Source organism: Podarcis muralis, chromosome 1, assembly GCF_964188315.1.
Source record: "Podarcis muralis chromosome 1, rPodMur119.hap1.1, whole genome shotgun sequence".
Classification (NCBI taxonomy): domain Eukaryota; kingdom Metazoa; phylum Chordata; class Lepidosauria; order Squamata; family Lacertidae; genus Podarcis; species Podarcis muralis.
The window spans coordinates 126,996,490-127,140,668 of record NC_135655.1 but is presented as its reverse complement, the minus strand read 5'-3'; the positions used below and the strand labels follow the sequence as shown (position 1 = coordinate 127,140,668).

Here is a 144,179-nt window from a genome sequence, read left to right as displayed (position 1 = left end):
GGTGAAGGGGAGGGTCCGATGCCTTGTCAATCAAAGAATGCCTTGTCAACCAACCAGAGGCAGCTTTGCAAACCCAGCAGCCTTGTCAACCAACCAGAAGCCGTTTGTCAATGCCAGCAGCCTTGTCAACCAACCAGAGGCAGCTTTGCAAACCCAGCAGCCTTGTCAACCAACCAGAAGCCGTTTGTCAATGCCAGCAGCCTTGCCAACCAATCAGAGGCAGCTTTTTCACTCCCAGCAGTAGGTATAAAACCAGCAGGCCTGGCCTGCGCTCAGGCCATTGGCCTCCCAATTTCTCTCTCTCTTTTCCCTCTGGATTTGACTTTTCTTCTTCTCTCCCCCCCCCCCCCACATAATCTCAGGTTTTTTGTTTTCTTTATTTCCTTTACCACTCTTTCCTTCTTTCACACTCTTCCAGATTGTGCAACGTTTCCTCTTTCTGTCCAGCTCCTTTGGTCTCATGCTTTTACAGTGGTCAGCCAAAAGGAGGAGGAGGATTTCTATATGGTAAATGCTTCAAAGTGGGGACTTCATCTGTGTTATGTCACAAATGGGACAAGCACCCAATTGTTGCAGTGTGTTCTGCTGCTTCTGTTTAGAGTTCCAGCCAGCTCTTCCCTCCAAGTGCATTACACAAGCACGCACACACAGAGACACAGGGACGCCCCATTTCATAATGGTAATTTTATTCTTTATACTCCACACAACTGACTGGGTTGCCCCGGCCGCTCTGGGCGGCATCCATCATGTGTAAAAACATAATAAAAAACTAGACGTTTTTTAAAAAACACCCTTCACTGTACAGGATTGCCTTCAGACGGCTTGGGAGTCGGAGAACTCCATACCCCCCAACATTTCTCCTTTGAAAATAGGGACACCCTAAGGAAAAGAGATTAACAGGAATCCTTCAAGTGGTTTGGCTATGCGTTGGTTAATGGGTTAATTGGTGAGCTATGAGGTGAAGGGGAGGGTCCGATGCCTTGTCAATCAAAGAATGCCTTGTCAACCAACCAGAGGCAGCTTTGCAAACCCAGCAGCCTTGTCAACCAACCAGAAGCCGTTTGTCAATGCCAGCAGCCTTGTCAACCAACCAGAGGCAGCTTTGCAAACCCAGCAGCCTTGTCAACCAACCAGAAGCCGTTTGTCAATGCCAGCAGCCTTGCCAACCAATCAGAGGCAGCTTTTTCACTCCCAGCAGTAGGTATAAAACCAGCAGGCCTGGCCTGCGCTCAGGCCATTGGCCTGCGCTCAGGCCATTGGCCTGCGCTCAGGCCATTGGCCTGCGCTCAGGCCATTGGCCTGCGCTCAGGCCATTGGCCTGCGCTCAGGCCATTGGCCTGCGCTCAGGCCATTGGCCTGCGCTCAGGCCATTGGCCTGCGCTCAGGCCATTGGCCTGCGCTCAGGCCATTGGCCTGCGCTCAGGCCATTGGCCTGCGCTCAGGCCATTGGCCTGCGCTCAGGCCATTGGCCTGCGCTCAGGCCATTGGCCTGCGCTCAGGCCATTGGCCTGCGCTCAGGCCATTGGCCTGCGCTCAGGCCATTGGCCTGCGCTCAGGCCATTGGCCTGCGCTCAGGCCATTGGCCTGCGCTCAGGCCATTGGCCTGCGCTCAGGCCATTGGCCTGCGCTCAGGCCATTGGCCTGCGCTCAGGCCATTGGCCTGCGCTCAGGCCATTGGCCTGCGCTCAGGCCATTGGCCTCCCAATTTCTCTCTCTCTTTTCCCTCTGGATTTGACTTTTCTTCTTCTCTCCCCCCCCCCCCCACATAATCTCAGGTTTTTTGTTTTCTTTATTTCCTTTACCACTCTTTCCTTCTTTCACACTCTTCCAGATTGTGCAACGTTTCCTCTTTCTGTCCAGCTCCTTTGGTCTCATGCTTTTACAGTGGTCAGCCAAAAGGAGGAGGAGGATTTCTATATGGTAAATGCTTCAAAGTGGGGACTTCATCTGTGTTATGTCACAAATGGGACAAGCACCCAATTGTTGCAGTGTGTTCTGCTGCTTCTGTTTAGAGTTCCAGCCAGCTCTTCCCTCCAAGTGCATTACACAAGCACGCACACACAGAGACACAGGGACGCCCCATTTCATAATGGTAATTTTATTCTTTATACTCCACACAACTGACTGGGTTGCCCCGGCCGCTCTGGGCGGCATCCATCATGTGTAAAAACATAATAAAAAACTAGACGTTTTTTTAAAAAACACCCTTCACTGTACAGGATTGCCTTCAGACGGCTTGGGAGTCGGAGAACTCCATACCCCCCAACATTTCTCCTTTGAAAATAGGGACACCCTAAGGAAAAGAGATTAACAGGAATCCTTCAAGTGGTTTGGCTATGCGTTGGTTAATGGGTTAATTGGTGAGCTATGAGGTGAAGGGGAGGGTCCGATGCCTTGTCAATCAAAGAATGCCTTGTCAACCAACCAGAGGCAGCTTTGCAAACCCAGCAGCCTTGTCAACCAACCAGAAGCCGTTTGTCAATGCCAGCAGCCTTGTCAACCAACCAGAGGCAGCTTTGCAAACCCAGCAGCCTTGTCAACCAACCAGAAGCCGTTTGTCAATGCCAGCAGCCTTGCCAACCAATCAGAGGCAGCTTTTTCACTCCCAGCAGTAGGTATAAAACCAGCAGGCCTGGCCTGCGCTCAGGCCATTGGCCTGCGCTCAGGCCATTGGCCTGCGCTCAGGCCATTGGCCTGCGCTCAGGCCATTGGCCTGCGCTCAGGCCATTGGCCTGCGCTCAGGCCATTGGCCTGCGCTCAGGCCATTGGCCTGCGCTCAGGCCATTGGCCTGCGCTCAGGCCATTGGCCTGCGCTCAGGCCATTGGCCTGCGCTCAGGCCATTGGCCTGCGCTCAGGCCATTGGCCTGCGCTCAGGCCATTGGCCTGCGCTCAGGCCATTGGCCTGCGCTCAGGCCATTGGCCTGCGCTCAGGCCATTGGCCTGCGCTCAGGCCATTGGCCTGCGCTCAGGCCATTGGCCTGCGCTCAGGCCATTGGCAGTAGGTATAAAACCAGCAGGCCTGGCCTGCGCTCAGGCCATTGGCCTGCGCTCAGGCCATTGGCCTGCGCTCAGGCCATTGGCCTGCGCTCAGGCCATTGGCCTCCCAATTTCTCTCTCTCTTTTCCCTCTGGATTTGACTTTTCTTCTTCTCTCCCCCCCCCCCCACATAATCTCAGGTTTTTTGTTTTCTTTATTTCCTTTACCACTCTTTCCTTCTTTCACACTCTTCCAGATTGTGCAACGTTTCCTCTTTCTGTCCAGCTCCTTTGGTCTCATGCTTTTACAGTGGTCAGCCAAAAGGAGGAGGAGGATTTCTATATGGTAAATGCTTCAAAGTGGGGACTTCATCTGTGTTATGTCACAAATGGGACAAGCACCCAATTGTTGCAGTGTGTTCTGCTGCTTCTGTTTAGAGTTCCAGCCAGCTCTTCCCTCCAAGTGCATTACACAAGCACGCACACACAGAGACACAGGGACGCCCCATTTCATAATGGTAATTTTATTCTTTATACTCCACACAACTGACTGGGTTGCCCCGGCCGCTCTGGGCGGCATCCATCATGTGTAAAAACATAATAAAAAACTAGACGTTTTTTTAAAAAACACCCTTCACTGTACAGGATTGCCTTCAGACGGCTTGGGAGTCGGAGAACTCCATACCCCCCAACATTTCTCCTTTGAAAATAGGGACACCCTAAGGAAAAGAGATTAACAGGAATCCTTCAAGTGGTTTGGCTATGCGTTGGTTAATGGGTTAATTGGTGAGCTATGAGGTGAAGGGGAGGGTCCGATGCCTTGTCAATCAAAGAATGCCTTGTCAACCAACCAGAGGCAGCTTTGCAAACCCAGCAGCCTTGTCAACCAACCAGAAGCCGTTTGTCAATGCCAGCAGCCTTGTCAACCAACCAGAGGCAGCTTTGCAAACCCAGCAGCCTTGTCAACCAACCAGAAGCCGTTTGTCAATGCCAGCAGCCTTGTCAACCAATCAGAGGCAGCTTTTTCACTCCCAGCAGTAGGTATAAAACCAGCAGGCCATTGGCCTGCGCTCAGGCCATTGGCCTCCCAATTTCTCTCTCTCTTTTCCCTCTGGATTTGACTTTTCTTCTTCTCTCCCCCCCCCCCCCACATAATCTCAGGTTTTTTGTTTTCTTTATTTCCTTTACCACTCTTTCCTTCTTTCACACTCTTCCAGATTGTGCAACGTTTCCTCTTTCTGTCCAGCTCCTTTGGTCTCATGCTTTTACAGTGGTCAGCCAAAAGGAGGAGGAGGATTTCTATATGGTAAATGCTTCAAAGTGGGGACTTCATCTGTGTTATGTCACAAATGGGACAAGCACCCAATTGTTGCAGTGTGTTCTGCTGCTTCTGTTTAGAGTTCCAGCCAGCTCTTCCCTCCAAGTGCATTACACAAGCACGCACACACAGAGACACAGGGACGCCCCATTTCATAATGGTAATTTTATTCTTTATACTCCACACAACTGACTGGGTTGCCCCGGCCGCTCTGGGCGGCATCCATCATGTGTAAAAACATAATAAAAAACTAGACGTTTTTTTAAAAAACACCCTTCACTGTACAGGATTGCCTTCAGACGGCTTGGGAGTCGGAGAACTCCATACCCCCCAACATTTCTCCTTTGAAAATAGGGACACCCTAAGGAAAAGAGATTAACAGGAATCCTTCAAGTGGTTTGGCTATGCGTTGGTTAATGGGTTAATTGGTGAGCTATGAGGTGAAGGGGAGGGTCCGATGCCTTGTCAATCAAAGAATGCCTTGTCAACCAACCAGAGGCAGCTTTGCAAACCCAGCAGCCTTGTCAACCAACCAGAAGCCGTTTGTCAATGCCAGCAGCCTTGTCAACCAACCAGAGGCAGCTTTGCAAACCCAGCAGCCTTGTCAACCAACCAGAAGCCGTTTGTCAATGCCAGCAGCCTTGTCAACCAATCAGAGGCAGCTTTTTCACTCCCAGCAGTAGGTATAAAACCAGCAGGCCTGGCCTGCGCTCAGGCCATTGGCCTGCGCTCAGGCCATTGGCCTGCGCTCAGGCCATTGGCCTGCGCTCAGGCCATTGGCCTGCGCTCAGGCCATTGGCCTGCGCTCAGGCCATTGGCCTGCGCTCAGGCCATTGGCCTGCGCTCAGGCCATTGGCCTGCGCTCAGGCCATTGGCCTGCGCTCAGGCCATTGGCCTGCGCTCAGGCCATTGGCCTGCGCTCAGGCCATTGGCCTGCGCTCAGGCCATTGGCCTGCGCTCAGGCCATTGGCCTGCGCTCAGGCCATTGGCCTGCGCTCAGGCCATTGGCCTGCGCTCAGGCCATTGGCCTCCCAATTTCTCTCTCTCTTTTCCCTCTGGATTTGACTTTTCTTCTTCTCTCCCCCCCCCCCCACATAATCTCAGGTTTTTTGTTTTCTTTATTTCCTTTACCACTCTTTCCTTCTTTCACACTCTTCCAGATTGTGCAACGTTTCCTCTTTCTGTCCAGCTCCTTTGGTCTCATGCTTTTACAGTGGTCAGCCAAAAGGAGGAGGAGGATTTCTATATGGTAAATGCTTCAAAGTGGGGACTTCATCTGTGTTATGTCACAAATGGGACAAGCACCCAATTGTTGCAGTGTGTTCTGCTGCTTCTGTTTAGAGTTCCAGCCAGCTCTTCCCTCCAAGTGCATTACACAAGCACGCACACACAGAGACACAGGGACGCCCCATTTCATAATGGTAATTTTATTCTTTATACTCCACACAACTGACTGGGTTGCCCCGGCCGCTCTGGGCGGCATCCATCATGTGTAAAAACATAATAAAAAACTAGACGTTTTTTTAAAAAACACCCTTCACTGTACAGGATTGCCTTCAGACGGCTTGGGAGTCGGAGAACTCCATACCCCCCAACATTTCTCCTTTGAAAATAGGGACACCCTAAGGAAAAGAGATTAACAGGAATCCTTCAAGTGGTTTGGCTATGCGTTGGTTAATGGGTTAATTGGTGAGCTATGAGGTGAAGGGGAGGGTCCGATGCCTTGTCAATCAAAGAATGCCTTGTCAACCAACCAGAGGCAGCTTTGCAAACCCAGCAGCCTTGTCAACCAACCAGAAGCCGTTTGTCAATGCCAGCAGCCTTGTCAACCAACCAGAGGCAGCTTTGCAAACCCAGCAGCCTTGTCAACCAACCAGAAGCCGTTTGTCAATGCCAGCAGCCTTGTCAACCAATCAGAGGCAGCTTTTTCACTCCCAGCAGTAGCTATAAAACCAGCAGGCCTGGCCTGCGCTCAGGCCATTGGCCTGCGCTCAGGCCATTGGCCTGCGCTCAGGCCATTGGCCTGCGCTCAGGCCATTGGCCTGCGCTCAGGCCATTGGCCTGCGCTCAGGCCATTGGCCTGCGCTCAGGCCATTGGCCTGCGCTCAGGCCATTGGCCTGCGCTCAGGCCATTGGCCTGCGCTCAGGCCATTGGCCTGCGCTCAGGCCATTGGCCTGCGCTCAGGCCATTGGCCTGCGCTCAGGCCATTGGCCTGCGCTCAGGCCATTGGCCTGCGCTCAGGCCATTGGCCTGCGCTCAGGCCATTGGCCTGCGCTCAGGCCATTGGCCTGCGCTCAGGCCATTGGCCTGCGCTCAGGCCATTGGCCTCCCAATTTCTCTCTCTCTTTTCCCTCTGGATTTGACTTTTCTTCTTCTCTCCCCCCCCCCCCACATAATCTCAGGTTTTTTGTTTTCTTTATTTCCTTTACCACTCTTTCCTTCTTTCACACTCTTCCAGATTGTGCAACGTTTCCTCTTTCTGTCCAGCTCCTTTGGTCTCATGCTTTTACAGTGGTCAGCCAAAAGGAGGAGGAGGATTTCTATATGGTAAATGCTTCAAAGTGGGGACTTCATCTGTGTTATGTCACAAATGGGACAAGCACCCAATTGTTGCAGTGTGTTCTGCTGCTTCTGTTTAGAGTTCCAGCCAGCTCTTCCCTCCAAGTGCATTACACAAGCACGCACACACAGAGACACAGGGACGCCCCATTTCATAATGGTAATTTTATTCTTTATACTCCACACAACTGACTGGGTTGCCCCGGCCGCTCTGGGCGGCATCCATCATGTGTAAAAACATAATAAAAAACTAGACGTTTTTTTAAAAAACACCCTTCACTGTACAGGATTGCCTTCAGACGGCTTGGGAGTCGGAGAACTCCATACCCCCCAACATTTCTCCTTTGAAAATAGGGACACCCTAAGGAAAAGAGATTAACAGGAATCCTTCAAGTGGTTTGGCTATGCGTTGGTTAATGGGTTAATTGGTGAGCTATGAGGTGAAGGGGAGGGTCCGATGCCTTGTCAATCAAAGAATGCCTTGTCAACCAACCAGAGGCAGCTTTGCAAACCCAGCAGCCTTGTCAACCAACCAGAAGCCGTTTGTCAATGCCAGCAGCCTTGTCAACCAACCAGAGGCAGCTTTGCAAACCCAGCAGCCTTGTCAACCAACCAGAAGCCGTTTGTCAATGCCAGCAGCCTTGCCAACCAATCAGAGGCAGCTTTTTCACTCCCAGCAGTAGGTATAAAACCAGCAGGCCTGGCCTGCGCTCAGGCCATTGGCCTGCGCTCAGGCCATTGGCCTGCGCTCAGGCCATTGGCCTGCGCTCAGGCCATTGGCCTGCGCTCAGGCCATTGGCCTGCGCTCAGGCCATTGGCCTGCGCTCAGGCCATTGGCCTGCGCTCAGGCCATTGGCCTGCGCTCAGGCCATTGGCCTGCGCTCAGGCCATTGGCCTGCGCTCAGGCCATTGGCCTGCGCTCAGGCCATTGGCCTGCGCTCAGGCCATTGGCCTGCGCTCAGGCCATTGGCCTGCGCTCAGGCCATTGGCCTGCGCTCAGGCCATTGGCCTGCGCTCAGGCCATTGGCCTGCGCTCAGGCCATTGGCCTGCGCTCAGGCCATTGGCCTGCGCTCAGGCCATTGGCCTGCGCTCAGGCCATTGGCCTGCGCTCAGGCCATTGGCCTCCCAATTTCTCTCTCTCTTTTCCCTCTGGATTTGACTTTTCTTCTTCTCTCCCCCCCCCCACATAATCTCAGGTTTTTTGTTTTCTTTATTTCCTTTACCACTCTTTCCTTCTTTCACACTCTTCCAGATTGTGCAACGTTTCCTCTTTCTGTCCAGCTCCTTTGGTCTCATGCTTTTACAGTGGTCAGCCAAAAGGAGGAGGAGGATTTCTATATGGTAAATGCTTCAAAGTGGGGACTTCATCTGTGTTATGTCACAAATGGGACAAGCACCCAATTGTTGCAGTGTGTTCTGCTGCTTCTGTTTAGAGTTCCAGCCAGCTCTTCCCTCCAAGTGCATTACACAAGCACGCACACACAGAGACACAGGGACGCCCCATTTCATAATGGTAATTTTATTCTTTATACTCCACACAACTGACTGGGTTGCCCCGGCCGCTCTGGGCGGCATCCATCATGTGTAAAAACATAATAAAAAACTAGACGTTTTTTTAAAAAACACCCTTCACTGTACAGGATTGCCTTCAGACGGCTTGGGAGTCGGAGAACTCCATACCCCCCAACATTTCTCCTTTGAAAATAGGGACACCCTAAGGAAAAGAGATTAACAGGAATCCTTCAAGTGGTTTGGCTATGCGTTGGTTAATGGGTTAATTGGTGAGCTATGAGGTGAAGGGGAGGGTCCGATGCCTTGTCAATCAAAGAATGCCTTGTCAACCAACCAGAGGCAGCTTTGCAAACCCAGCAGCCTTGTCAACCAACCAGAAGCCGTTTGTCAATGCCAGCAGCCTTGTCAACCAACCAGAGGCAGCTTTGCAAACCCAGCAGCCTTGTCAACCAACCAGAAGCCGTTTGTCAATGCCAGCAGCCTTGCCAACCAATCAGAGGCAGCTTTTTCACTCCCAGCAGTAGGTATAAAACCAGCAGGCCTGGCCTGCGCTCAGGCCATTGGCCTGCGCTCAGGCCATTGGCCTGCGCTCAGGCCATTGGCCTGCGCTCAGGCCATTGGCCTGCGCTCAGGCCATTGGCCTGCGCTCAGGCCATTGGCCTGCGCTCAGGCCATTGGCCTGCGCTCAGGCCATTGGCCTGCGCTCAGGCCATTGGCCTGCGCTCAGGCCATTGGCCTGCGCTCAGGCCATTGGCCTGCGCTCAGGCCATTGGCCTGCGCTCAGGCCATTGGCCTGCGCTCAGGCCATTGGCCTGCGCTCAGGCCATTGGCCTGCGCTCAGGCCATTGGCCTGCGCTCAGGCCATTGGCCTGCGCTCAGGCCATTGGCCTGCGCTCAGGCCATTGGCCTGCGCTCAGGCCATTGGCCTCCCAATTTCTCTCTCTCTTTTCCCTCTGGATTTGACTTTTCTTCTTCTCTCCCCCCCCCCCCACATAATCTCAGGTTTTTTGTTTTCTTTATTTCCTTTACCACTCTTTCCTTCTTTCACACTCTTCCAGATTGTGCAACGTTTCCTCTTTCTGTCCAGCTCCTTTGGTCTCATGCTTTTACAGTGGTCAGCCAAAAGGAGGAGGAGGATTTCTATATGGTAAATGCTTCAAAGTGGGGACTTCATCTGTGTTATGTCACAAATGGGACAAGCACCCAATTGTTGCAGTGTGTTCTGCTGCTTCTGTTTAGAGTTCCAGCCAGCTCTTCCCTCCAAGTGCATTACACAAGCACGCACACACAGAGACACAGGGACGCCCCATTTCATAATGGTAATTTTATTCTTTATACTCCACACAACTGACTGGGTTGCCCCGGCCGCTCTGGGCGGCATCCATCATGTGTAAAAACATAATAAAAAACTAGACGTTTTTTTAAAAAACACCCTTCACTGTACAGGATTGCCTTCAGACGGCTTGGGAGTCGGAGAACTCCATACCCCCCAACATTTCTCCTTTGAAAATAGGGACACCCTAAGGAAAAGAGATTAACAGGAATCCTTCAAGTGGTTTGGCTATGCGTTGGTTAATGGGTTAATTGGTGAGCTATGAGGTGAAGGGGAGGGTCCGATGCCTTGTCAATCAAAGAATGCCTTGTCAACCAACCAGAGGCAGCTTTGCAAACCCAGCAGCCTTGTCAACCAACCAGAAGCCGTTTGTCAATGCCAGCAGCCTTGTCAACCAACCAGAGGCAGCTTTGCAAACCCAGCAGCCTTGTCAACCAACCAGAAGCCGTTTGTCAATGCCAGCAGCCTTGCCAACCAATCAGAGGCAGCTTTTTCACTCCCAGCAGTAGGTATAAAACCAGCAGGCCTGGCCTGTGCTCAGGCCATTGGCCTGCGCTCAGGCCATTGGCCTGCGCTCAGGCCATTGGCCTGCGCTCAGGCCATTGGCCTGCGCTCAGGCCATTGGCCTGCGCTCAGGCCATTGGCCTGCGCTCAGGCCATTGGCCTGCGCTCAGGCCATTGGCCTGCGCTCAGGCCATTGGCCTGCGCTCAGGCCATTGGCCTGCGCTCAGGCCATTGGCCTGCGCTCAGGCCATTGGCCTGCGCTCAGGCCATTGGCAGTAGGTATAAAACCAGCAGGCCTGGCCTGCGCTCAGGCCATTGGCCTGCGCTCAGGCCATTGGCCTGCGCTCAGGCCATTGGCCTGCGCTCAGGCCATTGGCCTGCGCTCAGGCCATTGGCCTCCCAATTTCTCTCTCTCTTTTCCCTCTGGATTTGACTTTTCTTCTTCTCTCCCCCCCCCCCACATAATCTCAGGTTTTTTGTTTTCTTTATTTCCTTTACCACTCTTTCCTTCTTTCACACTCTTCCAGATTGTGCAACGTTTCCTCTTTCTGTCCAGCTCCTTTGGTCTCATGCTTTTACAGTGGTCAGCCAAAAGGAGGAGGAGGATTTCTATATGGTAAATGCTTCAAAGTGGGGACTTCATCTGTGTTATGTCACAAATGGGACAAGCACCCAATTGTTGCAGTGTGTTCTGCTGCTTCTGTTTAGAGTTCCAGCCAGCTCTTCCCTCCAAGTGCATTACACAAGCACGCACACACAGAGACACAGGGACGCCCCATTTCATAATGGTAATTTTATTCTTTATACTCCACACAACTGACTGGGTTGCCCCGGCCGCTCTGGGCGGCATCCATCATGTGTAAAAACATAATAAAAAACTAGACGTTTTTTTAAAAAACACCCTTCACTGTACAGGATTGCCTTCAGACGGCTTGGGAGTCGGAGAACTCCATACCCCCCAACATTTCTCCTTTGAAAATAGGGACACCCTAAGGAAAAGAGATTAACAGGAATCCTTCAAGTGGTTTGGCTATGCGTTGGTTAATGGGTTAATTGGTGAGCTATGAGGTGAAGGGGAGGGTCCGATGCCTTGTCAATCAAAGAATGCCTTGTCAACCAACCAGAGGCAGCTTTGCAAACCCAGCAGCCTTGTCAACCAACCAGAAGCCGTTTGTCAATGCCAGCAGCCTTGTCAACCAACCAGAGGCAGCTTTGCAAACCCAGCAGCCTTGTCAACCAACCAGAAGCCGTTTGTCAATGCCAGCAGCCTTGTCAACCAATCAGAGGCAGCTTTTTCACTCCCAGCAGTAGGTATAAAACCAGCAGGCCATTGGCCTGCGCTCAGGCCATTGGCCTCCCAATTTCTCTCTCTCTTTTCCCTCTGGATTTGACTTTTCTTCTTCTCTCCCCCCCCCCCCCACATAATCTCAGGTTTTTTGTTTTCTTTATTTCCTTTACCACTCTTTCCTTCTTTCACACTCTTCCAGATTGTGCAACGTTTCCTCTTTCTGTCCAGCTCCTTTGGTCTCATGCTTTTACAGTGGTCAGCCAAAAGGAGGGGAGGATTTCTATATGGTAAATGCTTCAAAGTGGGGACTTCATCTGTGTTATGTCACAAATGGGACAAGCACCCAATTGTTGCAGTGTGTTCTGCTGCTTCTGTTTAGAGTTCCAGCCAGCTCTTCCCTCCAAGTGCATTACACAAGCACGCACACACAGAGACACAGGGACGCCCCATTTCATAATGGTAATTTTATTCTTTATACTCCACACAACTGACTGGGTTGCCCCGGCCGCTCTGGGCGGCATCCATCATGTGTAAAAACATAATAAAAAACTAGACGTTTTTAAAAAAACACCCTTCACTGTACAGGATTGCCTTCAGACGGCTTGGGAGTCGGAGAACTCCATACCCCCCAACATTTCTCCTTTGAAAATAGGGACACCCTAAGGAAAAGAGATTAACAGGAATCCTTCAAGTGGTTTGGCTATGCGTTGGTTAATGGGTTAATTGGTGAGCTATGAGGTGAAGGGGAGGGTCCGATGCCTTGTCAATCAAAGAATGCCTTGTCAACCAACCAGAGGCAGCTTTGCAAACCCAGCAGCCTTGTCAACCAACCAGAAGCCGTTTGTCAATGCCAGCAGCCTTGTCAACCAATCAGAGGCAGCTTTTTCACTCCCAGCAGTAGGTATAAAACCAGCAGGCCATTGGCCTGCGCTCAGGCCATTGGCCTGCGCTCAGGCCATTGGCTTCCCAATTTCTCTCTCTCTTTTCCCTCTGGATTTGACTTTTCTTCTTCTCCCCCCCCCCCCCACATAATCTCAGGTTTTTTGTTTTCTTTATTTCCTTTACCACTCTTTCCTTCTTTCACACTCTTCCAGATTGTGCAACGTTTCCTCTTTCTGTCCAGCTCCTTTGGTCTCATGCTTTTACAGTGGTCAGCCAAAAGGAGGAGGAGGATTTCTATATGGTAAATGCTTCAAAGTGGGGACTTCATCTGTGTTATGTCACAAATGGGACAAGCACCCAATTGTTGCAGTGTGTTCTGCTGCTTCTGTTTAGAGTTCCAGCCAGCTCTTCCCTCCAAGTGCATTACACAAGCACGCACACACAGAGACACAGGGACGCCCCATTTCATAATGGTAATTTTATTCTTTATACTCCACACAACTGACTGGGTTGCCCCGGCCGCTCTGGGCGGCATCCATCATGTGTAAAAACATAATAAAAAACTAGACGTTTTAAAAAAAACACCCTTCACTGTACAGGATTGCCTTCAGACGGCTTGGGAGTCGGAGAACTCCATACCCCCCAACATTTCTCCTTTGAAAATAGGGACACCCTAAGGAAAAGAGATTAACAGGAATCCTTCAAGTGGTTTGGCTATGCGTTGGTTAATGGGTTAATTGGTGAGCTATGAGGTGAAGGGGAGGGTCCGATGCCTTGTCAATCAAAGAATGCCTTGTCAACCAACCAGAGGCAGCTTTGCAAACCCAGCAGCCTTGTCAACCAACCAGAAGCCGTTTGTCAATGCCAGCAGCCTTGTCAACCAACCAGAGGCAGCTTTGCAAACCCAGCAGCCTTGTCAACCAACCAGAAGCCGTTTGTCAATGCCAGCAGCCTTGTCAACCAATCAGAGGCAGCTTTTTCACTCCCAGCAGTAGGTATAAAACCAGCAGGCCTGGCCTGCGCTCAGGCCATTGGCCTCCCAATTTCTCTCTCTCTTTTCCCTCTGGATTTGACTTTTCTTCTTCTCCCCCCCCCCCCCCACATAATCTCAGGTTTTTTGTTTTCTTTATTTCCTTTACCACTCTTTCCTTCTTTCACACTCTTCCAGATTGTGCAACGTTTCCTCTTTCTGTCCAGCTCCTTTGGTCTCATGCTTTTACAGTGGTCAGCCAAAAGGAGGAGGAGGATTTCTATATGGTAAATGCTTCAAAGTGGGGACTTCATCTGTGTTATGTCACAAATGGGACAAGCACCCAATTGTTGCAGTGTGTTCTGCTGCTTCTGTTTAGAGTTCCAGCCAGCTCTTCCCTCCAAGTGCATTACACAAGCACGCACACACAGAGACACAGGGACGCCCCATTTCATAATGGTAATTTTATTCTTTATACTCCACACAACTGACTGGGTTGCCCCGGCCGCTCTGGGCGGCATCCATCATGTGTAAAAACATAATAAAAAACTAGACGTTTTAAAAAAAACACCCTTCACTGTACAGGATTGCCTTCAGACGGCTTGGGAGTCGGAGAACTCCATACCCCCCAACATTTCTCCTTTGAAAATAGGGACACCCTAAGGAAAAGAGATTAACAGGAATCCTTCAAGTGGTTTGGCTATGCGTTGGTTAATGGGTTAATTGGTGAGCTATGAGGTGAAGGGGAGGGTCCGATGCCTTGTCAATCAAAGAATGCCTTGTCAACCAACCAGAGGCAGCTTTGCAAACCCAGCAGCCTTGTCAACCAACCAGAAGCCGTTTGTCAATGCCAGCAGCCTTGTCAACCAATCAGAGGCAGCTTTTTCACTCCCAGCAGTAGGTATAAAACCAGCAGGCCTGGCCTGCGCTCAGGCCATTGGCCTGCGCTCAGGCCATTGGCCTGCGCTCAGGCCATTGGCCTGCGCTCAGGCCATTGGCCTGCGCTCAGGCCATTGGCCTGCGCTCAGGCCATTGGCCTGCGCTCAGGCCATTGGCCTGCGCTCAGGCCATTGGCCTGCGCTCAGGCCATTGGCCTGCGCTCAGGCCATTGGCCTGCGCTCAGGCCATTGGCCTGCGCTCAGGCCATTGGCCTGCGCTCAGGCCATTGGCCTGCGCTCAGGCCATTGGCCTGCGCTCAGGCCATTGGCCTGCGCTCAGGCCATTGGCCTGCGCTCAGGCCATTGGCCTGCGCTCAGGCCATTGGCCTGCGCTCAGGCCATTGGCCTGCGCTCAGGCCATTGGCCTGCGCTCAGGCCATTGGCTTCCCAATTTCTCTCTCTCTTTTCCCTCTGGATTTGACTTTTCTTCTTCTCCCCCCCCCCCACATAATCTCAGGTTTTTTGTTTTCTTTATTTCCTTTACCACTCTTTCCTTCTTTCACACTCTTCCAGATTGTGCAACGTTTCCTCTTTCTGTCCAGCTCCTTTGGTCTCATGCTTTTACAGTGGTCAGCCAAAAGGAGGAGGAGGATTTCTATATGGTAAATGCTTCAAAGTGGGGACTTCATCTGTGTTATGTCACAAATGGGACAAGCACCCAATTGTTGCAGTGTGTTCTGCTGCTTCTGTTTAGAGTTCCAGCCAGCTCTTCCCTCCAAGTGCATTACACAAGCACGCACACACAGAGACACAGGGACGCCCCATTTCATAATGGTAATTTTATTCTTTATACTCCACACAACTGACTGGGTTGCCCCGGCCGCTCTGGGCGGCATCCATCATGTGTAAAAACATAATAAAAAACTAGACGTTTTAAAAAAAACACCCTTCACTGTACAGGATTGCCTTCAGACGGCTTGGGAGTCGGAGAACTCCATACCCCCCAACATTTCTCCTTTGAAAATAGGGACACCCTAAGGAAAAGAGATTAACAGGAATCCTTCAAGTGGTTTGGCTATGCGTTGGTTAATGGGTTAATTGGTGAGCTATGAGGTGAAGGGGAGGGTCCGATGCCTTGTCAATCAAAGAATGCCTTGTCAACCAACCAGAGGCAGCTTTGCAAACCCAGCAGCCTTGTCAACCAACCAGAAGCCGTTTGTCAATGCCAGCAGCCTTGTCAACCAACCAGAGGCAGCTTTGCAAACCCAGCAGCCTTGTCAACCAACCAGAAGCCGTTTGTCAATGCCAGCAGCCTTGTCAACCAATCAGAGGCAGCTTTTTCACTCCCAGCAGTAGGTATAAAACCAGCAGGCCATTGGCCTGCGCTCAGGCCATTGGCCTGCGCTCAGGCCATTGGCCTCCCAATTTCTCTCTCTCTTTTCCCTCTGGATTTGACTTTTCTTCTTCTCCCCCCCCCCCCCACATAATCTCAGGTTTTTTGTTTTCTTTATTTCCTTTACCACTCTTTCCTTCTTTCACACTCTTCCAGATTGTGCAACGTTTCCTCTTTCTGTCCAGCTCCTTTGGTCTCATGCTTTTACAGTGGTCAGCCAAAAGGAGGAGGAGGATTTCTATATGGTAAATGCTTCAAAGTGGGGACTTCATCTGTGTTATGTCACAAATGGGACAAGCACCCAATTGTTGCAGTGTGTTCTGCTGCTTCTGTTTAGAGTTCCAGCCAGCTCTTCCCTCCAAGTGCATTACACAAGCACGCACACACAGAGACACAGGGACGCCCCATTTCATAATGGTAATTTTATTCTTTATACTCCACACAACTGACTGGGTTGCCCCGGCCGCTCTGGGCGGCATCCATCATGTGTAAAAACATAATAAAAAACTAGACGTTTTAAAAAAAACACCCTTCACTGTACAGGATTGCCTTCAGACGGCTTGGGAGTCGGAGAACTCCATACCCCCCAACATTTCTCCTTTGAAAATAGGGACACCCTAAGGAAAAGAGATTAACAGGAATCCTTCAAGTGGTTTGGCTATGCGTTGGTTAATGGGTTAATTGGTGAGCTATGAGGTGAAGGGGAGGGTCCGATGCCTTGTCAATCAAAGAATGCCTTGTCAACCAACCAGAGGCAGCTTTGCAAACCCAGCAGCCTTGTCAACCAACCAGAAGCCGTTTGTCAATGCCAGCAGCCTTGTCAACCAACCAGAGGCAGCTTTGCAAACCCAGCAGCCTTGTCAACCAACCAGAAGCCGTTTGTCAATGCCAGCAGCCTTGTCAACCAATCAGAGGCAGCTTTTTCACTCCCAGCAGTAGGTATAAAACCAGCAGGCCATTGGCCTGCGCTCAGGCCATTGGCCTGCGCTCAGGCCATTGGCCTGCGCTCAGGCCATTGGCTGCCTCTGATTGGTTGACAAAAAGGTTGGTTGACAAAAAAAGCTGCCTCTGATTGGTTGACAAAAGGAGGAGGAGGATTTCTATATGGTAAATGCTTCAAAGTGGGGACTTCATCTGTGTTATGTCACAAATGGGACAAGCACCCAATTGTTGCAGTGTGTTCTGCTGCTTCTGTTTAGAGTTCCAGCCAGCTCTTCCCTCCAAGTGCATTACACAAGCACGCACACACAGAGACACAGGGACGCCCCATTTCATAATGGTAATTTTATTCTTTATACTCCACACAACTGACTGGGTTGCCCCGGCCGCTCTGGGCGGCATCCATCATGTGTAAAAACATAATAAAAAACTAGACGTTTTAAAAAAAACACCCTTCACTGTACAGGATTGCCTTCAGACGGCTTGGGAGTCGGAGAACTCCATACCCCCCAACATTTCTCCTTTGAAAATAGGGACACCCTAAGGAAAAGAGATTAACAGGAATCCTTCAAGTGGTTTGGCTATGCGTTGGTTAATGGGTTAATTGGTGAGCTATGAGGTGAAGGGGAGGGTCCGATGCCTTGTCAATCAAAGAATGCCTTGTCAACCAACCAGAGGCAGCTTTGCAAACCCAGCAGCCTTGTCAACCAACCAGAAGCCGTTTGTCAATGCCAGCAGCCTTGTCAACCAACCAGAGGCAGCTTTGCAAACCCAGCAGCCTTGTCAACCAACCAGAAGCCGTTTGTCAATGCCAGCAGCCTTGTCAACCAATCAGAGGCAGCTTTTTCACTCCCAGCAGTAGGTATAAAACCAGCAGGCCTGGCCTGCGCTCAGGCCATTGGCCTGCGCTCAGGCCATTGGCCTGCGCTCAGGCCATTGGCCTGCGCTCAGGCCATTGGCCTGCGCTCAGGCCATTGGCCTGCGCTCAGGCCATTGGCCTGCGCTCAGGCCATTGGCCTGCGCTCAGGCCATTGGCCTGCGCTCAGGCCATTGGCCTGCGCTCAGGCCATTGGCCTGCGCTCAGGCCATTGGCCTGCGCTCAGGCCATTGGCCTGCGCTCAGGCCATTGGCCTGCGCTCAGGCCATTGGCCTGCGCTCAGGCCATTGGCCTGCGCTCAGGCCATTGGCCTGCGCTCAGGCCATTGGCCTGCGCTCAGGCCATTGGCCTGCGCTCAGGCCATTGGCCTGCGCTCAGGCCATTGGCCTCCCAATTTCTCTCTCTCTTTTCCCTCTGGATTTGACTTTTCTTCTTCTCCCCCCCCCCCCCACATAATCTCAGGTTTTTTGTTTTCTTTATTTCCTTTACCACTCTTTCCTTCTTTCACACTCTTCCAGATTGTGCAACGTTTCCTCTTTCTGTCCAGCTCCTTTGGTCTCATGCTTTTACAGTGGTCAGCCAAAAGGAGGAGGAGGATTTCTATATGGTAAATGCTTCAAAGTGGGGACTTCATCTGTGTTATGTCACAAATGGGACAAGCACCCAATTGTTGCAGTGTGTTCTGCTGCTTCTGTTTAGAGTTCCAGCCAGCTCTTCCCTCCAAGTGCATTACACAAGCACGCACACACAGAGACACAGGGACGCCCCATTTCATAATGGTAATTTTATTCTTTATACTCCACACAACTGACTGGGTTGCCCCGGCCGCTCTGGGCGGCATCCATCATGTGTAAAAACATAATAAAAAACTAGACGTTTTTAAAAAAACACCCTTCACTGTACAGGATTGCCTTCAGACGGCTTGGGAGTCGGAGAACTCCATACCCCCCAACATTTCTCCTTTGAAAATAGGGACACCCTAAGGAAAAGAGATTAACAGGAATCCTTCAAGTGGTTTGGCTATGCGTTGGTTAATGGGTTAATTGGTGAGCTATGAGGTGAAGGGGAGGGTCCGATGCCTTGTCAATCAAAGAATGCCTTGTCAACCAACCAGAGGCAGCTTTGCAAACCCAGCAGCCTTGTCAACCAACCAGAAGCCGTTTGTCAATGCCAGCAGCCTTGTCAACCAACCAGAGGCAGCTTTGCAAACCCAGCAGCCTTGTCATCAACCAGAAGCCGTTTGTCAATGCCAGCAGCCTTGTCAACCAATCAGAGGCAGCTTTTTCACTCCCAGCAGTAGGTATAAAACCAGCAGGCCTGGCCTGCGCTCAGGCCATTGGCCTGCGCTCAGGCCATTGGCCTGCGCTCAGGCCATTGGCCTGCGCTCAGGCCATTGGCCTGCGCTCAGGCCATTGGCCTGCGCTCAGGCCATTGGCCTGCGCTCAGGCCATTGGCCTGCGCTCAGGCCATTGGCCTGCGCTCAGGCCATTGGCCTGCGCTCAGGCCATTGGCCTGCGCTCAGGCCATTGGCCTGCGCTCAGGCCATTGGCCTGCGCTCAGGCCATTGGCCTGCGCTCAGGCCATTGGCCTGCGCTCAGGCCATTGGCCTGCGCTCAGGCCATTGGCCTGCGCTCAGGCCATTGGCCTGCGCTCAGGCCATTGGCCTGCGCTCAGGCCATTGGCCTGCGCTCAGGCCATTGGCTTCCCAATTTCTCTCTCTCTTTTCCCTCTGGATTTGACTTTTCTTCTTCTCCCCCCCCCCCACATAATCTCAGGTTTTTTGTTTTCTTTATTTCCTTTACCACTCTTTCCTTCTTTCACACTCTTCCAGATTGTGCAACGTTTCCTCTTTCTGTCCAGCTCCTTTGGTCTCATGCTTTTACAGTGGTCAGCCAAAAGGAGGAGGAGGATTTCTATATGGTAAATGCTTCAAAGTGGGGACTTCATCTGTGTTATGTCACAAATGGGACAAGCACCCAATTGTTGCAGTGTGGTCTGCTGCTTCTGTTTAGAGTTCCAGCCAGCTCTTCCCTCCAAGTGCATTACACAAGCACGCACACACAGAGACACAGGGACGCCCCATTTCATAATGGTAATTTTATTCTTTATACTCCACACAACTGACTGGGTTGCCCCGGCCGCTCTGGGCGGCATCCATCATGTGTAAAAACATAATAAAAAACTAGACGTTTTAAAAAAAACACCCTTCACTGTACAGGATTGCCTTCAGACGGCTTGGGAGTCGGAGAACTCCATACCCCCCAACATTTCTCCTTTGAAAATAGGGACACCCTAAGGAAAAGAGATTAACAGGAATCCTTCAAGTGGTTTGGCTATGCGTTGGTTAATGGGTTAATTGGTGAGCTATGAGGTGAAGGGGAGGGTCCGATGCCTTGTCAATCAAAGAATGCCTTGTCAACCAACCAGAGGCAGCTTTGCAAACCCAGCAGCCTTGTCAACCAACCAGAAGCCGTTTGTCAATGCCAGCAGCCTTGTCAACCAACCAGGGGCAGCTTTGCAAACCCAGCAGCCTTGTCAACAAACCAGAAGCCGTTTGTCAATGCCAGCAGCCTTGTCAACCAATCAGAGGCAGCTTTTTCACTCCCAGCAGTAGGTATAAAACCAGCAGGCCATTGGCCTGCGCTCAGGCCATTGGCCTGCGCTCAGGCCATTGGCCTCCCAATTTCTCTCTCTCTTTTCCCTCTGGATTTGACTTTTCTTCTTCTCCCCCCCCCCCCACATAATCTCAGGTTTTTTGTTTTCTTTATTTCCTTTACCACTCTTTCCTTCTTTCACACTCTTCCAGATTGTGCAACGTTTCCTCTTTCTGTCCAGCTCCTTTGGTCTCATGCTTTTACAGTGGTCAGCCAAAAGGAGGAGGAGGATTTCTATATGGTAAATGCTTCAAAGTGGGGACTTCATCTGTGTTATGTCACAAATGGGACAAGCACCCAATTGTTGCAGTGTGTTCTGCTGCTTCTGTTTAGAGTTCCAGCCAGCTCTTCCCTCCAAGTGCATTACACAAGCACGCACACACAGAGACACAGGGACGCCCCATTTCATAATGGTAATTTTATTCTTTATACTCCACACAACTGACTGGGTTGCCCCGGCCGCTCTGGGCGGCATCCATCATGTGTAAAAACATAATAAAAAACTAGACGTTTTAAAAAAAACACCCTTCACTGTACAGGATTGCCTTCAGACGGCTTGGGAGTCGGAGAACTCCATACCCCCCAACATTTCTCCTTTGAAAATAGGGACACCCTAAGGAAAAGAGATTAACAGGAATCCTTCAAGTGGTTTGGCTATGCGTTGGTTAATGGGTTAATTGGTGAGCTATGAGGTGAAGGGGAGGGTCCGATGCCTTGTCAATCAAAGAATGCCTTGTCAACCAACCAGAGGCAGCTTTGCAAACCCAGCAGCCTTGTCAACCAACCAGAAGCCGTTTGTCAATGCCAGCAGCCTTGTCAACCAACCAGAGGCAGCTTTGCAAACCCAGCAGCCTTGTCAACCAACCAGAAGCCGTTTGTCAATGCCAGCAGCCTTGTCAACCAATCAGAGGCAGCTTTTTCACTCCCAGCAGTAGGTATAAAACCAGCAGGCCTGGCCTGCGCTCAGGCCATTGGCCTGCGCTCAGGCCATTGGCCTGCGCTCAGGCCATTGGCCTGCGCTCAGGCCATTGGCCTGCGCTCAGGCCATTGGCCTGCGCTCAGGCCATTGGCCTGCGCTCAGGCCATTGGCCTGCGCTCAGGCCATTGGCCTGCGCTCAGGCCATTGGCCTGCGCTCAGGCCATTGGCCTGCGCTCAGGCCATTGGCCTGCGCTCAGGCCATTGGCCTGCGCTCAGGCCATTGGCCTGCGCTCAGGCCATTGGCCTCCCAATTTCTCTCTCTCTTTTCCCTCTGGATTTGACTTTTCTTCTTCTCCCCCCCCCCCCCACATAATCTCAGGTTTTTTGTTTTCTTTATTTCCTTTACCACTCTTTCCTTCTTTCACACTCTTCCAGATTGTGCAACGTTTCCTCTTTCTGTCCAGCTCCTTTGGTCTCATGCTTTTACAGTGGTCAGCCAAAAGGAGGAGGAGGATTTCTATATGGTAAATGCTTCAAAGTGGGGACTTCATCTGTGTTATGTCACAAATGGGACAAGCACCCAATTGTTGCAGTGTGTTCTGCTGCTTCTGTTTAGAGTTCCAGCCAGCTCTTCCCTCCAAGTGCATTACACAAGCACGCACACACAGAGACACAGGGACGCCCCATTTCATAATGGTAATTTTATTCTTTATACTCCACACAACTGACTGGGTTGCCCCGGCCGCTCTGGGCGGCATCCATCATGTGTAAAAACATAATAAAAAACTAGACGTTTTAAAAAAAACACCCTTCACTGTACAGGATTGCCTTCAGACGGCTTGGGAGTCGGAGAACTCCATACCCCCCAACATTTCTCCTTTGAAAATAGGGACACCCTAAGGAAAAGAGATTAACAGGAATCCTTCAAGTGGTTTGGCTATGCGTTGGTTAATGGGTTAATTGGTGAGCTATGAGGTGAAGGGGAGGGTCCGATGCCTTGTCAATCAAAGAATGCCTTGTCAACCAACCAGAGGCAGCTTTGCAAACCCAGCAGCCTTGTCAACCAACCAGAAGCCGTTTGTCAATGCCAGCAGCCTTGTCAACCAATCAGAGGCAGCTTTTTCACTCCCAGCAGTAGGTATAAAACCAGCAGGCCTGGCCTGCGCTCAGGCCATTGGCCTGCGCTCAGGCCATTGGCCTGCGCTCAGGCCATTGGCCTGCGCTCAGGCCATTGGCCTGCGCTCAGGCCATTGGCCTGCGCTCAGGCCATTGGCCTGCGCTCAGGCCATTGGCCTGCGCTCAGGCCATTGGCCTGCGCTCAGGCCATTGGCCTGCGCTCAGGCCATTGGCCTGCGCTCAGGCCATTGGCCTGCGCTCAGGCCATTGGCCTGCGCTCAGGCCATTGGCCTGCGCTCAGGCCATTGGCCTGCGCTCAGGCCATTGGCCTGCGCTCAGGCCATTGGCCTGCGCTCAATTAATGGGTTAATTGGTGAGCTATGAGGTGAAGGGGAGGGTCCGATGCCTTGTCAATCAAAGAATGCCTTGTCAACCAACCAGAGGCAGCTTTGCAAACCCAGCAGCCTTGTCAACCAACCAGAAGCCGTTTGTCAATGCCAGCAGCCTTGTCAACCAATCAGAGGCAGCTTTTTCACTCCCAGCAGTAGGTATAAAACCAGCAGGCCATTGGCCTGCGCTCAGGCCATTGGCCTGCGCTCAGGCCATTGGCCTGCGCTCAGGCCATTGGCCTGCGCTCAGGCCATTGGCCTGCGCTCAGGCCATTGGCCTGCGCTCAGGCCATTGGCCTCCCAATTTCTCTCTCTCTTTTCCCTCTGGATTTGACTTTTCTTCTTCTCCCCCCCCCCCCCACATAATCTCAGGTTTTTTGTTTTCTTTATTTCCTTTACCACTCTTTCCTTCTTTCACACTCTTCCAGATTGTGCAACGTTTCCTCTTTCTGTCCAGCTCCTTTGGTCTCATGCTTTTACAGTGGTCAGCCAAAAGGAGGAGGAGGATTTCTATATGGTAAATGCTTCAAAGTGGGGACTTCATCTGTGTTATGTCACAAATGGGACAAGCACCCAATTGTTGCAGTGTGTTCTGCTGCTTTTGTTTAGAGTTCCAGCCAGCTCTTCCCTCCAAGTGCATTACACAAGCACGCACACACAGAGACACAGGGACGCCCCATTTCATAATGGTAATTTTATTCTTTATACTCCACACAACTGACTGGGTTGCCCCGGCCGCTCTGGGCGGCATCCATCATGTGTAAAAACATAATAAAAAACTAGACGTTTTTAAAAAAACACCCTTCACTGTACAGGATTGCCTTCAGACGGCTTGGGAGTCGGAGAACTCCATACCCCCCAACATTTCTCCTTTGAAAATAGGGACACCCTAAGGAAAAGAGATTAACAGGAATCCTTCAAGTGGTTTGGCTATGCGTTGGTTAATGGGTTAATTGGTGAGCTATGAGGTGAAGGGGAGGGTCCGATGCCTTGTCAATCAAAGAATGCCTTGTCAACCAACCAGAGGCAGCTTTGCAAACCCAGCAGCCTTGTCAACCAACCAGAAGCCGTTTGTCAATGCCAGCAGCCTTGTCAACCAACCAGAGGCAGCTTTGCAAACCCAGCAGCCTTGTCAACCAACCAGAAGCCGTTTGTCAATGCCAGCAGCCTTGTCAACCAATCAGAGGCAGCTTTTTCACTCCCAGCAGTAGGTATAAAACCAGCAGGCCTGGCCTGCGCTCAGGCCATTGGCCTGCGCTCAGGCCATTGGCCTGCGCTCAGGCCATTGGCCTGCGCTCAGGCCATTGGCCTGCGCTCAGGCCATTGGCCTGCGCTCAGGCCATTGGCCTGCGCTCAGGCCATTGGCCTGCGCTCAGGCCATTGGCCTGCGCTCAGGCCATTGGCCTGCGCTCAGGCCATTGGCCTGCGCTCAGGCCATTGGCCTGCGCTCAGGCCATTGGCCTGCGCTCAGGCCATTGGCCTGCGCTCAGGCCATTGGCCTGCGCTCAGGCCATTGGCCTGCGCTCAGGCCATTGGCCTGCGCTCAGGCCATTGGCCTGCGCTCAGGCCATTGGCCTGCGCTCAGGCCATTGGCCTCCCAATTTCTCTCTCTCTTTTCCCTCTGGATTTGACTTTTCTTCTTCTCCCCCCCCCCCCACATAATCTCAGGTTTTTTGTTTTCTTTATTTCCTTTACCACTCTTTCCTTCTTTCACACTCTTCCAGATTGTGCAACGTTTCCTCTTTCTGTCCAGCTCCTTTGGTCTCATGCTTTTACAGTGGTCAGCCAAAAGGAGGAGGAGGATTTCTATATGGTAAATGCTTCAAAGTGGGGACTTCATCTGTGTTATGTCACAAATGGGACAAGCACCCAATTGTTGCAGTGTGTTCTGCTGCTTCTGTTTAGAGTTCCAGCCAGCTCTTCCCTCCAAGTGCATTACACAAGCACGCACACACAGAGACACAGGGACGCCCCATTTCATAATGGTAATTTTATTCTTTATACTCCACACAACTGACTGGGTTGCCCCGGCCGCTCTGGGCGGCATCCATCATGTGTAAAAACATAATAAAAAACTAGACGTTTTAAAAAAAACACCCTTCACTGTACAGGATTGCCTTCAGACGGCTTGGGAGTCGGAGAACTCCATACCCCCCAACATTTCTCCTTTGAAAATAGGGACACCCTAAGGAAAAGAGATTAACAGGAATCCTTCAAGTGGTTTGGCTATGCGTTGGTTAATGGGTTAATTGGTGAGCTATGAGGTGAAGGGGAGGGTCCGATGCCTTGTCAATCAAAGAATGCCTTGTCAACCAACCAGAGGCAGCTTTGCAAACCCAGCAGCCTTGTCAACCAACCAGAAGCCGTTTGTCAATGCCAGCAGCCTTGTCAACCAATCAGAGGCAGCTTTTTCACTCCCAGCAGTAGGTATAAAACCAGCAGGCCTGGCCTGCGCTCAGGCCATTGGCCTGCGCTCAGGCCATTGGCCTGCGCTCAGGCCATTGGCCTGCGCTCAGGCCATTGGCCTGCGCTCAGGCCATTGGCCTGCGCTCAGGCCATTGGCCTGCGCTCAGGCCATTGGCCTGCGCTCAGGCCATTGGCCTGCGCTCAGGCCATTGGCCTGCGCTCAGGCCATTGGCCTGCGCTCAGGCCATTGGCCTGCGCTCAGGCCATTGGCCTGCGCTCAGGCCATTGGCCTGCGCTCAGGCCATTGGCCTGCGCTCAGGCCATTGGCCTGCGCTCAGGCCATTGGCCTGCGCTCAGGCCATTGGCCTGCGCTCAATTAATGGGTTAATTGGTGAGCTATGAGGTGAAGGGGAGGGTCCGATGCCTTGTCAATCAAAGAATGCCTTGTCAACCAACCAGAGGCAGCTTTGCAAACCCAGCAGCCTTGTCAACCAACCAGAAGCCGTTTGTCAATGCCAGCAGCCTTGTCAACCAATCAGAGGCAGCTTTTTCACTCCCAGCAGTAGGTATAAAACCAGCAGGCCATTGGCCTGCGCTCAGGCCATTGGCCTGCGCTCAGGCCATTGGCCTGCGCTCAGGCCATTGGCCTGCGCTCAGGCCATTGGCCTGCGCTCAGGCCATTGGCCTGCGCTCAGGCCATTGGCCTCCCAATTTCTCTCTCTCTTTTCCCTCTGGATTTGACTTTTCTTCTTCTCCCCCCCCCCCCCACATAATCTCAGGTTTTTTGTTTTCTTTATTTCCTTTACCACTCTTTCCTTCTTTCACACTCTTCCAGATTGTGCAACGTTTCCTCTTTCTGTCCAGCTCCTTTGGTCTCATGCTTTTACAGTGGTCAGCCAAAAGGAGGAGGAGGATTTCTATATGGTAAATGCTTCAAAGTGGGGACTTCATCTGTGTTATGTCACAAATGGGACAAGCACCCAATTGTTGCAGTGTGTTCTGCTGCTTTTGTTTAGAGTTCCAGCCAGCTCTTCCCTCCAAGTGCATTACACAAGCACGCACACACAGAGACACAGGGACGCCCCATTTCATAATGGTAATTTTATTCTTTATACTCCACACAACTGACTGGGTTGCCCCGGCCGCTCTGGGCGGCATCCATCATGTGTAAAAACATAATAAAAAACTAGACGTTTTTAAAAAAACACCCTTCACTGTACAGGATTGCCTTCAGACGGCTTGGGAGTCGGAGAACTCCATACCCCCCAACATTTCTCCTTTGAAAATAGGGACACCCTAAGGAAAAGAGATTAACAGGAATCCTTCAAGTGGTTTGGCTATGCGTTGGTTAATGGGTTAATTGGTGAGCTATGAGGTGAAGGGGAGGGTCCGATGCCTTGTCAATCAAAGAATGCCTTGTCAACCAACCAGAGGCAGCTTTGCAAACCCAGCAGCCTTGTCAACCAACCAGAAGCCGTTTGTCAATGCCAGCAGCCTTGTCAACCAACCAGAGGCAGCTTTGCAAACCCAGCAGCCTTGTCAACCAACCAGAAGCCGTTTGTCAATGCCAGCAGCCTTGTCAACCAATCAGAGGCAGCTTTTTCACTCCCAGCAGTAGGTATAAAACCAGCAGGCCTGGCCTGCGCTCAGGCCATTGGCCTGCGCTCAGGCCATTGGCCTGCGCTCAGGCCATTGGCCTGCGCTCAGGCCATTGGCCTGCGCTCAGGCCATTGGCCTGCGCTCAGGCCATTGGCCTGCGCTCAGGCCATTGGCCTGCGCTCAGGCCATTGGCCTGCGCTCAGGCCATTGGCCTGCGCTCAGGCCATTGGCCTGCGCTCAGGCCATTGGCCTGCGCTCAGGCCATTGGCCTGCGCTCAGGCCATTGGCCTGCGCTCAGGCCATTGGCCTGCGCTCAGGCCATTGGCTTCCCAATTTCTCTCTCTCTTTTCCCTCTGGATTTGACTTTTCTTCTTCTCCCCCCCCCCCACATAATCTCAGGTTTTTTGTTTTCTTTATTTCCTTTACCACTCTTTCCTTCTTTCACACTCTTCCAGATTGTGCAACGTTTCCTCTTTCTGTCCAGCTCCTTTGGTCTCATGCTTTTACAGTGGTCAGCCAAAAGGAGGAGGAGGATTTCTATATGGTAAATGCTTCAAAGTGGGGACTTCATCTGTGTTATGTCACAAATGGGACAAGCACCCAATTGTTGCAGTGTGGTCTGCTGCTTCTGTTTAGAGTTCCAGCCAGCTCTTCCCTCCAAGTGCATTACACAAGCACGCACACACAGAGACACAGGGACGCCCCATTTCATAATGGTAATTTTATTCTTTATACTCCACACAACTGACTGGGTTGCCCCGGCCGCTCTGGGCGGCATCCATCATGTGTAAAAACATAATAAAAAACTAGACGTTTTAAAAAAAACACCCTTCACTGTACAGGATTGCCTTCAGACGGCTTGGGAGTCGGAGAACTCCATACCCCCCAACATTTCTCCTTTGAAAATAGGGACACCCTAAGGAAAAGAGATTAACAGGAATCCTTCAAGTGGTTTGGCTATGCGTTGGTTAATGGGTTAATTGGTGAGCTATGAGGTGAAGGGGAGGGTCCGATGCCTTGTCAATCAAAGAATGCCTTGTCAACCAACCAGAGGCAGCTTTGCAAACCCAGCAGCCTTGTCAACCAACCAGAAGCCGTTTGTCAATGCCAGCAGCCTTGTCAACCAACCAGGGGCAGCTTTGCAAACCCAGCAGCCTTGTCAACAAACCAGAAGCCGTTTGTCAATGCCAGCAGCCTTGTCAACCAATCAGAGGCAGCTTTTTCACTCCCAGCAGTAGGTATAAAACCAGCAGGCCATTGGCCTGCGCTCAGGCCATTGGCCTGCGCTCAGGCCATTGGCCTCCCAATTTCTCTCTCTCTTTTCCCTCTGGATTTGACTTTTCTTCTTCTCCCCCCCCCCCACATAATCTCAGGTTTTTTGTTTTCTTTATTTCCTTTACCACTCTTTCCTTCTTTCACACTCTTCCAGATTGTGCAACGTTTCCTCTTTCTGTCCAGCTCCTTTGGTCTCATGCTTTTACAGTGGTCAGCCAAAAGGAGGAGGAGGATTTCTATATGGTAAATGCTTCAAAGTGGGGACTTCATCTGTGTTATGTCACAAATGGGACAAGCACCCAATTGTTGCAGTGTGTTCTGCTGCTTCTGTTTAGAGTTCCAGCCAGCTCTTCCCTCCAAGTGCATTACACAAGCACGCACACACAGAGACACAGGGACGCCCCATTTCATAATGGTAATTTTATTCTTTATACTCCACACAACTGACTGGGTTGCCCCGGCCGCTCTGGGCGGCATCCATCATGTGTAAAAACATAATAAAAAACTAGACGTTTTAAAAAAAACACCCTTCACTGTACAGGATTGCCTTCAGACGGCTTGGGAGTCGGAGAACTCCATACCCCCCAACATTTCTCCTTTGAAAATAGGGACACCCTAAGGAAAAGAGATTAACAGGAATCCTTCAAGTGGTTTGGCTATGCGTTGGTTAATGGGTTAATTGGTGAGCTATGAGGTGAAGGGGAGGGTCCGATGCCTTGTCAATCAAAGAATGCCTTGTCAACCAACCAGAGGCAGCTTTGCAAACCCAGCAGCCTTGTCAACCAACCAGAAGCCGTTTGTCAATGCCAGCAGCCTTGTCAACCAACCAGAGGCAGCTTTGCAAACCCAGCAGCCTTGTCAACCAACCAGAAGCCGTTTGTCAATGCCAGCAGCCTTGTCAACCAATCAGAGGCAGCTTTTTCACTCCCAGCAGTAGGTATAAAACCAGCAGGCCTGGCCTGCGCTCAGGCCATTGGCCTGCGCTCAGGCCATTGGCCTGCGCTCAGGCCATTGGCCTGCGCTCAGGCCATTGGCCTGCGCTCAGGCCATTGGCCTGCGCTCAGGCCATTGGCCTGCGCTCAGGCCATTGGCCTGCGCTCAGGCCATTGGCCTGCGCTCAGGCCATTGGCCTGCGCTCAGGCCATTGGCCTGCGCTCAGGCCATTGGCCTGCGCTCAGGCCATTGGCCTGCGCTCAGGCCATTGGCCTGCGCTCAGGCCATTGGCCTGCGCTCAGGCCATTGGCCTGCGCTCAGGCCATTGGCCTGCGCTCAGGCCTTTGGCCTCCCAATTTCTCTCTCTCTTTTCCCTCTGGATTTGACTTTTCTTCTTCTCCCCCCCCCCCCCACATAATCTCAGGTTTTTTGTTTTCTTTATTTCCTTTACCACTCTTTCCTTCTTTCACACTCTTCCAGATTGTGCAACGTTTCCTCTTTCTGTCCAGCTCCTTTGGTCTCATGCTTTTACAGTGGTCAGCCAAAAGGAGGAGGAGGATTTCTATATGGTAAATGCTTCAAAGTGGGGACTTCATCTGTGTTATGTCACAAATGGGACAAGCACCCAATTGTTGCAGTGTGTTCTGCTGCTTCTGTTTAGAGTTCCAGCCAGCTCTTCCCTCCAAGTGCATTACACAAGCACGCACACACAGAGACACAGGGACGCCCCATTTCATAATGGTAATTTTATTCTTTATACTCCACACAACTGACTGGGTTGCCCCGGCCGCTCTGGGCGGCATCCATCATGTGTAAAAACATAATAAAAAACTAGACGTTTTAAAAAAAACACCCTTCACTGTACAGGATTGCCTTCAGACGGCTTGGGAGTCGGAGAACTCCATACCCCCCAACATTTCTCCTTTGAAAATAGGGACACCCTAAGGAAAAGAGATTAACAGGAATCCTTCAAGTGGTTTGGCTATGCGTTGGTTAATGGGTTAATTGGTGAGCTATGAGGTGAAGGGGAGGGTCCGATGCCTTGTCAATCAAAGAATGCCTTGTCAACCAACCAGAGGCAGCTTTGCAAACCCAGCAGCCTTGTCAACCAACCAGAAGCCGTTTGTCAATGCCAGCAGCCTTGTCAACCAACCAGAGGCAGCTTTGCAAACCCAGCAGCCTTGTCAACCAACCAGAAGCCGTTTGTCAATGCCAGCAGCCTTGTCAACCAATCAGAGGCAGCTTTTTCACTCCCAGCAGTAGGTATAAAACCAGCAGGCCTGGCCTGCGCTCAGGCCATTGGCCTGCGCTCAGGCCATTGGCCTGCGCTCAGGCCATTGGCCTGCGCTCAGGCCATTGGCCTGCGCTCAGGCCATTGGCCTGCGCTCAGGCCATTGGCCTGCGCTCAGGCCATTGGCCTGCGCTCAGGCCATTGGCCTGCGCTCAGGCCATTGGCCTGCGCTCAGGCCATTGGCCTGCGCTCAGGCCATTGGCCTGCGCTCAGGCCATTGGCCTGCGCTCAGGCCATTGGCCTGCGCTCAGGCCATTGGCCTGCGCTCAGGCCATTGGCCTGCGCTCAGGCCATTGGCCTGCGCTCAGGCCATTGGCCTGCGCTCAGGCCATTGGCCTGCGCTCAGGCCATTGGCCTGCGCTCAGGCCATTGGCCTGCGCTCAGGCCATTGGCCTGCGCTCAGGCCATTGGCCTGCGCTCAGGCCATTGGCCTGCGCTCAGGCCATTGGCCTGCGCTCAGGCCATTGGCCTGCGCTCAGGCCATTGGCCTGCGCTCAGGCCATTGGCCTGCGCTCAGGCCATTGGCCTGCGCTCAGGCCATTGGCCTGCGCTCAGGCCATTGGCCTCCCAATTTCTCTCTCTCTTTTCCCTCTGGATTTGACTTTTCTTCTTCTCCCCCCCCCCCCCCACATAATCTCAGGTTTTTTGTTTTCTTTATTTCCTTTACCACTCTTTCCTTCTTTCACACTCTTCCAGATTGTGCAACGTTTCCTCTTTCTGTCCAGCTCCTTTGGTCTCATGCTTTTACAGTGGTCAGCCAAAAGGAGGAGGAGGATTTCTATATGGTAAATGCTTCAAAGTGGGGACTTCATCTGTGTTATGTCACAAATGGGACAAGCACCCAATTGTTGCAGTGTGTTCTGCTGCTTCTGTTTAGAGTTCCAGCCAGCTCTTCCCTCCAAGTGCATTACACAAGCACGCACACACAGAGACACAGGGACGCCCCATTTCATAATGGTAATTTTATTCTTTATACTCCACACAACTGACTGGGTTGCCCCGGCCGCTCTGGGCGGCATCCATCATGTGTAAAAACATAATAAAAAACTAGACGTTTTAAAAAAAACACCCTTCACTGTACAGGATTGCCTTCAGACGGCTTGGGAGTCGGAGAACTCCATACCCCCCAACATTTCTCCTTTGAAAATAGGGACACCCTAAGGAAAAGAGATTAACAGGAATCCTTCAAGTGGTTTGGCTATGCGTTGGTTAATGGGTTAATTGGTGAGCTATGAGGTGAAGGGGAGGGTCCGATGCCTTGTCAATCAAAGAATGCCTTGTCAACCAACCAGAGGCAGCTTTGCAAACCCAGCAGCCTTGTCAACCAACCAGAAGCCGTTTGTCAATGCCAGCAGCCTTGTCAACCAATCAGAGGCAGCTTTTTCACTCCCAGCAGTAGGTATAAAACCAGCAGGCCTGGCCTGCGCTCAGGCCATTGGCCTGCGCTCAGGCCATTGGCCTGCGCTCAGGCCATTGGCCTGCGCTCAGGCCATTGGCCTGCGCTCAGGCCATTGGCCTGCGCTCAGGCCATTGGCCTGCGCTCAGGCCATTGGCCTGCGCTCAGGCCATTGGCCTGCGCTCAGGCCATTGGCCTGCGCTCAGGCCATTGGCCTGCGCTCAGGCCATTGGCCTGCGCTCAGGCCATTGGCCTGCGCTCAGGCCATTGGCCTGCGCTCAGGCCATTGGCCTGCGCTCAGGCCATTGGCCTGCGCTCAGGCCATTGGCCTGCGCTCAGGCCATTGGCCTGCGCTCAGGCCATTGGCCTGCGCTCAGGCCATTGGCCTGCGCTCAGGCCATTGGCCTGCGCTCAGGCCATTGGCCTCCCAATTTCTCTCTCTCTTTTCCCTCTGGATTTGACTTTTCTTCTTCTCCCCCCCCCCCCACATAATCTCAGGTTTTTTGTTTTCTTTATTTCCTTTACCACTCTTTCCTTCTTTCACACTCTTCCAGATTGTGCAACGTTTCCTCTTTCTGTCCAGCTCCTTTGGTCTCATGCTTTTACAGTGGTCAGCCAAAAGGAGGAGGAGGATTTCTATATGGTAAATGCTTCAAAGTGGGGACTTCATCTGTGTTATGTCACAAATGGGACAAGCACCCAATTGTTGCAGTGTGTTCTGCTGCTTTTGTTTAGAGTTCCAGCCAGCTCTTCCCTCCAAGTGCATTACACAAGCACGCACACACAGAGACACAGGGACGCCCCATTTCATAATGGTAATTTTATTCTTTATACTCCACACAACTGACTGGGTTGCCCCGGCCGCTCTGGGCGGCATCCATCATGTGTAAAAACATAATAAAAAACTAGACGTTTTAAAAAAAACACCCTTCACTGTACAGGATTGCCTTCAGACGGCTTGGGAGTCGGAGAACTCCATACCCCCCAACATTTCTCCTTTGAAAATAGGGACACCCTAAGGAAAAGAGATTAACAGGAATCCTTCAAGTGGTTTGGCTATGCGTTGGTTAATGGGTTAATTGGTGAGCTATGAGGTGAAGGGGAGGGTCCGATGCCTTGTCAATCAAAGAATGCCTTGTCAACCAACCAGAGGCAGCTTTGCAAACCCAGCAGCCTTGTCAACCAACCAGAAGCCGTTTGTCAATGCCAGCAGCCTTGTCAACCAACCAGAGGCAGCTTTGCAAACCCAGCAGCCTTGTCAACCAACCAGAAGCCGTTTGTCAATGCCAGCAGCCTTGTCAACCAATCAGAGGCAGCTTTTTCACTCCCAGCAGTAGGTATAAAACCAGCAGGCCATTGGCCTGCGCTCAGGCCATTGGCCTGCGCTCAGGCCATTGGCCTCCCAATTTCTCTCTCTCTTTTCCCTCTGGATTTGACTTTTCTTCTTCTCCCCCCCCCCCCACATAATCTCAGGTTTTTTGTTTTCTTTATTTCCTTTACCACTCTTTCCTTCTTTCACACTCTTCCAGATTGTGCAACGTTTCCTCTTTCTGTCCAGCTCCTTTGGTCTCATGCTTTTACAGTGGTCAGCCAAAAGGAGGAGGAGGATTTCTATATGGTAAATGCTTCAAAGTGGGGACTTCATCTGTGTTATGTCACAAATGGGACAAGCACCCAATTGTTGCAGTGTGTTCTGCTGCTTCTGTTTAGAGTTCCAGCCAGCTCTTCCCTCCAAGTGCATTACACAAGCACGCACACACAGAGACACAGGGACGCCCCATTTCATAATGGTAATTTTATTCTTTATACTCCACACAACTGACTGGGTTGCCCCGGCCGCTCTGGGCGGCATCCATCATGTGTAAAAACATAATAAAAAACTAGACGTTTTAAAAAAAACACCCTTCACTGTACAGGATTGCCTTCAGACGGCTTGGGAGTCGGAGAACTCCATACCCCCCAACATTTCTCCTTTGAAAATAGGGACACCCTAAGGAAAAGAGATTAACAGGAATCCTTCAAGTGGTTTGGCTATGCGTTGGTTAATGGGTTAATTGGTGAGCTATGAGGTGAAGGGGAGGGTCCGATGCCTTGTCAATCAAAGAATGCCTTGTCAACCAACCAGAGGCAGCTTTGCAAACCCAGCAGCCTTGTCAACCAACCAGAAGCCGTTTGTCAATGCCAGCAGCCTTGTCAACCAACCAGAGGCAGCTTTGCAAACCCAGCAGCCTTGTCAACCAACCAGAAGCCGTTTGTCAATGCCAGCAGCCTTGTCAACCAATCAGAGGCAGCTTTTTCACTCCCAGCAGTAGGTATAAAACCAGCAGGCCATTGGCCTGCGCTCAGGCCATTGGCCTGCGCTCAGGCCATTGGCCTGCGCTCAGGCCATTGGCCTCCCAATTTCTCTCTCTCTTTTCCCTCTGGATTTGACTTTTCTTCTTCTCCCCCCCCCCCCCACATAATCTCAGGTTTTTTGTTTTCTTTATTTCCTTTACCACTCTTTCCTTCTTTCACACTCTTCCAGATTGTGCAACGTTTCCTCTTTCTGTCCAGCTCCTTTGGTCTCATGCTTTTACAGTGGTCAGCCAAAAGGAGGAGGAGGATTTCTATATGGTAAATGCTTCAAAGTGGGGACTTCATCTGTGTTATGTCACAAATGGGACAAGCACCCAATTGTTGCAGTGTGTTCTGCTGCTTCTGTTTAGAGTTCCAGCCAGCTCTTCCCTCCAAGTGCATTACACAAGCACGCACACACAGAGACACAGGGACGCCCCATTTCATAATGGTAATTTTATTCTTTATACTCCACACAACTGACTGGGTTGCCCCGGCCGCTCTGGGCGGCATCCATCATGTGTAAAAACATAATAAAAAACTAGACGTTTTTTTAAAAAACACCCTTCACTGTACAGGATTGCCTTCAGACGGCTTGGGAGTCGGAGAACTCCATACCCCCCAACATTTCTCCTTTGAAAATAGGGACACCCTAAGGAAAAGAGATTAACAGGAATCCTTCAAGTGGTTTGGCTATGCGTTGGTTAATGGGTTAATTGGTGAGCTATGAGGTGAAGGGGAGGGTCCGATGCCTTGTCAATCAAAGAATGCCTTGTCAACCAACCAGAGGCAGCTTTGCAAACCCAGCAGCCTTGTCAACCAACCAGAAGCCGTTTGTCAATGCCAGCAGCCTTGTCAACCAACCAGAGGCAGCTTTGCAAACCCAGCAGCCTTGTCAACCAACCAGAAGCCGTTTGTCAATGCCAGCAGCCTTGTCAACCAATCAGAGGCAGCTTTTTCACTCCCAGCAGTAGGTATAAAACCAGCAGGCCATTGGCCTGCGCTCAGGCCATTGGCCTGCGCTCAGGCCATTGGCCTCCCAATTTCTCTCTCTCTTTTCCCTCTGGATTTGACTTTTCTTCTTCTCCCCCCCCCCACATAATCTCAGGTTTTTTGTTTTCTTTATTTCCTTTACCACTCTTTCCTTCTTTCACACTCTTCCAGATTGTGCAACGTTTCCTCTTTCTGTCCAGCTCCTTTGGTCTCATGCTTTTACAGTGGTCAGCCAAAAGGAGGAGGAGGATTTCTATATGGTAAATGCTTCAAAGTGGGGACTTCATCTGTGTTATGTCACAAATGGGACAAGCACCCAATTGTTGCAGTGTGTTCTGCTGCTTCTGTTTAGAGTTCCAGCCAGCTCTTCCCTCCAAGTGCATTACACAAGCACGCACACACAGAGACACAGGGACGCCCCATTTCATAATGGTAATTTTATTCTTTATACTCCACACAACTGACTGGGTTGCCCCGGCCGCTCTGGGCGGCATCCATCATGTGTAAAAACATAATAAAAAACTAGACGTTTTTTAAAAAACACCCTTCACTGTACAGGATTGCCTTCAGACGGCTTGGGAGTCGGAGAACTCCATACCCCCCAACATTTCTCCTTTGAAAATAGGGACACCCTAAGGAAAAGAGATTAACAGGAATCCTTCAAGTGGTTTGGCTATGCGTTGGTTAATGGGTTAATTGGTGAGCTATGAGGTGAAGGGGAGGGTCCGATGCCTTGTCAATCAAAGAATGCCTTGTCAACCAACCAGAGGCAGCTTTGCAAACCCAGCAGCCTTGTCAACCAACCAGAAGCCGTTTGTCAATGCCAGCAGCCTTGTCAACCAACCAGAGGCAGCTTTGCAAACCCAGCAGCCTTGTCAACCAACCAGAAGCCGTTTGTCAATGCCAGCAGCCTTGTCAACCAACCAGAGGCAGCTTTGCAAACCCAGCAGCCTTGTCAACCAACCAGAAGCCGTTTGTCAATGCCAGCAGCCTTGTCAACCAATCAGAGGCAGCTTTTTCACTCCCAGCAGTAGGTATAAAACCAGCAGGCCATTGGCCTGCACTCAGGCCATTGGCCTCCCAATTTCTCTCTCTCTTTTCCCTCTGGATTTGACTTTTCTTCTTCTCCCCCCCCCCCCACATAATCTCAGGTTTTTTGTTTTCTTTATTTCCTTTACCACTCTTTCCTTCTTTCACACTCTTCCAGATTGTGCAACGTTTCCTCTTTCTGTCCAGCTCCTTTGGTCTCATGCTTTTACAGTGGTCAGCCAAAAGGAGGAGGAGGATTTCTATATGGTAAATGCTTCAAAGTGGGGACTTCATCTGTGTTATGTCACAAATGGGACAAGCACCCAATTGTTGCAGTGTGTTCTGCTACTTCTGTTTAGAGTTCCAGCCAGCTCTTCCCTCCAAGTGCATTACACAAGCACGCACATACAAAGACACAGGGACGCCCCATTTCATAATGGTAATTTTATTCTTTATACTCCACACAACTGACTGGGTTGCCCCGGCCGCTCTGGGCGGCATCCATCATGTGTAAAAACATAATAAAAAACTAGACGTTTTAAAAAAAACACCCTTCACTGTACAGGATTGCCTTCAGACGGCTTGGGAGTCGGAGAACTCCATACCCCCCAACATTTCTCCTTTGAAAATAGGGACACCCTAAGGAAAAGAGATTAACAGGAATCCTTCAAGTGGTTTGGCTATGCGTTGGTTAATGGGTTAATTGGTGAGCTATGAGGTGAAGGGGAGGGTCCGATGCCTTGTCAATCAAAGAATGCCTTGTCAACCAACCAGAGGCAGCTTTGCAAACCCAGCAGCCTTGTCAACCAACCAGAAGCCGTTTGTCAATGCCAGCAGCCTTGTCAACCAACCAGAGGCAGCTTTGCAAACCCAGCAGCCTTGTCAACCAACCAGAAGCCGTTTGTCAATGCCAGCAGCCTTGTCAACCAATCAGAGGCAGCTTTTTCACTCCCAGCAGTAGGTATAAAGCCAGCAGGCCATTTCTCTCTCTCTTTTCCCTCTGGATTTGACTTTTCTTCTTCTCCCCCCCCCCCCCCACCTAATCTCAGGTTTTTTGTTTTCTTTATTTCCTTTACCACTCTTTCCTTCTTTCACACTCTTCCAGATTGTGCAACGTTTCCTCTTTCTGTCCAGCTCCTTTGGTCTCATGCTTTTACAGTGGTCAGCCAAAAGGAGGAGGAGGATTTCTATATGGTAAATGCTTCAAAGTGGGGACTTCATCTGTGTTATGTCACAAATGGGACAAGCACCCAATTGTTGCAGTGTGTTCTGCTGCTTCTGTTTAGAGTTCCAGCCAGCTCTTCCCTCCAAGTGCATTACACAAGCACGCACACACAGAGACACAGGGACGTCCCATTTCATAATGGTAATTTTATTCTTTATACTCCACACAACTGACTGGGTTGCCCCGGCCGCTCTGGGCGGCATCCATCATGTGTAAAAACATAATAAAAAACTAGACGTTTTTTAAAAAACACCCTTCACTGTACAGGATTGCCTTCAGACGGCTTGGGAGTCGGAGAACTCCATACCCCCCAACATTTCTCCTTTGAAAATAGGGACACCCTAAGGAAAAGAGATTAACAGGAATCCTTCAAGTGGTTTGGCTATGCGTTGGTTAATGGGTTAATTGGTGTGCTATGAGGTGAAGGGGAGGGTCCGATGCCTTGTCAATCAAAGAATGCCTTGTCAACCAACCAGAGGCAGCTTTGCAAACCCAGCAGCCTTGTCAACCAACCAGAAGCCGTTTGTCGATGCCAGCAGCCTTGTCAACCAACCAGAGGCAGCTTTGCAAACCCAGCAGCCTTGTCAACCAACCAGAAGCCGTTTGTCAATGCCAGCAGCCTTGTCAACCAATCAGAGGCAGCTTTTTCACTCCCAGCAGTAGGTATAAAACCAGCAGGCCATTGGCCTGCGCTCAGGCCATTGGCCGCCCAATTTCTCTCTCTCTTTTCCCTCTGGATTTGAATTTTCTTCTTCTCTCCCCCCCCCCCACCTAATCTCAGGTTTTTTGTTTTCTTTATTTCCTTTCCCACTCTTTCCTTCTTTCACACTCTTCCAGATTCTGCAACGTTTCCTATTTCTGTCCAGCTCCTTTTGTCTCATGCTTTTACAGTGGTCAGCCAAAAGGAGGAGGAGGATTTCTATATGGTAAATGCTTCAAAGTGGGGACTTCATCTGTGGTATGTCACAAATGGGACAAGCACCCAATTGTTGCATTGTGTTCTGCTGCTTCTGTTTAGAGTTCCAGCCAGCTCTTCCCTCCAAGTGCATTACACAAGCACACACACACAGAGACACAGGGACGCCCCATTCCATAATGATAATTTTATTCTTTATACCCCACACAACTGACTGGGTTGCCCCGGCCGCTCTGGGCGGCATCCATCATGTGTAAAAACATAATAAAACACTAGACGTTTTTAAAAAAACACCCTTCACTGTACAGGATTGCCTTCAAACGGCTTGGGAGTCGAAGAACTGCATACCCCCCAACATTTCTCCTTTGAAAATTGGGACACCCTAAGGAAAAGAGATTAACAGTAATCCTTCAAGTGGTTTGGCTATGCGTTGGTTAATGGGTTAATTGGTGAGCTATGAGGTGAAGGGGAGGGTCCGATGCCTTGTCAATCAAAGAATGCCTTGTCAACCAACCAGACGCAGCTTTGCAAGCCCAGCAGCCTTGTCAACCAACCAGAAGCCGTTTGTCAATCCCAGCAGCCTTGTCAACCAATCAGAGGCAGCTTTTTCACTCCCAGCAGTAGGTATAAAACCAGCAGGCCATTGGCCTGCGCTCAGGCCATTGGCCGCCCAATTTCTCTCGCTCTTTTCCCTCTGGATTTGACATTTCTTCTTCTCTCCCCCCCCCCCCTAATCTCATGTTTTTTGTTTTCTTTATTTCCTTTACCACTCTTTCCTTCTTTCACACTCTTCCAGATTCTGCAACGCTTCCTCTTTCTGTCCAGCTCCTTTTGTCTCATGCTTTTACAGTGGTCAGCCAAAAGGAGGAGGAGGATTTCTATATGGTAAATGCTTCAAAGTGGGGACTTCATCTGTGGTATGTCACAAATGGGACAAGCACCCAATTGTTGCAGTGTGTTCTGCTGCTTCTGTTTAAAGTTCCAGCCAGCTCTTCCCTCCAAGTGCATTACACAAGCATGCACACACAGAGACACAGGGACGCCCCATTTCATAATGGTAATTTTATTCTTTATAGTCCACACAACTGACTGGGTTGCCCCGGCCGCTCTGGGCGGCATCCATCATGTATAAAAACATAATAAAAAACTAGACGTTTTTAAAAAAACACCCTTCACTGTACAGGATTGCCTTCAGACGGCTTGGGAGTCGGAGAACTCCATACCCCCCAACATTTCTCCTTTGAAAATATCGACACCCTAAGGAAAAGAGATTAACAGGAATCCTTCAAGTGGTTTGGCTATGCGTTGGTTAATGGGTTAATTGGTGAGCTATGAGGTGAAGGGGAGGGTCCGATGCCTTGTCAATCAAAGAATGCCTTGTCAACCAACCAGAGGCAGCTTTGCAAACCCAGCAGCCTTGTCAACCAACCAGAAGCTGTTTGTCAATGCCAGCAGCCTTGTCAACCAATCAGAGGCAGCTTTTTCACTCCCAGCAGTAGGTATAAAACCAGCAGGCCATTGGCCTGCGCTCAGGCCATTGGCCGCCCAATTTCTCTCTCTCTTTTCCCTCTGGATTTGACTTTTCTTCTTCTCTCCCCCCCCCACCTAATCTCAGGTTTTTTGTTTTCTTTATTTCGTTTCCCACTCTTTCCTTCTTTCACACTCTTCCAGATTGTGCAACGTTTCCTCTTTCTGTCCAGCTCCTTTTGTCACATGCTTTTACAGTGGTCAGCCAAAAGGAGGAGGAGGATTTCTATATGGTAAATGCTTCAAAGTGGGGACTTCATCTGTGGTATGTCACAAATGGGACCTGCACCCAATTGTTGCAGTGTGTTCTACTGCTTCTGTTTAAAGTTCCAGCCAGCTCTTCCCTCCAAGTGCGTTACACAAGCACACACACACAGAGACACAAGAACGCCCCATTCCATAATGGTAATTTTATTCTTTATACCCCACACAACTGACTGGGTTGCCCCGGCCGCTCTGGGCGGCATCCATCATGTATAAAAACATAATAAAACACTAGACGTTTTTTAAAAAAAACCCTTCACTGTACAGGATTGCCTTCAGACGGCTTGGGAGTCGGAGAACTCCATACCCCCAACATTTCTCCTTTGAAAATAGGGACACCCTAAGGAAAAGAGATTAACAGTAATCCTTCAAGTGGGTTGATTGATTTGGCTAGGCGTTAGTTAATGGGTTAATGGGTGAGCTATGAGGTGAAGGGGTCAGATGCCTTGTCAATCAAAGAATGCCTTGTCAACCAATCAGAGGCAGCTTTGTCAATCCCAGCAGCAGGTATAAAACTGCCAGGCCATTGGCCTGCGCTCAGGCCGCCCAATTTCTCTCTCTCTTTTCCCTCTTGATTTGGCTTTTCTTCTTCTCCCCCCCCCCACCTATTATCATGTTTTTTGTTTTCTTTAGTTCCTTTACCACACTTTCCTTCTTTCACTCTCTTCCAGATTGTGCAAAGTTTCCTCTTTCCTTCCAGCTCCATTTGTCTCATGCTTTTACACTTGTCAGCCCAAAAAGAGGAGGAGGATTTCTATACGGTAAATGCTTCAAAGTAGGGACTTCATCTGTGGTATGTCACAAATGGGACCTGCAACCAAATGTTGCAGTGCGTTCTGATGCTTCTGTTTAGAGTTCCAGCCAACTCTTCCCTCCAAGTGCATTAAACGCAAAGACACACACACAGAGGGACGCCCCATTCCATGATGATTATTTTATTCTTTATACCCCACACAACGGACTGGGTTGCCCCAGCCACTCTGGGCGGCATCCAACATGTATAAAAACGCAATAAAACACTAGACATTTGAAACAAAACCCTTCAGTGTACAGGATTGCCTTCAGACGGCTTGGGAGTCGGAGAACTCCATACCCCCCAACATTTCTCCATTGAAAATAGGGACACCCTAAGGAAAAGAGATTAACAGTAATCCTTCAAGTGGGTTGATTGATTTGGCTAGGCGTTAGTTAATGGGTTAATGGGTGAGCTTTGAGGTGAAGGGGGGGGTCAGATGCCTTGTCAATCAAAGAATGCCTTGTCAACCAACCAGAGGCAGCTTTGTCAATCCCAGCAGCCATGTCAACCAATCAGAGGCAGCTTTGTCAATCCCAGCAGCAGGTATAAAACTGCCAGGCCATTGGCCTGCGCTCAGGCCGCCCAATTTCTCTCTCTCTTTTCCCTCTGGATTTGACTTTTCTTCTTCTCTCCCCCATCCCCCACCTAATCTCAGGTTTTTTGTTTTCTTTTTTTCCTTTACCACTCTTTCCTTCTTTCACACTCTTCCAGATTGTGCAACGTTTCCTCTTTCCTTCCAGCTCCTTTTGTCTCATGCTTTTACAGTGGTCAGCCAAAAGGAGGAGGAGGATTTCTATATGGTAAATGCTTCAAAGTGGGGACTTCATCTGTGGTATATCACAAATGGGACCTGCACCCAATTGTTGCAGTGTGTTCTGCTGCTTCTGTTTAGAGTTCCAGCCAGCTCTTCCCTCCAAGTGCATTACACAAGCACACACACACAGAGACACAGGGACGCCCTATTCCATAATGTTAATTTTATTCTTTATACCCCACACAACTGACTGGGTTGCCCCGGCCGCTCTGGGCGGCATCCATCATGTATAAAAACATAATAAAACACTAGACGTTTTTAAAAAAACACCCTTCACTGTACAGGATTGCCTTCAGACGGCTTGGGAGTCGGAGAACTCCATACCCCCCAACATTTCTCCATTGAAAATAGGGACACCCTAAGGAAAAGAGATTAACAGTAATCCTTCAAGTGGGTTGATTGATTTGGCTAGGCGTTTGTTGATGGGTTAATGGGTGAGCTATGAGGTGAAGGGGTCAGATGCCTTGTCAATCAAAGAATGCCTTGTCAACCAATCAGGGGCAGCTTTGTCAATCCCAGTAGCAGGTATAAAACTGCCAGGCCATTGGCCTGTGCTCAGGCCGCCCAATTTCTCTCTCTCTTTTCCCTCTTGATTTGGCTTTTCTTCTTCTCCCCCCCCCCACCTATTATCATGTTTTTTGTTTTCTTTAGTTCCTTTACCACTCTTTCCTTCTTTCACTCTCTTCCAGATTGTGCAAAGTTTCCTCTTTCCTTCCAGCTCCATTTGTCTCATGCTTTTACACTTGTCAGCCCAAAAAGAGGAGGAGGATTTCTATACGGTAAATGCTTCAAAGTAGGGACTTCATCTGTGGTATGTCACAAATGGGACCTGCAACCAAATGTTGCAGTGCGTTCTGATGCTTCTGTTTAGAGTTCCAGCCAGCTCTTCCCTCCAAGTGCATTAAACACAAAGACACACACACAGAGGGACGCCCCATTCCATGATGATTATTTTATTCTTTATACCCCACACAACGGACTGGGTTGCCCCAGCCACTCTGGGCGGCATCCAACATGTATAAAAACGCAATAAAACACTAGACGTTTGAAACAAAACCCTTCAGTGTACAGGATTGCCTTCAGACGGCTGGGGAGTCGGAGAACTCCATACCCCCCAACATTTCTCCATTGAAAATAGGGACACCCTAAGGAAAAGAGATTAACAGTAATCCTTCAAGTGGGTTGATTGATTTGGCTAGGCGTTAGTTAATGGGTTAATGGGTGAGCTATGAGGTGAAGGGGAGGGTCAGATGCCTTGTCAATCAAAGAATGCCTTGTCAACCAACCAGAGGCAGCTTTGTCAATCCCAGCAGCCTTGTCAACCAATCAGAGGCAGCTTTGTCAATCCCAGCAGCAGGTATAAAACTGCCAGGCCATTGGCCTGCGCTCAGGCCGCCCAATTTCTCTCTCTCTTTTCCCTCTGGATTTGGCTTTTCTTCTTCTCCCCCCCCACCTATTCTCATGTTTTTTGTTTTCTTTAGTTCCTTTACCACTCTTTCCTTCTTTCACTCTCTTCCAGATTGTGCAAAGTTTCCTCTTTCCTTCCAGCTCCTTTTGTCTCATGCTTTTACACTTGTCAGCCCAAAAAGAGGAGGAGGATTTCTATGTTGTGACGTGGGGTTTGTGATTTCAGCTCTCTTGACATAATATGCTGGAGACAGTTCTCTAGTAACACTTCTTTATTACAGTAAACAAGACTGAAGACTGAGGAGGGGAAAGCTACATTTATAGGGACAGGGAACTGGTTAGAAAGGATACATTTTGGAGGGAACAATATCAGGCAATCACAGTCCTGCCTTTTGGAGGGAACCAATGAGACAGAGGATCCAAATACAGCAGTTTAAATGAACCAATAGTAGTTGTACCCTCTGGAACCAAAAGGCAGTTACTTTACCCTAATGAAATACAGACAATAATAATACAGATATAAAATCCTTTGACTCAATACACAACACCCCTCCCCCCCTAGTGAGCACAGCAGACGTAATCTCTCAGGTACTGTGGGGTCCTACAACTTCTACTTGATCTCCTGAGAACAGGTGTTGCCGGTTCTGGATTGGGTGTTACCTGTGGTAGAGAGGCTGCTATAGTGTTTTCGTCAGGAACAGATGGAGTCCCAGACATCTCAGGGTCCCCTACCTGTACCTCGTCATCATGAGGACTAGCAGACCCTGGTTCATTTGCTGAAGCCCCTGGTGACTGCACCTCTGGGCCATTTTCACTCTGGTCTTGCAGCTCTGCGTCGTTAGCCAGGGATGAATTATCTGACTCCTCCCTGCTGAGCGCCCGGCGCCTCAGCTGATCTATATGTCTCTTCCAAACTTGCCCATTTTCCAAGGTCACATAATAGGACACAGGTCCACTAGCCCGGGTGACCACACCAGCCACCCACCGCGAACCTCGTGAATAGTTCCTCACCCAGACCAGATCTTCAGGGGCGAGATACCTTGTTGAGTCAGTCTCAGCCTGGGGGGTTACTCTTGAATTACAGTTTGGCATTTTATCCGGGTGGACATAATCCAGCACCGTTACCAGTCTTCTACCCAAGAGCAGCTCAGCTGGCGACTTGCCCGTCGCAGTACACGGCGTCGCATGCTGCAAAAATAACATTCGCGCGATGCGAGCTGACCAGTTACCCTCCATTAAGCGCGCAATGGATTCTTTGGCTGTTCTTACCATGCGCTCAGCCTGCCCATTGGAGGATGGGTGAAAGGGCGTGGATGTGACCCCTCTTATGAAGTTATCAGCCAAGAATACCCTGAATTCTTAGGATATAAAAGCTGCCCCATTATCTGATACAATGGTCTCAGGTAACCTGTGGGTTGCAAACAGCTGCCTCAACACCTTGATTACGGCAGCTGATGCCATGCTAGGGACCATCACCACTTCTAACCATTTGGAATATGCATCGACGATAACCAAAAAGACCTTCCCCTGGAATGGCCCAGCAAAATCTAAGTGCAGCCGGCTCCAGGGAGATCTGGACTGCTCCCACCAGTGGACTGGTGCTCTGGCCACTTCTGGCCGCACCTCTTGGCATGCCTTGCATGTTCGTACCCATTGTTCTATGTTCTGGTCCATTCCAGGCCACCACACATAACATCGGGCTAGCGACTTCATCCTGACCATTCCCGGGTGTCCCATGTGAAGCGTCTCAAGAACCCTGTTTCTCAGTGGTGCTGAGTGGGTGGGTGATCACCCTATCTCCCCACAGGAGACAACCCTTATGCATGGACAACTCGTGCTGCCTTGTCGCATAAGGCCTGAATTTGTCTTCATGCGGACCACCTGGCCACCCCCTCCCCACCCAAGTGAGCACACAGGAGAGAACAGCATCTTTCCTCGTTTTCTCAGCTATATCAGTAGCCGTTACAGGAGCCCCCGGAAGTGTTTCTAGCATCATTATGTGCTCCGCTGGAGCGGGATCCTCATTGCTCCCGCCAGGGAGGGGCAATCGACTCAGCGCATCAGCATGGCACAACCGTTTCCCCGGCACATGGGTCAAGGTGTACTGGAACCCGTTCAGGAATATAGACCAACGCAACATTCTGGGGGAGAGAATTTGTGGCGTTTGTTTGTTCGGGTTGAACAACCCTAACAGTGGTTTGTGGTCCGTTTCAATGGAGAAATGGCGACCGTACACATAATCATGGAACTTTTTGATTCCTGCCACAATTGCAAGCGCCTCTTTGTCAATTTGAGCATAGTTGCGCTCCGTGGGCGACAACGTACGGGAATAGAAAGAGATGGGCTTTTCCGACCCATCCGGTTCCCTATGACTCAGCACCACCCCCAGGCCGTATTGAGAGGCATCACATGCCAGGACCAGTGGCTTTGACTCATCATAATGAGCAAGGACACTCCTGCTACTCAGCATTCCTCGCAAGGAGTCAAAAGCCTTCTGCTGCCCCTGCCCCCATCGCCACACATTCTTTTTCTGCAACAGTCTATGTAATGGTTCAGCTACTGAAGCTTTCTGGGGTAAGAACGAATGATAAAAGTTAATAAGTCCCAGGAATGACTGCAACTCCGTCTTGTTCTGTGGTCGTGGTGCCTCGACGATGGCCTTAATCTTAGCATCTGTGGGGTGGATGCCTGATGCATCAATTTTAAACCCCAAGAAATCCACAGTTGGCACCCCAAAACTGCATTTTTCCTTTTTCAATTGCAACCCCACCTCCTTGAACTTGAGCAACACTGCACGGACACGCGCAACCAGTTCCTGTGGGTCTTTTCCAGCAATCAAAACATCATCAAAAAATGGCAAGACCCCCGGCAGACCTCTTAACAGGCGTTCCATGAGCCCTTGAAAAATCCCTGGGGCCACACAAACTCCAAATTGTAATCTGTTAACCCTGAACGCCCCTTTATGTGTGACATTAGTCTGTGCTTCCGCTGACTGTGGGGTTACTGGCAGCTGTTGGTAAGCTTGTGCCAGGTCAATTTTGGCGAACACCTTGCCCCCAGCCAGTTTAGCCAACAGATGTGATACGACTGGAATGGGGTATGAGTTTCCCCTGAGCGCCTTATTGATAGTACATTTGTAATCTGCACAGATCCTGACTTCCCCATTTGCTTTAAGGGGCGTGACGATTGGAGTCTCCCACTTAGCAGAGTCCACGGGTGAGAGAACTCCCTGCTTGACCAATTTATCCAGCTCTGCTTCGATCTTGGGTTGCAGTGCAAATGGCACTCGCCTTGGTTTGAGTCGGATTGGGGCCACCCCAGGGTCCAACTCGAAGTCAACTGGGGGCCCTTTATAACAACCCAGTTTTCCATTAAAGAGACCAGCAAATTCTTTGCATAATGCCTCGCTCATCTCAGGGCAGGTTTGGATTGAATTAAACCCTGATATACTCAGTCCCAGGGCGGGGAACCAGTCAGTGCCCAGGAGACTGGGGCGACTGCCCTTCGCAATCACCAGTTTGAGTACCGCCTGTTTGTCCCGGAACTGTACTCTCACGGCACACATTCCCATAACATGGATGCGGCCCGCTGAGTATGACTGCAAAGTTGCCGGGAAGGGCTCCAGAGGGGGCAACTTACCCCTGGGGAAGAATGTCCTCGCGGTCTGGTCCGACACGATAGTGAATCCAGATCCGGAGTCCACCTCCATGTCGCACTGCTGACCCTCAATCTTCACCTTGACGTGTGCCTTGCCTTGCGCAGGGAACTGCACGAACCTCCCGTTGATCTCCGTTACGTAGTGGCAGTCCTTTAGAAAATGGGTTGCTGTGGGCGGTCTGCGATGCTCCAGTCTAGGTGCTCCTGTCGCTCCCAACGCCGCCGATCTACAGACCCTGGCGATGTGACCTGTCTTCCCGCACGTCCGGCACATAGCATTCCGGAAACGACAACTCTTCCGCTCATGGTTTCCGCCACAACCTGGGCACTTGCCTCGGTGATCTTTGTGCACTGTGCAGGCCTGACGCACTGACTCGACCCCACGGACTGGGCTCTGGCTCGGAGTAGCCTCTAGCTCGTCCATGGCATGCACAACTTCTATCTGTGGCTTAGGGGCCTTGCAACTGGCCTCAAGCTCCTCTCTTTCATAATTCTCCGTGGCGGTGGCCTCCTTCAAGGCTGAAGCAAGGGTAACCTCTTCTTTAGCCACGATGCGTCTTCTGGCTTTCTTGCTGTTCAGACCACTGATAAACCGATCCAGGAGAGTCTCTTCCAGATTTTGGAAGTCGCAGTGCTGAGCGAGCTTCCACAGTTCAGCTAGAAATGCAGATACAGACTCCCCAGCACGCTGCTGCCTCTTATGAAACTCCATCCGCCGGGCCATCTTGGTCTCAGTAGGCGCCAAGTGGCTTGTTAGGCAGGCAAGAATATCTTTGAGAGATGTCTCACTTAGCTTCGCTGGAGCAAGCAATGCCTTGGCCAGCTTGAAGGTCTCAGGTTAACAGTAGCTCAGGAATGTGGCCCTTCTTTTGCTGGCATCGGTGATCCCTTGAGCCACTGCGAAGAACTCGAAGCGTTCGACGTAGTCTTCCCACGTGTGGGGCTCTGATGGCTGGAAGGGCTCCAATACCCTTGGACTCTCCATTGTCCTGTGGCAGGGTTGTCTTCTCAGCTGGCCAGGGAGTCTTGTTCTTAGCTGCAATCCGGACTCTGAGGCAGGGCTGCATGTAACCGCTCCTCAGCATTCCAGATCCCACCTTCGTCGCCAGTTGTTGTGACGTGGGGTTTGTGATTTCAGCTCCCTTGACATAATATGCTGGAGTCAGTTCTCTAGTAACACTTCTTTATTACAGCAAACAAGACTGAAGACTGAGGAGGGGAAAGCTACATTTATAGGGACAGGGAACTGGTTAGAAAGGATACATTTTGGAGGGAACAATATCAGGCAATCACAGTCCTGCCTTTTGGAGGGAACCAATGAGACAGTATTTGCATTAGGGTAAAGTAACTGCCTTTTGGTTCCAGAGGGTACAGCTACTATTGGTTCATTTAAGCTGCTGTATTTGGATCCTCTGTCTTATTGGTTCCCTCCAAAAGGCAGGACTGTGATTGCCTGATATTGTTCCCTCCAAAATGTTGAGGCTTAAAGGGGCAGCGTCGCGAGAGGCGAGACGGGAGCTGAGTGACAGCTTGCGGAGGCGTTCCACGCAACCGCACGCGTGTTTTCATCGCGGGCGTGGGAAGCCAGGTGACAAGGCTGGGTCTTGTTTTAAGATACAGCGCCCCACCATGGAAACTAGATGATGATGATGATTAACAATATTTTTTTTCCTTTTTTTCTTTTTATTACATTTGTGCATGGAGAACACTCATTGCATGTGGTTTGCATGCATAAGGTCTCACTTTCCATTAGTTTTCTGTTCCTGGAAGTGCGGGGAAAGGCTCCTGCCCAATATTATTATTATTATTATTATTATTATTATTATTATTATTATTATTATTTTATTAATTGTATCCCTCCCATCTGACTGGGTAGCCCCAGCCACTCTAGGCAGTTTCCAACATGAAAAACATGATAAAACATTGAACATTAAAAAAACTTCCCTAAACAGCGCTGCTGCCTTCTGGTGTCTTCTAAAGGTTATACTGTATTCGGACCAACATTCTTAGGGGCAAACTGGACACAAAATTGGGGGCGGGGAGTTGTTGCTATTATTGCTATTATTTATATATCTTTGTATTTTTATTTAAATGTTATGAATTACGTGGAAATTGTTTCAAGTTCGTTGTGTACTTTTTGATGTTTTCTGTAATTATGAGCTTTTGCTTGCTCATAAGCCGTCTTGAGCATGGTTTCAACTGTGGAAAGGTGCCAACGAAATAAAATTCTGTCCATGTATGTAGTTCTGCTTCTGTTTTCAAAATGGGAGATATTGGAGGTGATGTTTAAAGCTGCATTTGTGCTGCAAAGGGCCAGCAGAGAGATGGGAATAGGAAGCTGTCCTTCTCCTGGGCCAAACTACTGGTCCCATGTACCAGTTCAGCACTGTCTGCTCAGCTCTGCAGTGACTGAATGAAGTGCTCTGGTTATCTCCTGCTTGGACTACTGCAATGCGCTCTGTGTGGGGCTACCTTGGAAGGTGATTCAAAACCAACTACCGTATTTTTCGGTCTATAAGACGCACCCGACCATAAGGCGCACCTAGTTTTTAGAGGAGGAAAATAAGAAAAAAAATATTCTGAATCAAATGTTGAAGGAGGAGGGAGGATCAGGCTAAGTCATCATAAGAGGCGCTGCACAGCTCTCCCTCTTGCTGTTCTGGCTTCAGTGATAGCTGCACAGCCTGCATTTGCTCCATAAGACACACACACATTTTCCCTTACTTTTTAGGAGGGAAAAAGTGCTTCTTATAGAGCAAAAAATACGGTAATCCAGATTGCGGCAGCCTCAGGGTTAGTAGGTAATGGGCAGAGAAAAATCTAACAAATGCTGAAAAAGAGAGGTTTCTGAGTGAAACAGGTTTGGTGATAGAAAAGAAAGTGAAGTACCTGGGGGTAAATTTAACATCTAAGAATGTGAACTTATTTAAAGACAACTATGATAAATGCTGGACAGAAATAAAGAAAGATTTAGATATATGGTCAAGGTTGAGACTTTCCTTGTTAGGCCGAATTGCTGTCATCAAGATGAATGTATTGCCTAGAATGCTGTTTTTATTTCAGACATTGCAGATTGTGGACAAGATGGACTGTTTCAAGAAGTGGCAGAAAGACATATCTAAATTTGTCTGGCAGGGCAAAAAGCCCAGAATAAAATTTAAGATATTAACTGATGCAAAAGATAGAGGGGGGTTTGCCCTGCCGGACATAAGACTGTACTATGAATCGGCAGCTTTCTGCTGGTTGAAAGACTGGCTACTTCTTGAGAACACGGACATTTTGGATTTGGAAGGGTTTGACAATAGATTTGGTTGGCATGCATATATATGGTATGACAAGGTAAAAATGCATAAAGGCTTAAAAAACCATATTGTCAGGAAAGCATTATATAATGTTTGGATGCGGTATAAAGATCTATTGGAAAGTAAAACTCCCAGGTGGTTATCACCAATGGAAGCCAAAGAAGTGAAAAAACTTAATATGGAGTCTAAATGGCCAAAATACTGGGAAATTTTAGAGCAAGATGAGGGAAAAATCAAACTACAGAGCTATGAAAAATTGAAGTTTAAGGTACGAGACTGGCTGCACTATTATCAAATAATGGAGGTGTTTAAACAGGACAGGAAAATTGGCTTCCAGATGGAGAGGTCAAAACTAGAAACAGAACTGTTAGAACCCAATACTAAGAACTTGTCAAGAATGTATAATTTGCTGTTGAAATGGAATACACAGGATGAAACGGTGAAATCAGCCATGATCAAATGGGCACAAGACATCGGTCATGACATTATGTTTGCCGACTGGGAACAGTTATGGACCACCGGTGTTAAGTTCACGGCATGTAATGCCTTAAGAGAAAATATTATGAAAATGATTTACAGGTGGTACATGACCCCAGTCAAGCTTGCAAAAATTTATCATTTGCCCAATAATAAATGTTGGAAATGTAATGTGGCTGAAGGTACCTTTTACCACCTCTGGTGGACCTGCCCGAAGATTAAAGCCTTTTGGGAAATGATCTATAGTGAAATTAAGAAAGTCCTTAAAAGGACCTTTCCTAAGAAACCTGAGGCTTTTCTCTTGGGCATGGTGGGCCAATTGGTGTTAAAGAAGGATAGGACGTTTTTTATGTATGCCACTACAGCAGCAAGGATCCTTTTAGCAAAGTATTGGAAGACACAAGAACTACCCACGCTGGAAGAATGGCAGACGAAGGTGATTGACTATATGGGACTGGCGGAGATGACTGGCAGAATCCGTGACCAGGGGAAAGAGACAGTGGAAGAAGACTGGAAGAAATTTAAAATATATCTTAAAAATTGTTGTAAAATTGAGGAGTGTTAAGATGTCAAGGAGTTGGCAAATAGAGAATTGCAGCTGTAATCAATAAGTTAAAGAAGAACTTAAAAGAAATTGAATTGAATAATTAGTTAATTGGAGGAGTTGCTGAAGAAATGTAAAACAAGGATGCAGAAAAGGGGAGGTATGGGGAAGTCCGGGAAGTAAGGTGTATGAAAATAAGATTATGAAGTTATACATGTTTATATGTTTGTATGTCTGTGTATTGTGTATTGTTTGTTTCTATTTTGTGTTTGGAAAACCAATAAAAATTTATTAAAAAAAAAAAGTAGGTAATGGGCAAATATTTAATGTGAGAAAGGACTGCACCCCAGGCTATAATGTGAGTTGGATTGGTGGAGGATCTGCCAGCAAGCATGTTCAACAGTGGAGGTTGTGAACTCTCCTTCCTTGGAGGCATCTAAGAAGGTTGGATGGCCATCTGCCATGAATGCTTTAGCTGAGATTCCTGCATTGTAGGGGGTTGGGCTAGATGAAACCCGAGGTCCCTTCCAACTCTACAGTCCTATGATTCCATGAGGACATCTCTGTTGCCTCACTGTGGCTGGCACAGGGAGTAGGACAAAAGTAATCTGCGTCATTGACTATGCAAAAGCCTCTGACTGTGTCAACCGCAGCAAACTATGGCAAGTTCTTAAAGAAATGGGAGTGCTTGATCACCTCATCTGTCTCCTGAGAAATCTCTATGTGGGACAAGAAGCTACAGTTAGAACTGGATATGGAACAACTGATTGGTTCAAAATTGGGAAAGGAGTACGGCAAGGCTGTATATTGTCCCCCTGCTTATTTAACTTATATGCAGAATTCATCATGCGAAAGGCTGGGCTGGATGAATCCCAAGCCGGAATTAAGATTGCCGGAAGAAATATCAACAACCTCAGATATGCAGACGACACAACCTTGATGGCAGAAAGTGAGGAGGAATTAAAGAACCTTTTAATGAGGGTGAAAGAGGAGAGCGCAAATTATGGACTGAAGCTCAACATCAAAAAAACGAAGATCATGGCCACTGGTCCCATCACCTCCTTGCAAATAGAAGGGGAAGAAATGGAGGCAGTGAGAGATTTTACTTTCTTGGGCTCCATGATCACTACAGATGGTGACAGCAGTCACAAAATTAAAAGACACCTGCTTCTTGGGAGAAAAGCAATGACAAACCTAGACAGCATCTTAAAAAGCAGAGACATCACCTTGCCAACAAAGGTCCGTATAGTTAAAGCTATGGTTTTCCCAGTAGTGATGTATGGAAGTGAGAGCTGGACCATAAAGAAGGCCGATCGCTGAAGAATGGATGCTTTTGAATTATGGTGCTGGAGGAGACTCTTGAGAGTCCCATGGACTGCAAGAAGATCAAACCTCTCCATTCTTAAGGAAATCAGCCCTGAGTGCTCATTGGAAGGACAGATCGTGAAGCTGAGGCTCCAATACTTTGGCCACCTCATGAGAAGACAAGACTCCCTGGAAAAGACCCTGATGTTGGGAAAGATTGAGGGCACAAGGAGAAGGGGATGACAGAGGACGAGATGGTTGGGACAGTGTTCTTGAAGCTACCAACATGAGTTTCACCAAACTGCGTGAGGCAGTGGAAGACAGGAGTGCCTGGCGTGCTCTGGTCCATGGGGTCACGAAGAGTCGGACACGACTAAACAACAACAACAACCCGAAGCAGGAGGACTCCTCATGTCCTGCTTGCTGGCCTCTCAAAAGCATCTAGTTCAGGGTTTCCCAAACTTGGGTCTCCAGCTGTTTGGACTAACTCCTATCACCTCTATCCAGCAGGACCAGTGGTCAGGGATGGTGGAAACTGTAGTCCAAAAACAGTCGGAGAAACAAGTTTGGGAAACTCTGATCGATTCGGTCACTGTGGCAACAATATGCTGGATTAAGGCAGGTCTTTGGCCTGACACAGCAAGTTTCTTCTTATATTCTTGATTTTAGCACTACAGCAGTGGAATGCTCTCGACAGATGTCTTCATTGGTTAGCTTCAGACTGTTCAGAACTTCTACTTGGAGATGCCTTTTAAAGCCAAGTGGCTGCAGTGCAATAGGGAAAGAAGAAGAGGTTGTAGCACAGAGACATTGCCAGGCACTCTTGCCCTTTTCCAGTCACCAGGCCCTGCCTAAAAAGGAGAGTTCTCTTGGGCATAGTGCAAAGAGAAATATTTGCAGATCTTAGCAAGAGTAGTTGGAATGACAAAGCTTGGCTCCTTCTCACCATTTGTTCAGACAAGCCCAGACAATTAAGACTTATTTAAGGGTTTCCTCTTGCTCCCTTATTTAGGGTGTGAGCTCATAAAGGAAGGAACTATTTTTGGAGAGAAAATTCTGAGAACAATGGTGTATCGCTGCAATATGAACGACAATAACTTCATTTCTAAAAAATGTAACTTTTAACATGTCAACTGGATAAGCAAACAGACCAGAAATCTGGGTGGAGAACCTCTGTCCTAATTGCACACAGATGATGGCCTAGGACATGGGTAGGCAAACTAAGGCCTGGGGGCCGGATCTGGCCCAATCGCCTTCTCAATCTGGCCCACGGATGGTCCAGGAATCAGCGTGTTTTTACATGAGTAGAATGTGTCCTTTTATTTAAAATGCACCTATGGGTTATTTTGGGGGCATAGGAATTCGTTCTTTTTTTCCCTTCAGAATATAGTCCGGCCCACCACAAGGTCTGATGGATGGTGGACCTGCCCACGGCTGAAAAAGGTTGCTGACCCCTGGGCTAGAGAGTAAAGGTAAAGGGACCCCTGACCGTTAGGTCCAGTTGTGACCGACTCTGGGGTTGCGGCGCTCATCTCGCTTTATTGGCTGAGGGAGCCGGCGTACAGCTTCCAGGTCATGTGGCCAGCATGACTAAGCCGCTTCTGGCGAACCAGAGCAGCGCACGGAAACGCCGTTTACCTTCCCACTGGAGTGGTACCTATTTATCTACTTGCACTTTGACGTGCTTTCAAACTGCTAGGTTGGCAGGAGCAGGGACCAAGCAACGGGAGCTCACCCCGTCACGGGGATTCGAACCGCCGACCTTCCGATCGGCAAGTCCTAGGCTCTGTGGTTTAACCCACAGCTAGGGAGTAAACCCTACACAAATCTGGATTGCCATCCCTAAGGTGGTTGGATGGCACCTTGTACGCCTCCTTCTGGCAACTCCTGCAGCCAAGCTTGTGTCAAATGTATTGCTCTGCTTTCTTTTGAATGGCATCTGCAAGGCCAAGAGATGGGTCTTGTTGTCCAGGCAGCCTAGGACCTCCATAACACGCTGCCCAGACAGCGTTCCCATTCCCATTCCTTTTCTTGGGTGGCATCTTCTACCCAAGTGATGGCAGCTATTACAGTTTTTATTTATTCAATTTATATCCCACCCTTCCTCCTTAAAGAGCCCAGGGTGACATCACTTAGCTATTGAACCCTGGCACCAGGCAAAATTGTGTGACGTTAGAGGTTTCTTCAAGTTACCATTTCGCTACATCACCAAAATAAACAACCACTCTAACAGTCCATTCCCAGCCTACAAAACTTTCTGTCTCTTTCTTTGGCGATCCCTCGTAGCCGAGTAAGACTGTCTTCTATAAACACTGTTTTAAAAGTGAGTCCGTAAGTGACTGTGGAGTCCAATTCTGGATCCACACGTCCTTCCACAGTAGGGAAGGATGACTTCCTCTTAGCGCGTTTCTCCCTTTCGTCCTGAGTTTGAGTGTCTTCAAAACCCATGACACCTTTGGTAAAGGGTTTTCTCCAAATGGAGCACTTGCAGGCTCCAAATGGAGCACTTGCAGTGTTTCCCAGTTGTCGGTGTTAATACTATTTTTAGATGTAAATTTTCTGTCTACACACATCTTGGTCCACAGATAATGAGAGAGAAACTCCTACTCCTTCCAATGGACAAATGTATCTTGCCTGACTTAAGAGGAGAATCTTACTCATCATGGGCTTTCAGGAGAGTACTCTTCTTTATAAGCCGATTTTCAACAAAGTATACACATGATTGAAATAGATAATACAGAAACCTGAATTTAGGCACATTTCCCCCCAACTTACTCTTGTAACACGCCAAGTCAGAAGATGGTTCTTCTTTCCCAGCAGATAAATACCGTATATCTTAATCCCATGCTTTAATAGTAAGCAGTGACATCTACTGGTCGCACCATAAAGTTGTCAAACTTACACACGCATATACACACAAAAAAACCCAGCTCTTTTCATGAAGGTCATTTTTATTAAATGGATTAATACATCATTTTACAGCAAGACTCCCCGCGCAGCCCCCAAACCTAAAGAAATGTTTTTAAATGTTCCAATTTCTTTGTATCGATACAGTCTCTTTGTATAGGTTCATATATAACAAGTATTCATAGAAAACTCTGAAGTGGCTTTTAAGAATGTCAGCTTTCATAGTGGCATCCACAGATGATTTAAAAAAGCGGTACGTTTCATTCGTAGTCAGACTATCCTGTAATGCGCAACTTAAACAGCATAGGAAGGTACTGGGCAGCTTATACAAAAGTAGTAAAATCAACCATGTATAAATTTGACATTTCAGCAGAAATGTGTGAGAAGCACTACAATAAGACAGTTCGGAGAGGACTAGTATTCTTCGGCTCCTTCTCTCTAGAAATCTCACTGTGGGCACGAATGCCATGTAGCTCAGTGTTTTCGTTTTTCCAATTTGAGGCTATGCATGGCTTCGTGTTTAAAGTTGTAGGAATATCTCCATTGTCACAACACACCATCACTGAGATGGAGGAAACTCTCAGCCCACAGTCATTGAGAAGGATGCTTCAACCTTACATGCATGCCAGTACAACCCAGTTCCCTCACTCTTGAGTAAACAAACAAGAAATACAGCTCAATATTGTATAAGCGACACAAATAAAGAGGTTTGGAATTATCATTTCCTTAATTTGCATTGTCAGTTTCTTTTGGAACATTGGAATTTTCCATAGTGCTGTTAAGATACAAAGAACCTGGTTTCAAGCTACCAAATCCACAGTGCATAACACAGTATTTGTGCGAAACAGGTATTAAATACTAATAACTGGAAATAGACCTAAGACTGTTGGGGGGGTCCAAACCTGAATGATGTGCTTTAAGATAATAAAAAAATTCTGTTTCACTTGTTAAAATCGTAGGGAGAAAAAGAATAATTCCTAATTTCCGATTGCATCTTGTATACCTCTATGAGCCAAGGCACACACCCAACTCTGACGTGATATAGTATTTTATGTGTTTTATTTTTCCTTTAGTCTCATTGTACTAATTCACACACAACACTAAACTATGATTTAGTACTACATGCATGAGCTATGATGAGCCTGAGCAAAGCTTTGAGCTTGCACATGTTGTTAATTTCATTTCTTCCTCCCCTCCTCTTGCAATACCTGGCTTCAGTTTTTACAAATCCTGGTATGTCATGACGATGGCTAATGAAGCCAACTTTATAGCCCAAAGTTTGGAATTGGCTCGTTTTGAAATTGATCAGGTGTGTTCTTTGCTACCGTCTCCCGTTTATACGTAATGAGAAGCCAAGATTCATGGAAACCGTTAATAGACATGGCAGAAGTCTTTCTCTTGGCTACGTGGAAGGAGAACACAAGCTGGCGGTTTTGCTCTGGCTCATTCTAGCTTGTGCATGTACCACGAATCATGGTTCAGCATTGTATGTGAACATGTGTACACAAGGCCACCAAGTTTACAGGACACGTAACGCCTATTTATATTGCAGCTATGAAAGTTCATGCAGGAACGCATTTGTTAGTCTTTTAAGTTTCTCAGGATTAGTTGCTCTTTTGTTCCAGTTTAGGAATTTATAAAGCAGTTTTGTATATGTATCTTCTCCTGTGGTCCCATGTGTAACAGTGGGGTGTATGCCAGCAGAGCACATAAGACTCATATCTAATTTTCGTCTTTAAAACATTTAAGCAAGTACTCTGTTACTACTCAAATAGTATGAGACTGATACTGTTAACAGTGCCAACTACTATATCCTCAAAGTTTTAAGTTCTAAGGAACAAGGAAATCAGTGCTAGGAATGAACTAGTTTGGTTGAACAAAGTTCAAAAATCTCTGGACTACACTTGAAAGTGGTCCCCATAACTGCTGGGTGAAGTAAATTTCTAGTTCATCTTCACTTTCATTCCCTTCTCTTCAGCCTGGCAGGAGGCCCAGACTATTTCCCCCCACCCCCGGTCAGTCAGACATCTATAAGGAAAGTTAGAAAGCAAACCATGGAGGCTGATTAGACAGTAACTTAATCACTGTTGTTATGTAATCAAAAGGAAGGAATGTAAGGCATTTCCTGTACCTTCCCTAGTGAAGAGATTTGCTCTTTTTCAACAGGGTAGTTTGCAGAGAGAAGAACAGGTAGAGGAACAAAATGAACAATGCCGTTAACAGCTGTGTGGCTGGCACAGATCGAAAAGATTCACTTGCTAACATTCTGTCTTTTAGACATCTTATTAGTTGTGTACCCCTATTTCCTTTTAGACCCTATAGCTCTGCACAGCAGGTTGTGACATTCTGAATGCTGATTTTAGGATGACCTTTTGATGTATTCATTTGGATGAATTAATTGAACAAGTTTTGTTTTGTAAAAGGATGAACTGGAAGCACCGTATTTTTCGCTCTATAAGACGCACCAGACCACAAGACACACCTAGTTTTTGGAGGAGGAAAACAAGAAAATAAATATTTTGAATCTCAGAAGCCAAAACAGTAAGAGGGATCGCTACGCAGTGAAAGCAGCAATCCCTCTTGCTGTTCTGGCTTCTGGGATAGCTGCGCAGCTTGCATTCGCTCCATAAGACACATACACATTTCCCCTTACTTTTTAGGAGGGAAAAAGTGAGTCTTATAGAGCAAAAAATACGGTAGTTCCCTTTGGGCAGGATTAACTTGAACTAGTTGTGTTTTAAATGAAACTTTCCAAGTGCTGAAGGAAATATTGGAAAGCTGTGTAAAATGGTACTTGGACCAAATGGTTTTCTTTAAAAATGAACAGCAGGACACAAAGGGAAGTGGTCTGTTTTGCATAAATCTGTGTGGCTGGCAAAATGTATAGAGTGACAGAAAGAACTTTAAATTGAGCACACATGCTAAGCATGGTGTAAACACATCAATGGTCACAGAAGACAGCGCATCTGTTCAAACTCTTGAAAATGGTTCAAGGTGAGCAGGGCTCCTTTGCTGATCTGGATCCGACAAGTGCCCACTGTCATATCTGCCTTCCCCTGTCCCAATTACCTACCTTGAGACAGGGGGAGCCATTGGCGGAGAGCACGTGGGGGCATGGCTGGCACGCATCCTGGGGGCATGGCGCACGCCCCGGGGGCGTGACGTGCCATCCGCAGGGGCGTGGCACGCGTGCTGGGGGCGTGACGCACGGCCCACAGGGGCGTGGCATGCGTGCTGGGGGTGTGGCGCGCCGCCTGCAGGGGCGTGGCACCCAGCGCGGAGGGGGGGAGCCACGATGGCACCCCACCGGGATCATGCCGCCAGGGGCAATGCGCTCCCCCTGCACCCCTGTTCCTCTGCCAGTGGGGGGAGTCAAAGATAGCAAAGAGGATCCAGAGGCCCCAGCAGAGCATCTTTCTTCATTGGGGATGGGACTTACCGTATTTTTTGCTCTATAAGACTCACTTTTCCCCTCCTAAAAAGTAAGGGGAAATGTGTGTGCATCTTATGGAGTGAATGCAGGCTGCGCAGCTATCCCAGAAGCCAGAACAGCAAGAGGGATCACTGCTTTCGGTGCGCAGCGATCCCTCTTGTTGTTCTGGCTTCTAAGATTCAGAATATTTTTTCTCTTGCTTTCCTCCTCCAAAAACCAGGTGTGTCTTATGATCTGGTGCATCTTATAGAGCGAAAAATACAGTAATACTATGAGTGATTGCTGGGAAGAAGGCTCTGAGAGGGGCTCCAGAACACCCGTTGCCTCCATTCTTCTACCGTCCTGCCCTAGTCTCAAGATATATTATTCAGGTTGGTGAGATGGGAGGCAGTGGTCACTGTGAGGACCAGCAAGCCTTTTGCAAGTCCTCAAACTGGACACTTACAAAAAAAAAAAAAAGGCTTACACTTTTGTGAGTGCTTGAACAGGGCACTCGCATGATATTTTTCAGGTTGAATGTTAGGGTGCTTGTGTATTCCTGCTGAAAACAAGAGTTTGCTTACTCCAGATATCCTACCGTCTCAGAGCACTGAGTTTTCAAAGCAGCAACTGTGCAGCTGTTGCTCATTTTTCTGCCCAGGATCCAGTCTGTCTTCCTCAGATATGCACACCTCTTTCAGCGATGTTGTATTTTACCAGCACTCAAATGGCAAGATTTTGTTACTGCTAAATGCAATTGTCTTCCCAGTTAGCAAGGCCATTGGAATTCATAGTGCAATACAGTTGAATGACTGTCACATATAGCTGATGGCTAATGCCTATGATATTTTATTATCTGAATTTCAGTACTTAGCCTGCACTGGAGATGAAAGGGACATTCATCCCAGTGCCCTATGACATGTTCCTCTTTTCTTAAAAAAATTGCAGATAGGAGAAGAGGATTCAGTAGGGAAGGGATGCTTAACATTTACCCAGCCATCACGATTCCTCTAAAATTTGCTCCCTCAGACACATTGCCATCTTATAGGGAGTTCTTCGTCTTTTTGTATGGCTATGTCATTGGTTATAGGCTTAATATTTCCAATCAGTATATTTCGTACGGTGTGTCTGGAAAAAGTTGCAACAGAGATCTGAGGCATGTGTTTACTGAAAAAAAGGCATCGAAAGACATACATAATATGATAAAAAGCAAATCACATAAAATATTCTTCATTATATAGACTGATGGAATAGCCTTTTATAAACTTTAAATTCATTTGCATGTTACAATTATTTATTACATAAGGGGGAACCATATGGACAAAAACAAAGTCAACGGCCCTTAGCAATGCAGTGGTGCAAAAAGACTTGTTAACTACTACACCACAAATAAATTGCTGGTAGGCTTTTCCTTTCAGATACATATCTATAATTCCACCCCTCCCCCCAATTTATAGGCATAGAGGATTAAAAATCATTTTGTGAAACACTGGGTACTGCAGAATTAGCATGTGACCTTGAAACTTGTGATATTGTTCACTCAAGTAAAAGAAATATCACCTCTAGATTCAAATGAAAGGCAGAATGAATAACTGACATTTGTTATATCTTAACACAAAAAGCAAGCTTTCTACACTGATCCTCCATGAATTAAAAAGCCGATTCTCACATCTTCCATTTATTTTAAACCCTTTGCTTATATGTATAACTTAAGCACAACTACAAGAGTGCAATTCTTTTAACTTGTGCATTATTTCCCTTCCCTTGAATTACAGTACAAGTAAATATTTCTTGTGGGGGAAAAGATGCAGCTGCCACACTAGAAAAATAAATTGTCTCTGACTTGCTTACTAATGGAAATTTGAGAACATTGCTGCATTCCTTTTTAGAAAACTGTTCTCACAACATGGCAAAAGAATGCACCTTTTGATGAAATACTCTCATTCCAAAATATCATATAGAGGTTCTTTCACCCTAAATGCCTATTTACTGATATATTACCATCGGTATAATTTGAAGAAAGAGAACACACACCCACACCCCACCTCCAGCAACTGTGCAAAGATAATCCAAAGGTCAAATCTCTATTTTCAGGGAATGGAGAATGCCATCTTTTTGTCATGAGCATTCAGACTTGGCACATCCAACTACGCAGATGTGAGACATTAGTGAAATCACAATCAAACCATGCAATCATTGGCAATAGGTCTCGACACGCAAAAAGGTCTAAAATAAAAAGGAGCCAAAAATCACTCACACAGTTTCATTTGCACAAACACTCCACTCTAGAATATTTTTTAGTAGCCTCTTTCCACTTTCTGTTCATTTTTAAAATGTGGTTGTGAACTCCCAGTTAAGATCTAAGAGGACATGCACTGAGAAGCTGCCCAACTTCTGGAGTGGAAGATATACTATCCCTGAACTACAGCATGGTTGCCCAGCCCAGTTAAATTCCCAGCCCAAATGAGCCCTCCCTAAGTCCTTCCAATAGGGACATGAGTGGCGCTGTGGGTTAAACCACAGAGCCCAGGACTTGCTGATCGGAAGGTTGGCGGTTCGAATCCCCGCGACGGGGTGAGCTCCCGTTGCTCAGTCCCTGCTCCTGCCAACCTAGCAGTTTGAAAGCACGTGCAAGTAGATAAATAGGTACCACTCCGACGGGAAGGTAAACGGCGTTTCCGTGCGCTGCTCTGGTTCGCCAGAAGCAGCTTAGTCACATGACCCGGAAGCTGTACGCCGGCTCCCTCGGCTAATAAAGCAAGATGAGCGCCGCAACCCCAGAGTTGGCCACGACTAGACCTAATGGTCAGGGGTCCCTTCCAATACTTGAAAAGGGGAGATCACCAGAAATCTGGTTTACTCAAAGCAGGATTACTGGCTATTTAGCACTAACTAAGCAATCCACACAGCTCAGTTTCCTCTTCAAAAACTAGGCTACTTATTCTAGTGTGTTCCTTGAGAGCTCCTTGCGGATAACCTGCCTTTTTAAAATTAAAGTTCCCTAAAATGTGTCTCCTAAGGGCTGACATGGGAATTGCGCAGCTCTTTAGCCGATGCCACAGAGCTTCATTTTAGAATTTGCCTTGGGGACTCCTGAGCTTCAAGGCTGTGAAGCTTCTCCCTATGAAACAAGCCTCCAAAACAATGATTAGATTGATTGCCTAATTTTTTCAGTGGAAGATTCAACACTGTTCAAAGTCCAACTTCTGATTTGAAATCTAAAAGCTGCAAATATTAATCTCAAGCTTACGCTAAAAGGAAATTAAAACAAAGTATGGCAGGGCCATAACTCCAGTAAAAGCACATTGTATAAATTTAGGCCAAAAGTTCAAAAAGCCTAGATGTAGGCATGCTATGCCCCAGGAAGGAGGCAAAAGGCCACAAATCTTAGCCTAGAGTAGATTGTTGTAAAATAATCACTTAACACAGTGGGAGTAAATGATGAAAACTGAGCTATGAACGGGGAAAAATTGATTAGAGGGCTTTCGATGTGGTTATCACAGGATGAAAGCAGTGATCTTATTTGATGGAAAACTTTAAATATTAACCAAGTCCATGATAGATTCTAAATGATATCATAACTTACTTAGCATTCAGATATTCTAGACCAGGATTTCATTTAATTTAAGCCACTTTGAATTATTACCTTCATTGGTCTAATCTAATCAAACATCATAAAGTGGAAAAAGTTGGTTTAGTCTTCAGTAGCTGGATATAACTACAGTGGTACCTCCAGTTGTGGACGGGATCCGTTCCAGAGCTCCGGTCAGATCCCGAGGTTTCCATAACCGGAGGTGCCTGTTCTGCGCATGCATGCAGTGCGATAAAGCGCTTCTGCGCATGCGCCGAAACCCGGAAAAATACTTCCAGGTATGCCACTTTCGTAAGCCTAGGTTCTACTGTATTTCGAAAAGAGTGCAGAGTTCAGGACTTTAAAGTGGAAGAAAGTTGGTAAGAACTGAATTAAGGAAATAAACAATTTTTTAAAGGTCTGAAAAACAGAATGAAGCAGTTCGTCAGAAACTAGCATGGGGAAAATGTGCTGTAGAGATTGTGCTATGTGGCCCCCCCAAAAAACCAGTTATGTAAGTCTTGAATTATGATAAATCAGAACTCCATCTTTTATTTAGAACCAGATATCATACTAGATGCTATTTAGTGATTGTAAATATATATCTTGTTAAGGTTACATAAGTCTGAACAACAACTGAGACAACAGGGCTTCATGCTGTGACAAGGGCCAGTAAGCAAATATTTACTCATTTCTGTCTAGGGAGATATCCTTATTGACTTTCAAAATGGTGCTTTAATGGGGCCAGATATTTTAATAGTCATGCACAAATATGTAGTTACATGTATTCTAAAATATTCTAAAATGTTTTCCTTAGAAAAAAAACCCTGATATGTTGTGATGATAGGTACCAAAGGGGCAATTAATGCGTAAGCAGGACATTTCTGAAGGAACTGGGTATTTTCACAAAATTCAAAGGCTGCAATTCTAGATATACTTACCTGAACTCCGTGAGATGTACTCCTTAAGTAGACATGTAAAGGAATGCACTGTAAATCAGCCAGTTACACCTAGGCAATCTGATGCAACACTGAACTAGGCCATCAGATTTGGGCAGTTAAAAGTACAGAGGCATAGGAACTCATCACATGACTATCATGCAAATGAGTCCATGTTTTAGCTTGTCTATCAAAAACCTGTCTTACCAACCTACCTACAGTAAAAAATTTAAGATAACTTACCAAGATTAGGCAAAAATGTTCTTTTCAATATACACCAAAAGCATTCATTAAGGAAAAATGTACATAAATACAAAGCATATTTAACTTTCAAATTGTATACGACAAGAGATAAAATAAAATGGTAGACCTTTGGGGTCAGTTTACACATACCAGAGTTATAATTTGCACATGCATCATGGCTTGGTGAAAAAAGATACCACAGATCATCTGTCCCATATAGAGCTTTGAAACTTTGTAAACCTGCCAATGATGAGGCATGTTTATCAAGCATCAAGCTTACTAGGGCAGGTATCTACCTCCACTGATTGTAGAAACTGAACCCTTTGATTCCTTATATTTTGTTCAGCACTTTCTTGCTTAGAGTTTTCCAAAGCTGCATTGTCCACTATGAAGAAAGTTGCAATTTGCTAATTTCGAAGGATGAAAGAAAGCAGAAGTTTGTTCTTTTCTCCCCTCCTTCCTTTTTAAAAAGCCCTTTTAAGGCAGGGAAAATCATGCATTAACTGTGACCTTGGAGCACACATACAGATAGATACAAGCAGCTGCTTTAAGCTGATTATGCTTTGCAGAGTTCACAGTTGGATTTCATTGGCTGCCAAATCATTAGATTAAAAACCCCTACCACCCTTTAATTCCAAAAGGGGAACTGTGTAGCAGGGGTGGAAACACAAAGCATACTGTGAACTACAGACTATTGCACATTTCAACAGAACACAAGTGAAAAAATAGGGCGTTTAAAAGATAATACACTCTGTCACACAGAAACATACAAACGAGCTTGTGCACAGAACTCAAAACATGAACAGCAAACACCACTGTAGCCAGGTGGCTTGTGTGTTTAGTGACCTTTAGAACCCGGTCTAAAATGATTATCAGCAATACATTTTTTTGTTTTTGTTTTTTAAAAAAAATATTTTGAGACCACATCATTCAATACACATATATATAATTCTGTGGTCGGGAACAGACAAGATGTAATTTTGCAATACTAAATAAAAAGTGCAAAAAAATGTTTCAAAAAAATAAGAACAAAATTAAAAATATGGAAGCATAAGCTAAAAATTGTCTGCATAGCTGAAATCTATTTAAAGCAAGTCCTCAGTAAAGGGGTGCTGACAGGAGAAGGAACCCCCCCCCCCAAGGTCTTCTGCATGTTTGTTTAACAGAATGCAAAAATGTCATTTTTGTCAGCTTTTAAACAATTCACAGACAGTTCACGCCTGTATCCTTAGACACCATAGTTGTAGCAGTACCTCCTTCTACAAGGAAAACAGCTGTGCTGGACTTAGAGCTGACTACCCTATCACTGCCATTGTTGTTGACTTCACAGTCCAGTGGTTCTGTAGAGATGACCCATGTTGACGGGCGCCACCGCTTAAGGGAATATGGTGTTTTCACACGTTTCTTGATCTTTTCTCCTGAGCCGGGTTTGCCATCTAGGGATGACTCACTCACTAAAAATAAGACGAATATACATAGTGTCATACAGGAGGAAAGAAGAGGCAGAAAAAGAAAATATGAAATCTTATCAAACGCAATGGATGGCAGGATAGGTAAGACTTCAACAAAACAGCCCTGGTAACTCCCTTTTCGGAATAAATCCTGGGAACTAGGTCTACTGTATGTAGTATTAGTCATAAGTATTGCCATTTCTCTAGACAGCATCTTAAAAAGCAGAGACATCACCTTGCCAACAAAGGTCCGCATAGTTAAAGCTATGGTTTTCCCAGTAGTGATGTATGGAAGTGAGAGCTGGACCATAAAGAAGGCTGATTGCCAAGGAATTGATGCTTTTGAATTATGGTGCTGGAGGAGACTCAAGAGTCTCCAACACCATAATTCAAAAGGATCAATGCATCAAAGCAATGCATCAAAGCATCTTCTTGGACTGCAAGAAGATCAAACCCATCCACTCTGAAGGAAATCAGCCCTGAGTGCTCACTGGAAGGACAGATCCTGAAGCTGAGGCTCCAATACTTTGGCCACCTCATGAGAAGAGAAGACTCCCTGGAAAAGACCCTGATGTTGGGAAAGATGGAGGGCACAAGGAGAAGGGGGCGACAGAGGACAAGATGGTTGGACAGTGTTCTCGAAGCTACCAGCATGAGTTTGACCAAACTGCGGGAAGTAGTGGAGGACAGAGGTGCCTGGCGTGCTCTGGTCCATGGGGTCACGAAGAGTCGGACACGACTAAACGACTAAACAACAACAACAACATTGCCATTTCTGTCACTTTATGTACATGATTTCATTTTTTAAAGGATTCCACATTTTACTAGAGACTTAATGTGCTGTCTTGGACCTGTTTTTGTGTCTGAAAGCTTAGCTGCAGACAGCGGCGGAGGGCACCCAGAGCGGCAAACAGGCGGGGGCGTGGCGCGTGTATCGATTACATAGCCTAATACTTATGGATCCTTTCTTGTTAAAGAATCAGATTTAAAATGGCAGATTTAAAAATGAACGGCTGCTTCTTTGCGTTAATTTGAAGTCTTAAACTTCCCTTAGCAATGAAAATGATCAATCGGGGGCAAGCCAGAATTAGAAACCATGTTCAAAGTGGATTTAAAAATCATGGTTTGGCAAACCAATTACAGCCACTGCTCTGCCTCCTAAGAATTTCAGACCTAAAAGACCGGTGTGCTGTGCCAAGAAAAAGAAAGAGCCAAGTACCTTAAACTGTGGCTTGTGTTTGGAGCTCAAGCCATGGTTAGAGTTATTAAATATGGTTAAGTGTAAAACACAGTTGGCACAAAGGATGAATTAAGCCTATGCAACCTCTACCTGGATTCTACTGGTCTTGTAATGGGAAGAAGGCTCTACTGCCTCGATTCTATCGTATCTTACCTTAATAAGAATAAATGTTATATTCACAATATTGAACCATATTGTACTTGAGTGTTCTTTTCAGCTTCCAACTTCATAGATATATAACAACAAATTACAATAGTGGGATTCAACTAAACAAAGCAGTAATACAGTCGTACCTTGGTTTTTGAACAGCTTAGTTCTTGAATGTTTTGGCTCCTGAACGCTGCAAACCTGGAAGGGACTGTTCCAGTTTGCAAACTATTTTTGGAAGCTGAACATCCGACGGGGCTTCCACTGCTTCCAGTTGGCTGCAGGAGCTTCCTGCAGCCAATCTGAAGCCGCGCTTTGATTTCCATATGTTAATGGAAGTCAAACGGACTTCTTGAACGGATTCTTTTTGACTTCCAAGGTATGACTGTATTTATATGTATGTGTGGCACCAACATCCATAACCTCCATTTACTTATTATGGAGCATCTTCAACTTAACAATGGAGAACAGCTCTTGAGAAAAGAAAGCTTTCTAAAATGTAAATTAATTAATACCCAATAATAGGCTGCTACTGCAATAACGCTAAAATAATTTAGAATATAATACAGTACATTCTAAATAATTTTAGAATACAATACTAGTTGTAGAAAGTTATGCTAAATAGTGTAACAAATTTTCTAGTCAAACCTTGTTTCATTCAACTAGAAAGCTTTGGCTGAAGGAGAGTACCATGTTACTTTTTAAAAAGGTGAGTCTACTGTTGCAAGTCGCCGATTTATCTAAAGAACCAAGGCTCACATACTTCTAAGAGAGGTCAACAAAAGAAGTATTGCTGAGCCCCTCGGGCAGTATTACAGTTTTCTCAGAAACCAAAAATATTTTAAACTCCTTCCCAATTTATGTTTTAAACGTAACAGTCTAAAAAGTGAAGGTTGAAGGGATATTCTTCACTGGGAAGAACAGAAATAATTTAATTGGTACAGTGGTACCTCTGGTTGTGGACAGGATCCGTTCCAGAGGTCCGCTGGATCCCGAGGTTTTCGCAACCAGAGACAGCGCTTCTGCGCATGCATGCGTGGCAATAGAGCGCTTCTGCGCATGTGCCAAAAACCTGGAAAAATACTTCCAGGTTTGCTGCTTACGCATCCCAAAGTTTTCATAACCAGAGGGATACGTAAGCGGAGGTACCACTGTACAAGCAAAACCACAGCACTGGGGGTTACCGTATTTTTTGCTCTATAAGACTCACTTTTCCCCTAAAAGTAAGGGGAAATGTGTGTGCATCTTATGGGGCGAATGCAGGCTGCACAGCTATCCCAGAAGCCAGAACAGCAAGAGGGATTGCTGCTTTCACTGCGCAGCGATCCCTCTTGCTGTTCTGGCTTCTGAGATTCAGAATATTTTTTTTCTTGTTTTCCTCCTCCAAAAACTGGGTGCGTCTTGTGGTCTGGTGCATCTTATAGAGCGAAAAATACAGCAAATCTTCCTGGGTTGGGAGGGCAGAATTTGGTTTTTAGGTTGTGACTCAAGTCAAGAAGTTTAATTCTGTAATATTTTTGCAATTATCCATTGATAAACCCCACAAAAACTCACACTGCATACTACAGCCGTCCAAAACATTTGTGGCTGATAGATCCAGCGAGTTAGGTCTCTGTGCTCTTCTAGTGTGGGCTTGTCCAGAATTTGGTGCTGTGCTCTGGCTACGGAGGACAGAAACGTCTTGTCCGGGACATGGGTTACTGTTGTTGTTGTTGTTGGCGTTTGTTCTACCATTATCCAGCGAGCGTTCTCTCCTATCAACCAGACGATCGAGAATGCCCTCATCATGGCTCACTTGCTGCTCCCTTCTCAACAGGGGCTCATGCTCATCAGGGCTCGAGTTGATGTTCAGACGGCTGTCCTCTCCGCTGAACTGGTTCTGCAGCATTTCCTGGGCCCGGTGGACCCCTGAGCTGGATGCTTGGCCACATGGCACTGTGCCATTCACATACTGGGCTGGTACAGCATGTGAGGCTATTGTATGGCTCCTTCCTGCCACGTCATTCGTGGTAACTGTGACCACGTGAGGCTCTGCAGAATTGATAGTGTTCATCTTGGCAACTCCAGTTTCTACCTGCTTCAAGTTTGATTTGTGCTTCCCTCCAAACTTCAGCCGAGGCTCCTTTGTTGAGTTTTTGGTGTTTATAGGTAGGCTAGTAGGCCTCTTTGGGAGGTTCTGCTGCTTAGGAAGAGGGTAGACCTGAGCAGGCTGAACATCTGGAATTAGACACGCCTGGCCATTTGCAATTTGTGTGAAGTCCTGTTGCCCTGTTGCTTCCACTGCCAGTTTTATCAGTGGGTACAGCAAGCTGGAGCTGGTGCTGCTGAGCGGATCGGGCCCACTGAACTGCTTAAGGGAATGCTCCATCAGATTCTCATCAGAGCTCTCCTTCAAATTCTTATCCACTTCCTTTGGATCCAGCTTGTTGGTCTCCAAGTCCTCCTCTGTTAGTTGCAAACAAACAGGCGTTGGCCCAAGTGGCTGCATGCCATTTGTAGCACCAAGGTTGGTTTCACCTGAGTAAGGCATCTCGGATATGGTAGTCATGCCAGTGCTCGGAGTGAGGCCTGTAGTGTTGGTGGTGGTAGTGCTGGTCGACAAGCTTGTGACACTAGTTTCAGGACTAGGAATGCGAGCTTGTGCTTGCTGTCGCTCGTAGTTAATAGAGTTTCTGTTCTTCTCCCCAATCGTCAGTGGCGTGCTGGACGATGAAAGCTCAGACGAAATATTCTTCACGATGCTGTCAGGATGGTGAATGGAGTCCTCAATGTAAGATGACGAAGAGTAATCTTGATATGGTCTGATCTTTGGCACACGCCTATGGTGTGATAGATTTCTTTAAAAAAACACACAAAGAAGACGGGATTAAGAGCATGTAGACAATAAATTCTTCTAACATAAAGGATCTAAAAATGCAAAATAGTTTCTGCAGCAAGCAGAACTATCATGATAATTTTGCTGTGGGGGGGGGCAGTGCTGTTATGTCATGGACCTCAGTGTGATGACCTAGACTTTTTTCCCCTTCAGAAGCTGTATGTCACCATTCTAGCACTCACATGCCTACTTAATTTTATCTCATTCGTAGCACTATTATTTCAACACTGTTCCAAATGTGGGAACAGGCATAATACTGGCTTTGACAAGTGCTATTTTGGACTTTTGTCTGGAAATGGCCTCAGTGATCATGTTGTAGCTGCACTTACTGCACAATGAATTTGTGGTTGTCAACCTGCCTTTGGATTGAATTTAACTATTCATATTCTAAGCAGAAGGCACGCGGGTGGCGCTGTGGTCTAAACCACAAAGCCTAGGACTTGCCGATCAGAAGGTCGGCAGTTTGAATCCCCGCGACGGGGTGAGCTCCCGTTGCTTGGTCCCTGCTCCTGCTAACCTAGCAGTTCAAAAGCACGTCCAAGTGCAAGTAGATAAATAGGTACCGCTCCGGCGGAAAGCTAAACGGTGTTTCCATGCGCTGCTCTGGTTCGCCAGAAGCGGCTTAGTCATGCTGGCCACATGACCCAGAAGCTGTACGCCAGCTCCCTCGGCCAATAAAGCGAGATGAGCGCCGCAACCCCAGAGTCAGCCATGACTGGACCTAATGGTCAGGGGTCCCTTTACCTTTACTTTATTCTAAGCAGACCCACTGAAATTAATGGCCCTAAGTTAGTTGATGTCACAGACTGGCTGGATACTGAGGAGTGGGTACCGGGAGACTGGCTTGGAAGAAGGGATCAGTGATCTGACAAGTCAGAGGCAGAAGCTGCAGTATTGGAGCGTGAAGAACATAAGCAGGAGGAGGAAGAGATAGGTCAGGCTGGTATAGAGTAAAGGGCTTTCACATCTCCTCCTGCCCCCTCCTCTCCTGCCCCACTGTCTCTCAGAACCAGAAGAGGATTGAAGTGGGAGGAGCAGAAACAGGCCACACACAGTTGTAGTCTTCACCTGCTTGCGCACCACTCGAGTGGGAAGATACATAAGTGGAGGTCGGGGTGAGCTACTCTTGCCTCATTGGGTGCACATCTGGGAGTAGCTGCGAGACGCAGGACTGATGGACATGCCTTTTCCTAACTTGTAAGTGTACTTTTGTCAAGAAAGAGTTAATTCCTCACTCTGGACATTCCTTGCTGGACAGTGCTGTGACAGATGACTTACACAGAGATACCGTCTAAGGGAGAATCACATTTTCCCGAGTACTGAAGTATCTTGTACCTACAGGATCGCCTCTCCTGGTATGCCCCACGGAGAACCTTAAGGTCCATAAATAGCAACACCCTAGAGGTCCCGGGCCCTAAGGAAGTTAGATTAGCCTCAACCAGAGCCAGGGCCTTCTCAACACTGGCTCCGGCCTGGTGGAATGCTTTGTCTCATGAGACCAGGGCCCTGTGGGATCTGATTTCTTTCCGCAGGGCCTGTAAGACAGAGTTGTTCCACCTGGCCTTTGGCTTAGAATCAGTTTGATTCCCCCCCCCCCTCTTTTTCCTTTCTCCTCCTATGAAGAGACCGCATCCTAATGTTTTAATGTTGTATCTTAATCTTTTAAATTGTATTTTAATGAACTTGTTTTTATTGTTGGTTGTTAGCTGCCCTGAGCCTGGTCTTGGCTGGGGAGGGCGGGGTATAAATAAAAATTTATTTATTTATTTATTTATCATGATTTTAGTTCAGGGAAAATGTGACATCCTTGAAATCAAAGTTCAGCCCTGAGATGAGAACTGAAAGCAATAAATGGGACACTTAAGTGCATGTACAATGTACTTTTTAAAAAGTTTCATTGGTTTTTGGAACCAGATTGTGAAAACAGCACACACTTAGTACTACTTACCGCTCATTCTGCATAGCTGTAGACTGCATAGGGTTGACTGTTGGGCTGACAGATTTGTTCCTTTCCCAAATCATCATGAGTTCAGCCATCCTCTCTTCAGCACACTGGGCTGTCAGTCGAGCTTCAGCATCCTGATCCCAACAGTCCTCAATTGTCTCTTTCAGTGACCTCACAGCCTATAAAGTAAACCAGCATTACGTTCTGCACCCTTTTAAAGCTATACTTCAACACACATTCTAAGACCAAACAATAAACTGAATCTCAAAATTACATATCCTGTGTTCTAAAGGGTCAAGAAATGTTACACAATCCTGTGTATATTTTCTCAAAAGCCAGCCTTACTAATTTCAATGGGGCATCTCCCAGGTAAAACTTTTAGAAAAATACTACAATGAGTAAGTAATCTCGTCTGTACTAAGGTGCCGTATTTTTCGCTCAATAACACGCACCAGACCATAACACGCACGTAGTTTTTAGAGGAGGAAAACAAGGGAAAAAAATATTCTAAACGAAATAGTGGATATATGATTTTTGTGGTTCATGCTGTGGCCACAGACATGTGATCTGACAGTGAGTTTGGAGCAGCTCAATGCAAAAATCCTGAGGATCCATGTGGATCCATGCTTTGTAACCACGGAGGAGGGAAGGAAGGAAGGGGAACCATGGATCCTCTGCTCACGACTGCAGCAGATCCCCCCCGCCACCGCAGGCATTCGCTCCATAACACGCACAGACATTTCCCCTTACTTTCTAGGAGGAAAAAAGTGAGTGTTGTGGTGCAAAAAATACGGTATGTTATTACTTGATCTGGTGCAGCTAAGATTCTCTTTAAAAGCAATTTGGTCTATGTTCGTTTGACAACAGAGTTGATAAAAGAACTATATGATTTCACAAACAGGGAAACAGAAATTATTCTAAACGTGTTGATTGCAACAGTGAGATATTTTCAATCGTGTTACATGTTTTCAAAATATGTTACAAGGTGGGTGGTAGAGGTTGATAAAAAGGGTTTCAGGTGTTTATACAAATCTTACTAAACAGACATGGTAGCTATAATCAGATTACTGAGAATGAGGATGCTTACATCTGTTACTTCTATTGTGAATGTTAATGAATTAAGAAACTGAGCAAATGAAACAGAGTCTAGTCCAAAAACGGAGTATGGTAATTTATTGTATCCATCAGTCTGTTGGACTGAGCTTGCCTGAAATAACACATTAAACTTTTATAATAAAATATATTTTAAAGCACATTGATGTGTCCTGCGTAGTGATCAAGACAGTGAACTGGGCATTTAAAGAGCACACACACGAAAGATAGAATACGTTACTGACCCCATCATGAAATGTCCAGGCCATACTTGTATCTGGCACTCAAATATTACTTTTTATTAATTTTAGTTTAGTTTCCTAAAGACAGCAACTTACATATTAAACCAATGTTATGCCTCCAACTCCATAATCTAGCATCTTACATATGATTTCTAAATGAAAAGGGGGGGGGGTAGCAACTTGCTTCTCTCACCAAGCTGTTCTCCTTCCAGGCCTCTGGGAATTTTGGTCGTTGCTTTTCCCTTGAAACAAGAACTTGCATATCTTCAAAAGTGGGGTGGTTTCCAACTTCTGCGTGGAATGCTGCCTGGAACTCTGGCACTGATTCTCCTGTTTACAGACATCATAATTTAAACGTAAACAAAAAGTCCAAATAGCTCTAAAATGCCCAGGCAGAGCAGGAAGATGCCTATCATATTTTTTCCGCTTGCATCTGAACCAATATTTGGTCCAGTTGTACTGTGAGCTGCATGTGCTATTGGCTTAATCTCGCTCTTTTGCAAAGTCGATTGACAAAATTGCCTAAGCTCTGCAAATATGTTATGCCTAACATATGAGGAAGAAAAGCATCATTTAGGGGACCTTGCCTACTTGAGGACCAGGAGATATTGAAAGGAAACCAGATAGTGCATTCTGCATGCTGATCCTAACTATTCTACAATGCATTTGGATTTTTTTGTATGATTTTACTGTTTTAACTTATGCCAATAAAGGCTAGTAGTAGCAGCAGCAGTAGTATTCTACAAGTTCATGGATGCATTATTTTCTCCATTCCTACATTGACTCAAACACAACTGTATGACATTCTTTGCCTCTTCTTCCACCCAATCTTGTAAATCTCTCCGAAAAATCCTAAGAACGATCTAGGGAAGTTCAACAGATGTGACAAGGATCACTCAAAATGATGCAGCTCCAGTATGTGGACAAGACGTTTGGTTTGGTACAAGCGAATACCTGTGCTCTGGACCCTTGTCCTTCTTGGCTGTTAAATCCAGCAGGGAGGAGACAGCTGTCTGGGCCAGGGAGCTGGTCAATGCCTCTTTATGAGAGGGGCCAGTTCCTTTCTGTTTGAAGGAGGCAATGAGAAGACCGCTTCTTAAGAAACCATCTCTAGATTCTGAGAACCTTGGTAATTAACGGGCCAGTTGCCAACCTCCCTTTCTTGGGAAAGGTTCTTGAGTGGGTGGTTGCTGACCAGATCCAGGTGCTCTTGGAGGAGACTGATTTTCTAGATCCATTTCAATCAGGGTTTCAGCCTGGCTTTGGCACAGAAACTGCCCTGGTTACTGCCCAGGAGAGAGACAGGGGCAATGTGTCCCTGTTAACCCTCCTTGACCTCTTGGAGTCTTTCGATACCATTGACCACTGTATTCTCCTGGAGAGGCTATCTGAGCTGGGAGTGGGCGGCACTGCTCTGCAATGGTTCCAGTCCTACTTGGATGGTCGCTTTCAGTGGGTGATGCTTTGGGACTGTATTTCAGCACCATGGGGCCTTCAAGAAGGTATCCCTCATGGTTCAATTCTATTCCCCCATATTGCTTAATATCTACATGAAGCCGCTGAGTGGAGTCATCTGGAGTTTGTGCATGTGTTGTCAGCACAACAACACAGCTCTATTTTTCCTTTCCATCTGCAGGTGTGGCAGTGGTGTCTTGCCTTGGTAATGGACTGGATGAGAGCAAATAAAGTGAAGCTCAATCCAGACAAAATAGAGGCAGCATTAGTGGGTGGTTCCCTAGACCAGATAGGTGGAAGATTGCCTGCTCTTGAGGGGGTTACACTTCCTCTTAAGGAGCAAATACTTCTGGATCCACTACTTGAGACCCAGGTGGCCTCAGTTGCTTGAAGGCCAGGTAGCCTTGGTGGTGCAGAGTGCCTTCTGTCAGCTTTGGCTGGTGGCCCAGCTGCACCACTATCTGGACAAGGATAGCCTAACTTCTGTGGCCTACACTCTGGTGACCTCTAGGTTGGATTACTGCAATGTGTTATACATGGGGCTGCTTCTGAAGACAGTTTGGAAACTTCAGCTGGTGCAAAATGCAATTGCCACATTGTACAATGCCCTGGGATCTTTTGATAAAGGGTGGTAAATAAATTGAAATAATAAAGGAATACAGTGGTACCTCGAGTTACAAACGCCTCAGGTTACAAATGCTTCAGGTTACAAACTCTGCTAACCTAGAAGAGTTACCTTGAGTTGAGAACTTTGCCCCAGGATGCAAACAGAAATCGTGTGCCGGCAGTGCAGCGGCAGCAAGAGGCCCCATTAGCAAAAGCACGCCTCTTGTTAAGAAGAGTTTCAGGTTAAAAACAGACCTCCGGAATGAATTAAGTTCGTAACTAGAGGTACCACTGTACTAATAACAACTAAATAATTACAATTCAGACTAACGATACTTTCCTCACATACTTCATTAAAAAAGCTGACAATTTATTTTTCAAAATTTCAGGGACATATTTATATGGAAGCTCCCCATATACCTGGTTTGCCTTGGTAACAAAATATGAAAATCCCACAATGTGCTGTTTTGAGGTCTTCCCCGCTTCTTTTGTGTCTTGTGCTACGCATGCAGAATTTCAGATGTTACTGGTCTGCCATACATATGTATTTGTGTGTGTGTGTGTGTGTGTGTGTGTGTGTGTGTGTGTTGGTGGAGACTGGGTATACCACCAGCCACCCAACAAACCTCATGGGGACATGTCCACAGTATTCATTCAGCTTTACCAGCTGTAACATATAAGCTTTCCTTAATACCTAAAGCTTATCGGCAACATTACTTTATCAGGCACCAAGCCTACATATTTCATCATGAATTACAACATTCAATACAACTCTGAAACACTAGATGGCACTGAGTTCACTGTGGGAAACAAACAAGAGAACTGGTATTTACAGCAAATCCTTACAGATCTCAATAGCAACCCCCACCCCGCAAAAGACCCAAAACCAGTGGATGTAATCGGAGTAGAAGAATTCCAGCAATTCCTCTATTACCTGGGAACAGGTCTGTGCATCTCATAAAAATCTCCCAGTAGATTAGGCCTAGTGCATACATATCTACTTGTTTTAGAGCGGATTCGCAATCCCTCAAGTTCACAGCTCCTTCCAGCACTTCAGGGGCCATGTAGCGGATTGTACCAACCTGCAGAAACATGTTGTGACATTCTTACATTAGTTCAGTATTTACAAAATCCTGTCTATTGCCCTTATACTTAAGTAGAACTACCCCTCCCCATTTATGTTCGCTTCCATTCTCAGGGTGGAATCTCTTGAACAGAAAGCCTTTTCAAGGCCATACTGCCTTGTCCTGGTCTTATTAACCACATTTATAATAACAACTATGCCCATTTTGTTGTGTCCTCAGTCCCAATAAAAGTCTTTTGTGGCATGATCTAATAGTTTTGAGAAGTAGCCATAAGTGGAACAGGAGCAAAGCAATGTTTAGCTAAAAAGTTCAGTATTTCCTTGACCTCAAAATTAATAATAAAGGTTCTCTTATTTCCAGCAGGAGCATAAAGAGCGACAGCTGCATGTAGGGCAGATAGTCTTAGAGCTATATTTATTCATTCACACTGAGCAGGTAACAGGATCAGACCATTTCTCCACCTCCATTTGGCAAAAGGAAACATGAGGAGCTTTTTTTTAAATTTGTGTGTGTGTGTGTGTGTGTGTGAAATAACGACCTTTTATAGCATTTTATACCATCCCTCCTTTCACTGTAAAAAGTGACACAGTAAATCTGGTATTCTGGGAACAGCTATCCTTTAGATTGTTATACAGATACAAAATTCACATTGTACCTTTAAAAAGAAATAAAAACCTTGCATGATATACTGAGGCACTTGGGATTTTTATGTATCTTGAACTAAAAAGCAGAGATTAATTCTCTTTCAATTTCCCCTTTCCAGATTCAGTTATAAATTTTAGTTACTGAACTACCTATAGAGGGGATTTCAATCTCAGGTTAAACACACAGCCGTTACTGGATGTGTTGGAAAGGTCTGTTGACATGTGCAAACAAATAATGGGCACAACAAGCTGAATGGTAATGTTTCTAACAAATTTCTTTACAGGTTACTTCCTAACATACGAATCAAGTCCAGGATGTACACCATATACAATCCTTAAGCAAGGTATATAACCTATTTAATTAAATCCAATGCAGATATATTCCTTCCTTTCTTAATACATTCTTGTTTGAGTTCATATATTACCGTATTTTTCGCTCTATAAGACGCACCTAGTTTTTGCAGGAGGAAAACAAGAAAAAAAAAAATTCTGAATCCCAGAAGCCAGAACAGTAAGAGGGATCGCTGCACAGTGAAAGCAGCAATCCCTCTTGCTGTTCTGGCTTCTGGGATAGCTGCGCAGCCTGCATTCGCCCCACAAGATGCACACACATTTCCCCTTACTTTTTAGGAGGGAAAAAGTGAGTCTAATAGAGCAAAAAATACAGTACACAGTACTCGAATGTGGTTAAGGAAAGGTATGTTAGGAAGTAACCAGAAAGGAGAGGCAGACAAACCCACAGAGCTCTGCCACAAACCAATCAAGATTATCCACATGCATTGTATCAGGGATGAAGGACTTGGCCTCTCTACTCCAAAATATAAGCAAGCGGCAACCAGGAAAGATTTGGGGCCCTTTCTGTGAACATTTTGATTACAGATCTGTGCTCGAAACAAAGTGTCCCTTAAAAAAACAACCAGGGTCTTCTACTTCATGATAGTCACATCAAGGTAGAGAACTCTCATTGGCTTGGGTTCTAACAGGAGTCAAGGAAGCTCATGAAAGAAAAAAATCCCATCAGCCTCTCTGCTTTGCAACTGCCTGTGACCTCTGGAAAGCCTCTCTGGAAGTTTGGGGGACCAGCTGAACAATGTGGGCTGAGATGTGATCATTGTGTGTGTGTGTGTGTGTGTGTGAGAGAGAGAGAGAGAGAGAGAGAGAGAGAGAGAGAGAGAGAGAGAAAGGAAGGAAGGAAGGAAGGAAGGAAGGAAGGAAGGAAGGAAGGAAGAAAGAAAGAAAGAAAGAAAGAAAGAAAGAAAGAAAGAAAGAAAGAAAGAAAGAAAGAAACTATCCTTCTATGAACATCCTTGTTAACTTATTTTTGGATCCAAGTCTCATATTCAGTTAAGAAGAAGAGGAGTTTGGACTTGATATCCTGCCTTTCACTCCCTTTAAGGCAGGAATGTCCAAAGTCCATCTTGGGGGCCTAATCTGGCCCGCCAGTCAGTTTAATCTGGCCCCTGTGGCAGTTTATTTCCTGGGGTAAAATCTTTAAAAACCCTCAACAACTTCAATCCTAAAAAAAGGCCAGCAACTTTGGTTGGCCCCCGCGGCCCTTCATTTCATCAAATCTGGCCCTCTTTGAAAAATTTTTGGACACCACTGCTTTAAGGAGTTTTAAAGTGGCTAACAATCTCCTTTTCCCTTCCTCCCCCACAACAAACACTCTGTGAGGTGAGTGAGGCTGAGAGACTTCAGAGAAGTGTGACTGGCCCAAGGTCACCCAGCAGCTGCATGTGGAGGAGCGGGGAAGCGAACCCGGTTCACCAGATTACGAGTCCACCACTCTTAACCACTACACCATACTGGCTCTCTGTTACTGTTCCTCGCCCTGCATCCCCTCCTCATGTCCTGTTCCACACTGTCTCAGAAGCCCACTCCCAATGGCTGGAGATGCTTTTTTGGGATGGAGGGGAGGAGAATCAGGTTGCTGCAGGGGAGAGTTGATGGGAAACTTTCCTTCCGTGAACTTCCTTAAGGTCTTAGAAGAGGTTTCTGAAGGGAATCCTTCTGTTGTGCATGATTTAACCGTGTCCAACCATTGTATTCCCTTTCCATACTTACCTCACTGATTGCAGCATTGTCCTCCTCCCCTGGGCGCACTAGTCTATTTCCTGTTAGCTTCATGGAGAGTCCAAAATCACTAATAACACATGTTCCATCATTCTTCACCAATACATTACGGCTGTTCAAATCCCGATGAGAGATGGCAGGTTTGTAGTGATCTGTTTGGACATTTGAAAACCCTGCTTTAGGATTTCTAATTGTTTCTGTCCATATACTATGAAATGATTGCTATACTATACTATTCTGAATCTAAGAATCTGTTCTATAATCATGGATATTTTTAAAAAGCAACAAACTGTGCAAACCAGAATAAATATCTATGCCAGTACTAAAATAATATATTATCACACTTTTTTGTTTACAGAACAAGTATGTCTCTGTCAGTGGAAGAAAAGAGAGGTAATTTCCAAATATTCTTTCTCCCCCAGCAGTTCATGAGTACCTCTAAATTTGCTAAAATTTGTTGGGTGACGCTTGAGAAGAAATTTAGAGGGACATGGAGGGGCTACAGAGGGGAAAGGGGAATCACCAATAACTGCCTCCCTCAGCATTCTGCTGATGGACTGGCAGTGCTCCAAAGGGGGCCAGAAGGCCAGTGATTTATGGGTATTGATGCTGGTTGTCAGGCAGGATCCAGACCAGGTGGAGGAGGAAGAATCAAGGCAGTCCGAGATGGAGGGAGGTGTGCAGGTTTTGGTGGAGGAAGAAGGGATAGCTCAGGCGAGGGACAGGTCAGTGGATTCCCAACATTCCCCTGCCCCACTGTCTCCTAGAACCAGGTGGGGCCTGAAAAGGGAAGAGCAGCGATGATGTCCATGCAGGAGATGTTTCAGGTTGTAGCCATGCAACCCGTCAGAGGAGGGTTTGCGGCTAATTTAGGAGCATGAAACTCCGGAGATGTTAAGCTTTTAACCATATCATTGATATATAGGTTAAATAAAGCTGGGGCTAGAATGCAGCCTTGCTTAACCCCCTTGGCGGCTGGTACAAGGCCTATGAGTTGGCCATTTGTGGAAGATCTTACGTACAGCACAGTATCTTTATATAGGCCACTAATCAAAAATAATAATCTTTAATCTATACTGGATGTATTCAATTTGGCCTTACTCGTGAAATTGAATCAAAGGCAGCCTTCAAATCAATGAAGGCTGCATATAAGACCCCACGGGTTTTCTTGGCGTATTTATCGATAAGATGTGCTAAGACAAAACAGTGATCTATGGTAGATCTGCCTTGCCTAAATCCAGCTTTCAGAGGAGGGTATATAAGCCGAAGGAGGGGAAGGGGCCCACTGCTCTATAGGACCCAGACCTGTGGACAGCTGCCTAGAGGCTAGACATTGTAGCATTTCTCTTGCAGACAAGGTGCAAACTATCAGATATGTGCTTCTTTACCTGGGGCAGGCCATGACAACAGATTATTTTGATCAGCAGATGTATACTGTTAGATACAACCCAATAGCATAGAAAAATATGGCAAAAATAGTGTCTCTTCTTTCTCCCCATGCACAAAGAAGTCATATATATCATATAATTGTTGAGTTGGAAGGAATCCTGAGGGTCATCTAGTCCAACCCCCTGCAATGCAGGAATCTTTTGCCCAACGAAGGGATTGAATCCACAACCCTGAGATTAAGGGTATCATGCTCTGCCAACTGAGCTATCATTCCTCCTCCTTCTGATTCATAATATCTGGTTGCCTGAGTCAGAGACATGGAGTAATTCTGTAATTTTTGTACCTGATCTTATTTGGTATTTCTGTTCAATTATTTTTTTTCCCTAAAAACAGCCTTCAAAGTTACTGTGGGGTAACAAATGACTCAAAAAATCTTAGTTCCATATATTTTTATTTGCAATCAACTTCTCAGGCCATTTTTCTCAGGCTTTGTGCTACTTTTTCAATCATACATTGCTCAGCATGCATTGAGAGTATACTGTTACTGGAGCCATTTTTCAGCTGAAGAGAAGGGTAAAAATAATTTAAGTGTGTAAGCAAATAAAGCATGATGTATTATAAATCAAGTGCCAAAATTAAGACACCTCACCATAGTTACTAATTATTTAAGAAGGCTCCAAATGAACTTACACAAAGCACAATGGGTGCAAAAAAAGTGTATAGAAGAGTCGCTTATTTCTAATGGCAGAAATATTTGCATCACCATAAAATAAAAATCTGTAAAAATCCTTTGATTCTGTTATCAAACAGAAAATCCTAAATTATCTTTATGGAAAGCTGCAGACCCCTGACCTTACCTCCTCGAGGTAACTCTGTGTGGAGATACGCCAGACCTCTAGTTATAGTGTGTGCCAAACGACATGAGTTCACCCAGTCACTAGTATGAAGACTCAAATACCTGCACAAAGAGCCCTGGAAAGGGAATAAGCAGTGCATGTTATTAGGGTCATCAGTCCCTTGTAGAGACTTTTAATCAACACTTATTTCCAATACTCCATTTCAAAATTTGTGGACCTAGGTTATTGCTTTCATTAACAGGAAGAGAGGTGCTAGTTTGTTTGTGGTTACTGTTGGCTTTATCTAAAAATGACACTCATGTCCACCAGATGTGCTTCATGATGGCAAAAGAAATGGTATTTTCTGAGGCAGCTTTAATCAAACGACTTAACCACATTTCACAATTGCTCACTTATAGGAGAAAAGGAAAGAGACATCTGGGGGCATCCCAGGCTCCAGTGACACAACCATTCATGGTTAAGCATGCTCCTATTTGTAAAGCCCTATATTAGGTTCTGGGACGCGGGTGGCACTGTGGGTTAAACCACAGAGCCTAGGACTTGCCGATCAGAAGGTCGGCAGTTCGAATCCCCGCGACAGGGTGAGCTCCCATTGCTCGGTCCTTGCTTCTGCCAACCTAGCAGGTCGAAAGCACATCAAAGTGCAAGTAGATAAATAGGTACCGCTCCAGCGGGAAGGTAAACGGCGTTTCTGTGCGCTGCTCTGGTTCTTAGTCATGCTGGCCACATGACCTGGAAGCTGTACGCCGGCTCCCTCGGCCAATAAAGCGAGATGAGCGCCGCAACCCCAGAGTCGGTCACGACTGGACCTAATGGTCAGGGGTCCCTTTACCTTTATATTAGGTACTACTTCATGTTCTAGGTTCAGAATGTGATGCCAGAATGTGACAGAACCTTTCATGCGTATATAATGCAGCTCCTGGCATTTTCTTCTTTAATATCATGGGAGTAGTAGTTCCACCAGTGGAAGCCTTATAAGAAGCAGCGAAGCGACTGTGAGCAACATCATGGGAGGGGTGTTTCTAGGACTAAGGTGAAATTATGAAGCTCCCTTCTTATTTTTGCTGTTCGATTCTGCATGTTCTTTAAATAGTCTTGTTAGATTTGCAGTACTGGAATGTGGGGTTTTTTTGGTATATCATTATCTTTGCTATTGTTTTGCTATGTTATTATGAAATTGCTGCTACGTTATTGTTTTGCTATGTTATTGTGAAAATGTTTTTGTAGCATTTGTTTGAAATGCATCCGTTTCCTTGTTGAAAGCTGCTTTAAGCCTCATTTTGTGTGTGGAAAAGCAACATACAAATAAAACGAATGAATGAACCTGACCTGTTCTTACTAAAAATACAATAATGTAAAATCCCCACAGAATATTTTTACATTAATTGCAACTTAAATCAATTTTCTGTCTTCCCAAAGGTGTATAAAGTAACTCTCTTTAAATTATTACTTACATTGGGATAATATTCCATCACTAATAAGTATTCCATCCGTCCATCTGCAGTGAATCTCTCATCTCCCACAATGAATCGGGCAATATTGTCGTGTTCCATAAGTGGGATTCTGTATATATTTCTCTCATTGATAAAGTTTTGACGATTAGTGAAAGAAAATACTTTTACAGCCACTGGACGCTCATCTAAGGAACCTTTGTAAACTGCTCCATATCGCCCTCGACCAATAAGCTGTGAAATTTAAAAAAGTAACCATTTGATGAACTTCACATTAATACGATATACATTTTGGCCACAGTCCAGTGCACAGTCCACTTAAATTTCTTGATTTCAGTAAGCATGAGCACTGAGTTTTGTCCATGGATTTGGGCCTTTCAACTGCAGTGCTACAGTTCACTCTGACATGGTAGAGCATATAGTTCATCTTAGTATCTAAAGAAACATATATACAAGTGGAAATTGTTGTTACTGAAAAAAGAAGAAGAGGAAGAACCCAATAACAGGATTCAAAGACATGGCTCATGTTAAGCTTGGCTTGATGAGGCATGGCTTTGTTAAATTAAAATAGAAATGGGGCTTCATGCATGCAGATCATCACAAACTTGTGAATATAGTAACCACAAAAATATTAATTTTGTCTTTCTAAACACCAGCTGAGAATACAAGCGGTTTTATTTATGAAGAAATACTCGAGTGATAATGTTATAGGACAAAGAGATCTTAAGATGAAGGTCAGTATATTGAATGAATGAATGAATAGCCCCTTTATCATGACCTAGTTGTCAGGTACAAAAAAGTAGCATCTAGCTAAATGATTATCAGTGTGGTTGCAAAAATCCTTAAATACTAACTTGTATGTATGTAAAGTAAGCATTAACATCTTGTACTAAATTGATCAGGTGATTCATAATTCATGCGAAGAGCAAAGACCTAGAAACTCCAAATGGCATAGTTACCTCCAGTAGCTTCAGATTATCAAGATCTAACGAGGGTTCAGATGATGCTGCTTCCATCATGTCTATACTGTGCATACCTTGTTTATGATCTCCTGATGAAAGAAGAGCCAGGAAAAAAAGTTTGTGTTACACATCAAAATGTCCGAGGTCTTGACAATGTCTTGGCAACGGACAAACCTATCCAGGAGACACCTTGCAAACAACTTAAAGCGTTAGACAGAGTGGCAGTTTTAGAAGAACCAATATTAGTACGGCCAATTGATGCCAGCTATGGAGTTTTGCACATTACTTTCCCTATGCCAAGGTTAATCGGGACAGCTAACATGCTGTGTTCCTCAAGATCTTATCTGCAAAATCCCACCGCATGTACTGTGTTAAAGGAAAATATAATGAAAATGATGTACCGATGGTATTTGACTCCTGTAAAATTAGCAAAGATATATCATAACTGTGACAATCTATGTTGGAAATGTAAAGAAAAGGAAGGAACCTTTTATCATATGTGGTGGACCTGTCCCAAGGTGAAGGACTTCTGGGAAAAGGGTTATAATGAATTGGAAAAAATGTTGAAATATACATTTATAAAGAAACCAGAGGCCTTTCTTCTTGGAATAACAGGTTTGGAATTGCCCAAGAAAGATGTTAAATTATTTTTGTATGCCACAACCGCTGCTCGTATTTTGTTAGCTAAAAAGTAGAAAACCCAAGAATTACCAACGATAGAAGAATGGCAGATGAAGATGAGGGATTTTTCGGAGCTAGCCGACGAAGGAGGAGGAGTACCAGGAAGAATGGATTAAATTAATGATTACTTAGTTAAATATGTCAAGTTAAATTAACTGAAAACAGCTTGCAGATACTTAATTGGCTTACGATTTTATTTATGTTAAATGATGAATTAATATGTTTAATTTCATAATGTGAAGATTTAAGGATGTTAATGTTTAAGTTAAATTTTATAAGAACTGTGATTTGGAAAACCGTTAAAAGGCTATGCAATGGAATTCAACCAAGGGGAAGCAAGGAAGTCACTTAACAATGTTAATAAGTGTCATTTTCAATAAGGCTATGATTTATGTTTGTTTTTCTTATGTGTTTGTTTGTTTGTTTGTTTATAATGTTGTGAAAACCAATAAAAAAAATTTGGGGAAAAAATCTTATCTGCAAAATCTAAAACACCTTGTCACATGCATCCCCTTTATTATGGTTTTCTTGTTACCATCAACTGCCACGAAAAACCTCCAGTAGCTGTGTAGCACCTCTCTGAAAAATAGAGAAGGTGCATGTGACAGGCCCTCTAGACATTAAAGCTTGGAGATTTGCTTTGGGAGCATGGCCCTCACAGGGAAAAGGGAACAGACTGAATGTTACTGAAGCTGGCAGCAAATTGCTGCCTGCATTCTGATCTCTGGGTAGGCTATGGGGACGTTTTGTTATAATGCGTTTTATATTTTAAAAACTGGATTGCCAAACAGAAGCGTAAGTAACTCGGGAATGATCATGATAAGAAAAACAAAAGATGAGAATTAACAACACACTCATCAAAGCTTACCTCCAAATATTCTGTATCCAAAGAAAAAGGCAACCACCAGAACAGCCAATACAGATACTGATGCCAGAGCAATGACAATTGTCTCATCTCGGCGAAGTGAATATGATGAATCTGAAAGAAAGAAAACTATGTATTATGGCTTCTTCATATAAGGCATGTTTCTCAGAAAGAATTAGGATACCCAGTAGAAAGCAAATGAGACTGAAGTATTACTCTGGTGATTATATCACATATCCCTAATTTTTTTTATTTAATGTTAAAATCGCTTCAATTAAAGATAAGGATCTAGCTGTTAATCATTTTAGTAAGTCCAATAGCTCTTTCTGAGGATACACAAGGTAAACAACATTGCTCTTTGGAATACTATTTTTAGATGCTGACAAAACTACGGTCTTCAGAAAAGGCAACCTGCCAACTTGTTGCAAGCCTACTGTGGGAAGGTAAAAAAAAAAAAAGGGAAAGAGTTTTGAGAAATTAAAACTGGATTTCAGTTTCTAGTTATGTATCAGCTTTCACCTCAACATCAAAAAACACACCAACAAAAACAAAAACAAAAAAACAAAAACAAAACCCAAAGATCATGGCCACTGGTCCCATCACCTCCTGGCAAATAGAAGGGGAAGAAATGGAGGCAGTGAGAGATTTTACTTTCTTGGGCTCCATGATCACTGCAGATGGTGACAGCAGTCACGAAATTAAAAGACACCTGCTTCTTGGGAGAAAAGTGATGACAAACCTAGACAGCATCTTAAAAAGCAGAGACATCACCTTGCCAACAAAGGTCTGTATAGTTAAAGCCATGGTTTTCCCAGTAGTGATGTATGGAAGTGAGAGCTGGACCTTAAAGAAGGCTGATCGCTGAAGAATTGATGCTTTTGAATTATGGTGCTGGAGGAGACTCTTGAGAGTCCCATGGACTGCAAGAAGATCAAACCTATCCATTCTGAAGGAAATCAGCCATGAGTGCTCACTGGAAGGACAGATCGTGAAGTGAGGCTCCAATACTTTGGCCACCTCATGAGAAGAGAAGACTCCCTGGAAAAGACCCTGATGTTGGGAAAGATGGAGGGCACAAGGAGAAGGGGACGACAGAGGACGAGATGGTTGGACAGTGTTCTCGAAGCTACCAACATGAGTTTCACCAAACTGCGGGAGGCAGTGGAAGACAGGAGTGCCTGGTGTGCTCTGATCCATGGGGTCACAAAGAGTCGGACATGACTAAATGACTAAACAACAACAACAACAACAACAATCAGCTTTCACTCAACAGATCAGAACAAAACAGAAAGAATTACATGCAAGTGTTTTACCAGAGCTCCTTTTATCGAGATGCACCATTGTCTTGCGTGGCTTTGATATTTGCTGCTGTCTTTTGATGTGGACAGGCTTTGATCATCGTAGCTGGCAGCTATCTTATATGGTCTTTTTGTTTTGATAGTTCTAGATCAAGCCATAGGCCCATGCACTCTATCCTCACAGTCACCCATGGGAAGCTCGGAACCATTACCCAAGTGCAACAGCAGTCTCCCTCCCCTCTTGCCATTCCCAGGAACTGACATTCAGAGGCATAACGTCTTGGGCAGTGGAGGTAAAACCTTCCTCCATTAACTGCATGCAGAACATCACATCACATCACCATGTTTTCTCAATGTCGTTTCCCATGAAGTAGCTGATATTGGTTCCTTGGCGCCAATAAGACTCTTCAGATGCTAATAAAAGGCTTGCATTTTCTTTTCTTTTTAAAATAATTTTTATTAAAGATCCTGAACTTTGCCCCTGAAGGACCAGGAGCCTGGGAGTCATTTTGGACTCACAGCTGTCCATGGAAGCGCAGGTCAATTCTGTATCTAGGGCAGCTGTCTACCAACTCCACATGGTACACAGGCTGAGACCCTACCTGCCCGTGGACTGTCTCGCCAGAGTGGTGCATGCTCTTGTTATCTCCCGCTTGGACTACTGCAATGTGCTCTACGTGGGGCTACCTTTGAAGGTGACCCGGAAACTGCAACTAATCCAGAACACGGCAGCTAGACTGGTGACTGGGGGCGGCTGCTGAGACCATATAACACCAGTCTTGCAAGACGTACATTGGCTCCCAGTACGTTTCCAAGCACAATTCAAAGTGTTGGTGTTGACCTTTAAAGCACTAAACGGCCTTGGCCCAGTATACCTGAAGGAGCATCTCCACCCCCATCGTTCTGCCCGGACGCTGAGGTCCAGCGCCGAGGGCCTTCTGGCGGTTCCCTCATTGCGAGAAGCAAAGCTACAGGGAACCAGGCAGAGGGCCTTCTCGGTAGTGGCGCCCGCCCTGTGGAACGCCCTCCCATCAGATGTCAAAGCGATAAACAACTACCTGACATTCAGAAGACATCTTAAGGCAGCCCTGTTCAGGGAAGTTTTTAATGTGTGACATTTTAGTGTATTTTTTGTCTCTGTGGAAGCCGCCCAGAGTGGCTGGGGAAACCAGATGAGCGGGGTACAAATAAATAAATAAATAAATAAATAAATAAATAAATAAATAATAATTTTCTTAGCTTACAAAAGTATGTGCCTTTTCTGTCCACAGAGCTGGCCCCAGAGCTACCACCTACCCCCCCATTCCAAATAGCTATTAGCTGCTTCTATTTGCCAACATCCTTCCATACCCAACACCTTCAGCTTCGTGTAGACTAACTGAAATGTTTAGAGCTAATCATGATGCAGTTCTCTTTCAGTTATCTTAAATTCTACATGGACAAGGGAGAGACTACAAAGATGACTGTTCATCTTGCTGACTTCTCCTCCTGGTCACAGGGCAGTAATTGGAAATTATTTCAGGGGTTAAACAAAGTCCACAGCCAGTCTCTAGCTGGATGACCTTCACATAAAATAACACACTGGTATAAAGCTGCTCTATAAAACAATGCTCCTAGTTGTTAACTTGGTTTGAATTATGCTTGGATTAGGCACACTGTAAGGCTATTTGTGTCTTCCTATTTGTTAGAACCTCACAAAGGAAGAAAATTATAGTATGATTGGGCTTTAAGAATGTTTCCTAGTAAATTCAGATTATGATTTAGAGAGAAAAAATGAAGTTTAAAATCAGTTCTAATCCTGCCATTGTCCAAGATTCTGCAGCAACAAGATGATTTTCTAGTTACAGAATAAAACTAACTGATCTTTTCATTGCAATTTTATTTCTGATTCAGAACTAATAAAGTAGTTGAACAAAGCATAATGACCAACAGAGCTTTGTGTTTAGTTTAATTCTAATTGTTTTTGCACTGCAGTTGCAATTCATTTGTTAGTACGTTGAGATGCTCAAGGAAGAATAATCATTCGGGCTAAAATCCCAAATGCAAAAGAATTTTGTTTCCACATTAGTTTATTCTGACTGCGATTATAATGAAGCAGGTTTATTTTTATTTACAGCATGTTCTAGAATACCGTTTACAATTATTAGTTTAGATAAACGTGTATATGGAATATTATGTTCACTCCACTTCCTTTGTTTCCCTCCGCCAGAGTTTCCTTCTCCAGGACAATACCTCCACCCTGCCTGCCTCAATTCCCCCTCACTAGCTGGAGGAGACTCTTGAGAGTCCCATGGACTGCAAGAAGATCAAACCTCTCCCTGACACGCGCTGTGCACCCCCCCCACCGCACGGTACACCATGCCCCAGGACGCACACCATGCCCCTGGGACATGCGCCACACCCCCAGGATGCACGCCAGCCACGCCCCCACCTGCTCTCTGCCCCTGGTGCCAGAGCATGCAGCTTCGCCACTGCTCACGCATCAAGGGGTGCCAGAACTGTACACATCTCCCCCCGCCAAAAAACAACAACAACCTGCTCTGAACAGAGAAGATACACTCTATCTGTGAATTATTGTAGTGGTGGTTGAAGCAGGTACCTTTTCTCCTACGCAGCTGATGGAGAGAAGCATCCTTCCACTATTTTGTGGTCCTGACACTTTCTGCTCTTTTAGATATGGCAGTCGTTTTGCGTTATGCCACATCCCCACCTCAGCCCAGCCATTTTGTCAATGGCTTCCTTGGCACTTTTTGTAAACTCCAAATGTACCCAGTGGCCCCAAAAGGTTGGCAACCCCTCTTCTGTCTATCAGTGAATCTCTGCCTTCCGTTGGACGGGATATAAATCAACATGAGTGAGTTTTTGTGCGGCCAAGAAGGAAGTCTAAATTTGATACTAGTTCTACTTGTCACCCACCAGCCCAGGGGAAAAGTGATGAGATTTTTTAAAATCTCAGCTGGACAATAAAGGCATGGAGGGAGAAAGATAGCAGGATAGGTTGAAGCGATAAAATTAAAAAGGCAGGATAGGAAACATTAACCCCAAACCACTTGTCTGAAATGACATGTGGAATAAAACTAACCCTGCGCAATTTCGTAGAATAAAAGTACAGTGGTGCCCCGCAAGACGAATGCCTCGCAAGACGAAAAACTCGCAAGACGAAAGAGTTTTCTGTTTTTTGAGTCGTTCCGCAAGACGAATTTCCCTATGGGCTTGCTTCGCAAGAGGAAACGTCTTGCGAGTTCTTGCGAGTTTGTTTCCTTTTTCTTAAAGCCGCTAAGCCGTTAATAGCCGCTAAGCCGCTAATAGCCGCTAAGCCGCTAAGAGCCGCTAAGCCGCTAATAGCCGTGCTTCGCAAGATGAAAAAACTGCAAGACGAAGAGACTCGCGGAACGGATTAATTTCGTATTGCGAGGCACCACTGTATTCAGAATAGGAAGTCATAAGGAGCAATTTGGGGTCATATTCATAACTACCTGGGGCATGGAATTATTTTTATTGTTTTCTTAAACACACAGATGTACATGTAAAAGCACTGAGAGTGTATAGCTCTATTGTGAATGAAATAAGTATCCTGTTGTATTGAAGGATTAATTTTGAATACAACAGAAGTACTACAGGAAAAAGGAGTTATCTGACAGGCTGTGACTGCAAGTTCTGGAAATGGTTTTGAGATGTTACCAACAAAAGGATGTTGAAAAAAGCAAAGTGATGTTGTATATTTTGCATCAGATGAGTGTTGCATCTAAGTGGCCACTTCTTTGATAAATGACAATGGTTTAGACTGAGTTTCCAAGTCCTTTTGTTAGAAGCTCATGTTGAATTTGTTCCCGGTATCCCAGGGGCAAAGCAGCTCAAAATGGTGCTAGGAAGCACTACTTTTGCTTTTGCTACACTAGCTTCAGGATCAGGCCTCTTGGGCAAAGCTATGGCCAGATACAAAACCATATGTTTTGCTTTTGTACTGCCTTGTTGGCTGTTCGAATGCAAGTGTTTGTGCACGGGAATGACTTAATGAGCTCCTCCGCAATCCAATCATTCTGACAAAACTAGGGAGGTTATCTGGATTTGGAACATCTGAGCTTCACCCTAAGACTTCATTTGCTTCTGTGTCATCTTTTATGAAACTAGATTTCAATCAAAACGAAGAGTATTCACATACAAAGAGGTACCAGTTTATCACAGTTTTAATAATGCTAAGCAGTGCAACATTGAGTTTAATTAAATCCAGCTTCTCAAACCATTACCCCATACTTATGACTGAGCTTCTTCCAAAGTCAGATTATAGTTGCATTCTGGGACACCTGGTGGCACTTCTTCTCACTATAATCCAAGCTAATTGCAGCTATTTTTAATTAAGTGCAGTTTATTATTAAGCAGAACATCAAGTAAAGAGGACTATATGCAATACAATAAATTGAGATGCCGAAAAAAACCTCACTAAATTATTTGAAATGCTTACACACTGTGAAGTATTTTCTCATTTCTTGCACTTTCATTTCAACAGGTTTAGCTAATATATCAGCCGCAACTTTGTGAGTTTTCAGGAAAGGTTACTAGCATATCTACAAAAAAGTTGTTACTCTCACACATGGAGCTACAGAAATCATATGGAAATGATTCACATGTAATGCTAAATCATGCTTTGGTGCTACAGGAGCCTTGCACTCATGCACTCTCTGCTCTTCTTTCATACTCTGCTTCAACTGGTTTGCCAACACACGTTGAACCAGCAAGCCATGGTCTGCGCTTCCCCCAGCAAACCAGAATGACAAAACGGCTTCAAACCATGTTTGCAATTCTAGTTTGGAGAGTAAACACAAACCACATTGGTCATGCCGGCTGGGACAGATGGGAACTGATGTCCAGCAAGATCTGGAGGGCACCACTTGGGTTATCGTTGGGTTATTAGTGTCTAGAAACCTTATGTTCTATTTGCTATTTGGAACAAACTCCAATTTCTGTCACACTTTATTATGGGAAGCTACTGTTTGTTCCAAGCAGTAAATTGACGTGCTCAGGCTTCCTCTCTTTGTGTACAAAGGAGAGAAGGGGAAGGGTTAGTGGGGAATGTGCAAGCCCAGGGCTTGTGCCAGTTCACTGTCGTAACATTAATTCTTGTTTTAGCATTATGCCTTGATCTCATGCAGTAGTCTCATATTCTTTAAGGAACTATAGATATTTGGATACAAAGACAATACGTTATACCAAATTTACTGTAATCCTGTTGTAAAGTGTTTTATGGCACTGCTTGATTTAACACTGAACTTTATTTGCATTATTTTGAACTAATAGTTATATCTTATGGCCAGCAAAATTAGGTTTACCCTAATATATTAACAATGGTGTTGCTTCAAGTACAAATGACATATTCCATAACAACTTTTCTCACTGCAAAATAATATCAATCAAAATGTAATATCTATGAAGATTTTTCCAAGCAAGGTGTTAAGATTCCTGCTCATAGGTGTTTGCTGTACAATTTGTGTGGATTTTGCCTTATTCTACAGAGGAGGAAATGCTCATTTGAAATTGACCCAAGATTTTTTTAGTTCAAAATGCTGTAACTTCTTTTTAAAATTGTGGCAACAAGTTCTCGTTTCGGTTTTCAGTCACAGAATCTGCCTACTGCTAGGCACATGCCAGAAGGCGTAAAACACTATTCATTCTCAAAGCAGCCTTTTCCTAGCTCTAAGCCTAAGTCTAAGCCTAAGTAATGAAATTTCCTGGTGATGCAACTGCTTGGGAAGAAGAGTTTGTAGAATAGTACCATACGCAGGTGGTGCTGTGGGTTAAACCACAGAGCCTAGGACTTGCAGATCAGAAGGTCGGCAGTTCGAATCCCCAAGACGGGGTGAGCTCCCGTTGCTTGGTCCCTGCTCCTGCCCACCTAGCAGTTCAAAAGCACGTCAAAGTGCAAGTAGATAAATAGGTACCGCTCTGGCGGCAAGGTAAATGGCGTTTCCGTGCGCTGCTCTGGTTCACCAGAAGCGGCTTAGTCATGCTGTCCACATGACTCGGAAGCTGTACGCCGGCTCCCTCAGCCAATAAGGTGAGATGAGCGCTGCAACCCCAGAGTCAGCCACAACTGGATCTAATGGTCAGGGGTCCCTTTACCTTTTTTAGTTTGAATATAGGCCACACACACCCCTTAAAAAAAAGGAGGCTTGTATAAAATCTGAGAGCAGCTGATAACTGCGCTCTTACAGGTAGAGAAGATGTGATTTAAGCTGAGACCATGGATGGAACTTATACTTGAAACTCTAACCTTCAGTAGTTTTGTAAAAGGATCACTTGCTCCACTCAACAGGTGGTGCTGGAAGCCTGACATGTAGGAAAACAAAGGGGTTTCACAGGTTCTCTAAATTGCAAAAGCACTGGATGGTGCCCAAGATTTGTGGTATATATACAGTACATTCCTTTCAAAGAGACCTCATATTAGGGGTTCAGTATATATTCTAGGGCAGGCTTCCTCAACCTCAGCCCTCCAGATGTTTTGAGACTACAATTCCCATCATCCCTGACCACTGGTCCTGCTAGCTAGGGATCATGGGAGTTGTAGGCTAAAAACATCTGGAGGGCCAAGGTTGAGGAAGCCTGTTCTAGGGCAGCTTATATTCAGACCTGTACAGTAATTCTTCTAGTAAGGCTTGGTGGTATGGTAATTATATGGTCTCTGACATTTCACAAATTTAAAAACAGAGACACCCATGAGCGGGACTAGGGGATGAGGCCTGGTGGTTTACTAGAAGCAGAACAAAACAGACTGTGATATGTGCCACAATAAGAAAACAAGACTCAGTGATGTGCATTCTAAACAGGTAACTCCAGATAGCATAAGCACAGCATAAAAAACATTTACACCAGTTCCAGTTGGTCTGGATTAAATCATCAGTCCTTCACCCATCAAATTCCAGTTCAGAACCTCCCACTGCCTTCTGGAATCTTATGAAAAGGAGACTTGAGTTGAGGTTACCAGCTTCCAGATAATCTCTCCTAGCAGTTTCAATACAATGTTACGCCATAGTCAGTTTTTATATATCACAGAATTGTAGAGTTGGAAGGGACCCCAAGGATCACATATCACAGCCTTGCATGATCTATGCAGCCAAAGGGTTAAGTGGTAGTACCTCAATACAAGTTTCTGGAATCTGAATTCCAGGAAGGCTGGAACTACTGCAGAAGAAGAAGAAGAAGAAGAGGAGGAGGAGGAGGAGTTTGGATTTGATATCCCACTTTATCACTACCCAAAGGAGTCTCAAAGCGGCTAACATTCTCCTTTCCCTTCCTCCCCCACAACAAACACTCTGTGAGGTGAGTGAGGCTGAGAGACTTCAGAGAAGTGTGACTAGCCCAAGGTCACCCAGCAGCTGCATGTGGAGGAGCGGAGACGCGAACCCGGTTCCCCAGATTACGAGTCTACCGCTCTTAACCACTACACCACACTGGCTCCAGAATGGCTACAAAACACATGAAGGAGCAAATAAAGATGTATGCTCAGAGCATACACAGTGTGCCTTTTACTCCTGGAGTAATAATACCCAATTTCCTCTTATCTAACGATAAGGATACATGTTTGCTTGCACAGCTGCAGATTTTATCCATAGCACCTCTCAAAATTAAGCACTGCAATGTGAAGTGGCCTCAAATAGTTAATGAGCATGGAAGAAGCAAATTACCAAGCCAGCAGCAACTGTCTCCTTTCCGTGACGGCAAGATCAATCAATCATTTTCCATAGTCAGACAGTGCTTTACCACTAGTCTTGGGGAAGCCTGGAGGCTTCAAGCTAAGCTTCCTCCTTCCAGCTGACCTGTCCTCCAGAGAAGTCAACACTGAGCTACATCTTTCCTGCTGAAAGAGTAGTGAGAAAAGGCAAGGCAAGCCACGTGATGGAACTTCGAGGCACACAGGCACTTAAGACAGATGGGCTTTCTTAAATAGTTGCAGCTCTCCTCCTGGATACGTGCGCCAAAGTCAGCCCGGAAATCTGCAAATAGTGCTACTTTAAAAAAAACACCACCTCTATATGCATGATTTGAACTGATAAGATTTATGTAATTTGTTATACAGTGGTACCTCGGGTTAAGTACTTAATTCGTTCCGGAGGTCCGTTCTTAACCTGAAACTGTTCTTAACCTGAAGCACCACTTTAGCTAATGGGGCCTCCCGCTGCTGCGGTGCCACCAGAGCATGATTTCTGTTCTCATCCTGAAGCACAGCTCTTAACCCGAGGTACTATTTCTGGGTTAGCGGAGTCTGTAACCTGAGGCGTATGTAACCTGAAGTGTATGTAACCCAAGGTACCACTGTACTAAGGAACTGAATGTACCACACTTTGCCCTTTTGTTGTAAGCTGTTTTCTTTTGTTCAACAGATTTGGAATTTTAAAGGCTGAGCTGTAGTTTGCTTGATCAAGTTTACTTTCCTTAAAATCTGAGTGCATTGTGGATTTTTTATACTCCAAGAGAAAACACACACATTCCTTTGCATGGGCGTAGCCGGGGGGATTGGGGGCAGCTGCCCCCACAATCAAACAAATAAATACAAATATTTAACTAGCTGACCGATTGCATTGCAGATAACTCTTTTCTGCCCTCCACCCCAAACATAAAGCTTGATCCCCACTAAAATACATACGCCCATGCACCTCTGAACATTTCATGTGACTGCATGGTCTCTCACATTTAAGTATGCTGCATATAAAGCATGCTGTGTTCCTCTAAGCAGTTAAAACACCCTGGCTTCTCCCGTGTTCACAGAAAGGCAGCTCTGGCAAATTTAAACAGCTCATGGGTGCTTATATGCGATGGCAAGACTTGTACAAGCAGGCACTTCCTGCATGCAGATCAGACGGGGAGCCGCCGTCTGCCTTATTGGAGCCTGGGATGTTTCTGTTTACAAATCCTGGAGCCAGGCCGGGGCACTGGCTGGAGGCGTGCCGTCTGCTTCCTTGCTACACTCAGCCTTTGTCTGGTTTTACTGTGTCAAAGAAAGAACAACCCTGCTGTGTTTTCCGCAAAGGATGGTTTCAAGACAATGCAACTGCTGGGGCCCCCTCCTTTTTTCACAGCCTCGCTCAGAAAGGTAGTCTACGGATTAGTGAATTTTCGCTTTCCCTGAGAAATATGGGGTGGGGAGGGGGAGAGAGCTGGCCTGCCCCCCAAATCATTTAACTCGTAGGCAAGCACACTTGCATTCATTATTTCATACAAAGAATCATATTTCAATTGCACTCTTAGACATACGTTATTTTCTTATGCAACAACTGCACTCAAACAACATGCTGTATTTTTACAGCATATGATACTTATCTAGAAGCTATCATTTTACCTCTTCCTTAAAAAGTTTTTATTGGTGTCCTGAAGAAACATTTCAAAGAAAATTCCATTTCAATTGTTCACTGCGGGTCATGCATTTTTAGCTTCGTTTAACAGATGCGCTTCTTAAACTGCCCAAATTTACATAGTGGCTTAGCAATTTAGTGACAGTGAAAAGAAAAAAAATGAACTGTTACACTGTTAGCCTTGCAAAACAAGAATGATGCAAAACTGCCTCTGGTTTTCATAACCTGAACAGTTTTCACAGTCTTTCTGTGTCTTCCACATGGTTCTTATTATAGTTTTATACAAGTATTTTGTATTAATTTGTATTAATCATAAACATAAATGATATTAAGTAGCAGACCTCTTAAACCTGATAGCATATGGTTCAATATGGAAAATGCCCTAAAGACTATTTGGTATGTGCAGAAGCTTCCACAGCCTTCAGGTCATTATCCATACTGAACTATATACTATCAGGTTTAAGACGTCTGCTACCTAATATTGTTTATTTGTATGAATAATACAAATAAATAAAAACTTGTATGAAACTATAATGAGGCTTAAATTATGTCAGCTATACAACCTACCAGTTTTATGGAATGGTGGTATGTGAATAGCTTTGCAATATCAAATAATTTAGAAATGTTATTTCAGCTAAGGCTTAAAATAACATTTAATAAATCTGTATTTTTTAAATATTGACGTGGTTGGATTAATATTGGAATGCACAACATGATTAAACCCAGGCATTCCTAAAAATGTCTGATACAAATATTCATTTATTCTCAATCTGAAAGATTTTTTTCGTCTTCTAATAATAGCCAAAATCCTATTCTTAAAAAAACCCAAGAACCATAAAACAAGTATCTCACTTCTCATCATTGAGCCAGTGCTAAGAGAAAACACAGCGAACAAAATGGCTCATAGCCTGCTAATACGATCTTGGTTTCTATAGCAACTGAGCAATGTGCCTTTTATTTATGTTTAAATATTATTTGCAAAAACACAAGATGCATTCCAAGAATAGTACAACACAATACTAGTTAGGCATAATCTCTAGGGGGCTGAAAATGTTCAAATTGTGGAAGCTATGGAGAGGTAATGAATTCAAGTCATTGACAGGAGAATGTAAATAAATGCTTCTTGGGCCCTTTCCAGGGGATTTTTTTTCATCATAAAATGTGCATGTGTTACTCAATTACGATAGGGACACAGGAGTCATTCTTTGGGCTAGTACTTCTGTTGCTGTAATACTACATTTTCCACCTGCAGTTTAAGCCTGACATCTTGTTGCTGGGGTGGAGGGGACATTCTTCTATTAGCTGGCACATCAGCTACAATTGTGCATGCTTTGTTGAGCACGATTGCCGAGTACTGTGAAGTTAGTGCCTGCAACATAATTAGAGATGATGACTAGTTTGCTGCTCTCTCATACTAATGCCAAAGTTGAGCAATTCAGACACAAGCTGCTCCTTTAGCTGTTAAAAGCAGCTTTCCTCTGGAGCAAAGCTGTACTACACCAGTAGCATTTAGACAATCAGATCTCAACTTATTAACCAGATATATTCCCCCAATACACAACTGTTTGACTCCTGCCTTTGTGTAAGTTTTCCCTTGACTATAGTTTTCCTTTTCGCCTGAACCAGGAAATGATAGTTAACAGCTTTGAAACATGCCGCAATATTAAGCTAACTTTAAACTGCAGCTTAATTAATATTTTGGAGTGCTCCCAAGCTGTTAACCATACTTTCCTGGTTTGGACATAATGGGAAACTAGAGTCAAGCCTGTCTGCCTTGTCTGCCAACTTACATAAAGTAGCTGTATATGGGAACACTAGGTTCATTCATAACTTGGCTTACTAAACAGGTATGTACATTTTATGCAAATTTTGCTTTTTCATTATTCAGGCTTAATTCTTTGAAGATTGCAGATTCATTTCTCCAGTGCTGAAGCACATATTTCCAAAGTACGTACAAACACAAAGCATACAAAGCTCAGCACGTTTACTTTTTAACTATTATGCTAGGATGGGTGCTACTGGAGCAATAAGGGGAATTTTTTTTTTTTTACTATAAACTGAAGTTTAAATGGATATAGTCCATTTAAAATGCAAGCAAACAAGTAACAGGGAATTCCTATGTATATTTCTAAGGGAATAGAACAGAGAAGGACCACCACCTAATAAAGTGATAACAATGAGGAGAAAGATCTCAAGGATCCTTTAGCCATGAAGGCAATGATTTCAGTATAAATCATAATTAACTAACATTCCACATGGTGTTAAAACCCTCATGTGTGATGTGTGAATCAGAAGTATTTGTTGGCTAAACTTGTGTTTGCAAGTTTAAATTCTGGGAAATATTTGGAACCACCTTAATTCATACCAAACATTTTATTAAAATCTGTTTTCTTACCTTAGATCGCACACTAGTTTGGCTACAGTGCAATGTGAATAAGCCTTTAAAAACCCAGCTATGCAGTGAGCATGAACCAGGCTCAGACAAGTGCCATAATTTCCATCAGTGTATGAAAATTTCCTTTAGAATTCCATCTTTGCGTTAAGAGAAAAATATACCAATTTTTACCCTGGTATAAACAGAGGCAGAAGCAGGGCTGTCTTAAGTCTACACAGCTGTTGCTTCAACTCATCCACCAGTACCCATAACTTTGGGAAATTGTAGTAGCGTGAAACACAGTCAGTCCTTAGCTATTCACAAGATGGTATCAGTAAACTAACTACAACACTAATGTTTATTTAGAACTTCTGGCAAACTAGAGAATGTACCACAAGAGATAAACCAAGACAAAATAACAGGGAATGGGTATTGCAATGCATTAATTGGTTTCCAGATGGCACACTGAATCTTTGAATGGCCCTAGTAAAGGTAAAGGTACCCCTGCCCGTACGGGCCAGTCTTGCCAGACTCTAGGGTTGTGCGCTCATCTCACTCTATAGGCCGGGAGCCAGCGCTGTCCGCAGACACCTCCGGGTCACGTGGCCAGCGTGACAAGCTGCATCTGGCGAGCCAGCACAGCACACGGAACGCCGTTTACCTTCCCGCTGGTAAGCGGTCCCTATTTATCTACTTGCACCTGGGGGTGCTTTCGAACTGCTAGGTTGGCAGGTGCTGGGACCGGACGATGGGAGCGCACCCCGCCGTGGGGATTCGAACCGCCAACCATGCGAGTCCTAGGCGCTGAGGTTTTACCCACAGCGCCACCCGTGTCCCAGATGGCACACTGAATCTCTGAATGGCCTTAGCAATGCATAAAACAAGGTTTACATTGTACTTTTTCGCCAAGATGCTATCAAACAAAAGTCCCCAAGCTTGGACTTCAAAATGAACTTTGGGAACTTTTAAAAGTTTCTTCAAACTGCAGGCAAGTTTTTAAAACTCTGAAATTATTCTGTCTTGAAAGAAAGCATAAAAAGCTGGAGAAGAATTCTGAACTGCCCTCTGATTATCTTTGTTAGTTTTCTCCTTCAGCAAAAAGCCTTCTTTGCCAGGATCTATCTACTCAAAACACACTCCCCCTTCCTGACTTGAAGCTGCAGTGATGGAAGCAGAAGAAAAGCTGAGAAGTAAATTTTATCCCTCACTACTACAGCAGCCCTGAAGAGAACATGCCCGCCTTCAATTTATTTATTTCTTAGTACAGCAATGCAATATTGTAGTACAGGCAATGCTGTAGAGCAGTGATGGCCAAGCTTGGCCCTCCAGCTGTTTTGGGACTACAATTCCCATCATCTCTGACCACTGGTCCTGTTAGCTAGGGATGATGGGAGTTGTAGTCCCAAAACAGCTGGAGGGCCAAGTTTGGCCATCACTGCTGTAGAGCAAATCATGCTGGTCATGTCATTTTCCGGGAGTGTCTCTGTACCCCATGCAGGCCCAGAGAGGGAAAATAAGATGGGGGACATGAGAGCAACTTTGATCTGCAGTGTACCAAGACCTCACCTTGTTCTGTTAGCACTTTTTTAAAAGGGGAAAGAATAATATCAATTGCGTGCTGCCACCTAGTACAGGAGAAGAGACCGAACAAGCGCTGCACAAAGGGAGTCAACACTTCCCCCTTTCTTTTCTTAAACTTTTTTTTTACAAACTCCAAGTGCATCCAACAATGCATGCTGAAAGTTTAGAAGGGAAAATAGAAAGAAAGGGGGACCTGTTAGTTTCTTTCTTTCCCACAACCTGGGAGTGAGGGAGGGAAAGGGGAGGAGGGGCAGAGCAAAGGAAAACACATAGGAAAACAGATCACAGCACAGTAGCTTTTCAAGCCGGGGACAAAGAGAGGCAAAACTGGCAGTCACAGAGTAGCATGCTGCTCTTCAGCCAATGAAACAACAGTACTATGGTGACCCCCCTCTTTATCTCCCACCTACTATTCTTTCTGCCTTCCAACCTTAAGGCACCTGTATGTTCATTTTGTTTCTCAAGCACAGCTACTGATCATAAATCATCTAACTATTAAAGAAACAATTCTGCTCCAGAATTAGAAATTTCCCGAGACCTGGGAGAAGAGTTAGTGGAAGAGGACTGGAAGAAATTTAAAGACTACTTGCAAAAACATTGCAAAATGTTTGAATGCTAAAATGATGCAGGATACAAAGATAATATGGCATTAGTGATATAGTTGAAAGGATTATGTAAAAAATGTTTTATAAGAATAAGGGTGAAAAAGCTAGAATAACATTATGTCAAACTTAAACAAAGTGATATAAAGGCAAAATTGGAGACATAATAGTTGAAATGTATAATATAGAATAAGATTTGAAAGAGGGTAAGGCACTGCTGAATACGATTGTGTAAAAGGGAACACAGAAAAGGGAGATGTGAGGAAGTCAGGAAGGAGGGTTATGAAAACAACAAGTAAGAAATTGGATTTTTATGTTTTTTTTATGTTTTTCCCCCCTCTTCTACCTTTTTTATGTTTTCTATTGTATTTTTCTGTTTTTATTGGATTGTGATAGTGTTTTTTCTTTTTTTGTTTTGATTGTGAAGTTTGTTTTACTGTTTAAAATTTCAATAAATATCTTTAAAAAAAAAAACAGAATTAGAAATTTCCTCTTGGTATGCAAAGCACTCTTGCAAAACATTAACAATGCATATGTGGCCTAATTATTGTTCTGAGAGGTTTACAGTCTTACAGTATGGGGCTTGCAGGATGCTTACTCAGCACTTGCCTGTTAGGGAATATTAGGGAATACTAGTAAGTCCAAATTGCATGATTTGTATACCATTTAACTCTCCATAACTATCAATTTCCAGCAGATATTGAGAGCAATATTTATTTTGTTCTTTTAAGATGAAAGTTCAGTTTAGCCCTGCACTTCAGTACTGGTTAGTAATATCAGTTTCTTCCAATATAAATTATAATGAAAACAATGAGATGAAATAGCAACAGGGAATATGAACCCAAAGAAGACCACTTCAGATTCTTACTACAAATAATTTATCCTCTTCGTGGTTCCTTGCGAAGCCTCAATTTATACATATAGAACATTGAACAATATTCCTTTCTAGCTGTCAAACACCCCAGTTTCTGAAATCACATTGTTTAAATACCACACAATAGATTTCCATTATTTCCTCCTATGTTGCCTTAAGGCTCCCTCACTATAAAAACATAATCCCTTCTACACAATATTAATGGTTATATGCAGATTATATTAAATACAAATTTAAATTCTTTGTTGATGTCTGAAAACATATGCTCTTAATATACAGCATTTGCAGCTAATTAGGAGCATTACTTGTTTTCCAGGACTATATGTATTTTGACATCTACACACAAGCCAGAGCAATGTCTAAATTGTCTTCCAATGTTGCAATTCAAAAAATAAATCTAAAGCTGGGCACTGGAGATAGATAGCAAATAAACGATTGTAAATATATAGGCAGTTATCTCCCGTTAGCCTGGAAGTAAAAGATAGCTTTGGGTCGTGTTGCCATTCCAGATATTTTCTATCAGAGTGTGATCCTAGTCTCAGCTTAGTTATAGCTAAGCAGAAGTAGGAAAAACAACATAGCAATGCAAAATGTAACCTCCATATGCCTAGTACAATTCTGTACTGCTGTGGTTATGATTTGTGTTCTCCTTTGCAGTAGCCTCACAGATTCCCATGTTTGAACTATTCCAAAGCCACCTAACCATCATGCAGGACAGAGTCAAATCTAGAATGGAGGGGGGGGGAGGGCTTTTTTTTAAAAAACAAACAAACCACTGTGCCAGCTCCAGGAACTACAGGGTGAGATCTCATTTTTAGAAATATGCAAAGAGTTCATGATGGCTGGCAGTTTCTTGAAGGTGAAATATTGAAGGCATAATCCAAACAATTCCAACAAGGAAGAGAAGTAGGAGGCATCTAAAGAAACCAGTGTGGCTGCATAAGGAGCTTTTAGATGAGCTGAGATTTAAAAAGGGCATGTATAATGGAAGAAGCAAATCACAAAGGAAGGATATAAAGACGCTGACACTTTCAGGGAGAAGGTCAGGAGGACTAAAGCTCAGAACCAAGCTCAACCTTGCAAGAGAGGTTAAATGACTAAAAAGGGTATTTTGAGCTATTTCAAAGCAAGAGGAAGAACAAATAGGTCTTCTACATGGAGAATAAGACCATGGCAAAACAATATTGCCACAATGTTGTAAAGGATATACAAGTGAAGCCTAAATCATTTTTAAGGTGAAACATTGTATAATACAACAGATAGCTTACATACTAATAGAAAAACAAAGTTAATTTCAATCTTTAAGTTCTCATCAGTGCATTGCATGTGGAGTCTATTAGTAGCAATGCTTTCTCAGTTGCTCTTAAATCATGATTATCACACAGCCTGAAGCACTCTGACTCACTGAAAGGCGTTCCATCGGTAGGGTCTGCTGGTGGAAAATTCTCTGTGAAGTTGAGATTGCACAAGTTGGAACTGCAGCAGCAGAAACGATATGTCCCATTCTGAACCAAGGAAGGGGTGGTTGTGACGATGCACTCCTCAGAGTGACAGTCTTCAGGGTCTCCTATATGAGACCAGCATCCTGGAGGGGGGAAAAGGTTGTAAATCAAATAGCAGTATTTCTTTTGGCTATTTATTTAGCTTGTGAAACTTTCTACATGTTTTGCTCCTCAACTTCATGCTCTTATTAGATTTGTCTCTCACCTAAAAAAAACCCTCTGCCTTTTAAGACCAGGGACACACTGCTCTGAATCCTTTCCCTAAGAGAAGTGTCACCTGCTGGGACTATGTGTAGGGTCTTTTGCAGCTCCATGACTTTTTGACATTAGGACATTTTTCTTTCATCCTCCGTTTTTAAATATATGCTCCTTCTCTTAAATGGGTTTTATGTGACTTGGACTATGCACTTTCTTTAGCCAATTTAACTGCATTCTCTTATGTAGGTGGATTTCACTATTGAGGTGTGCATTTTGTACTAATGCTTTAATGCTGAAAACAGATTCAATTTCGTGTAAGGAAAGTTGTATTAAAGCATATAAAAGCCTACACAAACATATTTGCGGTGGTTCTTTTCATTCCAACAATGTAACCACTGTCTGTTGTCCCAAAACTAAACAGTCCTATGACCATAACAACCTGGTCCTGGCAAAATATCAAATGCACCATACTGTCTTCAAATTTTTCATTGGTTTACTGATTTGTGACTCATTTACACTATCAGCTGCATACCAGTCCTTTCATTCCACTTCAGGTCTGTGTGTGTGTGTGTGTGTGTGTGTGTGTGTGTTCAAGGGTTAGTCAGAGGCTGACAGGAGCCCTTTGAAACTAATGCATGTTCTTGATTCATTTCTCTACCACACCAGACCAACAGATTACACATACAATTGCAGGGGTCATCATGTCTGGCATGCAGGAAGTGGACAGAGCAAAGTATTCAATTCAAGTATGCAGTGATTCTTCCTGAGCTAAGACAGGGAGCAAAATAGTGTGGCTAAAATTTATCAAGACTCCTGAACTGTTGACCTCTGAAACAAACCACAGGTGAAGCATTCCCAACTGCGTAAGCGAGTTTGCATTATCCTGGCATTTTGCCTTCAGGTTTCCAACAACTTCTGGTTATGCTGGTTCTTTAAATATCATACTTTGATTTAGTTGATGCACCTGCATGTAACATTTCAGCTTTTAAGGGAGGTACCATGTATTTACACCACTTTTGCATGTTCCCATGCCCTGCTCCCAAAAAACTTCTTTTTTTCATTACTGTATGTAGTTTTAGGGTCTAATTACATATTTTGCTTCATAACTTTCCTTCTGAGAGGGCTAGAGACTTATTTTTTTTAAAAAAAGAAATGGAAGTTCAGAGTCTGGGGCCCTTAATGATCAGTAATGGAACTTTCTTCTTTCGTATGGCTTATTCATTTAATCATCCTTATTCTCCAAGACTGCTCAGTGTTCTGTTAGAGACTATCCTCTATGCTCACTTCTAATTCATTGTTATTACCTATTACTAATTTCATTAAACATAAGCACTATGACCTTGTTTTTGCTTTCTTGTAATTTGTACAGTTTTATCTATTTCTACTTAGCAGCTCTATTAAGTTTATACTATGAATCACTAGCATATCGAACTTTAGACTGTCATGTATTAAAAATTTCTATAAAGTATGCTTGAAAACAGTGGCGTAGTGTGGGGGGTGCAGGGGGGGCCGGCCGCACCGGGCGCAACATCTGGGGTTAGGGCAAATCCACGGGTTAGGGGGCGCAAATTACTTGCCTTGCCCCGGGTGCTGACAACCCACGCTACGCCACTGCTTGAAAAAATTGTGGCTTGGCATAATTGTAATGTTGCCCAGAAGCCTAATCATGATTAAGCTATTGGGAATGCCCTATGGGCATGCACACGGCTTTCCCAAGTGGGTATCCCCCCCCCCACCTTTTCAATTTGACCATCGACCATTAACTTACATTAATGCTAACCACCATTTGCAACAATGGATAGAAGCAGCTTTGCAAATTTGCTGATAACTATGGTCATCTTAACACCACTGAAGATAGAACTGTAGTTTGCTTTAGCTTGAGGAGGAGAGGGGGTGCAACAATGAACTGGGAGTCAGGAGTCATACAATTAAGAGAATCAGAGCTTTTTTCAGGGTGTGTCACAGACCATCTGCCCAACCCCCTGCTCAATTCAAGAGTCCCAGAACTAGAGCATCTTCAATATATGGCTAGCCAACCTTTGCTTGAAGAACTCTAGTGAGGGAGAACTCACCAGTCTTCTAAGTAATTGATCCCACTGTTGAACTGTTCAATAAGTTTCTCATAATGTTCAAATAAAATATAGTCTCCTGTAAATTAAGCGCAGCCCTGGCCTTTGTGGCAGCAGAGAACTGAGAAGAGTTATGTCTGCACTCAGCTGTTCTTCAAAATGAGGGACATTTGTTTGTAGATTCCTTTGCGATCAGAAGGCAGTACAGTGGTACCTTGTTTTGAGTCAGGGATCCGTTCCAGAGCCCTGGAGACTCAACGAAAGGGATGCTCGACAAAGTGCCGCTCTGCACATGTGCGCGAGCAGCAAACCCGGAAGTATCCCATTCCGGTACTTCTGGGTTTGCCACGGTATTAAGGTAAAGGTAAAGGTACCCCTGAACTTTAGGTCCAGTCACGGACGACTCTGGGATTTGCGGCGCTCATCTCACTTTACTGGCCGAGGGAGCCAACGCAGTTTTTCCGGGTCATGTGGCCAGCATGACTAAGCCGCTTCTGGCGAAACCAGAGGAGCACACAGAAACGCCGTTTACCTTCCCGCTGGAGTGGTACCTATTTATCTACTTGCACTTTGACGTGCTTTCGAACTGCTAGGTGGGCAGGAGCTGGGACCGAACAACGGGAGCTCACCCCGTTGCGGGGATTTAAATCGCTGACCTTCTGATTGGCAAGCCCTAGGCTCTGTGGTTTATGAGAAGATACATGTCTAAAAGTTTTACAAAAAAACTGCTACCTGCCTCTGAATATTAAGACCTTTGTGACAAATAGATTAAGTTATGTTTGTTGTCATTATTGCTGAATGCCATTATTGTTGAATGTTACCTTGTTTCACAAGATGGATCTCTCCTTCACGTGTTTTCTCCCACAGACCATAGCAGGTGTTGCCTTTCATACACAAAACTGTACCATTCTCTTGAGAAATTCGACTTTCGCTAATTCCATGATCATTTTGGTACTGGTCCCTAAATGCACATGTCGTCTCTTCACTCTGTGCAGCTAAACAAGAAAACAAAAACAAGCAAGTTTACAAACCAGATTGTGGCACTGATCGTTGACAAAACTAGAAGACAAAAATATAGTTGAAGAACCTAGAAGAGTCATTTTCAGAGCTGACCCTTTCATTAGGAAGAGTGAGGTAGCCACCTCAAGTAGCTGATTTTGTTATCATTAATGGGCAAACAGACAGAGGTGCTGGTAAGTTTTTCTTCCATGTGCAGACAAGTCATGCTTGGGCACTATGTATGTTGGCTAGATTGCCTCAGGTAGCAAAATGTCTTGGCAATTTTGGTACTTCAGAACTTTGCATTTTTAAAAGCAATATCCAATTTCCTGTTAGGAGCTGCCGCTGGATCCAAGTGCAATTCCTATTTATGTGTATGGAAACATAGTTCTTCCTCTCACACTAGAACACCTTATCAGAAATATATTAGACTTATCCAAAAATCCTATTTGCAGAACCATTAGTAACAAAGTGACACTGAGTACTACAGCAGAAAAAAGCACTTAAAAGTGGCCTGCAGTAGCATCACAAGCTTGGTACATTTTATGGTATTCATAAATGAAGATACTTTAAATATTCAGAAAGGGAAACCGGATGAATAGGAATACATTCAGTCCCAGGCCACATTATCAGTAAATCTTAGATCATCATCATAATTAGTCTTCCCACTGAACATACATCTCCCTTGAGCTAGAATATTAAAAGATCAAAATGTCTTAAGATCCCAGAAATTCAAAGGAATTTTTGTCCACTTTTCTTTTTGATACACTCCAGAAATTAGGCCATACCTCATCAAAACAACCCTATATAATTATTTCATTAGAAAGAAAGACTCTTCAGAATGAAAGAAGCATTTAAAGTCCTTAAACTAGTGCACAGAATTTAAACTGGTTGAATCAATCAAAGCAAAATGCCTATTTTGTGCATTTCCAGATTTTTCATAGATAAATATTCACTGGGTTACCATGCCTGAGCAAAGCATTGTGTAATAATGTATCATAAAACAAAGGGACTGGATAACAATGATCCATAAGTGACTGCCTTATTAAAATAGTGAAAGGGAAAATACACGAATGCTAAATTATTATTTTTGCTTTAAATCAGAATTTTGCCACTTTCTAGCATCAAAGAGAAAATATGCGAACTTTCTGTAAAGGAAGAAATACACACTAGCATTAACGTAGCATTTTTGACAGCAAATATCACAGTTCATATGTTCATTGTGCCTTTCAATATATATTCTTTCCACAAAATAATTTTGACATTAATGACCTAGAGTAAATAGAGTCAACTCAGATTTGAACTAGAACTATACTCAGCAACAAAGTTCAGCCTCTTTAGCAAAGCTACCTGCTGATTCTATTCTTCAGTTTTCACTTTTATATATGCTAGACAAGAATCTGCATGTAAATCTTCACCTACCATTTAGGCTATAAAAGCAATTAAAGAGGGAAGGCTTTCCAACAGCTCTACCAAAATCACTGTGTATACATAGTCTCTTGCAGCAAAAACAATCAGAATTTTGTGGCCCTTGAAAGCCTAACAAATCTATTTGCGTGGTGAGGCCCTGGGCCCGCAGTTCCCACAGAAATAAACATACAAGCACAAATATGTTGGGTTAATGGGATAAATGAGGCCACAACTTTATTGGTTACAGATGTGAGCAGTTTGGCTTAGGCAACTGGGTGAAGCAAGACTATAACCTGACTCCTGCCTGTCTGCAGGAAGTCCTGAAAGGGTCAACCATCAATAGCGGGAGCCTTATGATATATATCAATTAAGAACTCCCCCAGTGTCACCGATGGGGTCGTGGCATGACCCTAACCCATGACCAGGCTTCGGACAGGAACCACACACCTGGATCCCTTTAATGGGACACCCTTAGCGTGGAGGGGCAGGTGGAGGCAACAGCTTCCCCTCCCATAACAAGGCTTAAAGGTCGTCACGGACGACTCTGGGGTTGCGGCACTCATCTCACTTTATTGGCCGAGGGAGCTGGCATACAGCTTCCGGGTCATGTGGCCAGCATGACAAAGCTGCTTCTGGCAAACCAGAGCAGTGCACAGAAACGCCATTTACCTATCTACTTGCACTTTGATGTGCTTTCGAACTGCTAGGTTGGCAGGAGCAGGGACCGAGCAACGGGAGCTCACCCAGTCAAGGGGATTCGAACCCCCAACCTTCTGATCGGCAAGCCGTAGGCTTTGTGGTTTAACCCACAGTGCCACCCACTTACCCAATGCCTAACCTTACAAAGTTGTGACGATTGCTACTAGGTAGGCAAAAACCAAATGGCTGGAGCCAATTTGCCAAGTGGAAAAATTCCTACCCAGCCCCAACAACCAGGCTACCAAGATTAGTCATAACAAGGCCATTGTCAAGCAACACAAGAAAGAGGGTGAGTGGGCTGGGAGATCCACCAAAGTATATGATAGGCTAGCAGGGGGCGTGACGCGGCTGGGCATCCTAGTGACATGGGCAGCATTCCTCTGTCCACTGCTGGGTAACTGAGGTCCCGGAACCCCTCCTGCAATGCAGCCCCCCTGGAAAAGGGGGGCTGTCTTGCATGGCGAGGCCCCGGGCCCTGCAATTCCCACAGACAGGAACCACATAATGTGAAATCTTAGTTGGCAGGTATATAAATGGGGAATAATGTAAGGTAGAAACTGAATGGCAATGAGGTGCAAAATTTAGAAAAAAGACCTTCAGCTAAGATTTCACTTCATGCATCTGATGAAGTAGTCTTGAGCCCCTGAGAGCTTATGCCAGAATACATTTGTTAGGCTTTCAGGGGCCCAAAGAATGTTGTTTTTGCTACAAGAGACTAATGCAGAAACATTTAGGCTGTATACACACAATGATTTCTGTGGAGGAAATGACAAGGCTTCTTCTCTCACTGTTAAAGTAACAGAAAACCTGTTTCTATTACTATAACAATACAAACATAATTAAGGACCATAAACCCTAATTAGCACAAACCGTGATTTCTGATTCTGGTTTGCTATCAAAGCACAAGCCAAACCTTGCCAATTCAGATATCATACCAAACTACAGTGGTGCCTCGCAAGACGAAATTAATTCGTTCCGCAAGTTTTTTCTTCTTGCGAGTTTTTCGTCTTGCGAAGCACGGTTTCCCATAGGAATGCATTGAAAATCAATTAATGCGTTCCTAGGGAAACCGACTTCAGACCAGGTCCGGGGACAGTCTGTCCCCCGACCTCTTCTGAAGGCTGGGGGGGGGGACAAGGGCTTTTCTTCCCACCCCCAGCATTTTAAAAAACCCTGGGACAGCGGAGGACTTCTCCGCTGTCCGGGGCGATCTTAAAATGCTGGCGGGCGGCATTTTAAAATCGCCCGGGACAGCGGAGGACTTCTCCGCTGTCCGGGGCGATTTAAAAGCCCCTGGGAAGGCAGGCAGGGGGGACAAAGACTTTTGCCCCCCGCCAGCCTTCAGAAGAGGTCCAGGACCTCTTCTGAAGGCGGGCGGGGGCGAAAGTCTTTGCTCACCCCGCCTGCCTTCAAAAGCCCTGCCTTTCTCCGCTCTCCCGGGAAGGCAGGCAGGGGGGAGCAAAGCCTTTTGCCCCCACCCACCTTCAGAAGAGGTCCAGGACCTCTTTTGAAGGCGGGCAGGGGGCGAAAGTCTTTGCTCCCCCCGCCTGCCTTCAAAAGCCCTCCGCGACAGTGGAGAAACACGCCGCCCGGGGCGATTTTAAACCTGCTGTCCCGGGTTTTTTTAAATGCTGCCGGGCGTCAGCGCTGCCGCCCGGCAGCATTTTAAAATCACCCCGGACAGCGGAGAAGTCCCCCGCTGTCTCGGGGTTTTTAAAAAACCTCTCTGCCCCCCCGCCAGGCTTCGGAGCAGCCTTCCGAAGCCTGGCGGCGGGAGGAGGTCCGAGGACAGTGGGGAAGAGGCGCTGTGCTTCCCCGCTGTCCCGGAGATTTCCCTATGGGCTTTCGTCTTGCGAAGGAAGCCCATAGGGAAATTCGTTTTGCGAAGCGCCTCCGCGACGGAAAACCCTTTCGTCTAGCGGGTTTTCCGTCTTGCGAGGCGTTCGTCTTGCGGGGCACCACTGTATAGTTTTCAAAGCCATGTTTGACATAAGGAATAAGCCAAATGACAACCTGTTCTCTTCTCTTAAAAAAGAAAACAAGCTGAAACTGATGTCCACTCTATTGATATATAAGGGTAGCACATACGACTATTTTATTGACATGAAAGGAAGCTGATTTTTCTTTGATTTTTTTTACAGAGCTATATAGGGTTTATACTTTGGCCACCTCATGAGAAGAGAAGACTCCCTGGAAAAGACCCTGATGCTGGGAAAGATGGAGGGCACAAGGAGAAGGGGACGACAGAGGACGAGATGGTTGGACAGTGTTCTCGAAGCTTGAAGCTACAAACATGAGTCTGACCAAACTGCGGGAGGCATGGAAGACAGGAGTGCCTGGCGTGCTCTGGTCCATGGGGTCACAAAGAGTCGGACACGACTAAACGACTAAACAACAACATATAGGGTAAAGCATTACTGCTGAATGTACTAAAGGGGGGGGGGAGAAACATCATAAAACGTGTTTCAAGCTAGTGTGGAGAATGTGTTACTCCTCCTAGGAATTATACAACGGGTCCCCGCCCAAGAGTACTGCATTTGTATTATAAAAAGCTCCAAAACCTGTTTGACCAGAGACTATGGCAAGGTAATTGGCAGCTCTATTATGCAATTTCCAAATATCTGAAAATAACACTGCAGCATAAACTCATTTAAAAAGTTTTTTTTTAAATTGTGACACCTCTTGCTGATAGAGCACCCAACACTATATTTACAAAGCAGAAGATTCACAGCATAAGTTGTCCTACACAAGACAGCAATGGATAACAATGTGTGGTGGTATTTGATAGCACTGATGTTCTAGGAACTTCATGTCACATACCTTCCCGTTATCTTACACATTATTTAAGTATTCTGCAAAAATTACGTCTTGCTGTGGCACATTACATGCTCAGAAATTGTCTTGACTACTAATGTAACCTTCCCCACTCCTGCCTTTCAGACATTTCTGAAGACAAAGGATTGCTCTTGCCTTGGTTTAAATAATAACTGTGGGTCTCTCTCTCTCTCTCACACACACACACACACACAATTTTATTCTCAAGAACAGATGCTTTGTGCCTGGAATGCTCAGCTGTCCTGTATTTTCTGATCCTTGGCACTGACTGCCAAAGAAACAAAGAAAGGATGTTGTTTCTATCTTCAGTAACAAAGGACAACACAGTTCCATGTGTAAATGTTAAGTATTTATGCTGTGACTCAAGGAAAGGAGGAAATTCACACATTTCACTAAGTGCAAATTATTTGCTCCTTATGAAATCTTGACTTGTGCAACTGTACACATAAATTAAAAAGATAAGAACTGGAGTTCTGCATCAAAGTGTTACAGTGTAATTTAGTATTCAAGCCACTCCATTACATTCCCTGAGCCCCAATTTTCCTCCCCACCACCCCAGTTAGTCATGTTAGCATTCCATGACAACTAAACATACTTGTACACATTTGAAGCTTAATTAAAATCTTTTGGGGTTTTCCCAATGGTCTCTATGGGTGCTCTATCTTCAGTCCCTGGGGACACTTTAAAATAACTTCTCAGTGTGAAACCAGACATTCAAAAGTTTTGCTGTGGGCTAATCTTTGGGAAAACACTTGCATCAAGAACCTGATAAATAACTGCTCCTGCATGGAAATAGTTAGGATACCCTGGAAACAATTTTCATAATAGCAGCAGCAGATTCTTTTGTCACCACAACCATGGAAAGTGCTTCTGTCTGAGAGTGTGTAGTTGTATCCAAGGGTAAACCAGGTTAGATATTAAGTTACTGCATGAGTGCATTGCATTCCCAGATCAGCGATGGCATACCACACTAAGAAAATTATTTCTAAATATCTGAACTGACGCACAATCTTTCATAATCACTTAGGAAGCAAGAGTCAGTCACAGTATTGAAGGACAAGATATTGGATTATTTAGTCCAACTCCTGTTCTAAAATAAAGGATTATATACCTAATTCATGTCTGGAAGAAGTACCCAACATTTTATTAAAATCACCTAGGAAGCTCAAACTGCGGGAGGTAGTGGAGGACAGAGGTGCCTGGCGTGCTCTGGTCCATGGGGTCACGAAGAGTCGGACACAACTAAACGACTAAACAACAAAAGGAAGCTCAAACATCCTTCCTGAGCAGTTTATTCCACTGCAAAGCTGCTCTAAAATCACTATATTGCAATTTAAGGTTTTTGCTGTTTTAACAGGGTAAGATACAAAAACTTGGGCAAGCAAGTGATCTGCCACTTCTTTCAGACCATCATTCTCAAATACATTGCCATTGTAATCTTCTTATTTGATCAAAATGTGCCTATTTCTCTCAGTTTTCCCTCTCAACCTGATTTTCTGAAACACATAATCTTGATAACTTGTCTCTTAAGCAACAAGCTCCTTGAATTCTTTTGACCAGAATTGAATGCAAGCCTGCATTAAGTCTTACTAGAGCTACAGCACTATCCTTACTTGCCAAAATATTGGAAATAATGCTTTTGTTAATACGATTTTAAAAAGCACTGATATTTGGGGTCACATCATCACATTGTTAATTCATGCACAGTTTCTTATCCATTGTAGCATCTGAATTACTGAGAGGAGCAACTGTCTGGCCTCTTAGCACCCTTCTTATATTTATTCTTATATTTATATTATATTCTTTTCACCTCTTCTCATTTTCACATTTGACATTGTTGAGCTTGGTTTTGTTATTATCTACCCAACTCAGCAGTGTTTAAAATATTATATTAATCGCCATGATCTAGTCTGCTAAGTGATATTAATTGTATCATGAATTCACAGCCCCTCAGAATTTATGAGATTTTCTACACAGTTCCAACCTGGAAACTTTATCCTATATTGCTTCTTCCTCATATATCCACGTTGTATTATTCCTTCCTATTGCTGGTGTTCGGCTTTATTTTACATCACTAGGCTATGGTAACTGGGCCCACATCAGTCCATAGGGTGATATCCAACTGTGGCCATCCCCAGTGAAACAGATCTGCACACCTTAAATTTTTTCAACACGTTGCCAGCTTAATTATTTCTATTATTTGCTCCAATGTTTTCCCAAATGCAGTCAAACTAGCAAGCTTACACATTCCAGGAGTGGTTTCCTTCCCCTCTTCTATACATAAGACACTGTATCGCAGGTCTGCGTAACTTCTAACGCACCAAGCTGAACACAGCTCTCCAGTCATTTACCGTGGCCTGACAGTTCCCCTATTTTAAAAGTTCCAAACAGACTACAAAAAGAAGTTTAAGCAAGCTTCGGGTGAGCAACCAAATATGAATGTTCTTTCCCCCAGATTTTAAAGTTGATAAACCTACCCTGCCTTTAAGGAAGGGAGACAGGGGACAATGTTGGGAAAGCAGATGGAGAAGTTTGGTTACGTAAGTAAAAAATCCTTGTTCTAGCAGAAGCACTTTGCTGCATACTGACCAGTATGCATCCTAAGGAGATATTACCACACAATTGCTTCTCTGAGAAGGAGCTATGCTTGTTGGATGTATCAAACTGCAGTAGCGGAATCCCTGTTTTTAGGGCAACAACAGAAGTTATAATAAAAGCAAGGCATTTTCCAGCAGCTTAGTTATATGAAATATCAAATTGCTTCATGAAGTACTTACAAGTTATAGTTTTAGAACTGTAGCTACTGAATCCAAACCAGATTACTGCCTTTGGTTTCATAGATTATTCATTAATATTGAAACAGTACTTTATGACTTGATGCTTACAGGAAAATGGTATGTTGTAGAATTTCTTCTGAGCTCCCTTCTTCCAGGAAGGAAACATGTTCTCTATTTTACATGAGTAAAATGCTTTGATTTCAGGGAGTCAGAAGAGTATTTAGGATGAAAATGCTTTGGAAATGCATGACACTTCTTTTTCCATTAACCATTTTCTGAAAGTTTAATTAACCAGACACTGGTTTCAGAGATGTATCAGACCAGTTCTGCTCATGGAACTCTCACATGAATGGAGGGGGTGGCAGCAATTTTTTTTCTGATTTCCCCCTACAGCCTTTAGCAAAAGACTGTCCAGGAGGGTTGATGGAAGCCTATGAAACAATACAAGCCATGGTATGAGAGCGTGCAGGGCGAAATGGGCAACTGGTAAAGAATGCCTCCATCCCTCCTGCTTCTTCAGCCCTTTCTGGGTTGCAGTTCACAGAAGGACTCCTTGCATTCAGGGAAAACTGTGATGGATCCAATACATTAGGCTTTAATAAATAAAATGTGATAATTTTTATATTTTTCTTCATGAATCATAACTACTAGTATTTGGAAAAAATGATTTCCCTTATTACTACTACTACTGCTACTACTACTAAATAGAAAGGCTATTTTAATAGAACTGCAAAGAAGTTCCGATGAAGGTTTTTGTTAAGTTTCACTTTGAATTGGAATTTTGGTTTTTTTTAAAAAAAAACAAAAACACATTGAACAAAACCAATTTCCTCCTCAAAATACATAACAGAGCATTCTCTGTTATTTTCCTAGCTGCGTCATTCCTAAGAGGAAACTGGAATTCAAAATTCCCAGCAACAGAGCTATAAATTCATTGGCTTCAGAGTGCAGATACCAAAAATGTGCCCTCCAGATGCTGTTAGACCCCAACTGTCATCAGCTGCAGATAGCATCATCAAGGGCCAGGGAAGATGAAAGTTGGAGTCCAATGACTTCTGGGGGGCAGCATGTTGGCTACCCTTGCACCAAAGGAAGAAAGGACTGATTCCTCATTAAGATAGAAAATTGTCACATCTAAATAAGTTCCCCATTCTTTCCATGGAATGTGCACTTCCTTTTACAAACCGGTATTTTTAATCCTCCCCCCCCCCCCTTCTCTTCCTTCTCCTTCCAATTCCATTGTTTATCAAGAAGTGCAAGCTATTCACATATATTTACACCAGTGACTTGTCCTGAATTAGTAATGTCTGCATTAGTCAAAAGCAAAATAATAGCTCTATTTCATACCTCTTGCATCAATGTTCCTGGAAAATGATAATCAGAATTCTACCACCACTGTTTCTTAAAGTTATCTTAATATAGATGTGAGATTAACAAGGAGGGCTCTTTTTTCATAGTTGTGATAACTGTGAAATAATGAAATGCAACGTATTTATTTTCCACATTAATACATATGAAGGTTTAATACCTGAGAAAGGAAAGGCCTTCTCTCAGTCCCATCATCCTCACAGGCACATTTAGCGGGGGGGGGGGGGGGCAGGAGATGGCCTTCTCAGTCACTGCTCCCAGATTTTTGGTGTGTGATTATTTGCTTTTCCAAAATATAAACATACAACAAAAACAATTCCAAATCTAATTGTCAAGATTATTCTGAATCTCCTGAAATTCCCCCCATCCCTTCCATTGATTCTATTTTCAACTGCATATCAATACTTCTCAGATTTTTCATCTTCCTAAATTATCTATACATTCTGTTAGATTACAAGTGTGTTTAAAATCCTGCTAATGTTTTGACCTGTTTACAATGATTTTGTATATACATTATAAACATTTCCCATTCTTTTTCAAATTTCTTGTCTTCTTGATTCCTGAGCTTCCCAGTTAGTTTTGCCATTTCGGCATAGTCCATCAACTTAATTTGCCATTCTTCTCTGGTCCAGGGTTGTAAAGACTGCAGATAGAATAATTGGGTGCACTCTTCCCATCTTAGATCAAATCTATGCTGTCAGGTGCCATAAGAAAGCGGCAGAGATAGCGCGGGATAGTACGCACCCCGGAAATGATCTCTTTCAGCTTCTGCCTTCTGGAAGAAGGTATAGGGTTATAAAGGCCAGGACTAGCCATCTGAGAAACAGTTTCTACGCAAATGCAATTCTGGTTCTAAAAGCAGCATAAGGGGTCTCTATAGTATAGTGTATTTTATAGTATAGTGTATTTTAAAATGGGGTTTCAGAGTTTTTAGGGGTTTTTGAATGTTTTATGTAGTTTTTCAATTTCATTGTTCTGCATGGGACAATGACAATAAAGATATTGTATATCGTGTATATCGTATATGGTTGGGGTTATTTCTTCCTTCCATCTCTGGGTTAGTAACATCCAAGCGGCCGTTGTCACATACGTAAACAACTGCTTCCAGATTTTGGAACTCCCTCTCTAGGGAAGCTAGACTGGCTCCCTACTTGCTGCCCTGCTGCCAGCAGGTGAAGCCATTTTTGTTCCACCAAGCTTTTGGGGACTGACTGCTTTTAAAGAGGGTTTTTTGGGGGGTGTCAAAATAATGGAAAAGTAATGACACATTATAAAAAAAACCTAAATATGCTTAAAGTCACTTGAAGTGATAAAAGATAATTTAGTATGAATTAAACTATGTTAAGCTTATCAGTTTTGCAAACATTATTTAAACTCTATTGCTCTATTTAAATGTGATGACAGCCCACTGCTTCACAATCATGCTAAAATGTAATAAGAATCTGAGCCACATAGTAGCTGCATAGCATTTATCAGAATGGGAAGAAATTGAACATCTTATCTTCGCCTTGGACTACAGTTCATGAACTTTTCTTAGACTGGCTTTTGCTTATCAGAGCTGCACTTGTAATGAACACAGGAAATACTATGGGGAGAAAGTAAAATGCTGCCGCCTTCCAGATGAGAAGAATTACTCAAGCACAAAACAATCTTTTATTTTCTTTTTTAAATTCATTTCAGGATACAATTGTAATTTCTTCCATTGGTATATTTTTCTGGAATAAGTTATAGATAACCTTAATTTGTTTTTCTAATAAAGCAGGTAGCTTTCTAATGCTTTATAGACTAATGCTATGCTTGGGAAGCCTGCACAGCTAAAGCATTCCTCCTGCGAAGAAACAATAATTTGTTGCACAGGAACCCAAGAAAAGATCCTTCTAATATATATGCCATCTCCTCTCAGGGGAAAATAATAACTGCCCCAAGCAGCAATCTCCAAAAGTTTCCATGCTGCCGCAGGTACCTCCATATTAGTGGGCTTCCACCACCCACCCCTCTGTCAACAAAAGGTGGGGTGATATTTACTAGTTTTTGTCTTCATCAGAACATCTTAAAGAATTATACATATGCCAGGCATGTAAGCTGAACATCATAACATGCTCAAAATGTTAGGATACAACATCCCATCAATTAGCACATCCCATCAGATGTCAAAAAGGTAAACAACTACACAACTTTCTGAAGACATCTCAAGGAGGCCCTGTATCGGGAAAAGCAATGACAAACCTAGACAGCATCTTAAAAAGCAGAGACATCACCTTGCCGACAAAGGCCCATATAGTTAAAGCTATGGTTTTCCCAGTAGTGATGTATGGAAGAGAGAGCTGGACCATAAAGAAGGCTGATCACCGAAGAATTGATGCTTTTGAATTACGGTGCTGGAGGAGACTCTTGAGAGTCCCATGGACTGCAAGAAGATCAAACCTATCCATTCTTAAGGAAATCAGCCCTGAGTGCTCCCTGGAAGGATAGATCCTGAAGCTGAGACTCCAATATTTTGGCCACCTCATGAGAAGAGAAGACTCCCTGGAAAAGACCCTGATATTGGGAAAGATGGAGGGCACAAGGAGAAGGGGACGATAGAAGACGAGATGGTTGGACAGTGTTCTCGAAGCTACCAGCATGAGTTTGACCAAACTGCGGGAGGCAGGGGAAGACAGGAGTGCCTGGCATGCTCTGGTCCATGGGGTCACGAAGAGTCAGACACGACTAAACGACTAAACAACAACAACAAATTGGTTGTGTTTTTAATATGTTGGCAGCCACCCAGAGTGGCTGGGGCAACCCAGTCAAATGGGCAGAGTTTAAGTAATAAATACTTGTTATTGTTATTTTGATCCTACGTTTTTATTTTATATCATACTCCACTTGTGTCTCTCCCCCCCCCCCCCCATCCTCTAATCATTACTTTTCTAAAATAAACTCTCCATCATATGGAATACTGGAGCTTGACTAGCTGTTTTAGCCCACTGGGTTTCATCTACCACAAACTAGGCGCATTGCCAACACACTCTGTGCAAACAGTTCTGTGTAAACGGGGAGTAAAAGAAAAGATGGGCTTCCTCCCAGTTCCCCCAATCCCAGGATAAAAGCCTAAAGGTTGGGGAGGCCCATGCCCCCAATTGGCTTAGAGGCTCATAAGCCAGGGTGGTGGTAGTACTACCAGTAGTAGAGCCATGAGCGATGCTTTCCTTCCTTGCAAAGTACCAGTAGATGTGCACAGTGAGGAGCTGGGATGGGGGCAGGGTGTTATCTCCACAGTTGTGCTACACCTCTGAGGTGCTCCAAGTGCAAAGTTTTTTTTAAAAAAATTAAGTACACGAAATAGTGTGGCCATGGGAGGAGGAGCCATCTTACAAAATCTAAATGCAACTGACTGCAAATGAATGTGAAAGTATGGTGGAACAAAATGTTCTGCAGAACATCATTTTCAATCAACATCAAATGTTATTACAACCATACAGAGACACACAGCCCACATAAAGGTGGCTGTCAAATACAAAGCTGATATGTACCTACTGCAATCTAAGTAAACATAAACTGAGAAGTTACCTGCTCCTATCTTATGTAAGAAGAGATTCGCAAATGTTTGCTTTGCTTAGTAGCCAGTCATTATAGGAGATCATGGTCGGCAATCTGTGCTGGGCTAAAGTGAGAGGCAGAGGGGAACTCAGGCTGCAATTCTAACTTCCCCGAAAGTGATAGGTGGGTTAAGGGGTGGGGAGAGGACAAAGCAGTGTCCTCAGCCTGCTGGCAAAGAGGAGTGCCATGAAGAGGATCACTGTGGCAGAGGCCCAAGCTTTGACCAAGCAGGCAACAGGCTACAATGGGTGATAGCCAGAGTAGGGCCCTGAAATAGGGTCTTCCATGGGTATTAGTGGAGCTGTGCCTCTCTCTTGCACCAGCCTGGAGCTGGTGAAGCAAAACAACAACAAACCTAAAACATGCACAGCCCTCTGCTATGGCTGGCAGAAGCTGACAAGGCTTATGACATGGGTAGGCAAACTAAGGCCCAGGGGCCAGATCCGGCCCAATCGCCTTCTAAATCCAGTCCGCAGATGGTCCGGGAATCAGCGTGTTTTTACATGAGTAGAATGTGTGCTTTTATTTAAAATGCATCTCTGGGTTATTTGTGGGGCATAGGAATTCATTCACACACCCCCAATATAGTCCAGCCCCCCCCCCCAAGGTCTGAGAGACAGTGGACCAGCCCCCTGCTGATCCCTGGCTTATGATGTGGTGCTCTGCTGCTCCAATTGCCCTTGGGGTAAGGACTGATCTTCCCCTCTGCCTCTCTCCAAAGCCCAATAAAAAGTGAGACTAGTTTAGGGCTGCCACCTTTGGTCTGGCAAAATACAGGGCAGAATGGAGTGGGGACTGCATACCCCACAAGTGTGCTCGACCAGGACATCTAAATTTTTATCATGAGAGCATGACAGCAATTTTGGTTGCCATGATCTCACACACTTTTGCAGTGCAATTTCCCCCTGAAAAAGGCCCATCTCTTCAGGTTTTTTAAACTATATATGGTGCTAGTGCTGCTGAGTGGCAACTTGGATCAGACTGTGACCTGGTAGTGGGTCAAAACACACCAGCTGAAGCCTAGGTAAAGGTAAAGGTACCCCTGCCCGTACGGGCCAGTCTTGACAGACTCTAGGGTTGTGCGCCCATCTCACTCTAGGGGGCCAGCGCTGTCCGCAGACACTTCCGGGTCACGTGGCCAGCGTGACAAAGCTGCATCTGGCGAGCCAGAGCCGCACACGGAAACGCCGTTTACCTTCCCGCTAGTAAGCGGTCCCTATTTATCTACTTGCACTCGGGGGTGCTTTCGAACTGCTAGGTTGGCAGGCGCTGGGACCGAGCAACGGGAGCGCACCCCGCTGCGGGGATTCGAACCGCCGACCTTTCGATCGGCAAGCCCTAGGCGCTGAGGCTTTTACCCACAGCGCCACCCGCGTCCCACAGCTGAAGCCTAGTAGCTATCATTTTGACTAATTCAGGTCTGATTGCAAACCATATGCCTATGCCTTTCTGATAAAACTTTATTTTTGCTTCACCACCACCACCATTTATTAGGCTTGTTACCTGAAGGTCTCCTTGTTACCTGAAGGTCTCCAAGTAACATAGATCTCATTTAAACACACACACACACACACACACACACACACACACACACAAATATGTAATACAAAACATGTACAATTCACAGTATACGAATAAAAATTAATTCAATGAAAGGAAAGCATAGGCGGGTCTCCTCACCACTTTAAACTCACAGCGATCCTTTGCAGTAGGTTAGGCTGTGAGATAGTGACTACTTCAATATCATTAAGTGTGTGGAGGATTTGACCCCAGATCTACCCAGTCGACTACTACTACTACACAATGGTGATTTCTTGTGAATGCTATATTGCTATTTGGAGATCCTCCAGTTATGACAAACAATGCAGCTTAATTTAAAAGGTAGAAATGAGGTTTTTAAAAGTTGCCAGGGCAGGTGCAGCATGCCATATACAGTGGTACCTCGGGTTACATACGCTTCAGGTTACATATGCTTCAGGTTACAGACTCCACTAACCCAGAAATAGTATCTCGGGTTAAGAACTTTGCTTCAGGATGAGAACAGAAATTGTGCAGCGGCAGCACAGTGGCAGCAGGAGGCCCCATTAGCTAAAAAGTGGTGCTTCCGGTTAAGAACAGTTTCAGGTTAAGAACAGACCTCCAGAACGAATTAAGTTCTTAACCCGAGGTACCACTGTACAGTGACTACTGCAGAGAGAGTGAGGAGTTTTCATTCTTACCACTGCTATCAGAAGGCCCCACGATGCAATAATAATAAAAGTGCAGGCTGCCACTTACACAATGATTCCCCATGCACACCCTTACTCTATGGCATATTTGACTGGAGTCCCAATCCTAAAATACGGTACTTTATGACAAAAATAGAGAGTTTCATTTCTGTTTTAAATGTGAGGCGGTGTTCCACCAACTACTATCATACCAGGAATTTTGTTCAGAATTTTACATGAATTCATTGCATAGTAGACATTTAGTTACTTTACTTTACGAACGTATTAATCATAAATGAACAAGCAAAATACACACAAAGTATGCAAAAATAAAGAGCTTTAGCTTCTACAAAGCTATTTTGTTCAAACCAACTTCATTAATCCACATTAGTTTACATTACAAAGAATCTTAGACAATAGACTGTCCAACAGTCCCTAGAGACCCCCAGCTAACTGGAATAAAGTTCACTTCCCAGAAGACAGAGGGACTCCTGTTCTGCTTCAGCTCTTTCTCAGCAAGTAGCATGAATCTATTAAGCAATCTGTTGCTATACAAAAAGCAACACTGTTTTATCAACACAGTTCTTGTAATTGCAGTTTATCTTGTTTCACTAGCTTATATGAGATGGGAATACGCTAAATGTGAACAGAGATGTTATTCCTCACATCTGAATGCAAGTTCAGCAATAAGCTGATAAGCAATATACCGTTAATGAACAAATTATACTTTACCAAACTCATCATACCTCTAAGTTATTTAATATGCTTAATCAATGTAAACAAATATAATTGCATAAAACATATTATCCCATGAACATGGTGGGCGGGAGAAAGAAAACAGGAATACAATAAGCACATACAAAATGCAAATTACCTGGTGGTTTTTTTTAGAATTTGTGAATGCACCAGATTTTTAATTTATCATGTGCTCTCCAAGCTGTTATGATGAATAACTTTAATCGCTTAAATAAAACATGTGTAGTACTAAGGGTCACAAACATTACAATTAATAGCACACATGGACAATATCTGAGAGAACTCCCAGATTTCCAACTGTGCTGCAGAGATAAGAGAACATACTTCAAAATTCTTAACATCAATTCACAACTCTTTTCACCAGAAAGCCACTTCTCAAAGCTTAAGATAGACTTAGGCTGTTAATTTGCAAAACAAATCAGCTAACATAAACAAATACCATCTCTTGCAGCTGCCTAACATCACACTGCAGCCAATTTTTCCCCCAGTCACTGAAAGCTTCAAAAAAAGGCATGAGAGGACAGGAACAGCCTCAAAGCGTATCCAAGTAACAAACTCTTCATGCCATTTGGTCAGCCTAACGCACATTAGAAGCACACAGCCCCACAGCTACTTACTGTAGGTTTCAGTGTACAATTCTGCATCTCAGTTGCTCCATTCAAACACAAATCTTTCAGGTCACATTTACCGGTACTTTCTTACATATTGCCTTATGCAAGATGCAAAATATTAACTATCAATCCTCTAATAAATGCATAAAACATCATTTTAGAAATCACTTATTGCAGGGGTCAGCAAACTTTCCACTGTCCCTCAGACCTTGTGGGAGGCCGGACTATTTTTTTTGGGGGGGGGGGACAAATTCCTATGCCCCACAAATACCCCAGAGACACATTTTAAATAAAAGCATACATTTTACTCATTTAAATAAAAGCACACATTCTAAAAACACCAGGCAGGCCCCACAAATAACCCAGAGAAGCATTTTAAATAAAAGGGCACATGTAAAGGACTCAAGTAAAAACTTCCCCCAGCTGCATAGATTTTTTTTACAAAGAATGGTTATTCCATGAGCAATTAAAAAAATATTGGTTGACAACTCAAGGGGTGTGTGGGTAATCATATGCCTTTTTGTGACTAATAAAAAACTAGCATCTGGATCTTGGAAAACATATCTTATACATGGCTACACAGAACTTAATACAAAATATTAATTCCTAACTAAACCTGGTGGGTGAAACTGCAAGTTCTTAACCCAAGGTACCACTGTACAGCTAAGTGAGGCTATGGGCTTATGTCTCCCACACCCAAACCCTACATTCTTGACAGTGCAGTTCACTGACTCTCCACGTCTAACATGTATGTCACAAACCTCATGTCATAAGGTCAAATTAGGTATTGCTACCATAATCAGAATGAAGTTTTCTCAATATGAATGGAGTTTCCTAGATCTTACAGTTCAGACCCAAATATTCTGGCAACTATCAAGAAAATAGTATTTTTACTATCTCAGTTATAAAGGCTATGCTTCCTGACATAATAGTCAACGTTCAAAGTTAATAGCTTGCTGTGCATGTCCCTTTACAAATTTGTAAGTCTGTATTATAATTTCACCCATAAAATGGATAGTTTTTAATTGAATGAACAAGTTCATATAATACTTTATATTTGATTTTAAAATATTAAGCATCATACACTTTGACTGCTTCAGTTCACTCACTGCATCACTCACTTTCTTATAATTATACAATTTTTAAAAATCTCTTTTACTGCTTCTAAAAATGGGGCTCAAGTAACTACAAGCTCAAAATGATGGGGGAAAGCATCACATATAGTTGGCAAATGGAATCACATTCTCTTATCAAGCAAATTCTTAACAATCTGAATTCGTGCATAGGCATGTCTGGAAAAACTATTTGCTCTACCTAGGCTTTATCCAGAATTTGGACAGACAGCCTCAAATGTTTGGGGCATGATTCTTCACAAGGCTATGTAAAAAATTCAAAATTATTCAGGACACAGCACCATTTTTTAAAAATAACCTGCTTGTCTACATCAACTTCAGTGTGGATGTTTTCCAAATCACAGCAGTTAAAAGTTATGTGTAGTTGGTCTTCAAACCATTCAAAAACTGCAGATGAGGAAACTGCTGGACTAAAAAATGGAAGGGCTCCAGAAAGACTCTTCTATTAGTAGCGCAGTATACAGGTCTGCTGGGAAATAAGTGTCAATGAGTTCAGAGGGGCTTTCTCCTAAGTAAGTGTGCATAGGACTAAGACCACACTATAGAAACACTTGCGAAAGACAAGTAGCTAGAATGAGTAGCTAAAATTAAGTTCTAGTAAAATTCAATTCCTAATCTAATCTTTATTATGGCCTTGTTTTGATTTGGCAGTGTAAAAGTCTAGATGAGTAGCTGATATTTGGTTCTAGTAAAACTCAATTCCTAATCTAATCTTTTCTACGACCTTGTTTAGATTTGGCAGTGAGCAAAGTAAGAACACGCAGCTGTGCTCAGGATGCAGTTAAGAGACTACGAGATTCAAAATATTAGCTACCCTTTAACAAGGTACTTCCTCAAAATTCATAAAGCTTGTAACGTTTACAGTGGTACCTCTAGCTGCAGACACGATCCGTTCCGGGGTGCTGTTCGCACCCCGAAAAATCCGCAACTAGAGGGCGCTTCTGCGCAAGCGCAACGCGATAGAGAGCTTCTTCACATGTGCGAAATGCATAGAACGCTTCTGCGCATGCGCGGCAAAACCCAAAACTAAACATTTCTGGGTTTGCCGCGTTTGCAAGCTGAAAAGACACAACATGAACCTAACGCGACATGAGGTATGACTGTACTGTAAAATTTGACTTGTAGGATTTTGCAGCCAGGCAGGAGATGAAAGAGATACATACTTTTAAATATCCTTTCTGTACACCAATAGTTTAACCCAACTACCACCATTTGTATAAATGCTATTGATACATACTGATACAGAGTTCAAGAAAAGTCACTAGAAGAATGTGCTTTTATCTAAAGAATTCACTATCTCCCTTTAGATACTGTACTTAGACTTTTAATATGACAGGAACCAATATATTCTTATGCACAGTTAGCCTTCAAGTTCAGTTATAAAACTATGATTTTAAAAATTACCAGTCCATTGACTTACCCTTAAATGTCCCCACTCCACTGAATGGATTAGCTAATGTTTCTGTAAGGCTTTATACCCTCTTTCAGCTATATCTTATCACCAATATCACTTCAACCTCCATTTCTCATCTTCATTTGCTCAATGTTCTGCTTTTATCAAAGATCCATTCAGAGTCCATGACATTCACAGGCACTGCTGCTTCTGAATTCCTTCCTGCAGTCTTCTAAGCTTGGCCATGTTAGACGATTAATTAAGAGAGAAATATGCATCCTCAGATCAGATTTTTAGGGAACATGGTGGGCTGTGGGGAGAGTGCTGGATAAAATGACCTCCCCTATTCCACCAGTGGAATTCCTCCACTAGATCATAATCCTTCTGCCGATGAAAGGAACCCTTCTGTTCACAGAAGGCCAAGCCTGGATCCAACTCCTTGTGTCTGCTGATTACAAAAATAGATTTACAGGGGAAACCACACTGACTATGAAATATCCGAAGCTCACCTAAATGACAGAATTATGATCTATTGTCTTGACTTGTATTTGTGTGATAACTGCTGGCAACAGTTGCCCATACTTGCTGGAACTATATTTTCATAACCAGTAACACAAAATTTTGCACTATCCAATCAGTATGCAGCTTGGCTCAGTTCCTCAAGTCATCTGAGGCCATCTGATGTTCCTCAAGTCATCTAGAGGTATCTTACAGACATTTTTCTGCAACCCAGGAGCTTCTTATTTACAGCACACTTTGCTACTGTGGGGACTAATCTGTGGTGGGAGAAGAATCTTGCTTTGCAGCAAACTTCCAGCTCTATAATTCCCCATAAATTCATTCCTGAAAAATTGTTGAAATAGACAGAAACCCTGTGCTTTTTTGCCAGCTGTGGAGCCTATACAACATTCACAGAGTCAAAAACAAAAACAATATGATTTTAGGAATGAACTAGTAAACAATAAAATGCTGATCAATGCATACTAATGCATAGTAGCAAAACTCAATTATTATTTTTTTCCTGACATTCACATGAAAGAAAACAGAAAAGACAGCATTATCACAGGAATATGTTTTTAACAAGTGTCCTGATAACAAATAAAATCAAATCATCTTGGGGTACAGAGTGCACGAATGGCAGCAAGGAGCTAAAGCGAAAGGAAGTAAATACCACCTCCTTTTGGGCCAGACTATAAAAGGCCCCAAACTACTCAGAAAAACTCTGCTGAACGATACAGTGGCTATGTATTGGAGGCCACAAAGTATGCCTTCTTTGCTTCCTTCACTGCCACTGAGTAGGTTCAGAAATGAGCACTCACCAATGTTCAATTGCATTCACCTGTTGTTTTCCTCCACTTGTGTTCAAGCCATCTCCCAGCCTGTTTCATTGCCATGAGCTCTGGAGTATACCAACGAGCCATGTGGGCTCTACAAAGCAGAAGAGGGTGCTCAGGGGCACTCATGTCAACAGTCTAAGCCATTCATATTGTAAATTCCACCATTTGGTCAGGGCTGTTAAAGAGTATGTTTATATATTGCACCTTTTAATCATTTGTGGAAGCATGTAATATACACTAAAAGGTAAAGGGACCCCTGACCGTTATGTCCAGTCGCGGACGACTTTGGGGTTGCAGCGCCCATCTCGCTTTATTGGCCAAGGGAGCCGGCGTACAGCTTCCAGGTCATGTGGCCAGCATGACTAAGCTGCTTCTGGCGAACCAGAGCAGCGCATGGAAACGCTGTTTACCTTCCCGCCATGGCGGTACCTATTTATCTACTTGCACTTTGACGTGCTTTCGAACTGCTAGTTTGGCTGGAGCAGGGACCGAGCAACAGGAGCTCACCCCGCTGCGGGAATTCCAACCACCGACCTTCCGATCTGCAAGCCCTAGGCTCTGTGGCTTAGACCACATTGCCACCCGCGTCCCTCAGTATACACTAGGTGCTGTAAATGAATAAAACACACAGCTCACAATCTTTATTTGTTACTATTCTGGAAATTACTACTATTGTATCATTTAATACCTTCTGCATATTTTTAACACGCTACACAGAACATAAAATAAAGTATTAAATTAACTATCGGACAAAATACAAAAACAGGCCTTATTGTTAGGAATTAACATATTTAATTACTGCATTGAACGCTGAATGAAATTAGGCCTGCCATCCTATTTACACTTATCTGAGCATAACAACACAGAGGGACTTCTGAGTACATATGCATAGGATTGCACAACTAAAGAATCTATATACGGTAAACAGGTCACAAGGCGGAATTTATTTGCTGTTAAAAGAGGTCAGACTTTTTAATAAATTACCTGTTCACACCACTCTCTTAACTACACTAAATCAAACCTAGCACTACCAACAGAGAGAATTTAAACACAACAAGCCTATTTAGCAGCAAATCCATAAGAAATTTTTCTGTTGTAGGAATGGATCAGGAATAATTCCAAGCTGTGAAATCTGAGGAGAGAATGACTTGTGGTCTCTAAATATAATTGGTCCAAAGCCCTGAACAGTTAACTCCAGTTGAATTTGGCTATGCGGTGCGGTGCTCATCTCCACTTTCAGACCGAGAGAGCCGGCGTTTGTCCACAGACAGCTTTCCTGGGTCATGTGGCCACCATGACTAAACCACTTATGGTGCAATGGGACACTGTGACGGAAACCAGAGTGCATGGAAACGCCATTTACCTTCCCATCGCAGTGGTACCTATTTATCTACTTATGCTGGTATGCTTTTGAACTGCTAGGTTGGCAGGAGCTGGGGGAAAAGCAACAGGAGCTTACTCCGTCGCACAGATTTGAACTGCCGACCTTACAACCGACAAGCCCAAGAAGCTCAGTGGTTTAGACCACAGCGCCACCCACGTCTCTTAATGATGTACACCTAACACTTTTTGGGTATGCCTGAGAAGTAGAGTGTGAATGCGACTAACACGTGTATCATATGGGTATACTTGCAAGGCAGCAAGTTGTGAATGGCGTTAACACCCTACTGAGTACCGGATTTTTCGCTCTATAAGACGCACCCGACCATAAGACGCACCTAGTTTTAGAGGAGGAGAACAAGAATAAAAGTGTTCTCTCCCTCTCTGCGCAGCACCCCTTCAGCGAAGCGGCAGGAGAAACAGAACCCCTTCCCTCTTGCTCTCCTGGCATCAGCGAGAGTGCTCCCGCTGCGCTCAGGAGGCTTCAGGAGGCTATCCCTGAAGCCAGGAGAGCAAGAGGGATCGGTGCGCACCAATCCCTCTTGCTCTCCTGGCTTCAGCGAAAGCTGCGCAGCCTGCATTCGCTCCATAAGACGCACACACATTTCCCCTTACTTTTTAGGAGGGGAAAAGTGTGTCTTATAGAGCGAAAAATACGGTATATACTCAATGCCAAACACATAATTGTCTCTTCACGATACAATAAAATGTGCCCCACATATTCAGTGAAACACACAAAGCTGGAAAGAAAATGTGGTAATTCACATTTGGAAATGGAGGAGTATAGAAATGAATATATATTAGTAATGAATATTCTGTCTGGATCTTGACAGGCAGCACACACATGAAGAGGCAACAAGGGGCTATTCTAGAGAGAGAAAATAGAAAATAATACCTAGTTTTTTTAAATGAACTAGAAGTTGCTTATTAATAATGGGAGACCAAACATAAGAAGAAAAATATGGAATGCTCACAACCAGTATATTAGAGCCATTATTCACAATACCCTGGGGAGTAAAAAGAGTGTAACTTTATATGTGGAAAAGAAACAATGAAGTATTTTGCATTCTATTACATATTACATTTCCAATAATCAGCAAACATTTTGACATCAGGCTATTTTTAAAAGTAATAGGTGAAGTTCAGTATAAAATCATGTATGTATGTATGTATGTATTTATAAAATAACATATGCTTTATTGCTAGAATAAATTGAACTATCTTCCATTTTAAGTAGTAATGTGATAAGCTGAAAAGGACTGAAAAAGCTCCCAGCATAAATCTGTCCATCTTAAAATAAATTTCATAGTGCAGCACAATTTGAAATGTGGTCTAAAAAATCAAGTGCATGCTTGCAGAGAAGTGACCTGGAAAAGCTAAAAATATATCTGTGATAGTCTTCAAGCCTCTGCTGTAATGGACATTAGCTCTCAAAGAATTTCTTTTAAAACCATATTATTTATTTAACCCATATTGTTTTGTAACTATAGCACAAAAAGAAAAATAAGCAAGTCATTCCTTAGAAATACTTTATTCTGCCAGCTATCACCATGAAACAAGCTCTGCAATTAGGAAGAGAGAAAAAAATAACCTGATATGAGGCAGTCCTATTCAAAATTCCCTGTAAGAAAATTACATGTTTACCAAATTGAATTTCTTAAAGCTATTCCAGCATAGACATGTGTTACTTTACAGGAAAACTGCAAAGGCCACAAACATTTTCAGGGTATGTAAATTAAAACCAGAACACTTGTCTCAACATTGTATATAAATGAAAAAAACAACTGGATTTTAAGTGGCAATTTGTAACAGCAGTGACTGAGAATTTGGACAGCTGGGATCATAAGTGGCAGATGGTTGTTACTTTGCAACTATTTGCATTCCTGAACTTTCCAACCAATTCCTAGGCTTCCAAAGCAACACTTGTTCTTCATCACAATAATTCCTTATGTGTTTAACATCTTAGAATTCCAAGAATTGGAGCTTCAGTTATGAAGATTTAGCAATCTGCCTGAACTGAATTGGCAATACATATAAGAACCTCATACCTTCCCAATACACACAGAAAAGGGCCTTGCTTTCTAAAAGATGGTTAGATGAAACTTCATTATAAATTGCAAGTTTTAGGTCCTGGCCTACATCATTTAACAGCAAGGCTGGGATAGAATACTGTTAGAGTACTATTTTCATCTTGCCTGAATTTAAAGTTCCATTTTTCATGAACGGATCTCTTTGTTTGCTTATTTTGCCCTGAGGTTATCCAGAAGCTCAGACATCTACAACTCGAAAACACATTTATTTTGACGTACTATCACAAGGGAGAGGGAGAGAAACAAACACAGTACAGTTTGAGGCTTACCTCAAAATAATAATAAAAAAATGATTAGACCTATGTCAGTTTTTCTCCTGCCTGTTTGCACATTCCTAGGAAGATGTGTTCTCCTGGGTATGCTGAAAGAGGCAAGAATTTTGCTGCAGCTGGAAGTCTGATTAACCTGTTCTGTCTTACAAGTGTTGAAAGTCACACTGGAGTCTTTCTGACAGTGACGGGAAGGTGAGCTTAGTTTTGCCTTGTCCCCAAATTAAAAACAAAAACAAAAATCTTCTTTGTGAACACAAATCCACAATGTTTGATTTTAAAAAAGCAAAAAAGATGACTGGAAACTTAAAATTATTGTACCAGTTTCCCCCTTCTTTGCCCCAAAGGAAGCTCAGGCTGCAGTTGAGGACAGCCAAAGAAAGGCTGGCCCCAGCCTTCCCTGTGTATCTTCTTCGTGAGCACCTGAGCAGGCCTAATAGCAATGATGTTATGAAGAATGAATGTCATTCTACTTCAGTTCAACATACATAATTTTGCTTTCTTTGGAGTTAAAGGGATGAGGAAGGTTCTGGCATTTCAACCAGGAAATTTTTAGTAAATTTTCTGAACCTGCTATCTCAGTTATGAAAAAGAACTTCCAGTGCAGGTACATTAATAGTTACGAAATATATTCTCATAAAGTACCTCTGAAGGCTATTTGTGTTTTATTTTTATTTTATTTTTTAAAAACTGTGAATATATGTGCTTTAAGGTTAAGCTAGTGGTTTCCAAGAAGAAAGGATAGAACCTCAACTAAAGCAAACCTTACTCTACAACGTTGACACAGAAACGAAAACACTGAATATTGCAAGGCAAATCAAGTCATTCATCAACCAGAATATGAATATTTTTGGCAAAGGTCAAGATGGCTTAATGAAAGTCACTTAATCCTAATGAGAAATACAATATTATACCAAGAGTGGGATTTTCCCCCCACCTGAGGACAGCATACTAGTTCTGAGTATGGCCGCCTATACTCACACAACACACAGATGCCCACACAAAGGGTGGCCAAATGTAAAAGATGGCAGGATTCCTAAACTTTTAATAATTGTGTAATAGAAAGAAATGGAGCAGGTGTAGTTTACGTAACACATTACACCTGCTGAAATTTCCTCTTCTAGGAAACGATTAACACTGTAGGAGATCTGTTCTCTTTTGCAATCGGCCACCCTAATCTACGTAGAAGCACACATATTCATACACATCCACACAAAATGTGAGCACATATTGTCTTTTTTCTCTCATACAAATATATAGACTCTCATTTTCTATTGTTCCCACATACAGCTCAAATAGGATTCAGACTGCACTGAGCCCCCCAGTTCTAATTGCCAGATGGGGGTGATCTTCATTGTGACTGCAGTGCAAACAATGAACCCTGTATGGAAATTAAGTTTCTGTTGGCAATTTTCAAGTTTAAATGGTATACAGGAATACTGAGGAAGTAAAGGTTAACCCTCCCCATGTGTTGCAACCCTCCTCTCTCAAAAATCCCCCCCCAACTTAGGTTTGCCAACAATCTCCCACTGGAGTTATTTGTACGGTAGCCATTCATTGCCCAGTGTTTCTCTCCACACCTTTTAGAAGTACTGTTAGGTATCAATATGTGCTATGAGATGTATTCATACATGTATGATTAAGCAATCAGTCAACAAACAGCCTGTCCATGAAGTATCCTGTGAACCAGTGTTAGAAACTCATATATATATAGGCTAATTACCAAATGGCACCTTAAACCTGGGGTATTGTCACCACAACGGAATGTCTGGGCGCCATTTCCCCCTCAGTGGAATTTATTGTTGTTGTTATTCAATTCATTTATATACTTTATGTGTCAATGAGAAAATCTCAAAGCAGTTTGCAACACACTGAAACATCAAATAAGCAATCCAGAATAAAACAAATTCAAATCTCAAGGAAAAATATTTCAAATCCTTCTCAAAGTACATTTTGCTTTCCCCATATTTATTTATTTACCTACTTAATTTATATAGCTGTCCCATAGCAGATACTTCTGACTGTAGGAAGTCAGTGTGGTGTAGTGATTAGAGTGTCTAACTAGGGCCTGGGAAATCAGGATTTCAATTCTAGGTGACTTTGGGCCAGTTACAGCCTCCTAACCTACCTCACAGGGTTATTGTAGGGATTAACTGAAAGCAGGCTGAACCCCAGAAATGGAAACAAGAAGAAATTCCGATGAAAGAAGAATGGCAGATAAAATTAATGGACTATGCAGAACTGGACAAAATGACAGGAAGGATTTGAAATCTGTGGGATCAGAGATTTACAGAAGATTGGAAGAAGTATATGAATTATTTGAAGAGCAACTGTAATCAACAAATTACGCTAGCAGGACTACAAGAAGTTTTGTAAGGAGAAATATACAAAATGTTACAAAGTAGAAAAAGATAGAGATATTGGTTATGAGTCTGAAATGTAAGAGGGAAAATAAGAAATGCATACTAAGAGATTAGATTGGAAAATTTTCAGACAGGACTGATGGAAGTCAAAAAATTGAATAAGATGTAAAAGCATGTTTAATTACTGTTGAAAATGATATGTTAAAAAAACTAATAAAAAATTATAATAATAATAAAAAAGAAAGCAGGGTGAACCATACTCCTTGGAGAAAAAGGTGGGATATAAATGCAATAAATAAGCTCTTCTGCTTACGTGCTTAAGAAAGCTGGAGGGGACAGCTAGAAGGAGATGTCAGTCATCAATCTGGCATCCAGAAATCTCTATGTGGTCGCAATTGGACCTGTGCCAGTCACAAAACACTCTTGGTGCCTGACAAATTTCCAACACTGCTGTGAACCTAAATTTTCACAAACGATGAGATCACCTTCTTCCAGTTATGCTAGCTTTTCACATGTTAGAAGGTTGGTAGGGTTTTGTTTGTTTGTTTGCTTGCTTGCTTGCTTGCTTTGCCTGGAATGAACTACTCTAGACAGGACAGTGCAGAAGTATTATTTCTGCAATTTTAAAATCAACCCCAGTTCCTCAAATGGAGAACCAGAAAGCCTGTGAATTCAATCTGCTTCTAAACTGATGACCATAACCCCAAGCTACAGCATTATAAGGAGATTTTGCTTTAAAAGTAGTTTAAAATTTAAATGATATTAACATGTTTCAGTAATTTAAAAATATCTCTTCTAGGGTAAACCCAAATCCCAGTTTACCTAAGTGTTCATTTGTAAAAGAATTAAGAGAGGTTCTAGGGTGCTTTACCATGTAAAGACTGTAGAAAATCTCTACAAAATGGACTGCTATATTTCATCATTATCTTGCTATGCTGAAATATGAAACAAAAGAAAAAGACTGGTTATAAACCCTTCCTGGAAGTTTTGGGATCACAGCAGACTCTTAAAAGAGAAGATCAAAGCTTCTGCTTTCTGAAAGCTGTTCTACATGTCATTCTCTGCATATTTCTATAGTGTGGGAAATGTGTTTGAATTACACTGCATCAAGACACTTTATGTTTTAATAAAGATAATACCTCCCGTTAGCCCCAAGCAGTCAGAGAAGTTGCATCACTGTGGGACCTAAATAATACTAGAATGAAGGCTCAGCTATCTTGTTCCATTGCTGACTTTGGTAGATTTCCCCTTGCTCAATTGCAGGGGAAATGACACACTTCTAGATATACCTTGAAATCCATTTTATACCCCAAGTAAAAAGTGGTGAGAAGAAGCACAAGTTTACTTTTTTTTAAAGTTAAGTATTATGCTATGTTTTTAATTTTCAGGAATACTCTAAAATATACAATTGTACATTTGGTTTTAAATAGTTCATGATGCAAGGCACGCCCAAGGGGACACTAAAAACAGTCCATTTCTACCCCACACCCAAGAACTTGGGGAGGAGTCCAATGGACCTTTACTAGCCCCAGAGCCCAGGCAGGAGATTAAACAATCCTCTTGCAATTATTCAACCTTGACAGATGAGGTACAAGTGGAAGAATGGCATTGCTGGGCAGGTGTGGTTAAGACCAGTGGGAGAAGAAACCAGAATAGTGTCCTAGATATTCCTGAGGAAGATTAAAAGGTAGTCCACAATGTTTCTGGGGAGAGCGCTCACATGAATAGCAACAGCAGTAAGGCCTGACCTGAATGCCTTGGAGGGAAAGCCTGCCTGATGACCACAAGAGACATTAGCAAAAAGCAAGAGAGCTCTTCTGTCTGCTAGGGAATATTTATTTCCCCCTAGCACCAGCTATTTTCCCCAAATGAAAAGAGTACCAATTTACCAGGGCAGGCCATCCTGGGAATGGAGAAGGTGACTTACCTAGAAAGCCCATCTTAATACTGGAGTTATTGGAGAAGAAGCACAATGAGGCAGAAGGAGTCTCCAAGAAATATCTGGTACTTGCACCTTGCAGGTTCTCTACCTGAGGGCATGTTCCAGTTGGCAGGGTGGGTGCCTAAGTCAGATAATTATGTTCTTTGCCCCAAGACCCACATGGTCTAAATGGTTTGGGGATCCATGAAATAAAAATTGCCCTAAATTTAGGCACTGAACTACCAGTTATACCCATTGGCCTAAAATTTGTGTTAGAAACTCAGGTATGTAAGCTATTCGCCAAATGGCACCTTAAACCTTGGCTGAGGTTGCCACAACGGAATGTCTAGGCACCAGGTTTCAAAGCAAAAAATGAATCGTGTATATTATCAACATTAACATATTTAACAATTCAGTCGCGCATTTTACCAATTACAGTAACCTTTCCCCCCCAAAAAACATATGAACTAATACTGCAAGGGGGGGCAGGGAGGGAGTGGGAGAAACATCTTTTGGGGTGCCCTGGCCGGCCCAGCATGGCTGCTCCGAGGCACCCAGCAACCGCCTCATGAAAGACAGGAGCATGGGGCTGGGTGAGCTTGCACGTGTAGGCATGAGGGCGAATGCACTTCCTCCTCTTTATCCCTAGGCACATTTGCTTGGAAGTGAGCCCCACCTCGTTGAGAGGGGCTTTCTTACCCTTAAGAAAGTGTGCCTAGGACTGCAGCTCTCACAGCAGTGCTGAAGCAAAGTTTGCTGCTATGTGAGTCATCTGGCTTGTGCGACAGTGCAGAAGCACAAGACATGTGTCTTTGGCTGCATCCGAGTCACCTGGCTTGCCTGGCAGTGCCACAGTGCCATCAGCCAAGTGGAGATGTCAGTCACCAACCTGGCATTCAGAAATTTCCATGTGGTCGCAACTGAACTTGCACCAGTTGCAAAACGTGCCTGGCACCTGGAGAATTCCAAACACTGACTAAGATAACTTCACATTTGTTGGCCACATGAACCCACGCCTGTGTATGGACTCTAAGGAGACAATGGGGGTAGGGGAAGCTTTGAGGTGCTTCTCCTCCAGCGGAATCACAAACATGTTTGCACACATAAAATGGCCAGATCCCTGGAAGACAAGAGGGGATGCATTCCGACAATCTCAAGCCCCACGCAAAGTCCACTACACCAGAACCAGGAAACCATGGTAAATGGCTTTAAAAACCAGAACTTTATATTCTAACTTATTTAGAAGTCATTAACATGGCTTACCAATCTGAACATAACACAGAGTTATAGGAAACTGAAGACATCCTGGCTTGTTTCCCAGATCACACAAAAAGAAGAGCGAAACATCTATGTGTCGTTACACAAGCCCTGTTCATATGTTGGCTTAAGATCTTTTAAATTATTATTTTCTGCCATTTATATTCCACCTACCGGTATATTTTTTCATAGAACCTAAGGTAGTGCATATGTAGTTCCTAGAGAATCTCCCATTCAGGCCTGTACCCAAACCAAACTTGCTTAGCTTCACCAAAGTGGTAGCCTTCAGACCATATATGTCTTGATACATGCAAAGATGTGATCACTGGACTATGGCCACGGACTCAACATCACTCCATGCAACCTGTCTTTATAGCTCCTTCTGCCAGCTAGTGTTCAAAAATGGTCTTATGCATGTTTGACTGGCTCCAGTACTGCTTATCTGCAGTAACTGAAAGGATCAATTAGCTTTGTCTCAGGCCATTTTCCTTTCATAGGCAGTAGTGAGCTAAAGCAGGGGCATACTGGGGTGTAGCCAGGGCAATTGCCCCAGGCACATTTTGGGCAGGGGGCACACTTCTCATGCCGCCCTCCTCAAACCAGCCTTGAGTGCCTTTGTGAGAATGGGATCTGATCAGGTCCCAGCCTTGCAAAGCCACTCAGGGAGGGCGGCATGAGAAGGAACCCAGCCTTGCAAAGGAAGGCATGGATGTGTCCATCTCACGTGCCCTCCTAGAGCTTAGCAAGGAGTGTTACTGTACATGGTGGGGTGTGGAGGGCAAATGGAGCCCGCTGCACCAGGCTAGTCATTGCTTTGGTGGCAAGGACTGGGCTGGCACAGCAGACTCCGTTTGCCCACTGTACCCCGCCATGGAAATATTCCTCGCAAAGCCACTTGGGGCGGGCACATCAGAAGGACCAACAGCCATGTGCCCTTCAAAACTGGAATTAATGGGCACATGGCTGTTGCTCTCTTCTTATTCTGCCTTCCTCTAGTGCTTCAGTGGTGATGGCTGGCCAGGCGCAGTGGGCTCCTATACCATCTTTATTCTTTTCCCTCATCTACTTTCCCCTTCCATTCAGTAAGTAAACAGACAACACAAGACCAGCCGCAATGGAGTGAGTCCAGCATAGGAACCAAGCAGGCTGCAAGACCATAAAAATGCAGGAGACTGCTGCAAAAAGATAGAGTTCTCCATCAGACCACTGGAAGCTAGTAAAATGTGTGTATTTAATTACAAGCCTGACACACACACACCTTTAATTTTGTTTTAAATATTTCAGGTACACACTTCCTTGGCCCACATTCATCTAACCCAGTGTGCTAGCAGAAGCCAGTCCAAGGGCAATGGGGCTTCCCCAAGTCTCCCTGCCCCCCAATCTGATCTACAGGATGAAGAAAACTCTCAACAGCATGTAGGGGGGAGGAGAGGAGGAATCATTCAGTCTGGCAAGCAGATATTATTATGCTGATGGAATGAACAGAAGAGTATGATGTTGAATTCCTCCCATTGCTTTTTCTGCAATATATTCCACAATATGGGAAAAATGTAGAACTGAGCATGCACTGTACACATTTAAAAAAAGATTAAGAGCATATTCCCTGCTCAACACACAATCACTCACCATTCATATACAAAAATGTCACCAGAGATAAGAACATTTATTTAGCAAAGAAAAAAAGAACCTTAAAGAGGCAGAACATTATATATACATATATGCAAACATTTTCAATCAATTTTGAAAACTATGTAAGCATCTCTATTATCAATATGAGTTAATATTTGTTTTGTTCTTGCTCTGTTAAGCCACATGTACTCCCATTAACAAAGAAAGAACCAGGAAAAGGTGACATCAGGCTGAAGCAATGCATGAAGGGATGGCTGTATCCCACAGCAACAGAATTAAGTAACTGGAATCAGCAACAATAACCACAGAACATCACAAAACCAGTTGACCTATATTGCAGCACTCTACACTGTCCCTGGGTGACCCCATTACATCCCACAGCTTTCAGAACCACCTGTACTTGACATCCAAAACTTTTTCCTTTCATCTAGTCTCTCATGTCCAAGTGCCCCTTTGATTTTTTCACTTGGATGCTTTGTTGTCATTACAAACTCAATATGCCCATGAATGAGCTTATCTTTTCTCCTAAGCCCCCCTCTTCTTATCCACTGACATCATCCACCCCGTGGGAAAGGCACAGTCATGATTTTTATCCTTCATCTGCTCATTCCTTCAACTCCCACATTCAATCCATCACCAAATAGTAACAATTTCCCCTTTCACAAAATTACATGATTGATGGTCTATGAGGTTTCATAGGGATCCAACTATCATGGAGGCAAAGAGAACCTCGCAGGTGGTGGCATCTTCACATATCTGAGACATTCACGCCTTGGGTTCCACCACCCTCAGCGATCCAAAGGTCTACCATTTCCCCACATAACTCTGCCCTTTCTCCCTTGCTGCCCCATTATACCTGGAACTGCATCCAGTAACGTTCTCTAATGCCACCTCTTCTTTCATATTCCTCTATAAAACCCACATTCTCCATTAAGGCTTTCACACAATATAAAAACATAAAAACAAACAATAAAATTTAGTTGGTGGTCCAACTTCATTTTGTAACCTCTATTATTCTGGGAATCCTCAGTTTATCAGTTTGCTTTTTTGGTCTGCTCTTATTTCAAATAATAAAATGTTTATTTTTTTCAGAAATTGACTAAGCATATAAGCATAGATAAGTCTTACGGCTGTATGTTGATATGAAAACCAACAGAGTTTTAGGACTTGTTAAAAATATCTCCGCATTACCCGCTTGTACTAAAATGCCTTCCAGTTTCTTAGCCTCAGTTCTTCACTTTTAAATTTAGTTGCTATTAATATGATTGAGGAGAAACGAGAATCATTTATATTGATTGTAATGCAGTGAAAATGTGAATTAAACATGATATACTGAATAATGACTTGTCTTGGGGTGAATAAAGATGACTGCCTTACCTTGTGAGAAATGTGGGTGACTTTGCTCAGATTACTATTCTCCTAATTTTATACTGTATATAGTGCCATGTACAAGGATGACAGTGTATAAATAATAACTTGCAAATAATGAGACGATGGATTGCTGTTCCACTGACTTTTCCTCTGTGAGATGAGTGGCAGGGGAACATATTGAACTTACATGTAACTTTGTCTCACTAGGTTTGGAACTAGGTGATTGCTGTAAACCACGGATATATTTTCCTGATACAGCAATATATAAATATTTTTATAAATAAAATACATTATAACTAAATATACCTGCAAGAGAAGATTGTGGCGATTAGTACCCAAAAACATATAGCTGTTGGTTGCCAAAAAAGAACCATATCACCATACTTCCAGTTCTGCCACTTTTCCCCCTGCCTATTAGATACCTAATTTGTGTGGTGTTTCAATTTAGATAGAAAATGTTCTTGGCTTAAAGGGGTATGAATCAACATTATCCTGTCTCTGGGAAATAATTCTAGTTTAAGTTTTTGATTCAGCCTAATTAAGTGTGTTATCTTCAATGACTTTCCACAAGCTAGGAAAATACACACATCTACATTTGGCCAGATTACAGTGGTACCTCAGGTTAAGTACTTAATTTGTTCCGGAGGTCTGTTCTTAACCTGAAACTATTCTTAACCTGAAGCACCACTTTAGCTAATGGGGCCTCCTGCTGCTGCCACGCCAGCCGGAGCACGATTTCTGTTCTCATCCTGAAGCAAAGTTCTTAACCTGAAGCACTATTACTGGGTTAGCGTAGTGTGTAACCTGAAGCGTATGTAACCTGAAGCATATGTAACCCGAGGTACCACTGTATACTAAAAAGTTTGTTATTGAAAATAATAACCTTAGGATAGGTGGAATTATGCTCCAAGTCCAAAGAAAAGTATGTGAGAGCACATAATCACCAGATGAAATAATGTTTTTAAACTGTAATTGTTTTTAGAATGTTTTTATTTTTATCTTTATTTTAAATTGTGGATGTATTGACTGAACTGAGCTCTTTTGAGAGGAAGGATGGGCTATACAGTTTTAAAATAAAATTAAATAAATAAATAAATAAATAATGGCGTTTCATTGTTAAAAATAAACAGATCATAGCCTGGTCAGAGCCTGAACTGGAAACTGCATAGGATAGTTGCTCTAGATTTTTCAAGGTAAAGTAAGATGTGTAAATACAAATACTTGGATCCATCTATGGAACCAAGCATTTCATAGATCACATTGGAAAACTTTATTTATTTGAGGCATTTATATCCTACAGTTCAGCTACCAAGGCCCCAGAGCAACCTACAAATCAATAAAAAACACCCAACATAATTCCTATGTTCAGGCTTACAATGTTAAAATGCATGACACAAGTAGAAAAAAAGAATGGGGAGTGAAGAGAAAAACAAGCAAGCAAAAAAAATTGTATTATAAATTTACGAAGTTCTTATAATAGCCAGCTCAGATGGAAATGGGCTGTTTACCCTTAAAAAAAAAGACCTTATCAAGTACCTAAAAAATAGTCTGATAACTCAACCTTTCTTTAAGGGGTTTTATAGCAGCTGGAAGCTGTTGATCCTATGATTCCTCCTCTCACTGCTGCCCCTCCTTAAATCTACTCTGCAGTATGGAGACCCATCACAGCAGATTTGAGGGAATGGCATAGAGGCTACAAGGGGTGGAGGGATTAGAAAAACTTGGCTTTCCTCCCCATTGAATGAGACAGCATTGAATGTCACCCAAAGTTATTCACAGACTTTCAGTTTTCTCCAAACTGGGTGAATGGGCAGTAAAATGGCAAATGCAAATCAACAGATGCAAATATAAAGAGATGCACACTGGGGTAAAAAAATATAATTTCACATAAACACTATTGGAATCTAAACTGGTGGTGACTGACCAGGAACAAGACCTTGGGGTCGCAGTGGGCAGTTTGATGAAGATGTTGACTCGGTGTGTGGTAACTGTGAAATGTGAATTACATGATAGGTTAAAAAAATGGTAAAGGTAAAGGACCCCTGGACAGTTAAGTCCAGTCTAATTCAACTATGAGGTTGCGTTTTCCGGCCAAAGGAGCTGGCATTTGTCCGCAGACAGCTTTCCGGGTCATGTGGCCAGCATGACTAAACCACTTCTGATGCAACGGAAACACCAACATAGGGATCAATATATGATAGGAATCAATAGGGGTTGAAAATAAAACTGCCAGTGTCATGATGCTGTGAGGTCTATGCTGTGACTATACTCGGAATGCTGTGCACAGTTCTGGTTGCCTTGCTGCAAAAATGATACTGTAGAGCTACAGAAGGTTCAGAAAAGAGCAAATAAAGTGATTAAGGGACTGGAGCAATCCCCCTACATAGAAAGGTGATAACATCTGCAACTGTTTGGTTTAGGAAAAATGGGAAGCAGGGAGACATAATGAATAAAACTATGTATGGTGTAGCAAATTGGACAGGGAGATGCTTTTCTCCCTCTCATAATTAAAAAACCCAGGACCATCCAATTATGCTGACTGCTGGAAGATGTAGGATGCACAAAAGAATGTCTTCAGACAGTGCATAGTTAAACCATGAAATTCACTCCCACAAGAGGAAGTGATAGCCCTACCTACTATATGTTCTACCTCCACTGTCAGAGGCAGTATGCTTTCAAATGCTAGGAATCACAAGTGGCGAGAGTGCTTTGGGGCTTCCCACAGGCATCTGGTTAGCCACCATAAGAACACAATGCTGGACCAGGTGGGTCTTTGGACTGATTGAACAGGACTTCTATTATGTTTAAACCATCAGGAGTGCTCTGATGGTGTTTCCTGCTTGGCAGGGGGTTGGACTCGATGGCCCTTGTGGTCTATTCCAACTCTATGATTCTATGATTCTAAGCTGATTTATCCGACAATGTATTCATAGATTTTGCGAAATACATTTAAAAGAATTTTGGAATTAGACTCATTTTATTGATTCAGTATAGGACTCCATTTGTTTTTATCCTTGTTAGATATTGTAGAAATTTACCACTAATTAAATGTTGGGGTTTGTGAATGAATGCACATCAGAAAGTTCTTGAGTGGTAATAGGATATAGCATATTCATAGAATATAAATCTGGACTCTAAAGACTAGTTAGTGAATTACTTTCTTCAGCAGAGCTGTTAAACTGTCTGACTTTTCTAGACATTACTGAATCTGTAGGTGCCAGGGATTCTCCCATCATATGTAAAACGCTGGCTAGATTGCCCATAAGAACTTCCCCAGTCTATAATTAATACCAAATTTACTCTCAGGTCAAAACTGAAGACAATTGCTATTCCTTTTAGCAAGCACAATAAATGTCTCAAATTTTGCCAAGAAATCATCCCATAGAAAAACCATGTATTTTTTGCAGACTTGATTGAATATGGAATAGTTTATTACGCTTGTAAAGTTTAAACGTAGAAATATGGGTTTCAAATATCAATTCTACAGAGGAAACAGCTTATGAACTACCAATGACATGCATAGTGGACATTAATCTGAAGCACCAATGATTTAGCCCAAGGCCAGCCTGCTGCAATCAAATGTTCTACATCAATCATTTTAGTTCAATATCCCCCCACGGAAAGCCCTTTTAAAGACTTAAAATTAGTACTGCTGAAATCTTAAGCACGTATACCCAGAAATAAGCACTACCAAGCTCATTGAGATTTACTCCTAGGTAAATCAACCAACATTTAAATCATGCTTGAAAAACAAATATGCAGTGCAATCCTACATGTAACTTGCCTAGAAGACTGAATAACCCTTCACATTTAACCACTCCTTTTTTTTAACCAAATAGGATTAAGATGATAGATAGATAGATAGATAGATAGATAGATAGATACAGATATTTTAGAGGTTTTGTAATCATTGGCTTCCTGTACCTGAGAAAATTGCTCTCTTAATTCTAAAATTTTATTTGAAGGACCCAAATAATTTCACCTGTTCTTTTAATATAATTCTTTTGAAACATTCCTAAAGCAAATTTATTTGTCCACTTGAAAAAATTAGAGGAAAATGAAGTTAGTTTGGTATTTCAGCTGGTAACTGAGGGTAGGAAGACATACAGTCCTTCTAGATTTCTGTCAGTGAAATTTTAGGCATATCTCTACTCAGAAGTATGCACCATTGAGTTAAACTGGAATTATTCCCAGGAAGCAGGTATAAAAACTGGGTTGCAGTTTAAAACTGGTTGAAAATATGTACAAGGAATAAAAATTAAACATATAACATAGGCTCAACTCAGAGCTCTTTCATCCTTTATCACCCGAGAAAGTTTATGCCAGTATCAAGCTTCCACACATGTCCAAAAGATGAATAATATACCCGATATGTTGTTTGCAATGAGCAAAGCTCATAAAAACAAAATTGCTCAAGATAGTCAGAACACAAAATAATTCTGCATCAGTCTTTCTGCTTACATTCTGTACTTTTTTCTCTGCCAATACTGACAGATTGTGGGGTTTTTTCAACCCAGACATACATTGTTTCACGTAGTGTGAAACAATATGTATTACATACTTCAGTCAATGAAGAACCATTGACCACACTTATGGCTGTGAACAAAGATTTCATACACGGCAAGCCAACAGTTTCTGAAGTGCAGGAGGTGCGTTGGAAAAATATGAATGGTGACAAATATCATAATAAAATAAAATGTCATCCTAACTACTAGATTGTGCTAATCTGCCCCAATAAAATATAGGAAGATAAATAGATTCACTAGATCAGCGTCTGAAAACTGAAACAATTTCCAGGAGCATGATGCAGACATTTTAAAAAGATAAGCCTTAACAGTGGCCAGCCGCACCCCCTTCCCTGTAGGCAAAACTACTAGCGTGGATGCAATCTCTAGAACCAATTAAGTCAAATTATTGAAATGTACTCTGATTTATTCACATGGCCTTCACTGGCACCAAATTGGTTTAAATCCAGGTAATCCGGCTTAATTCGTTTGCAGATCATGCTGTACTGCTACACCCACACTGGCTACTTACCAGCCGCAGTGCTGAGTAGTAAGGTGGCAGTGGAGAAAAGGAGCAATAGCAAAAGGTGCTGCAGCAAGGCGGTCATATTTGAAGAAATCCAGGAGGGTGGATGACGATGTGTAGAATAATTTTCTTTTAAAATGCCAGCAGGAGGAAATCTCCAGTCTCCAAAGAGCCTTAACCCTCTTGGTTTACAATCCAGTCTGAAAGGGCAAATGGCAGATGAGAGGAGCAGCCTGACCTCTTACTCCATTACACGGATCTGTCTTCATGTTTCAGGGCTCGCCTCCCAATCGGCAGATGAAGAGTTTTTGGTTCTCAAGCGAACAGACGTGTCCTTTCCCTCCAGCCGGCGGTCATCTTTCGCATACTATATATATATAAAAACCAGGCTTACTTCCCACGCTTCTTCGCAATATCAAAGCACCGCACACGTTGCACAGCAATCATATCCGAGAGGTGTGGAGAGGACGAAACCAAAAAGACCCACGATTGTCACCTTACAAGCAGCTTCCTCGATCCCCCCAAAGGCAGACACGGGCAGGCATTTAAAAGGCCGAGGTATGAGGAAACCAAACAAAAAAACGCAATTTCTCTCTGCCGTCGTCTCTTTCCTGAAGTGTTCTTTCCAGTCACTTGACGTTTAAAAACAACAAGGCGTCGTCGTCTTCGACGTGAGGGGTTTTAACGGCGTCTCTCCCCATGACGAGTCTTTGGAAAGAAGAAAGAGAGAGAGAGAAAAATCGTCAGGATCCGCTCCTTTAGCCTTACACGAAGGGGGGAAAATAATAATTGACGGGAGAAAGGGAAATATTCGTGGCGTTTCTCTGGAAAGGGCGCCAGTAATGAGGGTCTCCCCCCCCCCCCACCAGCAGCCCCGAAGGAAAGAGAGGCCTTCTTTCCTCAGCCCACCCCGACCCCCAATACTGGAAAAGGTAAGGGAGGGCGGCGAAGGAGGGCGCCCCCTTTTCCTCCCCTCACTTCACAAAGGCTTCCCCCCTTCCTTCCCTCAGCGCCGGCCAAGCCCTCCTGCCGCCCTCCCCTCACACACACACACGGTCTCGCCTGCCCTGCCTTCGGGGGCGCCTCGCTCGCGCCTCGGCCCTCGGTGAGAAGCGCGTTTCTCACGCCACGGCGCGTCGCCTCCCTGTCTCCGGTCGGCTCGGGGCTCGGCTGGCAGCTGCTCCCTCTTTCCCCCCTCAGACCAGACACAAAGGGGAGTCGCTGCTCCAACTGCCAGTCTGAAGCGCCCGGCCCGCGGGCGCCACCGTGCCCCGCCCCGCCCCTCATTGGCCGGGAGCCGACGCGGCCCCGCCTTTGCGACGTCGACGTCCTCTCCCCCCCCCAACAAGCCCCTCTTTCTCTCGTTTCTCTCTCTCTCTCTCCCACCGAAGGTTCTGATCCGCTCGCGGTTGGGAAGCGGCGGTCATAGAGAGGCGGCGCTCCTCCCGGCAGAGCGGCCCCCTGAGGGACGGAGGTGAGAAGGTGTTGACGGAGGCCTTTCCGCGCCGCCATGTTGCGGAGGCTCGCCAGACGGGCGGCCCGGCGAGAGGGGGAGCTGCTCGCGCCTCTCCCCTCTCTTTCTGGCCGCCGCTGTCGCTGTGGGAAGGCGCCTCCCGCGGCCCTTCGGCGCTCCGCCTGACGCCGCTCTCCCGGTGGACTCTCTCCCTCCCAGCTTTTTATATTTTATATTATTTTATTTTATTTTTTCAATATTTTTTTCATTAGATTTTCCACAGTGATAACACAAACCACAAAGCAAAATGATACACAAAAACAGAAAAAGAAAAAA

At 44.5% G+C, this 144,179-nt stretch overlaps 1 protein-coding gene across 4 annotated transcripts; it reads right to left on the bottom strand.

The window, feature by feature from the left end:
- Nucleotides 1-59,468: 59,468 nt before the first annotated feature.
- On the bottom strand, nucleotides 59,469-143,933 carry BMPR2 (bone morphogenetic protein receptor type 2). 4 transcript variants are annotated; one of them, XM_028701668.2, is made up of 14 exons: nucleotides 143,777-143,933; nucleotides 142,397-143,098; nucleotides 104,794-104,967; nucleotides 101,609-101,788; nucleotides 84,134-84,244; nucleotides 82,582-82,673; nucleotides 81,626-81,856; nucleotides 80,172-80,286; nucleotides 77,917-78,077; nucleotides 75,058-75,205; nucleotides 72,256-72,392; nucleotides 70,732-70,907; nucleotides 67,463-68,745; nucleotides 59,469-64,524 (listed from the first exon to the last, which is right to left on the bottom strand). In XM_028701668.2, the coding sequence occupies exons 2-14, from the start codon at nucleotides 142,470-142,472 to the stop codon at nucleotides 64,274-64,276; spliced, it is 3,135 nt and encodes a 1,044-aa protein (XP_028557501.2). In that variant the 5' UTR covers nucleotides 142,473-143,098; nucleotides 143,777-143,933; the 3' UTR covers nucleotides 59,469-64,273. The 4 variants fall into 4 exon arrangements, with proteins under 4 accessions (XP_028557501.2, XP_077774214.1, XP_077774219.1 ...); XM_077918088.1 differs by lacking the exon at nucleotides 143,777-143,933 and adding an exon at nucleotides 143,443-143,666; XM_077918093.1 differs by lacking the exon at nucleotides 143,777-143,933 and adding an exon at nucleotides 143,453-143,666.
- Between the last annotated feature and the right edge of the window lie 246 nt (nucleotides 143,934-144,179).

What these genes read in the sequence shown, in the direction of transcription:
- BMPR2 (XM_028701668.2), bottom strand. Translation starts at nt 142,472, where the DNA reads ATGACCGCCTTGCTGCAGCACCTTTTGCTATTGCTCCTTTTCTCCACT. An exon ending in TACCGATGGAACGCCTTTCA is followed by an intron (nt 84,245 to 101,608) that starts GTGAGTCAGAGT and finishes TCTTTCTTTCAG; the next exon opens with ATTCATCATATTCACTTCGC. An exon ending in CCTGGAAGGAGAACAGCTTG is followed by an intron (nt 70,908 to 72,255) that starts GTGAGAGAAGCA and finishes TTTACTTTATAG; the next exon opens with GCTGTGAGGTCACTGAAAGA.